This window comes from Azolla caroliniana, unplaced genomic scaffold, assembly GCF_043228905.1.
Source record: "Azolla caroliniana isolate FFs.n. ecotype wild unplaced genomic scaffold, voAzoCaro1.0.p SCAF_5, whole genome shotgun sequence".
NCBI classification, from domain to species: Eukaryota; Viridiplantae; Streptophyta; class Polypodiopsida; order Salviniales; family Salviniaceae; genus Azolla; species Azolla caroliniana.
The window spans coordinates 691,799-829,649 of NW_028230440.1; the positions used below are offsets into that span (position 1 = coordinate 691,799).

The 137,851-nt window shown below is 38.3% G+C and overlaps 12 protein-coding genes, 1 non-coding gene and 1 pseudogene across 21 annotated transcripts; 7 read left to right on the forward strand and 7 right to left on the reverse strand.

The window, feature by feature from the left end:
• Positions 1-3,294: 3,294 nt before the first annotated feature.
• Positions 3,295-7,999, forward strand: LOC147863468 (vacuolar cation/proton exchanger 3-like). Its single transcript, XM_087319290.1, has 11 exons — positions 3,295-3,786; positions 4,311-4,378; positions 4,459-4,487; positions 4,838-5,034; positions 5,385-5,591; positions 5,995-6,114; positions 6,246-6,362; positions 6,459-6,512; positions 7,112-7,228; positions 7,321-7,420; positions 7,674-7,999. Exons 1-11 carry the CDS (start codon positions 3,295-3,297, stop codon positions 7,688-7,690), a joined length of 1,518 nt encoding a protein of 505 aa, XP_087175416.1. The 3' UTR covers positions 7,691-7,999.
• A 1,667-nt stretch (positions 8,000-9,666) lies between these two features.
• Positions 9,667-14,063, forward strand: LOC147863469 (uncharacterized). Its single transcript, XM_087320046.1, has 4 exons — positions 9,667-9,978; positions 10,685-10,870; positions 11,133-11,287; positions 13,730-14,063. The coding sequence occupies exons 1-4, from the start codon at positions 9,778-9,780 to the stop codon at positions 13,803-13,805; spliced, it is 618 nt and encodes a 205-aa protein (XP_087176172.1). The 5' UTR covers positions 9,667-9,777; the 3' UTR covers positions 13,806-14,063.
• Positions 14,064-17,583: 3,520 nt separating this feature from the next.
• On the reverse strand, positions 17,584-19,241 carry LOC147863470 (zinc finger A20 and AN1 domain-containing stress-associated protein 8 pseudogene; annotated as a pseudogene).
• A 3,604-nt stretch (positions 19,242-22,845) lies between these two features.
• On the reverse strand, positions 22,846-29,304 carry LOC147863471 (adenylate kinase, chloroplastic-like). 6 transcript variants are annotated; one of them, XR_015529760.1, is made up of 8 exons: positions 28,971-29,301; positions 28,380-28,481; positions 27,150-27,278; positions 26,884-27,018; positions 26,124-26,270; positions 25,943-26,017; positions 23,306-23,474; positions 22,846-23,161 (listed from the first exon to the last, which is right to left on the reverse strand). XR_015529760.1 is itself a non-coding variant. In XM_087319240.1 (8 exons), exons 1-7 carry the CDS (start codon positions 29,187-29,189, stop codon positions 23,336-23,338), a joined length of 846 nt encoding a protein of 281 aa, XP_087175366.1. In that variant the 5' UTR covers positions 29,190-29,302; the 3' UTR covers positions 22,846-23,161; positions 23,306-23,335. The 6 variants fall into 6 exon arrangements, 5 of the variants coding, with proteins under 5 accessions (XP_087175366.1, XP_087175369.1, XP_087175368.1 ...); XM_087319240.1 differs by having other exon boundaries at positions 23,306-23,374; positions 28,971-29,302; XM_087319239.1 differs by lacking the exons at positions 22,846-23,161; positions 23,306-23,474 and adding an exon at positions 25,415-25,779 and having other exon boundaries at positions 28,971-29,304.
• Positions 29,305-30,822: 1,518 nt separating this feature from the next.
• On the reverse strand, positions 30,823-33,037 carry LOC147863472 (uncharacterized). Its single transcript, XM_087319913.1, has 4 exons — positions 32,954-33,037; positions 31,845-31,959; positions 31,444-31,618; positions 30,823-31,234 (listed from the first exon to the last, which is right to left on the reverse strand). Exons 2-4 carry the CDS (start codon positions 31,917-31,919, stop codon positions 31,053-31,055), a joined length of 432 nt encoding a protein of 143 aa, XP_087176039.1. The 5' UTR covers positions 31,920-31,959; positions 32,954-33,037; the 3' UTR covers positions 30,823-31,052.
• A 1,458-nt stretch (positions 33,038-34,495) lies between these two features.
• On the reverse strand, positions 34,496-34,568 carry TRNAR-CCG (transfer RNA arginine (anticodon CCG)). The gene has a single exon. It is a non-coding gene; the product is annotated as a tRNA-Arg (tRNA).
• A 573-nt stretch (positions 34,569-35,141) lies between these two features.
• LOC147863474 (transcription initiation factor IIA large subunit-like) lies at positions 35,142-40,957 on the reverse strand. Its single transcript, XM_087320054.1, has 11 exons — positions 40,498-40,957; positions 38,487-38,675; positions 37,825-37,989; positions 37,056-37,107; positions 36,899-36,960; positions 36,688-36,795; positions 36,475-36,594; positions 36,341-36,380; positions 36,062-36,246; positions 35,802-35,885; positions 35,142-35,493 (listed from the first exon to the last, which is right to left on the reverse strand). The coding sequence occupies exons 1-11, from the start codon at positions 40,705-40,707 to the stop codon at positions 35,467-35,469; spliced, it is 1,242 nt and encodes a 413-aa protein (XP_087176180.1). The 5' UTR covers positions 40,708-40,957; the 3' UTR covers positions 35,142-35,466.
• A 3,674-nt stretch (positions 40,958-44,631) lies between these two features.
• On the forward strand, positions 44,632-52,956 carry LOC147863475 (phosphoglycerate mutase-like protein). 2 transcript variants are annotated; one of them, XM_087319658.1, is made up of 10 exons: positions 44,632-44,798; positions 48,339-48,406; positions 48,490-48,597; positions 49,130-49,209; positions 49,288-49,450; positions 50,881-50,955; positions 51,071-51,159; positions 51,255-51,374; positions 51,497-51,541; positions 52,526-52,956. In XM_087319658.1, the coding sequence occupies exons 2-10, from the start codon at positions 48,341-48,343 to the stop codon at positions 52,629-52,631; spliced, it is 852 nt and encodes a 283-aa protein (XP_087175784.1). In that variant the 5' UTR covers positions 44,632-44,798; positions 48,339-48,340; the 3' UTR covers positions 52,632-52,956. The 2 variants fall into 2 exon arrangements, with proteins under 2 accessions (XP_087175784.1, XP_087175785.1); XM_087319659.1 differs by lacking the exon at positions 44,632-44,798 and adding an exon at positions 45,172-45,265.
• LOC147863476 (pentatricopeptide repeat-containing protein At1g15510, chloroplastic-like) lies at positions 46,388-48,164 on the reverse strand. The gene is made up of 3 exons (XM_087319291.1): positions 48,135-48,164; positions 47,256-47,627; positions 46,388-46,771 (listed from the first exon to the last, which is right to left on the reverse strand). Exons 1-3 carry the CDS (start codon positions 48,162-48,164, stop codon positions 46,388-46,390), a joined length of 786 nt encoding a protein of 261 aa, XP_087175417.1.
• A 1,744-nt stretch (positions 52,957-54,700) lies between the features above and the next one.
• Positions 54,701-69,745, forward strand: LOC147863477 (protein ENHANCED DISEASE RESISTANCE 2-like). Of its 2 annotated transcripts, none has more exons than XM_087319244.1 (24): positions 54,701-54,787; positions 55,800-55,885; positions 55,990-56,244; positions 56,656-56,730; positions 56,863-56,916; positions 57,012-57,077; positions 57,208-57,257; positions 57,349-57,419; positions 57,500-57,622; positions 57,753-57,787; positions 58,044-58,144; positions 58,227-58,322; positions 59,281-59,345; positions 61,213-61,284; positions 61,408-61,575; positions 61,997-62,217; positions 63,373-63,430; positions 63,501-63,676; positions 65,099-65,200; positions 65,791-65,838; positions 67,638-67,781; positions 68,352-68,447; positions 68,886-68,987; positions 69,295-69,745. In XM_087319244.1, exons 2-24 carry the CDS (start codon positions 55,883-55,885, stop codon positions 69,394-69,396), a joined length of 2,283 nt encoding a protein of 760 aa, XP_087175370.1. In that variant the 5' UTR covers positions 54,701-54,787; positions 55,800-55,882; the 3' UTR covers positions 69,397-69,745. The 2 variants fall into 2 exon arrangements, with proteins under 2 accessions (XP_087175370.1, XP_087175371.1); XM_087319245.1 differs by having other exon boundaries at positions 54,779-54,939.
• A 4,022-nt stretch (positions 69,746-73,767) lies between these two features.
• LOC147863478 (oligouridylate-binding protein 1-like) lies at positions 73,768-80,811 on the forward strand. Of its 2 annotated transcripts, none has more exons than XM_087319821.1 (13): positions 73,768-73,881; positions 73,951-74,209; positions 75,637-75,698; positions 75,975-76,077; positions 76,293-76,369; positions 76,470-76,531; positions 76,619-76,706; positions 77,607-77,682; positions 77,794-77,824; positions 77,914-78,060; positions 79,458-79,549; positions 79,654-79,827; positions 80,321-80,811. In XM_087319821.1, the coding sequence occupies exons 2-13, from the start codon at positions 73,979-73,981 to the stop codon at positions 80,609-80,611; spliced, it is 1,434 nt and encodes a 477-aa protein (XP_087175947.1). In that variant the 5' UTR covers positions 73,768-73,881; positions 73,951-73,978; the 3' UTR covers positions 80,612-80,811. The 2 variants fall into 2 exon arrangements, with proteins under 2 accessions (XP_087175947.1, XP_087175948.1); XM_087319822.1 differs by having other exon boundaries at positions 73,846-73,875.
• A 1,141-nt stretch (positions 80,812-81,952) lies between these two features.
• Positions 81,953-84,074, reverse strand: LOC147863479 (uncharacterized). The gene is made up of 4 exons (XM_087320017.1): positions 83,952-84,074; positions 83,311-83,432; positions 82,378-82,582; positions 81,953-82,248 (listed from the first exon to the last, which is right to left on the reverse strand). The coding sequence occupies exons 1-4, from the start codon at positions 84,040-84,042 to the stop codon at positions 82,142-82,144; spliced, it is 525 nt and encodes a 174-aa protein (XP_087176143.1). The 5' UTR covers positions 84,043-84,074; the 3' UTR covers positions 81,953-82,141.
• An 11,852-nt stretch (positions 84,075-95,926) lies between these two features.
• On the forward strand, positions 95,927-98,773 carry LOC147863480 (dihydroxy-acid dehydratase, chloroplastic-like). Its single transcript, XM_087320545.1, has 8 exons — positions 95,927-96,469; positions 96,842-96,913; positions 97,115-97,162; positions 97,288-97,442; positions 97,843-98,037; positions 98,173-98,284; positions 98,379-98,448; positions 98,619-98,773. Exons 1-8 carry the CDS (start codon positions 95,942-95,944, stop codon positions 98,714-98,716), a joined length of 1,278 nt encoding a protein of 425 aa, XP_087176671.1. The 5' UTR covers positions 95,927-95,941; the 3' UTR covers positions 98,717-98,773.
• A 14,556-nt stretch (positions 98,774-113,329) lies between these two features.
• On the forward strand, positions 113,330-131,379 carry LOC147863481 (dihydroxy-acid dehydratase, chloroplastic-like). Its single transcript, XM_087319507.1, has 15 exons — positions 113,330-113,872; positions 114,245-114,316; positions 114,518-114,565; positions 114,691-114,845; positions 115,246-115,440; positions 115,576-115,687; positions 115,782-115,851; positions 116,022-116,080; positions 116,176-116,299; positions 122,204-122,274; positions 122,355-122,456; positions 129,366-129,446; positions 130,044-130,202; positions 130,304-130,394; positions 130,970-131,379. Exons 1-14 carry the CDS (start codon positions 113,345-113,347, stop codon positions 130,352-130,354), a joined length of 1,827 nt encoding a protein of 608 aa, XP_087175633.1. The 5' UTR covers positions 113,330-113,344; the 3' UTR covers positions 130,355-130,394; positions 130,970-131,379.
• The last annotated feature ends 6,472 nt before the right edge of the window (positions 131,380-137,851 follow it).

A 137,851-nucleotide genomic window follows, 5' to 3' on the forward strand; every position in this document is an offset into this window, starting at 1 on the left:
TCTCGTAGTAAGTGTCAGATGCTCGTGTGAGCATTGAAGTACGCGGTACTTTTGTCAGTCCCACGAGGACTTGTATAAATAGCGCTATTGAGCATAGTTGTAACTACATAGTGTTTATATTGTTTTGAATATAGCTTTTGCGTTCTGCTTTGTCTTTCTCTCCCGTGTACTCTGTGTATTCTCTACTTTCTCTGTTTTCTAACGCTTCCGCAAGTAATCGTTTTCACTTCCCATGCAATTCTAGGAAAGTCGATGTGAGGGACTTTTTTGAACCTTAAGCATGTATTCAACAACCCTTTCCATGACCATGATCTCAATGGGAAACGATCCAGTCTCAAGTAGAAGGAGGGTGTAGGGCGTTTGTTTCTTAACTTGTAGAAACTTTGTAAGAAAATGTTTTTGGACATTTTCAAACTCTTTCCACGTAAATTTAGGGATGGTACCGCCCCATACTTCCAAGTTCCACCCCATAGAGAAGAACTGGTGTCACCAAAGTGTCGAAAAGATATTTCTTAAGGACCCAACACTTAATATCTCCATGATTGCATGTGTTCTCAAATGCATAGTATGCTCGCTTACCCGCCTCTAAGCGGTGTGTAACACATTTGTTAGAGAGAGAGAGAGAGAGAGAGAGAGAGAGAGAGAGAGAGAGAATAGTACACATAAGTTCATTAAATGTCCTATAACATGTACCATTTGGAAGTACTTATCGGACATTTGGCAAGTTTTAACCTGTTGTTGTTTGAGACCTCAACAATGGGTTTTTTCTCAATATTTTTTCAAAATGGATGAAATGATGAGATGAAAATATTGTTCCAAATTTTACGTTATTGGGGTCTACAACACAATTAGAATATGCGTAGTGCTTTCATGTTTGATAATAGACATGGGGTGAAAGCCTATATGTATAAAGAAGCTTAAAGGTATTCTCATGTCGAATTTTTGGATGTTAGAGCATGTGGGGATCATGTCCTCAAATGCATATTCAGGTTTTTTAATAGCATTACAGAACGCCCCTCTCCCTACATGGGCATATGATAGGTAGAGGAGACTAAGAAGTGTTGTAACTAAGTGGATTTTACATACAATTAATATAATTGTGTGCTTTTACCAGAGAGAGAGAGAGAGAGAGCTCGATACACTTATGAACAACACACTAGGGATGATTAACACAAGTCTAGCTTAAAGACTTTCTCTATATTAATATGCATCAAGTTCAAAAATACCTATAATGAGGTATATATGTACATGTCATGTGCAAGGGTGCCCATGTGTGAGGAGAATATAGGTATAAGGATGTATGTCCTATATTAAATGTACTTGGGAGTGGAGGATCTAGAATATATCCCGCTTAAGTAAAAGTCTTATTTAAGGGATTTAGGTCAAAATACTAACTAGATTATATTTATGTAACTTCTAAGTTACGTAATTGACAAAATAACTAAACTTAGTTGAGCTTGATATCTCAACAAATTTGACAAATGCTTTTTTGTTCCACAGTATGTCCCGTTTTGTACAAGTCACCGTTTGTATATTCTGTGTGTTTCTTGAGTACCAGCTTGAGCTAACAATCGGCAACGGTTCGGTTTGAACCGCGAAACCGCAAATTAACAGCTTAACGGTTCAGTTCAGGTTTAGGTATTTTTTAATGGTTCGGTTTCGGTTTGGTTTCAACAGTCAAAAACCGCGGTTTAAACGGTTTAACGATTTTTAATTTTTACTTTTTTTTTAAAATTTTAAAAATTAAAAAAAAATTCTACAAAATTTTAAAAATTGTTTTTAAACAATTTTTTCATTTTTACACCTTATTCTCACATTTTAGGAACATCTTAAAAATTCTAAAAATTCTAAATAATGAAATATTATAAATTTTAAAAAATTAAAAATTAAAAATTTGACCTATGTTTAAAACCGAAACCGAACCACGAAACCGCGGTTTTTACGATTGAATGGTTTAACGGTTTGGTTCGTTTTAGTTCAGGTTTCAAAAAATTTAAACGGTTCGGTTCCAAACCTGTTCGGTCTGGACCCTCTCAAACTGAACTAAACCGTTGCCGATTGTTAGTACCAGCCATACATTGTGGACAAAACATTTTGTACAAGACACCGTTTTGTATAGGCTTCTTATCATGATAATTCATCCCCTTTGTTGATTGACCTTATAAAGAATGTTACACAATATGTCCAAAAAGGCAAGGACTACTTCTTATCATGATAATTTGTCTATATTGTTAAGTATTGCTTGAGGTATGTAATTTGAAGGTTGGAGTATTAAGTTTGGTGTATGTAATTGGAAGTTTTTGAGTAAAAAGGTGTGTAATTTCAAGCTTTAAGTCTAAAATTTGGGGTAATTGAAAGATTTTGGTTTTGGATGACGCATATTGGTGTGTAAAATGAAGTTTTAAGCTTTAATGTAAGCGCAAATTGAAGTTTTTAAGTTTTGTGTAATTGGAAGTTTTTGATTATTTTAGAGGAAATTTGGTGTAAGATTTTGATGGCAAATTTTTGTTTTTAAACTTGGAAAATTTTGAAGTTTTTGATGTCTGAATTTGACTCGGGTGCCTGCCTTGAGAGGGTCAGGCTCTTGCCCTAAGATTGTTGGGTTCATGTCGTGAGTGGGTTAGGCTCCTCGTGACAAGATGTTTTGAGAGAGTCGGGCTCTTGGTGATGTCAAAGGCTGTCAATGTTTTCGATGGAGCACGGACACTTTTATTATTATTATTATTATCTATAGATGGAACGGTGCAGATCGCCAGCCTCCCTCAGGCACGCCACACCACGACACGCCACGACTCGCATCGTGCGGCCAGTGGCCGCGATTCCCTTGCCAGGCCTCTTTATGAATCATGATTTGATGAGCTACATACATATAAACATACATACATTCATTCATTCTTACATACGTACTGATACAATGTATGTATGTATAATGTATGTATGTTCTCTATTTCTCTATTTACTTATTTTATTTTGCTTATTTATTTATTTATTTATTTATGCATGCCCGGCCCTTACCCCTGTCTCTGCTCCTGCCCCTGTTCTCTGTATCTCTATCTCTATCTCTATCTCTATCTGTCTTCGTGTGTGTGTGTGTGTGTGTGTGTGTGTGTGTGTGTGTGTGTGTGTGTGTGTGTGTGTGTGTGTGTGTGGAAGGTGGCGTCTCCATCTCCATCCCCATCCCCATCCCACGATTCTTGAGTGACTCCATTGCGCAGCAGCAGCAGCAGCAGGATTTGGTGGTGGTGGTGGTGGGATTGCTGGTGCTGGAGGAAGAAAGAACAGAAATTTAAGAAAATGGCCCTAAACCCTAATCATGTACATGATGGCCGTGGACATTGCGATGGCGACGAGGAATCAGAAAGGATGCAGAATGATGTAAATCGTGTTAATGCTAATAATCACATACCAAGAGCAGCAGATCACAGATATATATTAGCATCATCATCATCATCATCATCTGGTACTGCTACTACTATTACTACTACTACTACTACCACCAATACTACAACATCTGCTGCTGCTCCGCAGCCTCTTCCAATCGGTTCTTCTGCAGATCCGAAAATATGCTTGTTGATGACATCTCCTTCTGGCGCTGTTCCAAGAGTAGCTATGGTAGACCATCATGGAATGATGATGATGAGAGGGTCTTCTTCGTTCTTCTCGTCTTCTTCTGCTCGTTGCCTCAGCCGCTTTTTCTGGTTCTTCTTGTTCCAGAACAAGTTCAGCTGGCTCTTGCTATCCATACCTGCATCTTTCATCGCTAAAGCTACAGGTTGGAATTCCAAGGTATTCTTATTGCTGCTTATCTTCGGCAAAAAGATAACTCCCAAATACGCCCGACTTTTACTTCATCTCCCCTCCCCCCCCCCCCCCCCCCCCCCCCCAGATGCTCTCCCCCACTGGAGCTGGTGCCCCTATTTCACCAAGAAAAGCTAGAGAATGGTATCACACATTTTCTCCCTCTCGCTCACGAGCACTTCTTCTCAGCTCTATTCATCTCGAATGTTTCCATTATCTCCTTGGAATGACCTTGGTTAATCCCGTCTTGTGCAATTGGACCATCAAATCATGTCCTTTTATTCCCATGAGCAAATGGCTCAGTGTATGTTCATGTATAGAGAAGTTCACGTATAGTGGTTCCCTCTAAGTTGTCTGAGGCGTCGAAAAATTTATTGCATTTTATATAAGTAGCCTTCTTATTAAATCAACGATTTATATGTATATCAACTTCATACTGGACTTGCGTGGCAGTTTTGTTTAATAATTATGCATTGGAGTTTGTTGACCCAAATACTTAACATATATTACAGGTATTTCTATTTATCACTAGTTTGGTTGGTATAGTTCCTCTTGCAGAAAGGCTTGGTTATGTCACAGAGTAAGCATTTAATTGAATTTCTTCCTGTAGTTCCTCTGTAATTCATGATCATTCTGATGCTGAATCTGCTTTCTTTTCAGACAACTGGCATTTTATACAGGGTCCACAGGTTTATTCCACAATCTTCTATCAGATGTTACGTAATACATGTTGCTGTTTGCCCTTGTTTTGTCGACACATCAAGAAATTTTTAGACATTGGGTTGTGCCCTTGTATATATGTTTCATGCTACACTATGAGTGACCATCTAATGTATTGAAACATGCCTATGAATGCAAGCAAAATCTATATTGAATTTTACATCATTAAAATGTTTCTGAAGGTCAAAGTTATTTGATGCTATCACATTTTACAGCATTTGCATGCCATGCCTGGCATCAAATTCATAGATTTGAAGCCCCTATATCCCGTTAAAGTTCAAACTATAGGATGATTAATGTTGTCTCTTCTTAATGGCAGTGGGTGGGCTTTTAAATGCGACATTTGGAAATGCCACTGAGATAATCATCTGTCTTTGTGCTCTCCACAATGGGTTGATGCGTGTAGTGCAGCTCTCTCTCTTGGGTTCAATTTTATCGAATGTGCTATTAGTACAGGGTTGTGCATTTTTTTTGGGTGGCCTTTTCCGCCTCGAACAAGGTCAGAAGTTCAGTAAGGTAAATTAGTTTGTATCTTTTTCATGTTTAAATGTTTCGAAAAGTTTTTTTTTTTTTTCTATTTTTGAAATTTTGTATCTGAGTTGTTTTTTAAATCTATTTTTTCTCAGGTTTAGATATTTTGGAAAATGAGTGGGTTTAAGGATTTCGTATTGTGGAACTACATTTGTTTCTTTATTTTATTGTGTAAAAAGTTAGGATAATGCTTTGTAAATTTGAAACAAAATCTGTTTTTTTTTTTCGTTTCTCATTTTTGTCCAACACTTTAAGAAACTTGGGTTTAGTAATGTTGATATTGTTTCTTTTTTCATTTTGGAAAGCTTGGGTTTGTAATGTTATAACTCTTGCAGGCAGTAGCTGGAGTGAATTGTGGTCTCCTATTGATGGCAGTCATGGGAGTATTACTTCCCGCAGTGCTGCATTCCACTCACACAGAGACAAAAGATGGCATATTGAGTTTGTCAAGATTCAGTAGTTGTGTCATGTTATTGGCTTATACTGCATTTTTGTATTTCCAGTTGAAAAGCCACAAACACCTGTATGATATCCCAAATGAGGTTAGCTGATGCTGCTTGATAAATATTATTATTAAACTAGAACAGTTTTCTTTGATTTACTACAAAGACTGAGATTGTTGAATTGGTTGAAATTCAGCAATAATGTGGCGTTTTTAACTAATCCTGCTTTTTTTGTACATGTAATTGAATTAAATTCACTGTCTACATGATTATGACCTTGTTCCGCAAGTTCCCCTTGATAAAGGAGATTGGTGCATTTTTCTGTACTTTTACCGGAGGAATTTCGATATTCCAAAGTAAACAGCGTTTTCAAGATTCTTAATGTCTTTAAGACTTTAAGATGCTTAAGTGAATCTAAATATGTTTCTAAGTCAGGATGTTTTAAGGCTTACCATTTTGAGAAGCATACTAAAATCTTACTGTTATTTTAAACTTCCAATAGAATGAGTTGCTGGAAGAGGAGATAGGAATAGAATTGAGCGCCTGGGGGGCAGTATTTTGGCTAGCTGCAGTTACTGCTCTCATATCCTTATTATCAAACAATTTGGTAGATGCTATAGAGGTATAATGACTTTGCGTTTCAGTCTACTTAATTTTCTTTTTATTCTACAGAATTGATCGATTTCCTTGGACATACCTCAACTATCTAGTCTTTTAGTTGAAGAATTTGTTTTGAAAGTCTCTCTTCTGCAGGATGCATCAATTTCTTTGGGCATCCCATTGCCGTTCATTAGTGTTATCGTACTTCCGATTGCTGGAAATGCAGCAGAACATGCTGGCGCTATCATATTTGCAATGAAGGATAAGCTAGTGAGTAAAAATAATTGTGAGATGTGGTTTTCTGTTGTACTTTTTTTTGTTAATAGCTATTATTCAGTCACACGCTATGGCATGACCATTTGGCAGGACTTGTCTTTGGCAGTCGCAATCGGATCATCAATACAAATTGCTATGTTTGTAGTAAGAACCGGAGCTTACTTTTCGGGAATGTGGTTTGGAATATAAGAAATATGAATTGAAATATAGGTAGAATGCAGTGTTTTGAAATACAAGGGAAAAGTTGCTGGAGTGTATAGATCGAAAAGTTTTGTCAAAGGGGGTTCGATGCGAGCCGCCTTTCTTTTGGAGGGGGTTGGATTAAAATTATTGGAGAAATGTTTGGCATTTGGTTTCAAATACAGGGAGAAGTGGTTGTTGGGTAATTTTTGTTGGAACTATAGCAAAAGTCCCTTGACCTTAAGTGGCCCTGTGGTTTATGAATAGAAATATAAGATGGAGTGATTTGAAATACATGGAAGAAAAGTGGTAGTTGGGGGGTTGGTCTGGAATTATAACAAAAGTTTCTTGAGTTGAAGGGTTCATGTTGTTTAAGATGACTGGTTGAGAAAAGGCTCTTGAGGTTGAGGGTTCGTCTCATTAGAAGATAGTGTAGATTATTGGGCCTTGGATTTTCAGAAGGTTTCCTTGTTTTAGTTAATTTTATAAATCTCCTAGTGTGGATTTGTATCTTTTGTATTAGATGCCCTTTTGAATTCGTTTTGTGACTTTACTATTTCTAGATCCCGTTATGTGTAGTGATTGGATGGATTATGGGAAAGAGAATGGATTTAGATTTTCAAATCTTCGAAACAACAACTCTTATGGTTACGGTCATTGTGGTGGCTTTCCTCCTTCAGGTGAGTTATGGAGAAGAGTAGGTAAAAGGAGGGTTAAGGGCTACACAAGTTGTTGTGAACTAGGTTCAAATGTATATGATGTCTGTTGACAGGAGGGTAAATCAAACTATTTCAAAGGGCTGATGCTGATATTATGCTATTTGATCGTAGCAGCCAGCTTCTTTGTTCATCACGACCGGTCTAATTCATCTGGTAAAGACTTATATTATTTAGCTCTTCTATGCTTTCTACCACTTGTTACTCTCAACCCATCTAGTAGGCAAAAATGTGCTTTTATCTACTGCTTGTTACTTTCGACAACTTGATAAAAGATTAAAATTCCAATCGTATGAGATAAGTGTGGACATTTCATGGTTGTAAAAGCATTAGTGTTCCATACTAGAGGTGTGCAACTAGTGTGTTAATGAGAGTTCTCAGAACTCCTTTTTTGGTTTTTGTACTGCAGATACAGGATTGCTATGAAGATGAATGGATTTTGACATGATACACAAATTCAAGCAATCAAGTATATGTATTACTTCAGAAGAAAATACCTTAAAAGGAATGACAAAGTAAGTAGGTCTACACAGCCACATAAAATGTGCTTGAAAAGTGTGGAGAGAAATTCCCCTTAAGTTGAAGGGTCCTTTTAAGATGTTGTACTATAAAAGCGAGACGTGTATTATTTCCATAGCATATCCAGTCTTATTAGAGAGTTAGGTCGAGCATTTATACAGTCATCACCAACTTGTGTAGCTAGCCTTTTAATTTTATTGTCTTGGGTTTCTTGCATATCGTAGAACCACAGCTTTTAAAACGAGGGGTTTTAAGTGCTGAGTTGTATGTTTGAGATGTTTGCTATTTGGAACTTGCCTTTAAGATGTGATTGTATGGAAATTTTATTCTGTTTTTGAACATAACGGGAAAAGGTGCAGAAAAACGATTTTCGTGTGTATATACAAATCCATTGAGCACAATCGAATGCATTTTATGTGTACAAAATGTACCTGAAACATAAGATTATGCATTTTCATAACAATTCGTCATTGCTTACATACATGGAAGGTTATGCGTTGTCTAAATATTTCTTTCTTATTTTAGCCGAAAATTGATCTTCCCTCTTCTATTACAATAATGAACACAAGCATGTGTTTGTATTAACTTTATTTTTGGGTAGAAAACAAGAAGTGTTTTGATGGGGTATTAAGGGTTATCTTTTTGGTTGGACAATATCCAAATTGTTCTCCGGTGGAGTCATGGTTATTAGTAGGTTAGTTCATGTAGGGGTTCATGGTTTTTACCATCTTTCTTTGTATTATTTAATTAGAGACATGTAATTTACTAGGATCATTATCTTTTTTGCCTTTAATTTGTGCAGGTTTTCGTTGATAGTTGAAACTAGCAACCATTTGAATATATTTGAATGTTCTCTAATCGGATGGTAGGGAAAGCAATAGTACCTAGATTTGGGATTTCAATCACTTCCCATGGTTAATTTAATTCATTCAAGTTGAGAAGTTGTGCTTCAAATAGATCTAAGGAAGGTGATGAATAAACATTGCGTTTATGGTGACGAAGTGTGCAACCCTAGAGGGAAAAAGTTGGGGCTATTTATAATATCTCCAGTTTTTGAACAACTCACCTAGTTATACATTAAAACGAGAAACTCCTAGAAAATAATGAGCATGAAAACTAGCAAAAAAAAATTGTGAAAATTTGAAAGATTTTGGTAACATGAATTAATTGGATACATGGACACTACACAAGATAGTTGAGAGACCACAATAAGTATTAAAATTCGAAAGCACTAACACCACACTTGGAAATCTACGTTGGCTTGACTTTGCAAATACTTCATATGTGAGTGACAATCATGGGCGATTGTGGATGTAGTATTGGAGGCCTTTTGTGCCTATTTTTTGTGGGTTCTCACTTCATCATACCTTTTGTGCATGCATATACAGTGGACCTAGTCAAGTATTTCGATGGTGTGCCAAACTTATCATGGATTGATTCCATCAATCTTCCTGGGTTTCATTGGGTGTTGAAAGCAAATTAAAAAATGCATTGTAACGTAAACAAACACATATCATAGTATCTCACAAAAGGAGGTCTAGGGCAACATCTTGAACATATTGCCCATTAGTAACGAGGAGAGGGGTGTGATATACTAGTTTTATCTCCATCGCAAATCATATTGGCTTCACTAGATTTTTAAGAATTCGAAGAAGAAGAAGCCCCACATTTCTAAAGTGTCACAAACTCCCAAGTCTTAGTTGATTCCATATGAGTTTAATAAAAACGTACCACAAATGGAAGGCTCTATATTTATTGCATTTTCGAATTATTTTTTTTTTCTTGGATCAATGGATAGAAATAAATTTATTTGCATTTGACGGTTAATGTCACAACGTCATGACATCTCTCTTCTACTTCTTCTTCGTTTCTTCATTCCCTCTTCTTCTTCTTCTTCCATTCTCTTTCCCAACTCTGCCTTTCTTTCATGTTTCTATCCATCCCCTTCTTCCCTTCTCTCAAAAGGAAATCTTGCACCCAGCCCTAGATCGAACATGGAGTTGGATTTCGAGCCAGTGTATTGTGTGGAACAAATCCAAGTCCCCCTTGAGTTACCACACCTCTTGAAGAAATTCACTAAGGAGGTGCTTCGAGCACAACCATCCAACCTCGAAGAGTTTGCGTTTCAATACTTCCAGCAACTTCTCAGATCCTCCAAAGATAGAGGACCCGACCAACCCCCTTCCATCCACCAAGTATGATAGATGTATTATTCACATTTATATGTGAGGTTGTTGGTTGATGCATGTTTTAATATCTTTAATGATGAAAACTTGGTGTTAGCCATTGGAATTATGTGGGGGGGGGTTGTCTTGGCATCAATGGCTCTAAATGTTTTGAGCTTGCTATCGAAAGAAGTCCAAATGTCTCTCTCAAAACACCCTTTCATGTGATGTAATTTAATGGAGCGGTCCATTATCAAATAATGATTTAGTTGAATGATAACCTTCACAAGTTGGGAGATTCTCCAACATTTGTTCAACCAATTCATGAATTCACAAATTGGTTGGTTTGTATTTCCCTCACTAGCAACATGAAGACGCATATAGAATTTGGAAAATGGTTGTTGGGGTTTCCAATCGTCTTTCCATATGAGTTACGAATGGGTGTTGGTGTTCCCTCATTATCAAACATGAGAATGTTGTATATAGACGTTGTTTGCTTTTCAAAATGCCTTTAGAGAAAGGAACAAAATCCCCTCCATTGCAAGGAAATCGAAGCACTTAAAATTCATGAATGAGAATCTTGTGTGAATCATTTGATCTCCAAATACCTCACTTTAAGGGTAAATAGAGGCATGCCTAATTCATCTTGAAAATGCGTTCAATTGTAACATTTCTTTCTATGTTTTCACATGCCATAAAAGGAACCTTATATGCTTTTGTATTTGTATTGTCATAGATTCAAGGAGTGTGGAATGCGCTTAAAAGCAATGACGCACTCAAGCAAAGTGAGATTGCAGAGACATGCTCCCTAAATGGGATCCCTTTATCTATCATTGAGCGAGTGTTTCATCTAGGTGGATTTAGTGGAGAAATGGTAGATCCTAAGGAAGTCATAATTCTTCTTATCACGATGTCCGTAAAGGTGAGAGAAATAATGATTAATCTACAATAAATAGCCTTCAATTGTTTTCTCAATATCTTTAAGAAATTCCAAGCATAATGTCCGTAACGCAATGCATCTATGCCTAGCTAGTTATTACTTGCATGATAATTGGTTTATTGTAACAATAAAATGTATGTACTTGATTCATGGTTATGCATTAGTTTATGGTTTTAAAGCAAGACATTTATGTGTATCCTATCACATACTTTAATTTGAAATGTGTCATTTTGTTGTTCTGCAGTCATTCACTGCACTCCTAGAGGCAATGTTTAAAGTGTTTGGACATCAGAGTGGAAGCATGATCGATGTTCCATTATTCTTCAAGCTCTTTTTCTTCATAGCAAAACGTGATCGAGATATCTCTCCGGATTCCATCAATGAATTGACAAAGGATTTGTAAGTACTCTATGTGTTACAATTTTGTTTTCTTTGTGCTTATCATGTTTCTAAAACTATTTAATCTAGGGAAAAGACACATATCTCTAGTTTGATGGGTGCATATGGGTAGGTATTCTATGAGAATTTCTTTACAACCCCTTTAATTTATAACCCAAACTTGCTAAAGTAGCTCTTAACTCCTGAATCATCTTACAGCACAATAGCTTTCAAAAAGAAAACCTTGCTTACACTAAATATTTAAGAATGCAACAATCATATATTCGGATATGAATTTAAGCATTCATATTCAAACAACACTCAAAAACAACTTAAGAAACAAGACTAGGTTCACCTCCTAGAATGATATAATTAGTTTTGATTGTATTGGAGGTTGTGATACACAATAATCCGAGGATATATAGACAGACTTCTTTTGTATCTACTTAGCAATTTGACATTATGAGTTTAAATTTTGTCCATTTTGCCATTAGCCCACTTTACCTCTTAAAGACTTCTTTCGAGGAGTTCTATCAAGGTTGTGCACTATGTCATTGCACAATCTACGACATAAAGTGTTTTTTCCAAGTGTGTGCACCGTGCTAGTAGCCTACTCTAGGCCACATGAGTACTTCAAGTTTATCAATTGTAGATGACCCAACTTGCACATTATTGTAGGTATTCGGTCCCATATGTTGCTTTGGCTATTGAACACAATATAATATTGTTTCTTCGATGTGAGGTATTCATCTAAGTTCCAAGAATAAAAAACTTCATATCATTGAAAGTATTTGGTCCCATATGTTGCTTTTGCCTTTGTAAAGGGGAAGTAGTAGAAATGATATTTTGAATACCTTAAATGATGGTTTCTACTACTCCCCATTTATAGGTTGGTTGCAATTTAAGATAATTTATCTTCTTTGTCTTAAACCCGTTTTTCATCCTCCAAAAGGTTGTCCACATATTCAACCCAAAGAATGGAAAAAGGTTTCATGAATATGTACATGTCAAAGTGGTCCATCTAAAGAAAGGAACGACTAACTTTTGTAAATAGAAGCCATCGCATGGGACTCATAAAACTTTCGCAAATGGGACACTAATCACAAGTTTCATCTTTGTCTAGATCAGAAACTCAATTGCTTTTTTCTGAGAAAGAAAACTACTACTAATGCTCTTCCATGATCCCAAATCAAGTGATCCATAACTCATGTGACATGAATTGTGTGCATCTTTGCATGTGCGTTATGGTCAAGAAACATGTGCATAGTGAATCTTTGCATGTTGTGATATATAACTATTTCTCTACATCCCTTAATTTGATTAGGGTGATGAATGCATGGGTAGGTGGTAGAAATGTTGTTTTCTTTCTTCTAGGACCAAAGCAACACCAATGCCTCACATGCAAACCTACTATCGAGCAAAGTTGAAACTCTCACATAAAAAATATTAACATATTGCTATTTGTAGTACAATAAATAAGCAAAATTACTTTCTTCAGATCCCTCAATGGTGTCGCCAAAGACAATACCATGGTTATTAGAATCCTTTATTTCACAATGTTCACAATTTCATATAATCATCATGATCAGAAAAGAAGAAGAAAAAGATACATTTCAAAGTAACCTCATTAGTCTTGACCTCAAATTAAACCTAAATATGTATATAGATAGGTATATGGGCAGGCAAGAGTTACAAGTTACAACATAAACTACTTCCATTTGCTCAAATTTATGATTTCACATCTAGAAGTTTGCTTTAGTGAATGAATAATGTTCCTACGAAAACAAACAGTTGAAGATATATGACTTTAAATTTCATCAAGTAAATAGAATATGACCAATATAAGATATAAACATACACCAACCTCCTTTTGGACATATGCTTGATTCCATGAAACGCAACCATGATGTCTTATACTATTGTGCCATCTTTTGTTATTAAACATGGCCACACGGTATATGATATTTGTGAGCATGTGTGCAATGTCTACATATGAACATGTCCCCAAAGTAATGTTGTAGCCATGTATTGGGCGTTGTAACATGGGATCTAAATTTGAGGTGCCATAACTTTATCGTACATGTTCATTCATATCTGGTTTGGGTTTTTATTCCCAACTTTCAGAGGTGAAACTTGCAACTTGGGTAAGCTCTCTATAGATTGACTACAATTTATAAGATGAGAAAACCTTTTTAGGGATGCACAAATAACCTACATTTTTTCAAAAAATTGGTATAATCCTTATGTTGACTTGGCAAGAAAATTCACCTATACATGAAAATGTATAACTCAAAAAAGAAAGAAGTTTACATCACTCCACATACCTATCTATGAACATGATGTCTCACTAAGGTATTTCACATTAATATGTATATTTTTGTTTTATCTTTTGCAAGAAAGCCTCTATTTTGTTGTAGTGTTAATTAGAATGAAGATGAAAAATGGTTTTCATGTATATTGTAGGGCGGAACGACAAGAAGTGTCATACAATGATCTCAAATCAAGTCCTCACTTACAAAAATACTTTACACAACACTGAAGACACTTCTAAGTAAAAATGTTACATCATGATAAAGATGTTTACATATGTATATGCAATTCCCTTTTTAACTACAAAACTAAACAATGCAATTGTGCGTTGTGTATTTGTGCTCCTGCAGACTTCATACAAGAATGTCTCCTTGTCTTTTGAAAACTATTTATTTTCAAGAAAACCACGAGACAAGCACATGTCTATTGTTTTATTCTCTATCACCCATTTATAAAGTCATGGACCAATTCATGCTATTTTGTATTATATGTATGCATTGATTTTTATCATCAATGAGGTTTTGAGCAAAAGAGCCTTTGGAGTTCTCCACCCACATTATTGTTCATAAAACTGTGTTGGAAAAGATGATGTATTGAAATAGGTTTAAATCCTTAACTTTACACACATAGTTGAGAATATTTTACATATAGCATATTTTTCTCAATTCTCATAATTGACTAAACTAACCATAATGAGAAGCATGGAACTTTGCAACCTAAAAACTATTAAAGCCTCTCCCTACTTAGGATTGATGTTGTATGTGCATATGTGAAAAGGAATATTGATACCAGCATACTTTTCCTTCCTTGTGACCATTGGCACCTTATGATGACGTTCAACTTGGTTTTGAGAAACTTAACAAGGAAAATATCTCTATTTTTATTATAAGTGTGTACAAGGAGAACATCTCTTTTTTTGGACACATTGTTTTGGGTAATCAAATTATTATTGTTATGCGTTTTAGCACAATTATTGTATATGAAGAACGACAATAATCACTAGGTGTAAACCCTAAAGTTGATTAAAACAAGAAGCAATGCATCATTTCTTGATTATGAATACCATCGCAAGACCCTAATACTGAAAAAGGTCCACATTAGTGTCAAATATATTACGTCAAGAGTAACTCCTCCAACTCACTCCCATGATGAGAAAGTCTAAAGTGATGTAAGACTGAAAACCATACAAAGTTTAATGTACAGTGTAGACCATCATAACTATTCCTTGGACAATGAAACACCTCTTTGGCATAATCCAAAATTCAAATAGCAAGGAGGCCTACAAGTGGAATGATGCTATAATTTAATTGTTATATTTTAATCAAATCATAAGTATTAAGGATAACCATCAATAGTATCCCAAATATATGAATTATGCATTAAATTTCACTAATCGTTTCACTGCAATTATGGAGTTCTATACTATTTATCAAATCAAAATGTCACACAATAATTATTTGGTGATCTATAAGTTGTTTGCTAATCAGATCATCAAACGTCATTGTCTAAAGATGAAAATGATATAATATTTACATAGACATATAGCAACTATACAACTAATATCTTAATATGAACTAACATCATCCCAAAACATGTTTCTAAAACCACTGGGGCAGCCATTAGTCCTTATTGTGCGCTATTGTAAAACCAAATAATTTGTAACTTCAGTTGTTCCAACAATATTGCAAGTAACAAAATTACGGTTTTGAAGAAATGACGAGTAAATGCGACACAAATTACAAGGTAGACAGCATCCATTCTCTAAAACCAATCTGCAGCTATAATGATGTAGAACTTTGTATGGGCTTCATGTAAGATGATATGCTTTTTTATCTTCCAACATTTGTCTGATACAAGCCACCATATCATTACGTGATAATACAAACAAAACCTGACCTTTTTCCATATATATATATATATATCTAGTATATACGCGCTATTACTTTTTGAAAGGATCCTAAGGCTTGGAAGATATGGCCCTATAGCTCCATTTTGAGCTGCTTGAACAAGCAAGACAACATTATTGGACGACCTCTTCCACTCATGGTTCCATATCCAACTAGAAGATATGCACATCTTCACAAAGGCCATAAAAAAGGTAGACGAGAAGACAACAATAGGCTAGAATTGTATACCATTGCTTCTACGAGAAGCCAAGCAAAAGGGTTTTTGGCAAAAGAGCAAAAGCAATGGTAAAGATGATTCTGGCTAGAAAATTTACCTTTACAAATGTTTTATAGTTTGGAATTATTGTACAGGTATTATGTGGGTTGATAGTACTCAATAGTTTTTTTAGAATAACAACTTGGTTCCGTCATCCATAGGGAGGAGGTTGGCCTGTTTTGCGCTCCTGTTTTTTGACAATAACTAGTTAGTTCCACCATATCCATGGGGGAGAGGTTGGGCCGTCACACAAGACAAAACGAATGGGAGGGAGGGTTTGAGTGTGTTAAATAATGGGAAAGGAAAAGGAAAAGGATCAAAAACACTTTTCAATAGCTTTTGTGTGAAGGTGGAAGAAATTTTCGAGATTATTTATACCTATTACCTTTTGAAGCACACACTACACGACAAAACCAAATGTCGACATTGTTAGGGTTAGGAATTGAGCTTTAAATTTCTGTATAATCATTCAATCCCACCTCTCCACGTTCGATGCCCCTTTCCTTCTTCACCAAGTTTTGCCATTTCTTTTCTTTCTAGTCTGTTGGATTTCTAAAGCAGTCTGATGTTTCTCTATGTCGTCAAGCACCATCACTGCTCTTTTCCACAAAGCAAGACATTTTTTTAGTCACAGATGGTTTCAGGACAGCTTGTTCTACAGAAAAATGATATCAAAGCATTAATTTCTATTAAGACGTGATCAGACGCCTAAACATTCCCGCTACCGCAATCAAAATTAGTCAATAAGCAGTTGATGCCAGATGGTCAGTTTGAACGTAAACAGATGAAAACAATTTCAAACGAAAATGTTTCCGGCAAGAATGATGATAATTGTCAGAGCATAATTAACACACTGAACGAGATCTTCACGCTTTTTGCATTCACATTTTCACATTTCCATTGTATGAAGAGTCAATTTCAAAACGAGACAAAACAAGCTTATGATGTAGCAGCAACAATTTGGTGCTGGTTTAGATTATTTAAGAACCAAGACAAGAAATTTTCAAATTTCTGATACGTCCTATAGATACACACAATCAAATAAACAGTTAACATACTGACATTCTTTTAGAACTCCCTACACCTGCAAAAATTGAAACGTCCAAAAAGTAATACTTCTTCAGCTATGATTCTCCAGACAACATGATAAGAGTTCAAATATACTCCGACTATAGATTACTCACAACAAGAATAGGGACAAATGATATTTTCGTTTCTCTTTGAGACCGAATATAAATGAGTCATTTTCTCTGTGATTATTTATGGAAAGCGAATAGGTCTGATTAGCCAAAAATACGTCCAGAATGGATCAGTATCTGTTAATTCCTGACATTAAACAAAATCGGCTATTTAGCATAACAGAGCGAATTATAAATGTCTACAAGTCATCACCTACTCCATAAACACAAACGTTTCAAGGAAAAAACAAAGGTAACCCAATTCTTAGCATATCCTTCTCTATGCTGAATTGCCATTGTTTCTGTTCTAGCCAGAAATTCAAGAAAAATAAAGGAAACCGTTGATTGTTAACACAAATCATTATGAAAACACATAAACGAAAAAGATGTTACCATTATTACAGCACATAAAAAAACGATGTTACCATTATCAAAGCACATCGCCACACTTACCTTCAAATTACAATAAGGCGGAGATTTTCCACAAATTTATCTTTGAATAAATTTCCAAGATAATAAAAATTTGTAATGCAACCATGGTAGATAAATAATTGCCCTTCCACTATGAATCTTAATAGCCTTCAACGCAAGGATTCGCGTTGGCTGTGGCTTCTCTAGCAGACCTACGGTTAATTGTTAACATTAAGCAAAAGATTGAATAAAACATTGACAGTCTGGCACATTTGCATTTCTGCTTGAGATAAGATCTTGCAGGAAAGTACAAATATTAGGGGTAAATCCCAAAAAATCATATTTCCTATCAATTCTCCACGGAAATAAATAATTCAAGAGAAAAAAACATCTCATGTCATATTTTATTGACCTTCATGGCCTTAACAACAGGATTAGCTTTGGCTATGGCTTCTCTAGCAGCAGATTTATAATCAAAAGGACAATCATGCTTAACTGAGTGTCTATGTGAGCCGCAGAAAATGTTACCACAACGACATTTAAATCCAAGAAGACCTGTCCTCTTTCTGCAAGAGAAACATCTGTTCACGGTTTGTCTGCGTGACGAGGATTGAGAAGCTATGGATTCTTCATTTGTAGAGAAAAGAGAAGCGATAAGACCTAGATCTGACTTGGACAGGTTTTCTTCTGACAAGGATTTGGTTTCCATCGAAGAATTAGAGGCAATATTAGAATCTATGCTTTCTATTTGAGATGGGATTAGAACTCTCTTCATTTGTGATTCTGATGAAAACGGAGAAATTCCTACAATTTGATCTAGTTTTTCTCTCACGGAAGCCTCTTGGGAAGGAGATTTCAGAAGAGCAGTGACCGCTGAAGATGACTCGTGTGACTTGAAGAGTGAAACCATAACCGACTTTTCCACCCTTTTCTCAAATGAAGAAGACTGAGATATGGAAATGAGATTTTTCTCAGAAAGTGCAGAAGCCATGGATTTCTCGACCACAGACGATGAAACAGAAGCTATGGCTGACGATTGATCTGCAGATAAAGAAGACAAATTGCCTTTCTCTAAATTGTTCGAGGATAGCTCATGAAAACAGTTAGAGCAAAGATTCATGGTAGCTGCACAGCCGAAGAATCCACAGTTGTTGGCGCAGAGAACGAGACCATCTTGTTGCTGACATCCACTTCCGTCGGATGCATCAACGTTCCAACTCTCCTGCGCCATAGTTAAAAACACGGGAGACAAAAAAAGACCAACAAAACACAGCAAAAAGAATGAAGATATTGAGACGAAACACACAGAAATCAGACCAAAAAACGCAGTAGGAGAAGAACTTGACTAGATTTATAGAGAGAACGGAAGGAGACTACGAGATCTTAGGCTAAGACTCGGGAAATAGAAGGGACCTCCGAGGAAAATAGATACTGTGAACAAGGAGAAATCGATGTATATTCCACGAGTCTATATATAGAGAACTTAGATCCGTTCAAGAGAACGCATAAGGATTTCAACATAGACCTACAGATCTATGCAGGGGAAAGATGCAAAAGAGGGGAGAGAATATATATGTGTAGATCTAAAAAGAAACGAACTGCAGTTTTACGAAGAAAAATATAGATCTAGGGATTTGCCAAGCCAAGGACTGACTGCTGAAGGAAAGAAGGCTATGGAGATGGTGAAATTTACGAAGAAAATGATGATGAAGAGTTACTGTGGTGAAGAAGGCTGCGAAGAAGACGATAACGATGGTGGAGATGAAGCAGTTCAAGGTTAGGGTTACAGTTTTCTGATCAGGAAACGGAGAATGAAGATGGAAGATGGAGACCTGATCGAGGAAGAATATGCCTTCTTCTCAGGAGCAGGAGCAGGAGAAGAAGAAGGAGAAGAAGAAGAAGAAGAAGAAATGGATGCAGGAAGGAAGGAATGGTCTGAAGAACCGGAAGACGACACAGAAATGGAAGAAAGAGAGAAGGAACTCCTCTCTCTCTCTCTCTCTCAATCTCTCTCTCTTTCTTTTGGTTTCTCTGTGTATTAGTTTTTGTGTTTTTGACAGCTTTGTCGCATTTACTCATCCGTTCTTTCTTTTGGTTTCACACTTATCCGCGCCCGTCTTCCCCCTCCTCCCCCAAAGGGCAGGGCCAGGCCAGGCCAACACACTCTTTCTCTTTCTCTTTCTCGTTCTGCCACCCATTCTATCCATGTAGCCTTTCTTTTTAACCATAACAATCCATTAAAATTAGCGTTTGTAGTGGGGAGGGGTGGGGAACCATATGTGACACATCCATCCATCATTTTCATCCACTTCTTTTCACTCTTCCTCTGCTATGCTTACACGGTACACCCCAACCTCCACTCTCCGGCACGCGGAGGAGTGGAGTATATTTGGCAAGCTACCTCTGTGCCAAACGCTTCTCGTCGGTCACATGCAACATTACAACTCTATGTAATGCCTTTTACCTTTCTTGGGTTCCATGCCAAGCTTCCCTACTCTCCTTGAACGCTCGCACTTAGAAGACTCCTAGAAAGAAAACTGTAAGTACGATTTCAACAACCACAATCATACTTCACACAACCATGGGCGCATTTGCAACAAATGTTGTATTTTCCATCCATGTCATCCTCAACACCTACAAATCTCCCTTTTGTGAACCCAAACCTTAGGTCAAGTGATTTTATAGATTAGGATGTTAGCAGTAATATGCAAGCAATAGCTTGCCACGGATTCACAATATCATCTCTTGCCACAGGGTACATAGAGGTATCTAACAAAATATAGAGAAACATTTATGATTTATGGTACATTTGCATGGATACAATTCACAAATGGTTGCAACTATCAAAAAGTTTTAGTACACCATATATTTTGTGGCATGTTCACATAGTGTTTTCTACTTTCACCGAGTCAAGAACTTTTGGTGACTCGGAAACCACAATACCCAATTAAGGTAAACATTTATGCAGAAAACCCTTATATGTTCACTATCTCGTAACGGAAATTGTTGTGTTGGTCGAAGAGCACATGTAGCTACATCCCATGTTCAAGAATTTGATGACTTATTTCATATTCACAAACATTTGGGGACTTTATCACAATAAATACAGCTTCGTGGGACCAAGATGGTTTAATTTTGTTAAAGGCAATGAGAACCTTACCATGAAACTTAAGCAAGCTATTTGGGTGTCGATTCATAAAAATGACAATGAGATATCTTATACCTGTAATTCTTTTCATCTTTCTATGATACATCATTATGAAAACCTTGTTGGTGCGACATTGGCCAAAGAACATAAGTTGTTGGTTGCGCATGCTGAAGAATATGGTAATTATTTAAATAATCATAACCTTTTTGGTAGTTGACAAGTCGACACATCTTTGGCAAATGTGGTGTACGTGAGATACCTACGATGGCTTGACTTAGTCAAAGACCATGTTATGCCACATCACATTACTAGTTGGTCAAGCTATTTTTGGATATAGATGGGGCTATTAGACATTTTACAAAGTACCTCTCATCTGTCAATAATTTATATGCATGCACATACTAGATTACTAGGTGTTACTAATAGGTCCATTGTCTATTGGCCAAGCTTTCACAACCACATTTTGAATGGTTGTGGTTTAAAAAAAGCCTCAAGTTTCAGTATTTTATAAAGGCTCAGCCACAACTGCCTTTATCTTCATTATTCTAAACGCTACACCCATAAGGATAATTTCAACTTATATTTGTGCAACCCATGTGGATGGAAGACACATCTTTTTAGTATGATGTCAAGGCTTGACTATGCACAATGGAGAGCTAACAACATATCATCTAATATATATACATATATGTGGTTCTTTATGAAATTTACTTTGCATTCTTCCCCCTTAATGACTATTCATTTCCCTCATCTTGAGCTTTAGTGTCAAATGCATGCACACACATAATCCCGAATTTAAAGTCAATATGATGTCACTAGAAAGGTAGATATCATGCAAACATTGTGTTTATCATTTTCCGTAGACAACATTTCTATAACTACCTTCTGAGTTCTAGCCCCATGAATTCATTGTGTTTCATTGCATTTCCACAAAATATACCTTTTTGTTTATTTTGATCAATATTGCATATGGGCACACACATTGCTCTTGTCTTGCATTGTAGTGACAAAGGGCACATCATTTTCAATTTCTACTTTTGTATTTTTCATCACTTCCGCGTGTAATAATTCTTCTTAAAAGAAAACAGCATGCCCCACCAAAACCAATTCAATTATTATATCACTCGATCCCGTCATTTTCATTTTTGCATGCAGGTTAACCCCAATTGATCACCACACGCTCAACTTTTCCTTTCTTTGATTAGATAAAGCTTCTTTAGTGCAGGAAATAGGTGTGATTCTCGTTCCAACATAGTGTTTTTACAAGGCAATCCCACTCCATAGTTGGAAATATGTCAATGTTGCAAACACATTTTGATCAAATCAGTAGTGCACATGATGCATATTAAAATAGTGATTAATGATGATATCAAAAAAACATACGAGCTTGAACCTGTAAGGCTATTGTTACGAAGCACACATTTTAACAATACATGATTGTGTTTACATGTCCAAATTCTAGTATATCAGTTATATAATCTCTCAAATCTACATAGGCAATGATATATAGAGACATTCAAAGTCTCTTATATCATGTATGAAAGTAATGTTTTCATGATACGTTAGTGCATAATGCAATGATATACGAATTCTGCCTCCTTTTATGAGAGGATTGGACAAGCTTTATGCATGAAACACAATCATTGAAATCCACCCTATCTCTAACCATGTCCAAAACGTCACTAAATAATCTGTGTGATCAATCATTGGATCCCTTGTTGTCCTAAATGAAAGGTCTAGGATGGGCATGGAAGGTCCCATATTCATACAAAGGATAACTGTATAATAATAGAGCGTTTTCCAAATAACATTAATCAAGTAATGTTAATAGAAGCTCATGGACAAATCTGAGCTTTAACTAATCGAGCCACACATGCAGAAATTGCCTTATGACTGCAGACATCCATATGCACAAGGCAACATACCTTGAACCTAGATAACTGGCCCTAGTTCAAGCCCGGTCAATGAACTAAGTTTACAACCACATGCTCACGTGAACTATATGGTTGGATCATTGCGCCTTCGTCGACAGCTGTAGAATGTGATGTACACAACCATGTAAGCATAAACTTACGTCCTATAATATCCATGACTACCATTTGTGAAACCAAGAACATTCTAACTAATACTTTTCTACATCAATATTATTTTATCCGAATCTTAAGAGACTCTCAGCAGTCAGTGGTCTTATTCATATCTTCCATGTTGTAGAACCCTAATACTTTTCTTAACTAAAAATGAGTTAATGTATATAAGGAGTTTTCAATCTTTATGAAGGCCACATGTGACATCACTCAAATCTAGTAAGATACACTATGGACTGTGGATGTGTGATGATCAAATCACAAGGGGTACTTTTGAATTACCCCTTATATGAGGCGAATATTTAAAAAGAAATTGCCATTCTTTCTTATCAAGTCATAGATGGCATTTCCATAGTAAGTGTCAACAATTGATTACAATCCTCTGGATTAAAGTTAAAACATTATAATAAGATATAAAGATTATAAAAAAAGCAGAAATCTTGATTGCTCAGCATGTAATATGTTCATAACGGTCAAGATCTATGCTGATAAAGAAGTTTTTTTTTATGAATCGAAACTGACCTTTTTAGAGTACATGACAACTATTATACATTAAATGCCAAGGTTCTACAATCGGCCTTTTCATTCTTCTGACATAGAACTGGCAAAGAAGGTTAAAACCATTATTTTCTATAAATCATACCCACAAGATCTTGAAACTAAGACATATTTCATTTGTACTAGAGAGAGCCTCAGTTAAAATGGAAGGAAAAAACAAAAACTTGCAAAAATTTGCATCGCATACCAGGGCACTAGTAGAATTGAGGAGACCTCATCAATCAGTTGACCTTATGCATATATCAGGACTTGGAACCTGTTGCACCAATCATAGACTCTGCCTTTTTTTCTAGAAACTCGGATAGCATATCATCTATTTCATGAAATACCTCCTCTTTGGGTCGATTTCCATTGACCTGTTAAGTGTTTTTTCAGTAAATAAACCTTCTTGTCTCTCATGGAGTAACCAAGGTGATAATTCATGGCATGACTTACACCCCTCACTCTCAATCATATTGGATCTCGATGTCTATACCTCGATAAACCCCATTCTTTGTATCTAGCTTGAGGATTTGTGCTGGTTTTCTTTGATTTAGATATTAACAAGAAATTTGTATCATATCTGATTGTAACTTTTGGTTTCATTGGTCATCTTGGCCTCTTTGCATACTTTAATGACATCTCTCTCTCTCTCTCTCTCTCTCTCTCTCTCTCTCTCTCTCTCTAGAGGTCATATTTGACCTCCGAAGATGATAATATAATCTATCTATCTATCTATCTATCTATCTCTACAGGTGGGTGCATCTGCTTGACTTCTGTGCAGCCCTTGGCATCCTTGAAAAATAATGCACACCTATACAGTTCAAAGAATCATGAAGAATTTGTGGGGTTTAATACAATTGGAACACCCACTCTTATCTACGACTGCAAATTTGGGAACCAACCAAGCTTTCATAAGGCACATTGGTCTTGTCTGCATATGAGACCCAAGTAGGACCACATGACACAATCCAGGTGACCTGGGAGCAGCCACTGTCCAGGCACATATAGCGTACATGCACATCTTTATTTACTACATGAAATTTGTTTTTCGATTATCCACACTTTCCATTGTTTGTCAAGAACCTTGTGTATTTAGTTTTTCCTCATTGCTGAGTCCTACCACGTTATTGTGGAGAAAAGATTATACCTTTAATTTTTTATAGATGGCTGTAAATAGGGGTATCGCTGTGCTCATTGTATCAGGAAAAATCTTAGCTCTCTCAATAGGATTTCATTTGTCTCTTTCTATGCTCTATTGTCCTTTGATAAGTTGATCTCTACTACCCTAATCTATGTTGATTTAATCTCTTTGCCAACTTTCACTATGTTAATGTGTATGAAATGGTTTCTTCTCCTACACTAATTTTTGTTAATCTCCTCTAAGGTATTCCTTGCTCCCTCTCCCTCTGCTGAGCCAATGCCTTTGATGAACAAATTTCAGCTTCCCTGATGCCTTGACTGCATTAAGCATAAATTAATCTGCGCTGCTGGTTAATCCTGCTGAAGTAAAGCTCTTACAATCCTCAATGGAGCATCTAAACACCATGCAATATAACAGGAAAATTAATGAAGCTATGAAGCTGAGGCTTGAAAAATATCTAAAAGAAGGGGTAGATATAAGGGGAGCCCAGGGAAGATACCAAAGAGAGAAAAGACAGGATGAGTTCACCTCCAAGCACAGTTGTTTAAAAACGTGTACTTCATGTTTAGAATACGTTTTTGGAATACTTTGAAGTATTTAAGACATATTCTACATTTTAGAACTGCCTTTTCAAAATGTTCCACACATTTAACGCATTCTAAGTATTCTACATATTTAACTAGCATTTTACATTCCTTAAAAAATACATAAATAAATAAAATAATAATAATAATAGTTTGGCCAAAAAACAGTTTTTAGATGTAATACAAATCAGAAATATTTAACATATTCTAATTTATTTATTTTTAAAGAGGTAGAATACATTTCAAATATCTAGCATACGTATTCTACACATATTGTGTGCTGGATATTTTATAGATATGCCTCCAATAGTGTTAGAGACCAGACAAGATATAAAATGTGCATGCTGAGTCAGATCAAACAAGGGGAAAGATGATGTGAAGAAAAATTATTTGCGAGGAGATAAATTGCACGAGGACAGACATAGAAATGGAAGATAAAATGCGCAGGGAGCAGGCGCAGGACAGGTAGAAAATAGAAATATATACCCTCTTGAAGAAAAGATTTACAAGAAGCTATGAAAAATGAAACAGTATAACTCAATAAAATTTGTTATGCTGGCATACCTCTAAAAGTATAAATGCAATAAAGGACTGTCAAACTCGTCTCAATTAAGCACACTACTAAAGAGCATCTAAAAACAGGGTAAGGAGATGGCGGAAAAATGTATCTTCATTATAGAGACATTGCAATTATCAGCCACCAATAGCTAAAGATGCTGGGAAAGAAACAAAACAAAATGTCCTCAGATAGAGGTAATCAGAAAGCGATGAGATGACATGAATAAAAAACAAGGAAGTGATGAGATAAACATTAGAAGAAGAGCCAAAGACTGTAATGTCTAATTCTTTGTGACAAACCATGGATCCTGAAGAAAACAAGGGCTGTGCAGTCACAATTCTATAGAAATGGGAATGACATGATGTGTTGTGCCTTGATGTCAATCCCAGGTTCTCCTGCTTGTATAACATCATGAATACATTTACATGAATTTCCCTTCCAGGTAGCAATATATGTGCAAGAATTTGTGTTTTACATTATTCAAACCCAAGAGACCACTAGAATCTCCATCATAAAAAAAAGTCTAGTTCAATGGAGGTAAGATTAGAATTTGGATACCTTTCTTAAAATGTCCTTGTAACTCTTTATAACTGCATCGACATTCCGTGAGTGCGTTTGCAAACGTAGCTTTGCCTGTTTGAGCACCAACCACATCCATCGTCAGCTATATATTGTTTGGTTATACTGCCAAAAATTCCATGATTTGTAAACGTGTACTTATCACAAATCTCTAACAAACCTGATGCTCAGTGTCGTCAAAGCGTTGTGTTAGCCTTTCTTCAATTTCCTTACTCTCTGGACGTAAATATTTGAGATGATAAATTTTCCCAGTTACTGGGTCAAGTCTTCGCCCAATAACCCTTTCAATGAGTATGTTATCTGGAACCTACAAGGCAATAACTCTATGTAACCAGCTAGAAATGCAACAATTTTTAGAATGACCATTCTCAAATTCCTTTCCACATTATTGCAGAGCAAGCCAACAATTAAGCTACACCTCAAATAAAGTGTGCCGTAAAAAGGAGTTTTGTAACTTTCGTTTTCCAATACTAAAGTAATAGAGAACAGATCTGGATTCTGAATTGTTAGGAAGAGACATCTACATTCAAAATAGCTGTAACTTTGACGGCCAGACAAGATACATCAGATATGGACGCAAGAAACTTACAAAATGTAAGAATTGTTTGGATGGATGAAGTACAATGCCATAGTGACCAGCCAATATATGAATAAAATAAGAACAATTTCTCAAAGAAAGTTAATGTTATTTAAGATGTATAATAGTACAGGTCTATGTATACATTTGCATTCCATTCTCTTGTCTACTTAAAATAATCTTCTCCTGATCTCTATATATCTTCTTATGAAGATCTGGTGGCTTCATACAAAACATGCAAATATTGATCAAGTTTCTAGCTTTTAGGCAATATTCGTTTCAAAACTAAATCAAAAACATATCAAAAACTTAAATAATTAAGAGCATTATAATACACATTCACCTCTAATAAAATAAACACATCAGGTCGTATACCCTCAGCCTCAATAGCTTCAGCTTGAGATTCACTTCTCGGATAACCATCTAATAGCCACCCCTTCTCTTGTGCATCTGATTGACTTAATCTGTCTTTTACCATCTAGCAAGAAATCCACATATCAAACCGAGAACAAAATGGATCAAATACTAGACAATCGTATTTCTACAGATAACTTCCAGATATGTACCGAAAATGTAGCTTATAGGGTTTATTGATTGGTATATCTTTACCTTCACTAAAATCTCATTGGGAACTAAATCTCCTCTAGTCATGTACTCTTTGGCTAACTTCCCATTTTCAGTACCCGCAGCAATCTCAGCTCTAAGCAAATCTCCTGCTGATACATGGACAATATCATGCTGCAAACAAGCTAGAATCCATCATTGAATTAAGATATCCTCAAATTTCATATAGGTATAACTTATAAGATATGTTGTCATATGAAAATCTAATAGTATTAAGTTTTAACATTAATAATATTTATGTGAATAAAAATTATACCAATGCAAAAAAAGATTTAGGTTTCATAAATGTCTTACAATGACATCACTTTAAGTGCTTATTCACCAACAAAAACCTACAATTAAGTTTTGCAATGAGCATAAACAAAGGATCTTGTTACTTATCCAACTATTAACATAATGCATAATGATGCAATATTGGCTTTAGGTTCCTTACCTGTGCACACACCGAGTATTGTCATTACTCATCCAAATAAAGGTACAATTAAGGTTAAGCATAACCATGCAAAAAACAGCTATTAGGTACGTGACACGTTTTACAATGACATAATAAAATGGTCTCATTACTAATCCAACAAGCAAACATAAATGCAGATGATGTAATAAACAGCTTTTGGGATCCTTACACATATTGCTATGGGATAAAAAAGAGCGTCGTTGTGAATGTCTACAAATTCAAGATAAAACATAGTCTGAAGCAAAAAATGGCTTTAGGTTCCTTTCAGGTTTTCCAGTGGCCATAACACGATGCTTTCATTAGTCATCCGTGAATCTACATATTGCTGTGAGGTAAGAATGAAAGTCATTGAGATGTCTACAATTTCGAGGTAAAGCATAGTCTGATGCAAAAAATGGCTTTAGGTTCCTTTCAGATTTTCCAATAACCATATCATGATGCTTTTATTAGTCATCCATGAGTCTACAATTTAAGGTAAAGTATGACATATGATAATGAGCATACATGATGCCCTCATTATTCAATCGCAAAAAGCATAACATGCAACCACTTCTTCCTCAGCTATGAATGTACAATTTTATAACGTGGATAGAATGGATTTTAAGTTCCTTACATTTTTTATAATAAACATAACATGACACTCTCATCCATGAATTCATAGCTTAAGGTAACCATCACATATAAACATTCATCCAAACATGATACTCTCATTCATTAATGTACGATTTAATTAAATGTAGAGAAATGTTTGGGTTGCTTACATGTTTTACAATGAGCTCACACTGAGTGCCTTTTCCGGATGCAGGTGCTCCTGATATCATCACTTTCAATGGCTTTTTCCGTGAAGAAAGCTCTACAGATATCTGCGCAAACAAGTCTTGAAATTTAACCATAGTTCTGGCTATTTAGATTTTAATCTGAGAATTTGGCCTTAATTCGTAGTATTGTAGGATTATAAGAGAGAAAATCTCCCAAAAAAACTGCAGAAAGAGAGTCAAAAGATTCTTTCGTTATCAAGAAAACTCAGCGGAAACAAAAGCCGTCATCATTCTAGAAATTCAGCGAACATTATTCATCCATCTAGCCTGAATGGAAGCTTCAAGGGAAGAGGATCGGAATGGCTTTTTCTTCTGAAGATAGACAAGCTCAAATCCAATTCATTCTTAAATTCGGGATGTTTCATCCTTGAACTAAGAATTGGTCCTTGTTTTTTTAGACATATACTTATGGCAGAAATTTAGACAAACTTCTAGACACTGATCCTAATATAATTCATATTTTTCCTAAAACTTCAGCCTTTCTCTGTAAGTTTAATCCGAAAAACAGCAGAAATTACCGGAAGAAGCACTTACCACACGAGAATAAGATCGTTTGGAGTCCGTCGATGCGTTGGAAGAAGGATTTCTAACGGAGATGGAGGTTGAGAAGATATTAGAAGATGACGAAGAAAGGGAGGCGGAAAGATTAGTAGAAAAACGATGAGGTGAAATCTGCAAAGAAGAAGATTGATAGGTCTGGTGATGAGGTTGTTGGAAGAAGGAAAAAGGAAGCGACGTGTGGGGAATAGCCATGGAAGATTAGAAAGTGGTAAGTAAGCTTCGCTTCACTGGTCTGTATTGACGTAAGGAATGGAGTGTGGCTTTCGGTTTTATACAGAGGAGTGTGTGTGTGTGTGTGTGTGTGTGTGTGTGTGTGTGTGTGTGTGAGAGAGAGAGAGAGAGAATAAAAAAACATGGCTTACATTGCATTGAATATGTAAAGAAGAAGACGAAGAAGAAGAAATAAGAGCCTTACAGAAAATTGGATTAATGATAAAAATAAGGAATGGGTGAGTTGGGTTTTAGCGGGGATATGATAGGGAAGTGAGGGGCGAATCATCATCATCATTTGCGATATCAATCATCCAAAGGAATAAGTGTCGTCTAATCCCAATCTGTTTTACTACATATTATTAGCATCTGTTGTTTTACCATCGGCTCTTCCCCAATGAAACCCTCATCTCAACAATCTCATGATAGAGAAGAAGAACTATGCCGTCGAAGTATATTCCCATATTACAAATACAACAAAGAAAGAAACTCTAGAATGAGACAAGACCTTTGCATTACTACTAAGGCTCAGTTTATGGGATGGAAGAGGGGGTTCTGGGACTTGGCACTAGTGATAAGGCTTTGACTTGCATCGAGACTTTTCGGGGTGGACCAATCATAATCGTCAAGGTGTGCATGCGAAAATTAGAGTTGTCTAGTCCACAATTTCTGGTTTTCAGCTTCAACAATCCATTGTTTTAATAACCTACTTTGAAAATGACTTACAAAATAAATAAAAACAATGACTTCATACTTCATGGCGCTTCTAGAAGAAACTCTTAGAAGTTACTTATTAAGGCTTGACTTGATATTGAACATATGGGGTGGACCAATCATCTACGAGCTTTGCACACAAGCATGAGAGTTGTCTAGTCCATGGTTTGTCAATTTGTAGCATTTGCAATTTGTTTGAATCCATACTACATAGGCCCAAACACATGAAATGTCAATAATTTCACTTTTGTCCTACATTTTACTAATTAATCAACTATTTCTCATACTACCATATGATTTCGATCTACGTTCGCATCTAAAAAACATTTTTCTTTTTTATTGTCATTCTGGCAATATATTTCTCCGGCACGAAGAGGCCAATGAATCTAGGTGCTTGTCAAAGGGTGTTTATACTTGTAATGCCTGCATTTATCGTGCCAACTTCATTCATGTTCTCTCACTTTCTCTCTTAATCAAGAATCATCAACATCCCTTAAGTGATTCTATTTGTCTTGTATGTAAAATAAGAACCATTAGGAACATAATCTCTCTTTCTCTCTTCATCAAGAGTTACCTACGTCCCTAAAAGCGATTCTATTTGTCTTGTATGCAAAGTAAGGCATTAGTAACCTAATTTCGAAAAAACTCAATACATGAAGTTCAGTACTATATAGAATAAACCATTTCATCAACCAATCAATGTAGATCTTGGACTCGAACTAATCTAAAGATATAGAATATTACGAGAGCAACGAGTGGTGAGTGGTGTATGAAATATTGAGAACATTTTAATTACTTATAGGCAAAAATTAGAGCTTCTGCACTTGAAAGTAACCAAAAGACATTGGCTCTTAAACTTTTCGATGTACATTATTTATATTTACCATTGGATTGCTCTTTCTCCCTAGTTAGATACCCAACTTACCCTTAAATTTCAATTTTCTTTTTTACATTGGTTGATATTTTAACTTCGTGTTCACAAAGATTTTAATGTCTCACCGTTCCCTCATGAATCCACATCACCATGCATCAATTCTAAGTATAAATTTGTGATTTGTCACAAAAAGCTCGACTGTATAATTTTCAGCTCTCATACATGTGGTAAGAATTTTTAAGAAACAATCTTGGTTCTCAATATTGATACAACGCAAATGCAACTCCAACACCAAATATTTCATCATTTGAGAAAGTTTCTTCAGCATAATCATCAGTTTTTGGATCCCAAAAGCATCGACAAGAGATGTTCAAACCTTGGCCACGCTTCTCACCTATTGCTGCTTGCACCACAATTTTGTACCTTTCATATTCCATTTCTGTACAAAGACATCCATTTTGACAAGCAGTTTATGTGAATGCCCGCAACTATATGCATACGTAGATTACATTATATTACATGCATGCATATGTGTGTTTTCTCCTCACATTGAGTGCTGCCATCAATAACATAATTGATTCTGAAAAACGTAGATATGTAGAAATTTTATATATACCAAACACTTTTTGCTCATGGAGGTATGGTTACCTTTTAGCCTATTCCTAATGGTATCAACAATCTCCCTGACCCATCCAGATGCAACTTCACCGTCATAAACTACACCACAGAGCTTCTCATGCAGTGTTGTCTTTATGATTTCTCTCGCTTTACCAGCTAGAAAGAACCTTTTCGGTGCATAAACTAAATCACTTTGAATCACTATCTGCACAATGGCTCTAACTGATGATGCATACGTATGTATAAATATAATGTACACATATTATATCTATAACTCATTATATATCAAAGAACTTGGCACACGAGTGAATGAGCACATTGCATCTAGATTTGGTTCCTTTATCAAATGAATGTGTATTATTGTGTGAAATTTTAAAACCAGTTAGTCGACAGTTTATTTGAAGGACGAGGAGGAGGATTTCAAGACATACCTGTGTGCTTTTCTTTTCTTCTTGTGTTTCACATAGTGTGTCAATGTCCACCTTTTCCAATGGTTTATTATCCATGGAGTGACTCTTTTTTTCGAATGAATACCAAGATCAGACCCTACAATTATCATGATTTCTCTTTATCACTATATGCACAAAACACACAAGTAAGGAACACGAAACAAACCCACGAGTGTTGTCAATTATGTTGAGATAAAATCGGCATGATGGCTTACTAAAGTTTGGGCATACAATATGGTTAATCGTTTCTTGTAAGAATTAGGATTTTATTTTATTGGCCAATAGATTTGCATGACCATTGCAAATAGCTTGTGTTCTATGAGCAAGAAAGATAGACAGTTTATACAGATATCATGTCTAGAGGTAGCGTGAAAATCAAAACCGTCACTCACATCAATATCATGCATTTCTCTCTATATTTAGTATACAATTGCTGCAAAGAAAATCCACGAGCCATGTGTAGGATGGCTGGAATCACATTACTAGAGTCAAAGATCAATCATCCTATATAGTTTCTAATATTCTATACAAGAAAACATGCATTTCCTTTCCTTGTGTTATTGGAGCAAAAGTTGTAATGAGTGGAAATGCAAAAGAATAATCTGAGCACCATCAAATATTGCTCCAAAATGGAAAGAACAAACACCACAAATGGAACACCAATTAATCAAAATGTGACGGAGGGAAACACTCACGGAGAGAGAGAGAGAGAGGTGTAAAGAAACGAATTGCCAGTATTTCTTTAAAAATAAACACAGACAATTGAGAGAGGGCGCGTGTTCTTTCGGTCTCATGGCTCGTATGGACATAAACACACACACAAAAACGTACATACATACACAAAGAACACACATAACATATAGAGATGCAAATGCAATACACAGATATACATATACAGACAACATATATACGCAATACACGTACAATACACACACACACATATATATAGATGCAAATTTCCGCCTTCGATGTAATCAGATGCAGGATCTGATTTAGAGTCAAAATTAGAGTCATGTATGCATAAATGAACGAGACACGAGAAGACGGCGCGCTGAAAGAGACACAGGGGGAGAGATTGCGGGCGTAAATACCTTCACGGTTTCTTCTCTGCGTGAGTGTAAGGAAGCTTTACAAACACAGAGAGAGAGAGAGAGAGAGAGAGAGAGAGAAAGAAACTGTACAATGGGGGGGGGGGGGGGGTCGTTTCACACGCAGGCGGATGACCAAGTTATCAATGAAACATATCTATAGTATGTCGATCTGCATATCTTCTCTCTCTCTTTTATTAAGTTATCAATAAAACATATATAATATGTGGACTCATATACATATCTTTTATCACTCTCTCTCTCTCTCTTCTTTCTTATTGTAATTCCATCTAAACACTTTGTGTGTGTGTGTGTGTGTGTGTGTCATGCATATTCCCCGCCCCCGGTTCTCAACAGAAAGCTGGAAATCTCAATCAACCCCTTGCCAAACATTTGCCCAACCAAATACCCTTTCAATGCATCTCGTGATTGATTGCGGGTGGAGCCAATGAATATGTACCCTCTATGCTAACGTCAAGATCATCCAACATGCGTTAAGTCACACTACTGCATGTTGGATGATCTTCTTGCCAAACCAATGAGTCTTCCTGAGCATACTTCTCTCTTTCCTCAATGCAAATTGAATATGTGCCTTTGCTTGTATGTTAATAATGATCGACCCCTCCAATGTGTGATGTGCCACAAAACCAATTGGCTAAAACCAGCTTCTTCTTGGACATTAATGGTGGGTATAGCCTTTTACTATTTCTGTTTGATTGATGACTCTTGGACAAAAGATACTTCTGACCCATTTATTTATTCTCTCGTAAAACCAATGAACATGCACCACATATGCTAAATAAAGACAATTTGTGATGTGCTAGAAAACCTATTGGTGGAAAGGAGCTTTGTTGCTTACAATGGTGAGTGACCCAACACCCCAAAACAAATCAACAAATGATCAATCTCTAAAGTTGCATAACATTGGGCTTGAAACCAATAAAGTTTTGAAAGTTTTTGTTGTTAGCCAATATGTGAATCAAGTCAAGTTGCATGAATTTGGACTCTTGGTTCATTGGCACTATAATGTTCTTCTGGGAAGTTTACATGGTACACACCTTTGGCTTCACCATTCACGTTTAGTCATGTTTGGTGCGCCAAAAACACACAAAAGTCATGACATTGAACATTCTCCAATGTATCAAAACACATGGTTCTCAAGATTATTGCGGACTTGTTCAAATATGAACTCGTTGTTAAGCATAAAAGTTCCCACAATATAAAGATGGATTTATATTAACTCAAAGTTCCCTTTAGCAACTTGTTCCTTTGATATATCAAATTTTGTTCCTTGAAAGGGAGAACCCACTTCAAAACCAAGCTGCCACACAGAATTTGGTGATCTTCTTCATAGGGAATGGGCTAAACGTATATCATAGCATAAAGAAAGATGTAACCAATCCATAGTTTATATATCATGTGCTGATAATAATGATTATGGAAATTAAAATAAGCATTTCACTTCCATGTACAAGCAAAATCTTAAGAACATAATCATTGAATCGTGTTATTATTATTGATTTGGACGATATGCAAAATCACAGCCGATCACGGTGGGACTCGAACCCACAATCTCCCGCTCCGGAGGCGAGCGCCTTATCCATTAGGCCACGCGACCAGTTATATAACAACTAACTTATATATATTTATATAACAGTATGTAATCTAGTCCTCTCTATAGAATTTTAATACATATTATAAAATCATCATTGTAACTCCCATGTAACCTAACATGATATCAATGTAGGATAGAGCCCTTATTCACCAATTTCTTTATACAATTTCACGAGTAAGACAAAAGAGCTACCAAATTTTTTCTATGACAATCTCTTTTTAGCCTTTCTCAACATTGAGTTACAATCACTTGTCATTGATATACATAAGAACTGCTTAACTTACTTTCCACTATAAAATTTTAGAATAATTGTGCCCATTGTATGCATCTATATATATGTTAAACCTTACTAAGCAAAAAAGCCATTGAATGAGTTCCATGTTGAAATCTTGAATAGAAGAGAAAAACATGCATAAACGTTGCCTCACTTTATAAATAAAAAATTATTGGCTGAGCTTTCCAGGCTTGTCATTTCAAACGGACTTTTTATTCATTCATTTGATTTCATTATTTAATTTCATCTAGTATAGATGTTTGCTTTTCTCATCTCCCAATGTAATACCCATACAACAAAGCTCTCAACAAATGTCTTTAAACTTCTTTACTTGATTGCTTAAGATCTCTAAACCTCTCTGCTCAATTGCAGATGGATTGAACTATTTTAACATTACATGAATTGCCAGTGGCAAAACTTTAGACTAGAGCATGGAGTGATGATGTCTACAAATATTGGCTGCTTGAATGAGTTGTAAATTTGAATGCAGCCTTTTCAAAGTTGGTAGTGAGTTTTCCATATACTAGTAGAAAATCGGAGCCGTGTTTGTTTCTATACACAACTAAAACCATCCGCGCAGGCTCTGCTTTTTGCTTGATTCTTCCAAAAGCCTTGCCCACATAATAATTAAAAAAAATCGAACTCTCCATTTGCCTGTCAAAAATCCGTACAATGTATTTACGTTATACTAATGCATAAAATGCCCATAACTTCCATGGAAATTTAACTAGAATATACTAGCCGTAAGTTTACAATTATTACTAGAATTTGCCAACATCAACCCCTTCTCTGTTAATAATTAAATTTTACTTCAACACAAGGTATTCTGTTAATCCTTGAAAACTTAGGGGTATTCTGTTAAATACTTAAAACCAAGAGTATTTTAGTGTCTTCTTTCAGTGTTATTCCTTGTCTTCACAAAATGGGCAAATCAGTAGGGAAAAAACAGAGCTTTGGCATACCTTGGAAAACAAGAAATCTTTGTTATTCAGGCACATGATTCCATCCTTCAAAATGCACTTCCATTTTCCTTTCACCTTTGTTACCTAGAGCCCAAATGAAAATAATCATATTACATAAAAAGTACATAGAATTCTGAACAAAAAATATTCAAGGTTCTTGTAACCTAGAGCCCACATGTAAACAATCATATTAGATAAAGAATCACACAGAATTCTGAGAAAAAAATAGTCAAGGTTTTGTGAGACCACTAAATAACCACCTTTTCAAATTGGGCCAAAACTAAATCATCCGTTTTTGATGCCCCTTCTCCATCACCAAAATCATCCACTTCATCATCATCATCATCTTCATTCAAAGGAGGTTCAGAATCATCAGATTCACCATCGCCTTCTCCCTTTGCAGCCTTTATCCCCCCATCATCATCATCATGAGCATCTCCCGAATCTATACGACAGTAGTACAAAATTTTGTAAACTTCATTTTTCTATCATACAAAATCCCCACTAGTTTATGGTCCACCTCACATCATAAATGTTACCTTCATCAGCAGGTAAGTTGTAATCCTCTTCCGTAACATTCTTTTACCATTAAAAAGAACCAAGAATCAGAGCAAAACTCAAGTGTTTTTGGTAGATTTAACATCATATATACTTTATCATATTAAACGCTTACATTATCATAATTATCGTTTATACCATCAAGTTGCGAAATCATTATTGAATTTCTGCCTAGAAGCATGCTTGCTACAGCATCATCAGCATGCTTTCTCTTCTCATTTTTGTCTTGTGTTCTCTTTGTTCAATCAACACAAGCTCTTACTTAGAATGCATATATATAGACCACATTAAGAAATAATCCATATACCACCTTAAAACTAGACTTTACCGAAAGCAATGAGCCTGGGCTGTCAACATCTCCAGCACCATCCGTTTGAGGAAAAGTTGCTTGAAAATCCCTTTTCCTCTTATTGACAGAAGAAATACCCATATAATCCTGCTCAAAAGAAAAATAAACAAAAACATGATACAATGTAAACTTTTTTCGTAGCTCTAGAGAGTAAGATCAATATACAATATACATACAACATGATTCTTACCTTTGTCTCAGGTAAGGCTTGTGAAGGATAGGCAAATCCATCATCCCTGTTCTCCACATAAGCTAATGCACACAAGTCAAGAAAGTTTGCTTTTTTAAAGCATACAGCACTTATGAATTCAATTAAAAGATAATGATCAGGGATATTTTCAACTAACCAACATTCATATCAATCAAGGGTGATTCCTGAGGAGACATAAATGGCCCAGGCTGCAAAGAAAACAAAAAGAATAGGGTATTACCATCAGCTTGTATTACCTTTTTCAATTAGATATAGTCATTTGTGGGATTTCCTAAGGTATGGATGTGCTATATTATGTGTATATTAGAAATTGGAATGATCAGAACTGAATACAATAAACAAAAATATAATGCACAACCAAGATGCAACTAAAACAAAATACATCATATTTAGCTGCCACATAAATCTTCAAAACATACATTAGGCCCCTTCAAGCACTAGATCTAATTTAAATATAGGTGAGTAATGAAAAGTATCCAAAACCATAAAAACGTAACCTACGATAGATAAGCTATGGATCTCATTGATTTCATGATATAAAAGATGTTCATTCTCAATGAAAATTGGTTAATTGTGAAGGCTGAAGCAGGATGTGAGAAAAGTACTAGGTGTACAGATAAAAGATCATCAAACATTAACTTGTTCAGAATGGAAATTATGTTGCTCTGATTTATGAACAGCCCTCTGTTATACCAGAATAAGATTTAACAGTTTTTCAGCCCATGTTAACTTCCTGATGCACTAAGCAAAAATGTTCAAATCTCGGATGAAGAACAGGTCGATTTGCCTAATGAATCATATAAATAAGCACACAGCATGATACCAAAATTCAAGTATGTCTTATAAACAGTTGTAAAGGATGGTAAATATCGGGGTATGTGCATGTTTATTCAGGTAATACATACCATAAAGAGTGAAGGTCTTCCAGCTCCATCTTCTGTTATTCGTCTGGGATCATATTGACCATAATTTCCCTGATCTTCTGGGGTGCTATAGTATGGAGTAGATATAGGTGGTGTTTGTCCAGGTCCAGGAGTGGACACCATTCCTGGTTTAGGAGTGTATGGCATCTGGAAAATGAGCATGAAGATCAGTTAAACTGCACATAATCATCTCCATATATATTACATAGAAGTCGAAATACAACCATTTAGGAACACAAATAATTTTTCAATCAATGGTATGACACTTACATTGGATGCAGCTATTATGAACACATTATGAATAAGACCTTTTAGAAGAATTTGTAAATTGACGGTATGCTCACTTAAATGGATGCAATTATTTTGAATAAATTATCCTATAGATCCTTCAGGAACACAAAGAATCTGTAATCAGCAGTATGAATCGATTGAACTGAATGCAATCACTCCAAATATATTACTAAAAGACCATTTTGGTGTCCAAAACATCTGTGAGCCAATTAATTGTGTTAATTTGAATTAGATGTAATTATTCCAAAATAAATTATCAATAAGGTCTTTTAGGAGACAAAGAATTTGTCTATCGTATTATGATTTCTTGAATTGGATGCAATGACTCCAAATACATTGCCAAAGATCCTTACCGGAGAAAAGAGCATGTCTGCAGTTGGTGTCATCATCTCTCCTTCATAAATAGGACGCCCCATGAATCCTTCTGCTCCCTCATATGTAGGGTCCAGGTTTAGATCAGGTGCCGCAGGGGGAGGGATGGGAGCAGGGCGTTTATAATCCGCTGGAAGGACATTAGCACTCTTCAATTTGGTCTCCCATAGCTGGTCAATTATGAGGTCATGATGTTAGCTTATATTATTATGTATACCTTCATATGACCAAACCCATAGTATATAAGAATGAAGCAAAAGAATATCTGAAAAGCGAGGAATAGAAAAGCAAAAAAAGGAGATTAAAAAAATGATCATGGAAAAGAAAAGAAAGTGAAAACATGCATACAAACATAAAAGCTATGATTGTATGTCCATGTCTTTGCAATTAATTCAGATAATGATTTTGAGACTGACAATAATGCTAAATCCACAGGTTTTCCATTTTCACCTTGTGAAAGTCCTAGATCAAGAAGTGAAAGACCATTGAACTTTTTCTAGCAAATAAAATGAAAGACGTTATAAATATCAAGTACATAACATTGACCTTCACAAAAATGTGTTTGCCATTAGACTACTCCATGTGATGATTGTACGACTGCTAGCACTGAATTTAACTCTAGCATCAGCCATTTAACATGCACATTAACAAGGATTCCACCAGACACTTACACCATAACTTGCAATGCTGCAAACGTATGTGGAACCTAGGTTTCTCTCAGTATTCCAAGTGACAGCATGTTTTGCACAACTAAGTGATAGAAGTTCTATAGCTCTTTTTTCATCCCCTATATCATATCTCTGTAGTGCAAGTTCACAAACCCAAATAATAGGTTATATCCTCTTCTATTTACTGAAAAGCAAAATATCACCTTCAAAGGGATACTAGATATGGGAAACATCACTGCCCATGTATTGAGTTAATGCGTTCTCCTCTAGATAGTATACGTATAGTTACAGGACAAAGCAAATTATCACCTTCAGCGGACCAAACTGTGATTAATCTTGGAAGGAAATGCTTCCCCATTTTAGTCTTGGGACGCCTATTTATGGGACCTAAACTGGCTAATTTTGGCAGGAAATGCTTCCTTGTCTTTCACCTATTCTTACTAATTTAAAAATTTGTAAATCCAAGAAGAATGTTGCCAATTTTGTGACAATTCAAAAATATACATCAGGGATCAGTATAGAGAGAAAGGCAGAAGGTCGGTCAAGAAGTTCTTTGGTGATAGATGTCACGTTTTCATTTGATTAGGGTTTTTTTCCCATTGCAGACATAAATTTGCATGTGATTTTTCCATTACTGACACAAATTGTCCATTTCATCAGGGTTTCTTCCCATTAAATACACATGTTAAATTCATGAGGATTTATTCCTATTACAGATAAAAGGGTCCATTTCATTAGGAATTCATTACAGTCGCGAATTTATATTTCGTCAGGGGTTTCTTACCCTAAGACACAACTTATTCATTTCATCCTATTGCAGAAATAATGTGTCCACTTCATTAAGGTCTTCCCATTAAATATGCAATTTTCCATCTACGACCAGGTATTACATCATTATATACATAGGTTCTCAGTGGATTAGGGTTTTCTTCCTTAGACACAATGTTTTCATTTCATTGATGTTTCTTTGTTATAGACACAAATAAGATTTTTTACACAAAGTTTTTATCCATGATAGAGACAAATTAGAGCTCTTCATTTCATTAGAACTTTCTCCCACTACAGATACAAATTAGGGTTTTCACACAAATTTTCCATTCCATTTTTGTTTTCATCGAATTGTTACAGAAATTAGGGGTTTCTTTACTTAGGTGTTTGCCATTAAGGATACAAAGATTTTACATCGTGTAGGGTCCCTCCCCATTCTAGACACGCAAATTCTAAATTTTGAAGGTCGGGAAGCACAATAGATGTTCCACAATTAGAAGGCAAGCAATAAATTATCATGAAGGAAGAAAGAAAGAAGACAAGGAAAAGAACATACAGATTGAAGCTCTTCGAGGACAGTCTCATCGAGACCTTCAGCTTCGAAATCTACACGGACATTTTGCATCACGTTCTGCACGACATGGCTATAGAACGCAGTGACGCTGTTGTTACCACTACTATTATTAGTGGCAGTAGTGGTGGGAGGAGGGGCAGGGGCAGGGGCAGGGGCAGGGGCAGGGGCAGGGGCAGCAGTAGTAGAAGCCATGGCCCGATGGGTGAGATCAGATCTACAGAGAGAAGCAAAACAATACTCTTTTCTTGTCACTTTCTTTCGGAAGAAACAAAAACAAGAAAAAAACTCTTAATCTGGTTGCTTTGCTGTCCTTCCCTTTCCTAGCTATGGTGTAGCAGAGCACCACTCTGTTTCCTTCTTCTTCTTCTGAGTGAGAGGGTGCCAGTGGACCTCACCTGCACTAACACACACATAGCTCCACATTTATTTATCTTATAGACACACACAGAGGAGGCAGGAGGGGGAGAGGGCAGAGATACCTATATACATATATATATATATATATATATACACACACACATAGACATATGTGTGAGAGTGTGTCTTCATGTGTTTTTTCTCTTCTCTTTTCATTATGTATATCTACAGATATATGTATGTATCTCCATTGGATTTGAGACACATACACTCCCACCCTCTCAAACTCCATGCTTTTCTTGTTTTCTTCTGGCATCTCTCTCTCTCTCCACCCCCCCAACCCACCATCCATGATCATCCCATCAGACCTTCAATGGCATCTCAAGAGCGATTTTACCGTATGACTCGCTTTTCCGACAACAGAATATGCTTTTACATAGGATTGGTCCGGAGGGGAGGGGTAAGTAACGTTACGAATCACGATGTTATTATATCGAGTAGACAATATGAAAGGATTATTTACCTAGGTCTCTAGTATATTGAGCAGTATTAGTCCATGCCCTTCTTTTTTCGTTTTTATTTCCCATTTATGCAATTTCCACTCTAGGATGTGCATGTATAAGGCACTCGTATTTTCTCTAATGCGAAGGTGTTAATCGTTTTGGCATGCAACACATTGGTCGTGAAGAAGAGTGCACCGGCTAACTAAGTAGATATATAAAAAGGGAGTAGAACTAGCCAAATAGGGGGGGGGGCAAGCCAATGGGCATTCTAGTGTGAAACTACCACACTTATGATGTAAAAGCTATAAATGCCACCTTGTGGTGTCTTTTTAGATTGGGCTCATTCTTAATAATCCTAGAGATTAAAGCTTGAAGCCTCCTCTCTGCCTCCTCCTTTGTAAACAAGAGCTCAAGAGAGAATAACGTACTTTGTTTAAGAGAATCATATATATTTACGTGTGTTAGCAGCTCGGAGGTATTTGACATCTATTGTCACCTGGTTCACCACCAATAGGATATACATTGGTCCAATCCCCGAGAAAACGACATCAATAGGATGAAGAACTCCATCGATTGATAGAAGTGCTTTCGTGAGGCACATGGAATCGACACAAAAGGTCACGCCTGTCTATTGGCAAAAAACTTAGACTATGGAGGGATAAAGGCTACATATCTTACTCTAGACATTGGTCCTTTTTCAACCCAACCCATGTCGTCCTCTTATGCTCCATCACCATCACTTTGGATCAACCGACGATTTTCATCAAGGTTCCTATGCTCCTGCACAATATATGTATGCCTTCAAACCTAAACTTCTCGTTCAACCTTCAAAAGTATTGGGAGTCAAACTTTACATTAGTAAGCCATATGCAACAACAATTGCATATCACTTATTTCTTCCATGACTCCTTACCCCATTGACAACATATCGAGGGGTCACTGTGGAACATGCACAAGAATGCCAAAAGACAATGGAGACCATGGGTACCCATATATAAGGCACATAGACCATGTTATCGTTGCTCGCATATCCAATATTTGTGGCACATGGCCATCAATTGTTGATGGATTTATAGGTAAAGAACAACTTTGTTGGATCCTTTAATTGTTACAAAGCCTTATTCGTATCCAAGGTTTATGCACAAACCCACAACGTCAACTATAATGAGACCTTTTCCCTTGTTGCAAAAATGACAACCACATGGACCATACTAGCACTCATTGCAAAAAATGGGTGGCATATTCGTCAAATGGCAATCAATAATGCCTTCCTCCAAGCAGAGCTTAAAGAAGAGATACATCTTAATCAACTTTTCCCAAAGCGATCATCACGACATGTACCTTGGAGTGTTGCACTTCCAAGGATCATTACTGACTCCCAAGGGGTCACCTTCGTCTCGGTGGGATAACTAAGGGATTGGGAGACGTCATTCCCCAATGGCAAAGATTGTCATACATCAACACATAAAAGCACTAATCGCTCTATTGGTCCGTACAATCACAAAAACACTACATGCTTATTAACTTAATTAAAATTTAACATGCACCTTACACTAAGTAAGAAATATGGTAGTCTCAATTAAATAGATAATTACTATGACAAACGTAGGAGGTGTCTCGATTTAATAAATAATATGAAATAAGAAACATGTATATCTCCATGAATTATGTGGGAAAGTTACATAGATGAAAGTAGCTCTTAGTGGATGTCAATGGGAGAGAGAGAACAAGGACCAAATAGTAGCCCCAGATTCACGACACCCAAAGGCCCTTTTTACATAAGAGCTATTGTCACATTTATAAAAGTTGGAAACCCTAAAGTGTCTGTTTCACATTATATGCCAATATTAAAGGGATAGTCCTTTACGAATTACATGTGCCCGTGTTTCTTACCTATGTCTGGGCTATGAGTAATATACTTTAGCTTAAAAAGCTAAGCCTCATAAGCTTGTTAAAACTAAAGATACACATTATTTTCCTTAACATTGCCTACAACAACGACATGGATTCAAGTTGGAATCCCACATGGATAATATGTTGACATGAGAAGGCATTGTAAGGAGGCGAACGAGTATTGTGAGTGTGGCAATTGAAGAACATGCCATATTTGCATAACATTAATTTTAGATGTCTGGGTCAAACAACTATATCCACTTGTGATTAACTAATTCTCATGGTATAACATTTATGATCACGTATATTGTGAATCTACTAATCCTTCCATCAAGAATTTGAAGTCTCTACTTCCATTGCATTTGGAATGAAGGATACAGAAAAACTTGACTACTGCTTTGGAATCCATTGTTTATATATTTCACAAAATCTTGATATGCCAATGGCACTAGATTGTGAACTTGATCTTCAAACAAGGCATGGAATGTTGCAAGTCAATCATAAGCCCACTTGATCGAATCACAAGATGCAAACTTACACCCATTCTATCATTGGCATAGTACGGGCAAATAATTAGTAGGTTGGTGCTTAATGACCTAGCATGTTGACCTTATCTATACGATCAAACTTCTTATCTAGTTCGTGCAAGAATCATGTAATGTGTATGCTAAGTGAGCAATGTGTGTGAATGAATTCATGGACCATGTCATCTTTTGAAAGTAGCAAATTTAGTCCCTCTTGAAGGCTATACAGAATGCTACATTGATTGGTCGATAGGGGGAAACATTACTTTGTTTGCTCACCATGTGGGGTGGCACCCATAAGTTAACGCCCTCCATGCCTAAGCAAATCTAGCATCTAACATCCAAACTCCCACCGTTCTATTGATCCTTTTATCTTTGATATCTGGCACGACGAATTTGGTCTTGAGAGGAGAGAACTCGAGTTCTCTCTCTCTCTCTCTCTTTCACAGACACACACACACACACACACACACACACACTCTCTCTCTCTCTCTCTACAATATCCCTTTAATATTGTACAATAAACTTGTTTGAGAACACGAGGACATGGTTTTCATATGGGGGTCACAGCGTGTCGTTACTAGGACATTGATCTACATACTACCACAAAACAACAATGTACATATGTAGATGCTGAGATGCAAGTTAAGTCAACTGAAGTCTAGTTACCCAGATCCAGGACTGTAGCTTTCTAGCGATTCGGGTGTCCAAACCATTATATAGAATTTAACGAGTTAATATATATATATATGTATGTATGTATATGTACATATATGATATACATACATATACATATAAATTTATAATATATATATATATATATATATATATATTATAAATAAAAAGTCTAGGAGACCGATAAACAGAAAGGTCTGCGCTTCCTCGATACAGATCTTTGTCGCCCATCTTTGCAAAGCGCCCAGAAGGACGAACCCTGAGCTCGATTTTACCTCAAGCTTTCATCTTCTCCTTCTTCAAAGTCTGATAATCAGAGCACACTCATTAGGTACGTCTTTCTTCCTTATAGGTGTTCACATAAATGGATGGATTCTATTTATAATCAAAATATCTCACATACCCATTTGTTCTGTTTCTTTTGACATATTTTCGAGGAAAATATAGGGTTTTATACTAATTGTACATAAAATTGACCATATAATTGCTCCAATACCACATGTAAATTGCTCTTTGGGGGATTGACCAAGGGCATATTTGGGAGGCAACAAAACCTTGGGGCATTTGGGGAAGATTGTATTTTGGGAGTATTCCCATCTGGCACAACACTCTACTCATATGGCTTTTTGACTTCTAAGACACTTACAAATTTGTGGGTTCTGTTCAGGCTATCCATATGATTTTCTGACCTCTAAGACACTTACAAATTTTCGGAGCACAGCTTATTTACCCATCTGTTTTTATTCCGAACAGTATAGATTTATTCATCACCTAACAATGTTAAGTGGGCAAACGAAGGTATGAGAAAAATAATTGTAGAAACATATCATCATCATCATCACGAAGTCAAGCTTTGCGTCTTTGGTTACAGGAACAATTACAAACATGAACATTAGGGGTCACTAATTGCGAGTTGTGGAACATTACAAACTTGAAGATTAAGGTTTGGAAGGTTTTTTTCCTCATCTCATTTGCTCGCGTAGGTAGTTGGGGGGGGGCGTACGAATAGCTCATCATTAGCTTCACTCAGTGTTCTAATCCCGGGCAATGGGGCCAAAGATGCAACATCTTCCTGTGTCCTTACTCAAAACTACTTATTTGGGTGTTTTTCTTGAGAACCACCTTGAGGTCTGTATGTGGTACAGACTAACATCTACTCTCTTGTTGATAAGATGGGTAAGAGTGATTGTCAATCACTTCTGAGCTACTTATGCGCAGATTAACTACTAAAGGGAACTCTAATACTAGTCCATGACTTAAACACTTACACAAGATTAAGTAAACACTTAAATTCATGTGAGACTTTTCCAAGGTGCGAGCACTTCATAGGAGAGAGACAAGCCGAGAAATCATCAACATGGTTTAGCTTCCACCAATCCACACTTACTATAATTACAAGTTATGATGATTACAAAGATTAAGCTTATAATTTATAATCTAAGATATGGTGCACAGAGAGAGAGAGAGAGAGAGAGAGAGAGAGAGAGAGAGAGAGAGAGAGAGAGAGAGGGAGGGAGGGAGGGAGGGAGAGAGAAAAGAAGAAAGACAGAAAGAAATATTAACGTCTTTTTAGAGGCCAAAATGGCCAATAAGACCAAACAAGAGATTACATCTTAAGCGTTGTCCTGGATTTGAGAACAACAAATCAAAATAAAATAAGTATTACTCAGTAAATATAAAAGTAAATAAGATAAAATAAGTATTACACAGTAAATATAAAAGTAAATAAGATAAAATAAGTATTACTCACTAAATATAAAAGTAAATAAGATAAAAACAGACGAGGGAATCTGGTTTCAGAGAGAGAGAGAGAGAGAGAGAGAGACTTAAGCTTTAGCTCTAGGAGATATATCAAATGAGAAAGAACCTTCACAAAAGGTTTATAATTTTACCTTTATAGTTCTTCCTTATTGATTAATATTACAATTGTGTCCCTTTTACACTTGGGAGAGTATAAAGCTTTATACATAATACCAAATACTTGTATGCTTTTCTGAGCACATCACATTTGGCATACATGTTCACCAATGCAGTTCCAAGTGGAACTTCTATTCCCAACAAATCTTGTTTCTTAACCTCCTCATGTATCTCTTCTCTCATCCCAAGGCATCCTATGCTACCACAGGCTTTCAGGATGCCAATATATGTAACTGCATCCGGAATAATGCCCTCTTCTCGCATGCTTATGAAGCAATTTAGAGCTTCATCACGAAGCCCTTGCTGTGAATAATCTGAAATAAGCACACTCCATGAGGTGACATCTTGACTTTGAATTGCATTGAATACTTCTGTGCTTTTTCGAATCTATTGCATTTGACATACATCTGCACCAATGCAGTGCAAAGAATGATGTTCTTTCTAAGTAACACTTTCGTTGCAGACCTCTATGTGTATTTCCGCTTCTCAGTTAACCAATCCTATGCGACTACAAGCTTTTAAAATGCAAACACAGGTGACTGCATCAGGTGATAGGCCATCACATTGCATTTATGAAGCACTCTAGAGTCTCATTAGCAAAACCTTGTTGGGTATACCCACCGATTAGTGCATTCCAAGCCACAACATCATGTAAAGAGAGCTCATCAAAACTTCTTGTGCTCTATTTAGCATGTTACATTTAGCATACATGTCTACAAATGTAGTGCCAAGGATGGTATTTTTAATTTTTTAGTAATGATTGTTTGTCACTGAACTATGTATCTTATTTCCTATCTCAAATCGATCCAACATTTCTGCAAGTCTTCAAAACACGAACAAAGTAACTGCACTTGGTGTATGCCATCATCACACATCTGTTTGAAGCAATCCATAGCTTTGTAACTATGTCCTTCATAACATAACCAGAGATGAGGGCATTCCAAGATACAACATTTTGTATCATAAACCTCATCGAAAGTTTTTTCTCTTCTGTAATTCCACTGCACATAACGTAAAGACTAACTAAAGCATTGTTGATGCAAGCATCCTTTGGAAATGCATTTTCTCGGACAATTTCAGCATGCAATGTTTGAGCTTCATTGAGATCTTTTCTTTTACCACATACTTTTATCACTTCCAACAAAGCATTTTGATCATGAAAATCATTGTAAGGAAGATTTCTTGATAATATTTCCTCAATATTTGTTCTTGCATATGAACCAAGAGATGCTTTACCTGATAACTTCACAATGAACTCAACAAGGATTCATCACACTCCCCATTTAAAAAAATGGTGCAATTATCTCTTTGGAGTTGAAAACTCAGCTGTTATATATGAACTATACTAACTTCCTCCTTTTGAAGAATATTGTTTTAGTGTATTTCTTACCTTATAGAAAGAAAGACTGAAAATTTATCCTCCTGTTCTTTTATTATGAGATTTAAGTGTTCAAGCACACACTCAGAATTCCTCCCGAAGGACAAAATATATATGCTTGATCTTATGATTTACTTTGATAAGATCAAGGAAATCGCAAAGCCAAGAAAGCACAAAACAATGCCTATATTGACTATATAAGGTTCCATCAAGGTTTTAAATGTGGGCTGCAGCTGAAGGAAAATCCCCAAATATAAAACAGAGCTTATGTTAGTTGTACATAAAGTTCCTGAAGATTGCAAATGGGGCCTAATGCTGAGGAGAAACATTAAGGCTAAAGAATGTACAAACGGTGTCTTATATTGATTTTACATAAGTCATAAAGTCCATCACAATCACCATGTGACCTAATTTCTAATCATAAAAAGACATGAAAAAAATAAATCAAGGTGGCTGTGAGCCATGCATAAGAAAGTTTTAGTGTATGACGTAATAGTTTGTGTATCTATTTCTCACTAATTTTTCTTTGGTCTCTAAGCATGTAATTTCTAATACAATCTTTATTCTTCTTTTAAGGAATGGCTTATGCAGTTCCCAATAACATCTCTCTGCATTCTCTCAGAAATTGTAAAATAGTACATCTGGTATTCGATTCTGTCTATTTTCTCCCTGTAGCATTATTTGACAAGGTATGATGAAGTAAATAGATTTTTCTACTGTGATTCAGGTTAGGCATGCACAAGGTTATCACAATGTTGCCGGCGATATAGATTATAATGCTTACATGTGCTATGACTATGTAGATGCTGCTCTCACACCATTAGGATGGAAACAGGTAATTCCAATACTATGCTTAGTGTAAACCCCCTCGTGAATTGCTATTTAAGATTTTTCATCTAAACCACTCATTAAATGCTATCCTTCTGCCTGTAAGCGATGGATAAAAAAAGTTCTTGCTTGCATAAGTTGATATGCTGAAAGTTTATTTAGAAAACTCCTTACGTGCTGATTTTTTATGAAGAAAATGCACCACACCCTTTTCAAATCGATCTGCTGATTGTAAATCATTCTTTTGTAAAAGGACTGGAAAACTATGTCAGAAGCATTCGAGGCATATTTGAAAAAATTCTTCATCTTCAGGTTCTTCATAAATAAAATGAACCTTTATCTTGTTTTGATCGTTTGATATCCCCTTTAAATGTTATCATTCTGAATGTCAATATGTGTAAAAAGAAGGATTGCCCTGAAGCCCAGAGCTTACCATTTCTATGTTCGTATTTCGTATTCATCTCTTGTTGATCAGGAACTGTAATGAGGCTTGAATCTGACTTCTTGAAAGTTTGATGGAAAATCTCTAACATTTGCAGGTAGATCACCTGCATAGCCATTTGGAGAGTATTGACCTCATCAACAAAGTGGATCTAGTTGTTACCTCTCCAATGATGAGGTAAATATGTGAATCAGTTGGGATTTAATATATGTAGATTTTTAAAAGATTTCACTGTGGCATATTTTTATTTCGCAGGACTATGCAGACTGCAGTGGGTGCTTTTGGTGGAAATCTATATAGTGAGGATAACCTAACCTCTCCGCTGATGGTAGAAAATGGTGGTGGAAGTACAAGGCCTGGGATTTCTTTCTCGGGTTCTCCGCCTTTCTTGGCAGTGGAGCTATGCAGGGAGCATTTGGTAAGGTTTTTGATATGCCCCCAGTTAATAGTATGTTGCATTAGATACTGTGGAACATTTCTTTTTTAAGCTTGCAATGGACTGCTTGCAGTTATTTAAGTATGGTTAGTGCAATGCATAGTTGTTAAAAAACGTGTATTCTACGTTTTAGAATACTCTGAAGATTCTACACATATTCTACGTTTTAGAACTGCCGTTTTTCAAATTTTCACGTATTCTATGTATTCTACGTACTTAACAAGTATTTATCATTTCAAAAAAGTTTAAAATTTAAGAAGTATTTAATGTATTTTACAAGTATCCTACACGTATTCTAAGTATTTAATGTATTTTATCTATAAAATACATATTCTACGTATTTAAAAAAAAGTTAGAATACTTAGCATACGTATTCTACATGTATTGTATGCTAAGTATTCTACAACAATGGCGCAATGTATTATTAGCTTACAGCCTTGGTGGTTTGTTCTAAAAAATGAGACAACATTTTAAGATGTATTCTCTTGTTTGGTCTAGGCCATTTTGGCCTCGTAAAAGACGTTAATATATATCTTTAATTTTGATATAGGCGCCACAATATCACAGACTTGTGAGTTCCTCTTCAGTTATTTTTTCCCTTTCAATAAAGCTCATTAGTTGCTTCAATTATAGTCATTTATTGATGTTTAGGATGAGTTCGTCCATATTGTCTGACCTGCATATTTAATTATACATTTATATTACTTGTGCTGTAACAAACTTACCAAAGATCCCTAAATGGCTGCTCAGTGGTTAAGGAGGAATGGAAGTAAAAATATCGTGATGATAATTAATCAACTAAGGGAGAATAGACATTCTTTTAACACCTTAAAGCATGTAAAGATAAAGATACTGCAGTGAAAGCTTGGAAGTATAATATAAATAAGTTGTAGGCAGCTTGATCATTTGAAATAACGTACAATGAAAAACCGTGAAAAGGATAATGTGTTGATCAGAGGATTGTATCTATTGAGTCAACAGATAGAAAGAACGTTTCTGAACTTCTATGCAGAGAAATGAGGGTGCAAATAACAAGTCACTCAGTCACTCATCTCACACACATTTCAAAAGAAATTGGATGAAGCCGAACTTTGAAATAATGAAGCGCATGAGAGGATAACATGCCATTGACAACTGCATGTGAAGATCCTTCTGTTTTGTTTGAATTATGATTTATGGAAAGTCATCAGCATAGTTGAACATTAATGCATTCAATTGTGTAAAATGTTTCTTTTTTGAAAAATCACAGCATGCAATGCTTGATTTTGATTGAGAAATGCTGAAGCAAAGACCTAATCATTAGTATAAAGGCTGGTGATTTTCTTTCATATACTTTGGGTTTAAAATCCTATGAAGAAAATTCCGATATTTGTTCTCATCATAAAACAATATTTTTTAATTTTATTACTCAGGGAGTGCACCCTTGTGACAAGCGGCAGTCCATCACCACTTACCAAAAAGTTTTCCCTGGCATTGATTTTTCAGAGGTACATACTTTCATACTGTCTCTCCATTTACTTATTGGCAATGAGATTGAGTGTTGGATACTATATTAAATTATATATATTCTGAATTTTTTTGTGATTAAAACCCATATACCAGATAGAGAGTGATGAGGATATCTTATGGACATCTGATGTACGTGAGGCAGATACAGAACTTATACAACGAGGCAGAAGGTTCCTTGAATGGTATGTTGTATCATTGAACTAAGAATAACCCAGAATAGCCATCAATTTGAGTAAATGGAGATGCACTACAACCTTGGTCATTGACACATCCACAGGCTCTCCAAAAGAAAAGAGAGAGAGATCGCAGTGGTGTCTCACAGTGGTTTCCTCTCCCATATGTTGAGTGTTTTTGGCGAAGGATGCTCACCAACTATTCAAAAGCAATTGAGGAAAGGGTAAAGCTGATTTTTGATATATCTGCATTTGATGTCATATTTATGGCTTTGTCTAATTTGTACTTAACCCAAAACTACACTTATACAATGGAAGTACGTATATATTTCTCTGACTCTTTCAGATTCAAAAATTGTGAGATGCGCACCATTGTCCTTGTTAATCAAAGGTAAGAATCCAAGTCTTTTTAGGTCATGGTATGTGGTCATATATTTGGTTTGTTGGAAACTTTATGCTTTGTACACCTTGTCATTGTTGTTCGTACCACATTCCTCCAAGAGTCTCTTAGATATTATTACTATCCTGTTATTTATGATTTTACTAGAAAGAAAGAAAGATATATATATATATATATATATATATATATATATATATATATATTAACGTCTTTTAAGAGGTCAAAATGTCCTATAAGACCAAACAAGACATTACATCTTAAAATGTTGTCTCGTCTTTAAGAAACAACAAACCAAAATAAATAAATGTAACGAAACAAAAAAACAATTGCAATAGACTAAGACATGACTAAAGAATCTCATCATCTATATATGTAATATTCTCAAATCAGATATATTATGCTTTTTGTCTTCGAAAGATCCCTAGCATAGGTTGATCAAGAATGGAGAGGTCTTTGAAGCAAAGGAAGCACCTGCAATGGGGGGAGAGAATGACCTTTATCTGTCGATGACAGGGATGAAGGTATTTTGGTCCACGAGGACAATGCTTACGTGCACGACAAATTGCTCAGGAGCCAATTTATGTTGTGTGTAAAAGTTGCGTTAAAGTGGACGACTTCCTACCAAGAAATGTGGGGCTGATCCATGTTATTTTGTTTTCTAAGCTGATAATATCAGTTCGGATCACTCTATTCGTTTTGATGGGAACAATCTAAGCTATATTAGAAGAAAGAAAGAAAGAAAGAAAGAAAGCATCCAGTGGCGCCACTGGGTCTAGATGGTAGATTTGCTTGGTGAATGTGTTGACTATTAAGTTTCAGGTAGATAGTATATTCACATGCATGGAGTGGATGATAGTAAGAGAGGAGATTATTGAGAGGAGATTATTGAGAGAGAGAGAGAGAGAGAGAGAGAGAGAGAGAGAGAGAGAGAGAGAGAGAGAGAGAGAGAGAGAGAGAGAGGTGTATTTTTGACAGTGAGTTGGGGGAATCTATCCCTGAGGATTACGAGGGAGGAATTCCCCGTGGTGCAGATGTTACCAGTGAATCTCTTGATGCAGTTGGTCATGTCAATGGCACATAAATGCCTTCCCATTGATTTATATACTATTAACATATGCAGCTTCTTGCTGCATTTTCATTATTGCCTCTTCACAACATCAAAAATAAATTTATTCACAATGCATAATTAAATTGTTGCAAAGTTCACATCACTTGTTTTTTAACACTTGGGGCCATGTGCTCTAATGCTCTTTCTAAGATCCCTCAACTTGGATATTGACAGATCTTCTGCACGATGTGTTTATTGGGATCTTGGAATTTAGATTGATTCATCTCTTACTAACTCAAAGTCTGATTATCATTGGCACTTATCACTCGTAATAGAATCCAATTAAATGTTTCCTCTAGTAATGCTTCTATTCTATTATCATATGAAAATGACGTTGGAACATAATTTCATTACTACATTGTGTAGTAGATTGATCTTGTTACATTTATTGAATTCTCCCATGCAACGAGGGGGATGTGTGTATATGATGGTGGATCTATTGTGTACTTCTATGAATGCTAGGTAAAGCATTTTAGTCGGATAAATGAGAAGAGAAGCCATAAATTATAATACGGCAACATTGCATGCTTAAGAGTCATGGGTAGAATTCTTTGGGAGATGGTTCATATGTGGCAGCTGAAGTTCCTAACTTATTTATGCATAGCTATGTATGCTTCAACCTGAAGATTCGAAACCCTCTCTAGACTAGTCCATAACTCAAATGTAAATGTCCAAGTTCCTTCGTGGACTGATCCGTAGCTTGATCTAAAGGTCTAAAACCCTCTTTGAAAAAGCAATGAAAGTGACCTCACATCTGTTAGTAGGTAAACCTTCCGTTTATAGGCCGCATTACTGTTGACCTTGAATCTCTTCATAGCTATGACCTTGTAGAAGTGTCTGTATGTTTGTCTAAACTATCCATGAATTCACAACACCCGTGTATAAACATGTTATAACACAATCACTGACCTGCCTTCAATTTCCACTCTGCGTTTTGATTAGGTTTAAAGAATGGGATGACAATTGGACATTAAATTATTTGCAATTCTCTTATTGACTGATACTAACTAATACAATAAACCTCAAGTTCGCCATCAAGAACACAATTATTTGCTGACCTGTCTTCAATTCTCACTTGCGTCTTGATTGGATTGAAAGAATGGGATGGCAGTTAACAAGAACAGAATTATTTGCTGACCTGCCTTCAATTCTCAATTGCATTTTGATTGGATTGAAAGAAAGGGATGACACTTGAACATCAAAGTGTTTGCAATTCTGATTGACTTATGGTGACACAATAATTAGGTGTCTCAAGCAGATCAATGCAAAAATGAATGAGATTAATATGTGGCCATACGGATTGTGAGGTGAGGTGAATACATGCGCGAATCTGCAAAAAGGAAGCAGAAAAGGTCAAATGGGAATTTGCTGAACTGTTCAGGTGTTGGACGATCCGATTGCTGTTGGAAAGAGACGGTGAACGATCTGCAGAGAGAAAAGAGGGGAAAAACTGGCTCTGCTTGGACGGAGGGAGGGGGGTGGATATGGAGCTCCATTTCCCCCCTTTCTGCTTCTTCATTCGGAGTTGGATTGAAGACGGGGGTAGTTTATAGAAATTCATAGGATCCATGATCACTTTTCACAACTGAGATCGCGCTTTAATAATTGCTGTCACACGTAAGCCCAATTTCAGACAGAGCGACTGACAAAGTGGCACAGTGAATTAGCTTTTTATTCCCTAATAGATTTTAACTAACACCCTCGGGCCTCTCCACAGACAGACAGACAGACAGACAGATCGATAAACACAGACAGACAGACAGACAGATCGATAGACACAGACAGACGGACGGGTACATACATTAATGTAACATTGGATAATTCTCCAAATCTGACTCCCCAAGTAAGTGAAATGGAGGACAAGGGCATGTCCGAAAATGTCCGAAAATAGGCAAACTATTCGGAAATTATACTACGTAAAAGGGGCATCCGCTGTAAAAGATTTTCTTCGTTGATCTCTCCCTCCCTCCCTCCCTCCCTCCCTCCCTCCCTCTCTCTCTCTCTCTCTCTCATCAGAAGTCCATTCATTTATTCAATTAGCCTCGACCTTACATGTCTGTCCCATGTCTGTCCCATGTCTGTGAAGCTAACTGTCTGATCTTTTCTTGGAGGAGGAAGATTATTCAGAGGTTCGTTCTGGTTCTTTCCTTCTTCTTCTTCTTCTTCTTCTTCTTCTTCCTCCTCCTCCTCCTTTGATTTTCTGTTGCCAGATATTTGATGCATTCAGAATCCTCTGAGAATCCATGGAATATTGATTTCATTCTGGTGCTTAATCATTTGGGTAATATTTTCTGGCTGAAAATACTTTGCCAATTCCTGTCTTCTGATGAAAGTGTTTCCTCGAGAATCATTTGCTAATTCTGGCCTTTATGGAAGCTTTTCCTCGCAAATCCATTGATTTTCGATTTGATGAAAACTTTTCAACCGCTAATACTTTGCTTATTTTTGGGCTTTATAGAATATTTTCCTCTGCAAATACTTTCCTCTCTCAAATCCTTTGCTAATTTCTGGCCTTCATGACAAGTTCACTATCACTTCAATTTGATTTCCTGCAGAAAAGCTAGACCCAAAGAAGGCTGAAAACGATCTATGAAAATGGTACCATGATCTATTTATTGAAGGTTTTCTAATCAGTTTATGATTTTGAAATGATATCCTAATCAATCGTCTAGATAGATTATACTAATTAATCAAAGATGACCTCATTGTGTATTGATTTCCTGAAGATATGGATGAAAGCAAGATCTTAAAATTGTGATTCTAAATGTTTTTCTTTCGTCTCCTTCTTGAATACTTTCTAATAATCAGTATCCACGTCAAAATGTTGTACTCCAATCTCTTCTTCCTTGAAGGCATCTGATCAGTTTATGCTTCGAAATCTTTTGCACTGTGGAACTTTTCTTTCTAGCTTTTACGGGAAGTTCTCAGTTCTTAAATTGCTTTCCTGCAGAAAAGGCTGAATTAGAAGCTCTATGAGGGCAAGAAATTAATTCTCTCCTTGAAACTTTCATCAGTATCTGCTGTACATCAAAATCTTTCTCATTCATTATCTACCTTAAAATGTTGTATTTTGATCCTTCTCTTGGAAACTTTCACCTGTTTATGGCTCTGAATGTTTAAAATATATAATTTTCACTGCAGAGCCTTGCATTATAACGTTTATGCCAATTCCACCGTCTCTGGGAATCCATAAGCTGAATTAGAGGTTCTAAGAGGCCACAGCGATGGTATATTTGATTTCTTTCTCAAAGGACTTGCATCAGTATCTACAATGTTTGATTTCTACATTGATCATTGTATGCAATAATTTTTTAAAATTTTGCACTTCTAGGACGGCAAAGAAACAGTTGAACAAAATGGATCTGGTCCTGAGGGAAAACAAGATAATGGTGAAAGCTTTTCCAGCATAAAAGGCGAGCTATCATATTCAGCATCAGAGTCAGAACGGATACCTAAGACTTATAAAGGAGTTGTGTACCATATTGGAGTGAACCGACTAGGTCATCATTATTGTCATCAGCGATTCTTAAGGATACGGGGAAGCCACATTGAGATGTTCAAGAAAGATCCAGATTTGAAGAATGCTGTGAGTGAAATACAGAAAAACCACATTAATACTAATCCGCAGTTTTTGAGTTGGGTACGAAGGTAAATACTAAGGACAGAATTAAAGGCACGTAGGACTACATATGAGTCCAAAGCTGATGCTTGATATACCTTCGCTTAGTTAACTCCATAAATATATGGATGATATGTTGAGTTCTACACTTAGCACACTATTGTGACGTTGTATATGTATGAACATGATGCACAATTATTTCTGTTAGTTTCCTTTTGGAACTCCTAAAATTCGTGATTACAAGTTGCAAAAACTTTGAGATTCACACCATAGAAATCTGTAGTGAATTGATTGCTATTTCAAATTCAAAAGAACTTTAACCGCTCAGTGATTGGTGAAAATGCTCACATTATTATGTGACGTGCGTTAACTCTCCAGAAACCAATTAGGCAAGGTGTTGCTGGTAAATTTTTGAAGTTTGAAGATGCAGGACGCTGTCAAATTGATGATAAAGTAAGTTCTCCTTTTAGTGTCTGGAAACAAGAAAAACACTCTTCTGGGATTATCTTGATATGATTGTATAAACTTGTGAACCCTGAATTTTAAATGTTTCATTTATGATGTATGCCCCATCCTTTCTTGTAGGCTCTTTATGTAACAAGGATATTGAATTCTGTGGATGGAACGGTAAAGGGTGAAGTAAGTTTTGATTTCTAGATTGTTTCTTTGACTATATACATACTTCTATCCATTTTCCTGATTGCTATATTGTGGTGAATCCCTGCTTAATACAGATTGGTTGTGAAACAGCTTTTGATGCAAGCTCATGGAGGGATGCATTTCTGTACGCAAAGGAGGAGGTACTGCTTTGTTGCAATCCTTCTCTCTCTCTCTCTCTCTTTTATAATCACGTCTGATGCTTTTTGTTAGGCTAGCTGTAATTTCAAAAACAATGAAAATGAAGATTTGTCATTCACCTACTCCTTTCAGGCAGGAATATATTCCCGCAGTGGCCACAAACTGGTTGATGATACAAATGAGTAAGACTCTTCCTTTTCTTGTTCAACCATGGAGATTGTGTATGATTTATGTTGCAGATTGATAATATTTCACTATGTTGGCTCACGAAAGGTTTAAATTGACTGGACATCGACCACGTGTACGTCGTTATGCTAGGGATTTAACAAATCTTATCATGATCGGTAATACTATATCCAAAGATAGTTTTTTAATTACAAAGCTCTTGATTTGGTTATGCAATTATAATTTACCTTTGACCTAGGTTCTGATAACTTGCTCGGGAAGGGGACAAAATGTTCGCAAATACTTGGATCAGATGTGTATAAGTTGGAAGATACTGACTCTAAAGATGAACGCCAGTGGAATTGTGTGCGTTTAGTCAATGGTGTATATCTAACTTTTAAGTGCTGCCACTTGTTTTGTCATCAGTTCATGTGGATATTTTGAATTCAGCATGGAACACATTTAAGTGTCTTTTCTACTGTGGTAATATTTTTTGGGAGTGACTTTTGTAGGTATACGCATACTTGAGGATGTGTCTGCATATATGGTAAGACCTTGATAGCTTCTGGTATACATTATTCCCATTCCTTTACATTTTATGCGTGTGTAAGATAGTAAAATAAGAGTCCATAGTTCTCTTATCTACATCAGTTTCATTTACTGTCTCATTGGTCATTTTAGCCTAAAACATTGTTATCCCTTAAGTTTGAATGTCTAGGTGTCTATATCATCACCCTTTCACTATTTTATTGCTATTTATTTTGGTCGATTATCTAAAGTTAATGTTTATATGATGTGTGCAGGCAGAAAAATTAGTGATACTGAAAGCTGTTGGAGTTATAGAAGCTTCTTCAAATGTCGTATTTGAAATGCTTATGGATACCAAAAATACATATCGTAAAGGGTAAGAATGGAAACATGTGAAAACATTCTAGATTTCTCTTTCACAGAAAATATGATAGAGATTTTTACGCTCGATATGATAGGTGGGATGTTTTGACTGGTGACTTGAATCTCATCGAAGCAGTTGATGGTCACTGTGATCTATGGCATGGAACTTTTGATCTCAAGTATTTAAGATGGTCTGTGTCTCTCTCTCTAGGTGTTTTTAGTGTTTCTTTCTCTTTCATTTTTATTTTTTATTATGGTTTGCTGGCTTTTAGTGTTTGTTTTTGGGTTCTTTTTCTCTTCTTTCTCTGATGCACAAGTAACCATATCTCTCTCCGATCACATATTGACCCTCCGAGCCCTTATCAAGGAGGGCAGAGCCCATAATAGGACGATTTATTGCTGCTTAGTGGATTTCAGAAAAGCTTTTGACATTGTGCCACATGCTCAGCTTATGCAACAGCTAGAAGCCCTTGATGTTCCTATAGATGTGCAATGGGGGATCTATGCACTGTATGAATGTGTTAGGAAAAGTGTGGTCTCCCAATGGTTTGTTACAGGCTGTGGCTAGCTCAATCGGGAGTAAAACAAGGATGCCCACTATCAGCCACTCTCTTCGGTCTCTATATAGATGAGGTATCATATTACATACATGTAGAGATTTGGGGGTTTGGGAACATGCCTAGTGGGTATATCTATACACATATTAATATATGCTGATGATATTGTGCTGAATGCTGAATCTCTGGATGGACTACAAAGACAACTAAACGGCTTAAAACTATTTTTTAAGGACAACAGTTTGTCAACAAACATGGATAAAACTAAAGTGATGGTGTTTAACACCAGTCAAGCATGGGTAACAAGAACAGAACCAGAATTCATGGATGAGATTTATTCGTGGTTCTTCGAATTAACCAAACTGTCTACAAGTTATCTCCGTTTTTTTAAGATGATGCTATGTTACAGTAAGGAACTATACAAAATGCATAGGTTTCAGAAAATGTGTCAGACACTAGGGAATGTAATAGTCTACTGATGACAGCTATACAAATCCTCCTCTCCTTTATCCTGATGCTAGTAATGTATGTTAGAATCTCAATATATTATGCTCTTTATTTTGCTTTTAATCAATGATTTCAATCTCTTCAGGAGGAATCGCAAGCAGGATTTTGTATTTTCACGCACATGGCGTCGTGATCCAGACAATTCATATTGTAAGACATTGGCTAATTGTTTACTTATTTTGTCTTCATGTTTGACTAATTTCAATGTCTGCATTGTAACTTTTCTGATATATGACATATTTCATGTTAGAATCTCTTTGTATTACATGATGGGAGGTAGTTAGTGGGCATATTAAAGTTTGAATATAATAAAAAGGGGAATATCACAGCTAGTTAATGACACTGTTATTCAACCTTCTAATCTTGACACTGTTATTCAACCTTCTAATCTTGGCGTACTTAGCTTACCAAAGGACATTATTAAAATATAAGCTGCAAACTGTTAATTAGTTTATGGAGAATCTTAACTTTTGATTTATGAGTGATTCTTTTTTAAAATTAAGTTTTGTAATCTATTTATTATTTTTGAAAGAACATTTCCCGAACTATCTTGTCAGATTTGGTGCAAAGATACTTCTATATATGCTTGAGTGGAGGATTATCTTCCAAAAAAGGGAAGAAAGAGGCCAAAATGCCCCGCAAGTCCGAACATAAGATTACATCTTAAAATGTTTTGTCATCTTTGAGAGAAAAGCAAAATAAATATAACAAAACATTGGGCACTAAAGTATCTACATATCTAAGAACTTAAAGTTCTGAAATTAGATATACTGAAACTTTATTTTGGAATATCTCCAACATATCTGTTCGTTGATCGAAGTCTTGAGCAATTGGGGGCTCAATTCAAATTTCACAGATAATGGAATTTCTTTGTCGATGTCAAGGGTGATATGACTGTGGCCCAAATGTTCATGGCCTACCTTAATGACACATTGATATTGTATGATCTATTGTAACTGATTTGGAGTGTCTTGTTTCAGACACCCCACTTCTGATGTTCTTTATGGACTTGTAGCATGAGGAGTGATGGACATGGTCTCTGTTGATGAGCTCGTTGTGTTGTTGTCCAACAACTTCGCTCTCTGTCTCTTGAGTTTCAGCAGGAATAGTCATTAGAACTGTTGGTCTTTGTATTTCAATTCCTTGTGTCGTTGGCCAGAACCTTATTTAAAGAGGCAGTCATATCTCGCTATTCTTTCATAAGTAGTACAATGGTAGACGTGTTCTTCCAATTCCACCCTTCGATGGCACAATAGGCAAATCTGATCATCCATAGTTTTGCATGCATATCTGTATATCTCATTTCTAATTATTATGAAGAGGTCCTGAGCTACCCCACAACTCTATGGAGCACATGAGATAGATGTGTATCCTTATAAGGCCTCGTTATAAATCTACCTTATGTGTCTACCAGAACTGCTTTATAGTTGGCTATCTTGCAATCAAAAGATGTTGTGGGTCTGATCCATGTTTGTTCATTATCCAAGTTAATTATATTGGCTCAGATCACTCTGTTCTTTTTCACTTTAGTCATGTTCAAGTGTGGACAATCCATGCTATATTGGAATGGGTTAGTGTGTTTATACTTTGTAATTTGGAATGCCATCCTACATATGTACAGAGTGGAGGTTCTCATATCATCATTATTGCTTCAGTCTGATTTCAAAGGTGGAATTTTGTATATTATGAACAATTTGAATAAAATATGAAGTGGCACATAAATAGAGGAGAAAGCTGTGAATAAGATGTAGACAAATAACTCCCATTGAAAGGAGTAATTGTTTGTTGTTCCAAATGAATTTTTAAGTGGAAAAGTAACAAGTAGATTTGTACAGGAGAGCTTCAAACGGGGCAGTATATCAATTCACATTTAGATCATTTACTTCCAATACTGTACTGTTTTATTCAGTGTTCATTCAAAAAACTTCATGTGCATGAGTCTGATGATTGATGCTGACCTTCCTTTAAACTGCCGATATAAGATTATGAATGATCGTGAATTTCATGTGAATTCAAGCCATTATTCTGGAGTCACCACCAAAATCAAAATTTGCAAAGAAATCTGGCTTTCAACGGATAAAGTTGAATCGTGAGTGTTTCTTTGTGTCAACATTTTCCCTTCTATTTTGTTGTAGTACAGAAGCTCATCAAGGAGCCTCAGGGTGTGAATAAATTGATTAACATATTGACTTTGGACTTTTATATGTTGCAGCAACTATTTGGGAAATCAAGCCTCTTCCATTCAATAGGTCTGGTAATTCAAGATCACTTGTAACTCAAACTATGGAGATACGAAAAACTGGATGGGGGCGATGGAGTAGAATGAACTATGCTAAATTGGATAAAACTATACCTTATGTTATTCTTTGTCAAGTAGCTGGTAATGATTTCTTCTATCTAAAAGTATAATTGACTTATTTTCTTTATTGATGTACTTTAGTGAGTGAACTCCCATATATACCAAGTGAATGGGATATGTGCAACATCCTTAATGGCCATACCTGGTGTAACATCCTTGATGGGTGCATGTAACCTTTGAGTCTCTAAACTGCACGAGAAAAAAAAACAGTTTTATCCATTTAGACCCGGTTTTAATCTATACTCTACTGGTTAGGTGTGTAACCATACCATACTTCAAGTACAAGACATTTTTATTGAAGCTTGGAGTTCTAGAACATATTTAAGCCTTTACGATATCATCGACACATTCTGTTTCTACTTTCAAGATTATAACTATCAGTCTGCTGAGGTACCCTTGATCATTTTCATTTGAACTTATCTCTTACATGATGATAATCCAGGTCTGAGGGATTATTTTGCATCGAATTCTATTCCTGATACCACTAGATCCACAGATGATGGAAAACAAGTAAAAGTTTCGAGGGACTTTATGGAGTCAATGGCGTCTTCAGATGGTACAATCGAGGAGTTCTATGATGCATTAGCAGCAGAAGATCCCGAAGAGGAGGAAGAAGAAGATGATGAAGGAGAAGGTGGCCATGAGGTGGAAAAACTAGAAAAGGTTGCTATACACACTGTATGCTTGATATTGTAATATGGTATGATAATTTTATACTCTTAGCATCTCATACAGCGTCCTGTCGCTTCTTTTCTGACCTCAGAGCTTTTTAAATTATAGGATCTCCTTTGGCTTATCAGGAATTTTCAGTGGAACATTATCCCGATGTAACCTTATAGAACCTAAGCTGCATATATTGGACAGTTGTTAGAGGAGCTTCAATCCTAGTTTGGGCAAGAGTCTAGATTTTTTTACTGTAGTGAATGTATTCCATGTGATAGGAGCATATATTGGACATTAATGTTTCTTGAAATGTGAATGTATTCCATGTGATAGGAGCACGAAGCAATCAGTAGCTTCCCATCCATGAAGACTTTATTGTAAGCACTGTCTGGCACAAGTAGATATTTGAGTGGCTATTAATTTATGCACATTTATTGCTGCAGATATCTGGGCTAGCCCAGATAGGCTGAGTGAATGTTCATTTTCATCCTTTGTCCACAGCTACCATCCTTGTGACACAAGTGGATGTGCATAATAGATTTGTTGTCCTGGTGCTTCTACTCGAATATTTTAGGATCTTATCTTGATGGATATCCAGCTGACCTTCTGTCTCTTAGTAAATTGTAGTGTCTACTGATCTCCAACAAGAATAGCCAAGCCCATTTCCAATCCATGCTAAAAGAAATTTGAAACCTTCTAAGAGATTGATACCTTTAATTTCAAGCTGTTCTTCAACTGCCATACAGTCTATAACCCCATATGATGTGGATAAATTGGTAGGATGAGCACTTTACTCATTTGGTGACATGTAAAAAGTACAATTGATAATGGATCATTGGCCCATGTCATCTGTCTGTAATCTGATAAAGTTTCCAAATTCCATATCCAAATATTGCAGTCTGAACTGTAGTCCAGTTTCGGAACTTAATTATTTTCGGTCATATTACTGAAATTTCTATCTGTTGACATCTATTTTGGAGATGTTAATGCAGCATCTTTCTTATCTACTGAATACAAGTTGACTTCAGAAGCAATGAGACCACATTCTGATGCCAATATAAATTGTTTAACCATCTCTTTATTGATTTATTGTACATGTCATTTATAGTTAAATATTGTTGCATTTATGATAAAAATGGTTTGCTTCCGTTACAGCCAGCAAGCCATAAGTTCAAAGCAACAACTCGTGCTCTAATGGCTCTTACGCCACATGGTAATTGTGTATTTACACCTCATTCTCTTGCTGTGTATTTGTATTTATAGTCTTTACTCCTGTTATACAGCAATAGCTGAGGCAAGCGAACTGGTTTCTGGTGCCAATTGCGTGGACATAAATTTGAGTCAGTTCAAGGGATCGTTGTCTCAAGCTATCACAGTTAAAGACTCTAGTTGTTGGATGGATCCTGGAGGAAGTGAATTTATGGTTCGTGGACAGTCATACCTGAAGGACTATATGAAGGTAGTGCAAGTATATATATTTTGTGTATCCATTTACATATCATTTCTATGATATCTGGTGCATATGGTGTTGCGTACACATTGGAATGTGATGCAAAACAACATTGTTAAAGACCTTCCTGGGATATTAACTTGATTTTCCGTAGTAGGTGTGTGTGGTTACTTTGACCATGCATATCATGCTTGTGCGCTATTTAGTGTACACACATTTCATATAGACAACCATATTAGACAATTCAGTATCCAACAGATTTGAGACCTTCCAAAGCAAAGGTATTGAAGATTTGCACTTAAGTCATCAGAATAGCTGGTTCATTGTGGAGATAATCATTATTGGTATGCTGAAATGCAAGAATGCATCTAATCACACTGCATCTGTTCCAAGATGGGTTGGATTCCACACCTGAACATGACCAAATTGGAAAAAGGAATAGAGTGATCTATCATTAAATGTTATAACGAAAAAACATGGATCATCCCCACAATGCCTCTTGGTTGGAAGATGAGCCACTTAAAGGCCCTCTTTTTACATGTCACATGTTGGATTTATCATTATCTCTTCTTATATGGATACAAATCTTTCACACACATTATGATATAATGGATCACAAAATTGAATAGAGCTAGAAAATTGCAGGTCCACAAACAAAAAAGCTAAGCCATTTTTATTTGAAGATCAACCCGACAATATCGTGTTGTACATTGAGGACACAAGGAAGGAAATAGATGGCGAAACCATAGTACTGAGGGGCTGCTAAATTCTTCCCTCCTGCAAAATTCTGTAGAAATTAGAATATAGAATGGATTGTTGATGATTCCCAATTTAGCTGGCATTGATGGCTATGCACTTATCCTCCATGAACAGATCCCCCCCCGCCCCCCCAAAAAACGATTTCTGATAGGCCTCAGAAATCCTTGTCATTATTATCTTGACATTTTATTGGGTAACCAAGCATGATCACATAGACATTATTAGTTTGAACCTCAAGAAATAGTTTCTGATCCAAAAATACCAATATAACTGGTCCAAATGTAAAGGTAAATGCTCATCACCATCTAACTGTATCCAAATATTTGTCTAACTCTTGGATTACCAGTACCAGAATGTTAGAGAGCCATAAAAGCAGTGTCTTCAGCAAGAATCTGTTTCCTAAAGAATTCTTATAACTCAATATCCTTTCCTATGGATTATTTTCTGGCTTTTGAACATTCTCTACTTTTGAACATTCTGTATCTCAATTTCTTACAATGGTTTTGAGTCAGAACTATGTAACATGGACTAGTTGCTGAATATTCATACTGTACAGTAATGTACAAATTTAGAGGTTTGTCCATTGCTTCAGCAAGTAGAATTGAAATAAGTATGTTATGAACGTGAGCATTTTAGATATATGTATAACTTCTGCAATATTTACATGTGCAGATTTCTGGTGGCAAGCCGTTATTGAAGCTTCTTGCTGTTGATTGGTTTCGGTCTGAGAATAAGATAGATTTGATTGCAACAAATAGAAATTATCTTGTTCAGGTGACTCTGTCATCTTATACTTTTTGAAATTTGTCATTATGCATCCCATCTATTGCAGTTGGCCCTAGGATAAGGAGTGAACATATTATTGTGTTAATGGTATATCCAGATTACATTTATGTCTGGTCAATGTCATCTTAAGTATAAAGTATGGTGGCAGCAATAGAAGTGCTATGATCTATTGACAGTTGAAAATTAGGAATAACTTTTTCACGATATTAACACTAATGACATAATTAATGATGAATCCAAAATAGAAGAGGAATGCGTAGATGCAATAGAAACTTGTGTTATATCTCAAAAAACGAAGCTGCCATACATAGGCTGTGTAGATGGAGCTCATTGGTTCCTAATGTGGCTTCTCCTATTCCTTCTGGGAGTGGACATTATGGTTAGGGATTTACCTAATAGGTTATGTAGAAAAGGTATTAGCCTCTATTAGCTTTGTAATGTTTTCAATAATTTCATTTTACAACAGGGCAAAATTATTTCTTCAGTGATTTTATTTTAGTGATGTTAGGTAATAATGCTGCAAACAAATCCGTGAATATCATGCAAATACATGATTAATCTATCATCTTTTGTGACAGTCTGAAGCAGGACAGAAACTTCCCTTCATTCTCGTTATCAATTTACAGGCAAGCAATCATTTTGAACTTCTGGCTCATAAATTGAGCATGGCATTTCTCATTGTTTTTCTTATGTTCTTAAGCAGCACTGATGTAGTCATTTTTTATTGGATTCGCAAGACTGGTTATTTATTCTTGAGTTTCCATTTGATTATTTAGGTTTCTAGCTTTATTCTTCTTTGAATGATTGTGGCAAGAAATACCAATTAAAACCCCAGCTAATTAGAGAGTTATTTGCAAAAATTTGGATGAATCTCATGGGATATCTTCAACCACCACAATTCTCTCTTAGATACAAGATCTACAATGAAAAAACTTTACCGAAGTGATATTTACAAAACTGAAAAGCTTTGCATGCATGATGCACCTTAATCAACCCATTGCTCTGTCTTGAAGCTCTATGAAATTCTAGTTTTCAGTAACCCATCTTATGGCAAGAAAACATGATTGGTTGGAGCCCCGAAAAACTTCTCATTGTGCTTTTGCGCTTATCTCATGGCCACCAGTAGTCTTAACCAAAGCATCTCCAACATTCTATCCATAACCGTTTTCTCTTAATGGTGGCCCAGTTCTTCAGCCATTGAGGACTATTGTCACACAGGGTAAATAGTAAGGAATTTCATGGACTCAATTTAAATGGTTTGGTAAATTTACAGATTATGAAACCTAAAAGTACAGAAAACAAGGTAATCTTTCAAGTTTCTCACAGTATTTAACTTATGTTTGGCGACTACAACTTGTAATTCGTCATTTTATTCTAATATTTGGAGAATGCTTTAAAGTTCTGGAACCACTAGGCCAATACCAACCCCCCCCCCCCTCCCCTCCCCGTCCAATCCACAATATTCTTGTACATCAAGAATGCTGCCTGCCTATTTTCCACAGTTTCCTTCAATAAACGATTATCGAAATGAGTTTTTCCTCTTTATTTCAGGTCATCTAAGCAAGGTTTCTATTTCTTAATGCATTTCTATTTCTGTGTGGTATCCAAGATACATACAATATGCTATTTTAAATGCTGATGGAACAGCTAAGTCACGGTCTCATAAATACCTATTTAATGCTGAGTGAGAATCTTGTCCAAGAATCCCATTCAAATTACAAAATATTCTTTTAGATGTTTTAGTACAGTTCTGAAAACGAGACTGTACAACTTCAAAAAATTAGAAAATATTAAATGATATAAAAACGTTTTTCTAGTTTAGTTAGAGAAAGCTGAAGGGCCTTTAATCCCAACAATTTTTGCCTTTTGAAAACATTTATATAACATTGAACTTGGGATCCATGACCATGGCTGTACATGGATGATTTTTATAGATGGAATTATCTGGGCAAAGGAGGTGGTCAGTCATTCTTTTTTATTTATCATCTTTGTGAAGATTGGTATATCTATGCTCTGCTTCTTGCCCACTCATGGTTCTCTAACAGAACATTAGTAAAATCAATTTGCAACTGGTATATATATATATATATATATATATATATAGAGAGAGAGAGAGAGAGAGAGAGCACTAAGTGTAGATGGAGTACTGTCAATTTTTCTCTCACTATGTCAGTAAGATGAACTGCAAACTTGATCAGTGCACATATTTAGCACTACTAACATGTACACGATTTGCACTACATAAGTTTCTTTTATAGTGGATAACCTAAGAAAACGGTTGAGGCCACACTCTGTTTATTAACCCTGGTTTCTATTGTGATGCTGAATATAGTTCCCTAGTAATTGGCAAGGAAATTATGTTGATGAATCAAAATCTATGTTTTTAATGTGGTTTCTTATTATCAATTGAATAAAAACCACACAGGTTCCAGCTGATCCAAATTACAGCTTGATATTCTATTTTGGAGCTGATAGGCCAATCACAAAAGGGTCTTTGCTAGACAGGTTTGTAAATGGTTCTGATGCTTTTCGAGATTCCCGCTTCAAGCTGATTCCTCGAATTGTTGAGGTAAGCATTTGCCCTATCTTATAGCTTGGCTATGAATTTGTATTATTGTATGGAAGGGCAACTTAAGAGTTTCCCTCAGTGTGAGAGTATTTGTTTTTCAGTAAAAAGTAGTTACTGGCATTTTGGGGAAATGAAATAACATGGGGTTTCCTCAAATAAATGAAACTTGGGTGCATTTAGAAAACAATGGTTAAGTGGGGGTCGTTTTCTATTTCAAATCCTCAAAATTTCTCAAGAAGTTTCATTTTCTTCAGGTTGAATGAAGAAATTTGTTATATGCACCTCAATATCAATATAAACTTTGAAATAAAATTCATCCACACTTAATACAGAACACTTTTCAGATATAGCTGATCAGAAGAAATTAGCAATATTCATGACGTAATCTAGACAACGGTTTGAATAGGCAACTTATAAACACGTTTGGCATGTACCATATGCGACTTGAGTAACACCTACTTCAAATCCATCAAAGAACTCTATCAGATCACACACAAGAAATGAATGAGCTAAGATTTTAGAAGATTAAACTGGAGGGCAAAGATCTAACTTTGGTAATCTTGTTGGTAGGGTTATTGGCTTGTGAAGCGTGCTGTTGGCACAAAGGCATGCATACTTGGAAAAGCTGTGACTTGCTCCTATCTCCGTCAGCAGAATTTTTTGGAGGTAACCTTGTCATTGCGTTTGTGTGTTGAAAACATTTTTTGAAAGAACATAAATTCTGCCTGAATGTTTTTCATTTGGATATTATTAGATTTATAGTTTTCCGTTATGTCACTGCTAACAAATGCATATATCAAGCACATACATACGTTGGTATTTAAAATCTTGAAATTTTGAGTACTTCACAGATCCTAGATAACTAATAAGGGAGAAAAGTTATTCCACATGCAACATACATATAAATTATTAAACTTTGTAAAAATAAAGTATTTATGAGGTATATTATATGACACAATCTCATTAGCATATGCAATTTAGATGAGGCATACATAGTATGATACATGATCTCTAGCACATGCAGCATAGTGCTTGCCCATTAAATTTGTCTATTTCAACTGTTTAAAAGTAAGAAATCTTCAAATTATAATTGCCCTTTTATAGATTGACGTGGATATCGGATCATCTTCTGTGGCAAGAGCCATCATTAATCTTGTTTTGGGACATATTACAAGCCTTGTGGTAGACATGGCTATCGTAATTGAGGTGCTATACTTACTTTCCTCAAATCTCTATACGTTTGTATTTGAAATCGTTATTGTAGAAGTTGAACTTATTATTGTATTACTTAATGAAGTGCATACTTGCAGTTGGTATTGTAGAAGCATGTTTCAGTGTGTGATTGAAGTTGTTATTATTGTGAGCATATTGAAGTGCAATGCATAGTTGAAGTGGTTATTGCAGACGCATATTGAAGTGCATTATTAAATAATGTGAACTAATCATTTTGTAGAAACATACTGGAGTGCATTGTTGAATAATGAAAACTAATCACATTTCTCTAATTGGACAGGGAGCAAATGAATCAGAACTTCCTGAATATCTTCTTGGCACAACACGAGCCATTCGTATTGAACTAGATGATGCAACTCCATACATTGACACCATGACATAACACTCCCAACACAAAAATCTTGTTGTATTTCTCACTATGCATTCAGTTGATAATCGATATAAAGATTATTTGTCACATAAATCTTCACGTCTATGACATTCTAGGTTCTCAATGGTGCCTAAGATAAATGCGAGACAAACTCTTCATGAAATCATTCAAAAGAGTGAGTAATGTACTCCACAATAAATCTATACTAATGGTTTATTTCTCTCAGAGAATTTTCATAATTGTTATCACTTCAAGTTGATAGTTCTAGCTTCTAAAGTAATAGGTAACAAACACAAGATAAAAAACACATCTAAATCGAAAATAAACAATGGAAGATCTTTAGATTCTTAATTTTTCCCAAGACCAATATTGGTATGTGATGCTTGCTTGCAAACTTTTGCAAGAAAATTGCAATATAACTAGATGGTTGATATAACATAAGATGTAATCCATAACTGTAAATAAGTTGCTATATTACTAAATAGTCGATGCAACATAAGCCATAATCCATTACCATAAGTTGCTTTCATACGACATTATTCCATGTTTATCGTGGTTGATCACATTGGCTATCCTCCTAGTTTTTATGGTTAAATGAAGGACTAGCTAATTTATATGAGACAATAAGATCATTTTATGGATTTTGTTTGTTGTGCATACTTTGTTGAGATGCCCTTGTTCTTAGTTTCAACAATATTTTATGAGTTCCAATTGAGAGCTCCATCATTTCTAACACACGCATTTGTTAAAAATCCTAAGGCTAGAACCAAGAAGTGCATTCACAATACTTTTAAAGAAATAAATTCTTAGCGTCAAAAGTTCAATGGTTGTAAATTACTTGTAATAACTCATTGCCATGAATGGGTTTGGTGATGGAGAATAGTAGCATTTAAGAGTGAGGCCATATGTATTGGCACTAAAACAAGTATGCTAACATCAACTCAACATCATGTAACCAACCACTTGGAGCTCCAACTTCCACAAACATTTCTTAAACTCATGTGCTATGTAATGTATCTAGTTTAGCTATTAATTGACCAAGCTCCTAGTGTGTTTCAAGCTGATGTATTAAATACATGTATCACATCTTCTCATTGAGTTTCAAATGTAGAATGTATAGTAATTCTGCAATGCAAATTCACATTGTGCGTAAAACTAAGTTTTGCTCCAACGTAATGCGACATGAATACTAAATTATACAAGAAGAAAGGGGAAGATCTTTCATATTAATGACACTCACCTTATATCTAATTAGCGTGGCAAAGATATCATTGATTATAATGAGAAGTAAGGAGTTGGGACTTCTCATTTAGGATCTTTGGTAAAATAACTCTCTCTAGACCTAAATTAAACTCAAAAGTCAAAACAAAATATTTAACGCCCTGTCATGTAAGTTCCATTGCACATGGCTTTGTTCTTTATAACATTTTGGCATTTTGATGAATATTGGCTTTATCGCCTATCTCGCTTCAATTTGAGATGAGAAGTTCATGGATAGGCATTTTGATGAATATTGGCTTTATCGCCTATCTCGCTTCAATTTGAGATGAGAAGTTCATGGATAGCCATTTTGATGAATATTGGCTTTGTCGCCTATCTTGCTTCAATTTGAGATGAGAAGCTCATAGATACCCAGAGGAATACAACCTTATTGTCACACCTTCTCTTGTGTTATGTAGATAGTCCCTCCCTTTCGGGGGAGTCGGCTAGTCGAAATCAGTTGGGAAGCCGACTCCGAAATCGGTCGAAAACCAAAATGGTATTTCAATCGAATGGGAGTCGGCCTAATAGAAGTTTGGATAAATGTGTGTGTGTTCTTAATTGTGTATATGAGATGGGCCAGTATATATAGTAAGAGTGGAACTAGCTACGTTTGTATGTGGGATAACTCACTGAGAGTAAAAACGGTGAGAAAAAGCGTGAAAGTATACTCAAGTGAAAAAGTGAGCGCGTGAGTTGTATAAGAATATCTATTGCAAGAAAAGAGCGATATAGAGAACAACTGAGAGTAAAAAATATAGTAGTGGTTGTGCGGGTGCCATAGCTCAGAAGCTGTGTGAGAGGAAGAACGAAGAGAGCAACAGAAAGGAAGAGTGACAAAACTGAGAAGCTTGGGAAGCTTCGAAAGGTATAGATACCTACGAGTTAGGGTTTGGTGCACTCGGTTGAAATCGTGGTTTCAGAGCACACTCCGACCAGATCAGGTTCTATCATTCCGTGATTGTGTTTTGTTTTACCTCATAATGGAAATTTCTGTTCCCGTGGTTTTTCCTTGAAATCAAGGTTTTCCACGTAAATCGTGTGCTACTCATTTTATTTCTGTGTGTGTCTAAGTTTACTTGTAACTTCCGTCTGAGTGAAATCATATCATCTTGTAGTTACCAAAATGCCATTTTTTCTTCAATGTACTTACCAAAATGTCATTTGTTGTATGCTATTTTAGTTATATCTTCTCCATTGTTCTTAAAGATATTATAGTTATTTTATACTATTTTGGCATGTGATTTGCTTGTTTGCTCAGAAGATCTATCTCCTTGAAGTTTGAGATGTGTTTTGGCTTGTTTTTGCAGGTGATTATCGGGAATAGTGTGGTAAGATTGAAGCTTTAGAGCCGGTCAACAGGCCACAAGGTGCTTGTAATGAGATAATTATTTCAAAGAGGAACATTTTGAGAGAAATCAAATGTTAGAGAGAGAAGGAAAGCGAGGGTGGAGCTAGTTATTTTATGTGTGATCCTGGCAAAATTGTTTGTTAGAAGACTGAAATACATATGTACATGTAAGGGACGCCTTCCCTTTAATGTTGGAACAATTGGTATCGTCAGGCTTCCAGAATTTTGTTCATAGCTAGCAACATACATGCAGGGGACGACTTCTCTTTAACGTTGGAACAATTTGTATTGTTAGGCTTACCAATTTTTTATTTTATTCATAGCCTGGTATTATCATATGATATGTAACAATTTGAATGTGCAACAACAATATATATTGTAACTCAAAAGTTTACCCTTTATGTGCATATTGCAAAACATTTTGTTTATTGACTATGGTTGATCCAATACTCATAATTTGATGATGGCAGAAAGATATGGACAAAGCTGTAGAAAAGAAAGTGCAGAATTTGTGTATTTGTAAATTGTGAGCATCATGATGAATGATCAAAACGATAAGAAATTGAGGTTTTTTGCGTGCTCATATAAATGCTAAAACCCTAGTTTATCTCTTACTCATTGGAATGATCTACAAGTCTTTTTTTGTTAACAAGTGAAGAGTCAGTTGATCTTTCAAAGATTTCACTCTCATTAGGAAAAAAAGTAAAAGTAACCATGTAATGAATAAAATTGTTGCATTTGGAGAGGATAAGATCCATATTGTTCGCATTTTAAATCGAAACATGGGTTGCATTCTATTTGATCTTTATGTCGATTGATTAAGAGATTAATATGTGAAGCATGCGTAAATGAGGCAAGACACAATTACATTACACGTCAACAACTGTTAATATGCTTGTGTCGGAGAGTGTCTTAAACACTAGATAAAGCTATTAGAAAGTGCTAAGGTGATGTTTGATCTGTGTGCTTTCCATCAAATTGTGTCTCTAAAAGAGGAAGATAACGCCATTGTGTTGTGCATGATGTGGTGGAGAATCAATCAGAAGCCGATCTTATGCTCATTATGAACATTCTCACTCGCCAAAGTAGTTATGTAAAGAATATGTGCGTGCATCACCAATTTCTTGGGCAAGAACAAATTACTAGTGGTTATTTGGATAGACCTCGCATAGCCTATTCAAGCAATGTTTGTTTCCTCCAATGGACAAGATTTTGGGCACTTTTCAGACGATTTGGATGGCCTAGAAAATCGCAAGGTTTTAATTTAAAAGACCAAATGCAGGATGTTAGCTTCTCTAAAGCAATTCCTCCAACAAAAACAGTCTCGAACATGCTTCTTTAAAGCAATTCCTCCGGCATAACAATCTCTATTCGTATGTCTGTCGTGACAACACAACTTCATAAAAAGAGCTTTAGCATCTACACAAACACACTTCATACGCATTTAGTCTTAACGAAGAAAGAGAGAGCAATAAAAGCATTAACATGGAAACATGTAACGGACTCGTAAAAGGGAACAACGAGGAGATATGGTATGCACACTTGGCCCGCTTAAATCTTTTTGTATAAGTATAATGCCCTTCTTTCTCATGTCTCTTCTTCTTCTTTCTTGATCACCAACAGTTAATACCATATTTTGGCCATCTACATTTTTGACTCTCCTTCCCCATCAGGCCAAAAATGTAAATAACAAATATTATTAACATCTCTCTCTCTCTCTCTCTCTCTCTCTTCCTGCCTGCATTCTGCTTGTTTCTCTGATAGAGTAAAATCACTAACAGTTGCAGTTTTTCTTCAGTTTCTGTATAAATCTCTCTCTCACAGTTGCAGTTTTCCTTCAGTTTCTCTGTGTAAATCTTTACTTCTCCCTCTCTTTCTCTCTCTCTCTCTCTCACAGTTGCAGTTTTCCTTCAGTTTCTCTGTGTAAATCTTTATTTCTCCCTCTCTTTCTCTACCCCAAGAGGAGGAGAGAAGTTGAACGCCATGTTCGCCATCACTCCCTCCTCGTCCTCTTCTGAAGATCAGCAGAACCTTCATCATTATCAGAATCAGAATCATGATCATCAGAATCAGAACCTCCATCTTCACCTCCAATTGCAGCAGCAGCAGCAACTCCTGAAGCAGCAGCAGCAGCTCATCATCCAGCAAGCCATGCTTCAGCAACAGCATCATCACCATCTCTACCATCCTGCTCTCCTCGCTGCCATGTCACAGGTATATCTCACACCACTGCAGTAATCTCTCTCTCTCTCTCTCTCTCTCTCTCTCTCTCTCTCTCTCTCTCTCTCTCTCTCGACCAACCCCTACTATGTCTCTTCTCGAATTTCTTCCTCCATTCTTCATCTCTGAAAGGCCAAAAAAAAAAAACACTAGCGTCTCTTCGAAACCGCCCTTCATGTTTTCCTCACGTTGAAGATAGAATCCTTTCATGGCCGTGCTTTCTTTGCATTCTTGTATTTTTTTTGAATCCTGACATCTTGGCCTTTTTCACGTTCTTTCATCTGTTTCTCAATTTTTTGCCGTGTGTTACTGGACTTGTATAATACTTTCAAGACAGCTGAATTTCTTTGCGTTTTTCTTGCTTTTCTAGTAGTTCCTTTTGTTGCGGGCAGAATCGTTGAAAAAACCCCTTTTCGCTTCTATCTCTCCTTCTTTCTATTGTACTTTCTTGGATTTCCTGCTTCTGGAAGTCATGCCACAGTATAATCTCTTCCTTCTGCAGTTTCTCGGTATGGCGATCTCGGAGTAGAATCAAGTGTCAAGGATAAGTCTTTCCTCCTAATTTCTATTTTCTCTTGTGTTTCATGGCTTCGTTGCTCAAACAAATCCTCAAACCCTAATTTCTTGTCCTTCCTCTCCTTTCTTGAATCGTCGTGGCCTTGCTTCTTTCTGCCGGGCTGAAGATAAGTCTCTGAAAGCCCTATTTCGTGTATTTTGAATTCTGATTTGCCCTCCTATTTGCTTGCCATTTTTCCTGTCACAATTAAATCTTTAAGTTAGTTTGTTTCACATTTTTTGATGGGTCTTCTCCTTCAGGACAGTTCTTTATCTGTATCTTCACTTGTCTTTACCATTGTTTATGGTATGTAAAATTTTATGGGCTTCTCTTTATGATAAGAAACATTATTTAAGTTAGAAACATGGTAATTTGTTAGGACCAAGCAATGTTGGGATATTTGTGCTAGATCACTTTTACTCATTCATAAGACACTCATATATTTTTTCTAAGGTTATTCTCAAGAAGGACTTTGATTTAATACGCTCCATGTTTTCTATGTTGAAATTCTGCGATTCTATATGTTTTTGGTTCTTATCAATATATATGTATCCGAGCATTAGAAAGCCCATTCAAAAGGATAAGAGAATTTCCTTGTTTGGTATTATAGTTAACAGATAAGCGGAAGCTGTAACAAGAGTTCCCTTTACTTTGGAAATACGAGTTTTTGCTTGACCTTGAATTTTGCTACTTCTTTATTTTGCAATTTGTTTTTTTGGTTCAAGAATGACCAAAGCTATTTAGTCTGTTTGAGTATGACATTTCCGTTTTCATTTTCTTTTTATATATTCCCTGTATTTTGTCTGCATGTTTTTTTATTTTTTACGTTTTCTACTCTTCCATTTTTTTCCATTTCTTTTTGCAGATTGAGCCAATTCCAAGTGGAAATCTACCACCAGGATTTGATGCTACATCATGCCGCAGTGTGTGAGTCACCATCAGCATATTCACTTTGTTTTTTTGGGGTTTCCATTTTACTTCAAAATTCTACCTTTTTTTGTTTTTCTTTGAGAGACAGGTCTGTTTACAGGATGTTTTAGCTATTTTTGTAAACATTGCCACCTACCTACACAAATAGAAATGATAGTAAAGTGTTTACATATAGATAGAGACACATAACAACTTGGATTATTTTGCTTAACAGGTACACTTTTCTGAAGAGTCTTATTTCTTGTTTATCTTTAACTTGTTTTTCTCTTGCAGATATGTGGGAAATATTCATCCGAAAGTGACGGAAGCACTTCTTGCTGAGGTTTTTACAGCAATAGGTCCCCTTGCGGGCTGCAAACTTATCAGAAAAGAGAAGGTTTAGTGGCACTAAACTACCTTGCAAATTTTCTGTTTATCATCTAAATATGCATGTCAATCCCAAAATAGAATGATGAGAATATTTGTAGTCTTTTATGTTGTTTTTTTAAATCTTCATGAACTTTTAAGATAGGTCTTTTTATTTTGTCTTCTAAGACGGGAATTAGTCGCTGTTCTAATGAAATGATGCTAAGTTTTTTCTGTCCTTGGCAGTCATCATATGGTTTTGTTGATTACATAGATCATCGTGCTGCTGCTGCTGCTATTGTAACTCTTAATGGTAGGCAAATGTGAGTACTCTGGGATTTGCTTTGCTTGAATTTCAGCAACATTTAATAATTGAATTTCAGCAACAGTCCTCTTATGCATTTTTCTGATTATTGATGGCAGTTTCACGCAACCCATTAAAGTTAATTGGGCTTATGCAAGTGGGCAAAGAGAAGATACGACAGGTACATTATATCTGTCATAAGCCCTATATTTTAGCTATATTTGATTTGATGTTCACATTTTAAGTCATCTTGAATAATGCTTTGCAGGACATTATAATGTGTTTGTTGGTGACCTTAGTGCAGATGTCACTGATGCAGCATTGTTTACATTCTTTAGTGTGTTTCCCAGTTGCTCGTAAGTAATTCTATATGTACATTCCAGGTCTTCTTTAAGCAATTAAAATCATTGTGTGAGGAAACTGCATGTATATCTACATCCACTGTAAAACATTGTGGATGAATGGATTCTTAAGGGGATGTCTGTCATTAATGGATGGATGGATGTAATGTTGCATTATGAAATTAGGTGTGCGGAAAACTCCACTATGCAGTTCTGTTGTTGATCTAGTAAAGCAAATAGTTAATATCACTATGCAAGGAAGCTGCATTTGCAGCTGCTTTTGTTGTAGAAAACTATACATGAATGGGTTCGTACGAGGGATGAATTTCATTAGTTGTTGGATGTATTGTTGAATTATCAAACTAGAAAGGTGGAAAACTTCTATATATGATTGTTGCATTGATTCAGTAATAGCTCGAAGTTTATGCCTTACATTTGTACATTCTATATATGCATAACAGATCCCATAATACTGTCCTTAACATATACTAAGGAACATGTTAACATATGTGTATACTTGCATGCATACATCTTTGAAGTATACACCCGCTGGCTTTGTACATTTATACTCTTCATTAATCAATCTATTCAACCTTTTTTTCCATATCTACCAAATCGCATACTATCATTTCTTCTTGTAATGCTCTATGGCATTCTTGTCTATTGTTTGTGCCGATATTCTTGTATTGTATGACATTTATATTTATTCTATTAGGCCATAAACGTCACCTTTTTCCTATTGAGATGGGAGGAAATAAACTATTTTAATTATCTGGATCTCTGTTAAAATCATTTTGGCATCCTCTCTTATAATCACTCCTAGCAACACATATAAGAGTCACTTTCTCAAGCACTTTACTTGCACATAATTAGACTGGGTTAGGGATTCCAATCTTTTATTCAAAATTTCTACAGAGATGCACGTGTCATGTGGGATCAGAGAACGGGGAGATCACGAGGGTTTGGCTTCGTTTCTTTTAGAAATCAACAGGTAGAGTAACATATGTCATCTAGTATAAATGAAAATTGATTGTTGGTTTGGTAAAAACTTGCTGTACTCTACTGCTCAATGACCCACAATAAAATTATTGTTTTTTTACAGGATGCAGATAAGGCTATTAATGAGATGACAGGTAAACACATTTTTGCTTTTCCATTTTAGATGCTACATGTTTTTCCATTTTGTGTTTTTGAAGTTAATTGATCTGTTTCTGTCATTCAGGTAAGTGGCTATGTAGTAGAGCAATACGATGCAATTGGGCAACCAAGTCTGGCGCAGCCCCAGGTCAAAGTGAAGAGCAAGCCACAGGTGCAAGTTCTGTTGCAGATGCTTCTATTGGAATTACAAATACTTCCTTCAGTGCAAGTGGTAGGTATTTGGACCCTGTTAAATGCTATTAAAACACCAGACAATATCTAAGTTTTTCTTTATTTTCCAAAATTTCCTTTGTCAACCCTGTGTCAATCAGTTCTATGTGCCATTTGATCAGTTTTCTTCATTCTCAATTAAATGTGATATTTCAGCATTATATTGGGTACCTTTTCTGTTTTTGGGCATAGATCAGGGTTATGCAGGTGAATAATGAAAACAGAGGAGTAATTAGTTTGGCTAGTCATTTTGGGTCCTACATGATTTTTAAACATTGCAGTGTGGAATCTTCTTTTTGCTTTTCTTTTTATCCAAAAATGGAATTTTCTTTCAAACAAGATTGTTAAATCATATGATACAGTACATATACCTCGTACAACAAAACAGTGTATTACAGCATTTAAAGATTTATATAATACAAGATGAAAAATGGTGAAAAATCCAATCATGAAATTTAAATACAAGATGATAAATATGGTAAAATTTAAGAATAAAATTCTCAAGCATTAACACCCAATACACTGGATTAAGAGCAAAATGCTCCAATTGGGTAATTTTTAAACTGCTTCCAATCCTACCAAAAATATCCCAAATTCCTTGACCTTCAATATGTAATTTTCTCTTATGATTATTGTTCATTAGACTGAAGGTTGTCCATTATCATGATCCTTCTCTGTGCATGTAGAAAATGCACAAGAATTCTGAAGTTGTGAGAGAATTAACTTTGAAGTTAGAAGTAAAACAACAAACGAAAAGAAAAGAAAAGAATTACAGAGGAGAAAGAAGAAACATAATTAGATATGAGGATGGGGAGGAAAGTTGTAAATTTTCTAGTATTTGGAATTAGTGCCCACTTGAGGTGAATAGATAATATCATTTTTATTTGATGACTTTGATCTTAAGACTTTTCTCTGTTTGTATTCAGTTCAATTAGGGGTGGTTTTTGTTTTAGTACAATTCTCTGTTGATCTGTTTTATTTCCACTTTGCAGATAACTTCATGTGTTTCTAGAAAAATTCTAGTCAGCTGTTAACTGATCAAGTTCTAAATTATGTTTTTCTTTTAACGTGGAGTAGTTGATAGCTTCTGTTCATCTTTTTGGCTTTTAGTTGTAATTATTTAGTTTTTGTCTGTTTTCCGCTGCTGTTCTTTGCCTGACTATTTTCTCTCTGATATTACTTAATTTAATATTTAAAATCTGTTTAAAAACCTGATCCTCTTGCCTATAGGCGTTCATGCTGTATAGCTTTTTTAATGCAGCTGTCTTGTCTATCTCATTTAGGACTGTGATTTAGGAGCTCTTAAATTCAGGCATTTACATTGCTGTCCTCATAGCCTTTTTTTGTTCAACACATCTTGTCAGTTTAATAGAGAATCATATTGGATGCTGTCCTCAGAATCACATCAAGACGGAGAAGGAGCTCTCAACGAAGCTCCTGAAAATAATCCTCAATATACTACTGTGTATGTTGGCAACCTTGCACATGAGGTAAAATTGTACCTACATCTGATGTATAGTTCCAATGAGACAATGGCATTATATTATGTATCCTTCCTCACCGGAACGAACTGCTTAATTTATTTGTTTACCAGGTTAGCCAAGCTGAACTTCATAGACAATTCCACATGCTAGGAGCTGGAATTATCGAGGATGTGCGTGTCCAAAGAGAGAAAGGTTTTGGTTTTGTTAGGTATAGAACGCATGAAGAAGCTGCTTATGCAATTCAAGCTGCCAATGGGAGGATCATGGGTGGAAAATCTGTGAAGGTATACGTCAATGTTGTTATTTTGCTGATACTATTGTCACACAGAAAATGCTGTAAAAACACGAGACATACCCAGACTTTAGGAGAATGACCTTCGGTTTTAAATATCACCAGAATACCCTTCGTATTAGTATATTGGAAAATAAACACTGAAATACTCTTTAAGATTTTTCCTTTATTTCCCCAAATGCTAGGATAAGCTTCTGAAAGAGTGACAATATAATTCCTCAAATGGCACATATAATTAAGAGAAAGGGATGATCTCTGACCATAGTATCAATTGGTCAAGAGCGGTTTACAAAGGGCATATGGGTGAAAATAATGAAAACGCAGGCTTTTGGGGAAATAACAGAAAACATGTAGAATATTTTGAAATTTATAGAGGTAATATTCTGGTGTATGGGTATTTTTGTGTTTGTTGCAAAACAAATTCCGTAGGAAAATTCTGTCCGAGTTTTTGTTCATTTAATTTATTTGGGATTCATGTATATCAGTGTTCATGGGGAACAAAGCCAACACCACCTGGAGCAGCAACATCTTCTCTGCCTCTTACTGCACCGATGTTGCCACTTCAAGGATTCATGTCTTCTAGCTTTAGCCAAGGTTATACTGCAGCATCAGATTTATTAGCTTATCAAAGGCAACTTGCATTAGCTCAAGGTGGCCCTAGTGCTTTATTACCGCTTCCAAGTCAGAATATGGGTTTAACAGGAATTGGCATGGGCTCTAGGGCAGGATATGATAGTAACCTTCAAATGGGTTTAGGACAACATCAAATGTTGTAAGTAATTTTGTTTTCGCTTTTTCTCCCTCTTTGAATCTGATCTTTTTTCACTATTTAAAAATATGCGAGCCTTTTGGACTAATGTATTCTTCATTGGAGGAATTCATGACCTAGAGAGATCCTTTAATGCATGTATAAATGTATGTCTGTATGACTTTTCGTGCCTATAAACTTCTAAGAAAAACTTTTTGAGACTGTAAATATGGTTGCCCTCTTATTAATGTGATCTCTCTCTTATCTCCACAATTAAAAATTTGTTATGATAGCCATGATGTATATGAAACATGAGACAATTGATCATATGATATGCCATGTATCTTCAACCATTGGTATATAGAGAAGTTTCTTGTCTCGCATTCATATTTTCCAATGGGTTGTGTTATGGTTATGATGAATAATTATGCCCCTTCGTTCTAGAGGTTCTTGGCATGCAAGAATGATGTGAGTCTCATAACAAGATTCTGGTCAACACAATCGCATCTTACAGTGCAATATGGAATCACAAAGAGCTGTGATTGGCAGAGTATAGTTGCCCAAAGTCATCTAATTCACTAAACGGTTATATGCACAATGCTAAAAAGTGATCGATAGGAAAAGCTTCAGGAAATTGCTAGTCTATCATTGGTGGTGTGCGTTTCCTGCTTGTCCACAATGTGAATTTGTTGAGCCTCAACAAGTTTAACAGAAGCTGCAAGATAATTTTATTGCGCCAGGCTGGAAAGGATATGTATGACAAAAAAATGTTTAAGAGATCCAATTACTTTATTCTGGAAGGCCATATGTTAATTTAAATTAAGAAAATAGAGATTACAAATTGTACTTGTATTATGGTAAAATCATGTAAATATATAAAAGATTATTTGTTGGGGCCCAGTTCATTGTGATTTTTATGATAATATCTTGATGTCATTGGATGTAATAATCTCTGCTATTGGAGCAATGGTTCTCTAGCATTCATTGGTAACAAGAATTGGAAATTATGCAATGTAGTAGTAGACTATTGATTCTTTTATGGTCTTAGTTTGACATTGCGTTTTAATATACTATGGAAATGACTTATGAACAACAAATACTTTGAGGGTTAGCGCATCTTTCTTTGGTATTGGATGAGTCATTGTGCGTTTTACTAAAATTATAGTAAAATCAAATTGTGAGTGCTTATTTTAATGAACATAACATTAGACCAATGGATTTAGACTTGAATTTGGACGTGTGGCCACTACATTGTTGTATCCACGTTTTTTAACTTTTAATTATTCTAGTAAAGGTATTGTTTTCACATTGTGCTTGAGCATCTTATCTATTGTTCTATTCATCTTGCTATGAACTCTTTGAAACCAAGTGAAGAAGTTGAAACCACGTGAATATTTATATTATTGCTTGAGGAAGGGGTAGTAAAACAAAAGGATGACTTGATATAGTCCTATGTAAAAATCTATTTAATCGCAAAACTTGCAATTGTGTAGCATTACATCAATTTCTTTCTTTATTTTGTTATACTTCGAAAGGCGTTTTAATACAATTGCAAAGCTCATTTGGGGCTCTCTGCAACATTTGATGCAACTTGCAACATTGAAGCTTGGATGAGTTTTCGAGAGGTTAACCTATGAACTTGACACAATTCTTGCAAACCAACACCTGATATGTTCAAAAATTATTGGAGTAAGGCATTTAACCAACATAATCCACATGCATAACAATGATGGTTTTCCTAGGAATATACATATGAAAAACGTAAAATGTTCCTCTAGAAGATTCAAGTCTTACCCTCTCCACTTGCAAGGTTGGTGAAAATTTCAACCACATTAAGGCATTCCTCTAAGCAAGAATTGCCGCATATGGATCTTTGGAGTTCATGCTCTCCTAAGAAATCAGATGAAAGACCCACTGACATTCTATTCAATCCACATGCTTGAATGCATTTGTTATCCTCGATCCATGAACGAAAGCTATCCGTTACAATCTTTGAGGTCTGCAATGAGATCAAAAAATTATAACATGAACCATCTAACATTGGCCATTTAGATGGTCAAAAAGAGCGTGGTGTGATATTGCGTTGTATTCTATAGATAAATACATGAACACAAATATGAATTATTAAAGTATTTCTCATTCAAATACTTTAAGCATTCAAAGTTAAAGCTAAGTATATGTAGGAAAATACAAGAGCACAATATAGGGTTTGATAACATCAAAGAAATTGTGTACATATAGATCCCCTCTAAGTTTAGGCTCATATTTAGCTTGCCTTTGTGGCATCTTTTGCCACATGAAAGCCTAAACGCTAACCAACTCATACATACATCTACCATGTAGCAATGGAATGACAAGAGAAGTTGACAATACAAACACATCCACAAGTTGAGATGCAATATTATTAACATGATTGCAACTCTAAAAAGACTTTGTTTTTGAAACAAACCATGTCATTGTACTAAAATTTAACGATGATTGTCCTCTAGAGGTCACTAACACGCTGAGAATGAGATGGGGAGAGGGTTGTGTGCACACAATATGCCATAAAAACTAACAGACATAACGTACATCAACAATATCTGATTGACCAATAATGAGATGGAAAATTTCGACTGACATTTGAAGTGAAGGAAAAAAGCAGTAAGTGGTACGCGAAACAAACCTTTTTAATATCCGAGAATGGTATGCATATAATTATGGGTAACTCTCCCTTAACAAATTTACCTGGCATTCTAATTGTATGGTGCCATCCTTCAGAATGCTGGTCTCGAGGACACATCGTCTCCCTGTGTGTGAAACCGCGAATGCACAATTGTCTAGGGGCAGCTCCTCACATTCGAAATCCACTGTGGTGTAAAAAGTTTCAGGAAATTAACAAATCAGATGCCGACATTATGATTAGACTGATTCTTGCTTACTAAGTTCACACACTAAGTATGAAACAGAAGGTACAACCTTATGTTTTGCGTTTAAGACCTTAAGTTCAAAGATGATGGATGTCTTAGAAACAACAAATTCGCTTGTTCTTAAGTTTTGAGGAGAGTGTGTGTGTGTGTGTATGTATATCAAATCTTAGGGGAATAATTAATTGGGTTTATAAGAATGACGGATTTCTCGATGTTAGGGTTGTAATCTTCATTAACTAGGATTTTCCAAATGTGTTTTTTTTTTGGGGTTCTTCATTCTCATTAACTGCATTTTAGATGTTTGGGATTAACGAACTCGCTACTTGCTGTTAATAATGTTTATGGGGTTTTTTATTTAAGTAGTGTTTAGGTTTCTCATTAGATTTTGGCTAATTGGATTTTCATTTACTCAAATTCCTTCTTCTTTTTTCCAAAAGGAAAGGAGGAGGTCTGACTTACCAGCGGATATTGCAATGCCGAGAGGAAACATGGCGATGGAAAGGGTGAGGAAGATTGCAGGGAGCATAGTTAGTGTGGATTGGGGCGCCATAACGATGTATGTAGCAGCAAGTAGTATAATTACAGTAACAGAGAGGAGGGAAGGAAGGGGGAAGGAGAGATGGACTAGGGAATTATCAGAGAAATGTATTGTATATATAGATATAGATAGAGAGAGAGAGAGATATGAGAGATGTTGGATTAGTGTGAGAAGTGAAGGATGATGGAATAGGAAGGGAGGGATTAAGGACGTGATGATTAGGGCGGCAGGGTGATTAAAGGAAGGTGTGATAGATGATTAGGGGTTGGGGGTGGTGATTAAGGAAGAGATTTTGATTAAATGAATGGGAGTCGGACAGAGTGAGAGAGAAGAGGGGGAGGGGGGGCTTTTAAATTATGAGTTTTTGAAATGTATCTATCTGTGGATAGAATAGAAGAAGAAGAATTGAAATAAAGAGGTACCGGCCGGCCGGCGGGCCGGCGGAAGAAGAAGAAGAAGAAGAAAGAGATGAGTCAGTCGGTTGCCCTGTCTCTTCCTCTTCTTCTTCTTCTTCTTCTTCCCTCTTCTTCCCAATCAAATGTTTTCTTTTCTCTTTTAATACATAATAATACATAATAATACATAAGCAACTCCTCCTCCATTTTCCTCTTATGTTATAACTTATATATATATATTCCCTTCCAATTTCTCATTTCAATCTCCATGCCATTGAGTTCCTTCCATCACCATCAACTCTCGCCCATCGTCACAATGCCTTCTTGTTTGGTTATCTCTTCTCTTTGTTTTCTCAGGTCGGGTTGGGTAGGTTGGGGTGGCCCCTTCTTGGGCATGATACGAATCACGCCCACTAAACTTGCTTGAAAAGCCACGAAGGTTATTAACTTAAACCACATTTGCACAACAAAAGCACTAACTATTTCGCATTCTAAGACACAAACGCCTCTTACGTAACCCACATTCCAGAAACAAAACAACAAGTGCAAATTGTCATGTCTTACATGGCACACATCTACGTATGTAATGCCAAACATCTTCATTCGATGACATTTTTTATTCACTTTCGTTGGCTTTGATAGCAAGTGATAAACTCATTGGTTAAAGCATGCTGCTTTTTGAATTGGGGACCATTTATTGCACTTTGTCCCAATCACAACCACTATGGGTGTAAAGCCAAAAGGTTAAGCTACTTTGTCTAACAAGACAACTACGTCCTAATCCCCGACCCGATAAAACAAAACAAAATCCAAGAGTCTATCCCACACATGCATAACTACTCACATCCCAACTTTCACACAACTTTGCTTTCGAATTAGCATTTACTGTAGCTAGCTAGGCACGTCCCACAAATGTATTTGCTATCAAATGATGAAAACGTGGATTACATTAGTTCAATATTAGAAGTGATTCACTCTGTTAACCAAACAATTGAAACCTGAATGAAACAAAATAAGTTGGGTTTTGCACACAATTCTCATTTTGTACTTGTAAAAAACTTGGTGTTGGGAGGCACACAATCCTTACTTTGTACCCACAAAATTATGGTCAAGGCCTTGTATTTTGAACCAAATTGCCTTACAACTCATGGCATGTTAGACAACTAGGTTAAGATGTCTTATTTGTTGGAGGTTTGGGTAGATTTATATGCGTTAGAGCACATTCGTGAGAGTTATGTGGGTTTGATGTTCCATCTCTATCTATGGCAGCAACCCAATACAAAAGATTATGGCAAGTGTTGGATCTATATATTCTCAAGAAGAAGCTTTGACATTTTATTTAGTTTATCATTTCATGATACTTTAGTTTATAAGTTCTCACTGCAAACAAATAACATATCCTAGGCCAAACAATTTGGATTGATGCATAATATTAATTTGTTCTGAAGCTTCCTAACATAAAAATTATTTTACCATTTTCGCATTATTGTACAAATGGTATTAGAGTAATGTTACGCCCATACACATGCTAACTTGATAACCACCAAGTTCCTCCCAAATAGAGTTGGTACAAGAGGATTCAACTATAGGAGAAAGTTGGAAGAAGTTGCCAGTGCAACAATAGTAGAGTGGATATTGGTTAGTACAATTGTTTGGTGAGTTTTGCAAGAATTGCAAGCCTCAAAATGCAACACACTAAAAAAGGAAGATAGGAAACTTATGAAAAGTTGAGAGAAAACCAATAAATAGCATCCAACAAAGTGAGGAAACCACCTAGGTGTGTAAAGAAGGAGCCAATATAGATCGACACTAAGAAGTTGGACAATGGTAAGGTCTCTATATGGAAGTGATGAATAACCAACTTAACTAGGAATGCACAAAAGGGGATTAATTCGAATATCTATTAGAGCCACTAAGGATCTCCGCGATGTTTCGTCAAGGCAAGGCCTAAAAGGAGTGGATACAAAGCTACAACTTTTTACTTAGTGATTATCCATGAATATATCAAATTCAATGACTTGACACACATATAGATCACACAAATGCTAAAGAGCATGTGAGATAATTAGTCAATCAATTGGCCACAAACACGAGAGCAAGAAAACTTCATGCAAAATGAGCTACATATAAACAAGAAGGGAAGAATATGAATCGATGAGCATGCATTGAAGATCAAGAGCATTTTCGAGTCACTGACATCCATTGATGCAAAAAGTTGGATTATAAAGATCGCATGAGATCACCAACTCGTCAATATTACCGCCATAAGTTGATAAGCATCCCATAGCATTCCTTAGCATATAGAATGTTAACCATTTACCACAGGATTGAATGAATGGGAATTGAAAGTTTTGGAGTTGGTAGGGTGGCAATTATTGTTGAGAGAGACATGTGACGAGTTTGCATAACTATTATAATTGTCTGTCAAAGGAGGGACACATCCAACCAAATCCCTAGACCGAATCTAAGAAAATAGTAATGATAAATAACCCATGTGAACTTAATTGAATTAGAAATAGAACCAACAATGGTGCTACATGTACCAACATAGAAACAAGGTTTTGAGAATAATGTGTGGGTAGAGCTAAAGAATAAGCATGTAAATGAGTCTCTCAAATATGCTACTAGAATGTAGAGCAATAATTCTAACTAATGACTTATTGAAGTTAATATGACACTCTAATAAACAATGGTAGAGCATGTTATAGATGCAATGATTGACCTAATAGAGGCAAATCCAAAGGATAGATCTGAACTACAACCACATATACACAAGTATCTTGGCAATATTTGGTTGTCGCCCTAATAGTGTACATGTCACAACTCACAACCCAATGTCCACATTGGTGTAAACTTGATAGATTGTTGAATTACATGTCTAACCATAGACAACAAGGGACATCGTCTCCAACGAATACCACTCCCATTTTTCGATGGCTTGTCATCCTTAGTGACTAATCATAATGACTATAGTCAAACATAACTTATTGTTGATTCCCTTCTTTGATGAGAGTTATCATTTCATTGGATGAGTAACATGTTGCTCCTTGTGAGTGTGCACGAGAAAGCAAAATCTTGATTAGAAAAAATAGTGCACGCCGCTAGATTTCATCTTGTAAAAAATAGTGCATGCCTAAGATGTAAATTGCATTGGTTGTTTTTATCGATCTTAGGCCAAACATAACTCTTCCAAATGCATATTTACTTTATGCCATTGTGTTTGTAGTGGCCAATGATACTTGAGCCTAAGACCTTTAGGTGAAGACCATAAGCAACTTTCTAGTATCATTGTTGGAAACATGTATAACAGAAATAAGATGTCTGACTTATCATGAAAAACATGGCAGGAAGTTCCTTATTTGTACTTGAAACCTACATCCATCGACACAAATTTCCTTTCAACATAGACAGTGATATGCAATTTTCATAGATAGAAGAGGTGATAGACCCTAATAAGAAAAGGTGTTCCCTGTAATACCCCTTTAGTGTTCCCTAACATTTTTGCTACATCATTATAGCAACTTCACCTTTCTTTGCATATATCTATTTCTTAATCACTCATATACTGAAATTGTTTATGGTAAAATCAGTGTAGGAAACTCACAAAATTGGATGGATGGCTCTATGGGGCTTTTTGCACCACTCCATCACACTTAATAGAGAGCATTCCATTACATGCGTATCTTTTGGATTTAAGGAAGATTTATTATCATGCACGATAATGCTCGTAAGTCATTCTTTCGTTGTCAATACTGTAAATGAGGAATAATGACTCGCTTAATGAAATGATGAAGCTCCTGCTCTAATCTCATAAATTACAAAAAACCCATGTATTCTCATCGATGGAGCTCTTTTGATTTACTACAATTGGATCATATATGACATATATATTTATTGAGAATTGAGTGTTTATTTGATCTTCAAGGTTTGACATACATGATTATGATTGGCATCCTTGCTTTCCAAACATAACTTGGCAGTCCAGTTTCCAACAAAAATACATCACAAAAAGAATCTCATTACTCTTAAAAAAGCTTGTGTGCTTTAATGTCACATTCGATTAAGGCACTCAATTTGTGGGTGTCATTTCGAATCCCAGACATGAAAACATCAAGCTTACGGACTACTCACATGGAAGAAGTGGCCTCAGAATATATACATCATTCACATACTTTGTAACACATTGTGCGAAACTCGAATACAACAAAACATGTAACATACCAAAGTCTTGATACAGTCTGACAATCATAACCTCAGAAACAAGCAACTTTATCATCATCAATAGCACGACGAATTAACATATTATTTGTTGGGGAAGAAAAATGAATCTCTGAAAAAAAAATTGTGACTATACATAGTTACAATTTGAACAGGAAAAATTTGTCATAGTTAAGCCATCAACACTCGGGGAAGAAACCAACCTTCATAGGCTGCATTCTTACTGATGATTCAGGTTCCCATGGTGATGATTCCTCACCAAGCCTTTTCATGGTGATCCACCAATGCTTCATCATCACCTACACTATCGCTAAACTTAACCTTTCTCCAATCACATACCTTGAATGCTATTTCCATAGCTTGTGATACGTACTTGTAAGATGTTGACATACTCTCACACCCTGATATACATGTGAAAGCTTTGATCATCTTGCATATCAGCAATGACACGGGACTCTGGTGGCATTGTGTCAGGAGATTGGAGTTCTCTCAGTGATTCTTGAGACTTGTGCTTCTCCATTTGAATAATGCAAAAAAAGCAATTACCTGTTGCCAGTCCACGACACTTTAGAGCTAATCCCAAAGGCAATCCTCCAATCAAAACTCTCCAAATGAAGACCTTTGCTACAAGTGGCAATTTAGAATGCCAACTACGTTGTAAGATTTGCCACCACCCATGATCAGATTTGTGTAATCTCTATTCTTCTTCAACCTTAGATAATAACCATCCAAGAGACTCAACAGAGCAATGATACAAAAGATTAGTAGTCACTTGTAACAATGGTGTTTGACCCCTTAAACTCCAATCAATCCACGGTTGTTCTCTTGTTTGTAGAGGTAAGGGACCTTGCATCAATGCAATATTCTGTAGTTGTTGCCAAATAAACCCATAATTAGGCAGGATGCATAATACTTGTCGTGCTTCAGTAAACTCCAAATTCTTTGAGATGGAGCCTCAACTATATCTCCCACCTCTTTGACCCCCAAACAAAACAAACGATTAAATTGAGAATGCAATCTCTCCTTTCCTGGCCAACATAATAACCGAGAAGACACAAGTAACTCTTTTTGCAAAAAGTTACAATGCTCTCTACTAGATGATGGTTTTCATACACATAACAAGAGTGCTTCTTGCCATGAGGTAACTAAGTGTTGAACACATGAAGAACCCGGAATCCTAAGTGAAATACATCCATTCAGTAATTGCCACCATGAAGCCTTAATCGTTGTCCTCCCATGCGTTAAACCCTTGTTCTCAATGAAATATCGAACAATAGATATCCATGGTTGTGAGTTTGAACACATGTCTTGTAATAATGAAAATCTACGAGCCATCATATGCATAGATAAGTTCAATATTCCAACCCCCCCCCAATCGCTTAGGGGTTGTTAGATGATTCCAAGCAATCCATGTGATTCCCATCTTATCCCTCTTCTTCCACAACAAATATCGAAGAGGTTGCAAAATAGAATTCAACGCCTTCTTTGTCCACGGCAATAATGGCAAGTAATATAATATCATGGGTTCCATAATACATTGTACAACCTTCAAGCGAACATGAAATGGCCAAGATTGTGACTTCCAATACATGAACTTATCCCTCAACTTACTAGACATCCATTCAATCAATTGACCATTTGTAACATTCATTCCTAATGGATAGCCCAAGTGTCGAAAAATAGAGCCTTTCTTCACCACGGATCCTTGCCATCCTAAACATTCCAAATCCCTTTCAGTGCATGATATGAGACTAGACTTCCTCCAATTAATATGTAATCCGGAAGCCAATGCAAACTGATTCCATACAAGCATCCCCTTCTCAAGATTCTCCTGTGAGGCTTGTAAAAACATGAAAGAATCATCCGCCAAAGCTTGTGCCACTATTTGCCCTCCGGACGGATGGTGTAAACCCACAATGTCACCATTTATTGCAAGTCTTGATAGCATCACTAGTCATCGCTCGATCACTTCCTTTTCCACTAAGTGAAGTATGAGTAACAATAGCAAACAACAATGGGCTAAGAGGGCATCCTTGACAAACGGATCTTGTGAGGGCAATATCTGATGTAACTCCCCCATTAAGCATTACTCGAGACATTGCATCTTGTCCTAATAAAAATATTAGGCGAGACATACGAGGTCCAAAGCCCATTGTATGCATTAACCCAAAAACAAAAGTCTACCAATTAACATGATCATAAGCTTTCTCCAAATCTAATTGCACCATAATCAATTCTTGATGAGTGTTCCGAGCATAATCCATGGCAATTTGAACATTCAACACATTATGTAATATATTTCTACCTACAATAAAACCATATTGGGCGGGGTTTATCAACTTTGGCAAATACTTTTGTAATCTATTTGCCAAGACCTTCGTAAAGACTCAACTAAATACAAGGTGGGAGGAGGGTGCTTTACATAGTCACCCTCTCTCTTCATTACCTACAAGACTCATGGAGCATTGGGAATGTGAAATCTCATAAGTTATGTGTCATAGAATATGATTCTATGACTCATACTAAATGCTAGAATACAAAGAGGTGACATAATGGTGACTCTTGACTGTTGGAGTGTCTATTCACTATCAAGGTGAGTTCACACACTAGACCAAGTTGAGCTTGATTCTCAACACGCCCCCTCAAGCTCAAGTCGGGTCGGTGCAGAATCCGTGCTCTAGCTTGCGTTGTGCGTAGTTGCGAAGTCCGTGCTTCGGCTTGCGTCTTTCTTCGCGGCTTTGCGTGGTAGATCGGCTCTTCGCGGCTTCGTTGCGTGGTTGCGTAATCCACGCATTCTTGTGTAGTGTGTGCGGCTTGCGGAATCCACGCGTTATTGCGTAATATCTTCAATACTCCGCCTCAAGCTTGGCAGGTCAGGGATCGTCAATCCAAGATCGGTCATGAATTGCCACAGCTTGTCGGCTCCTAAGGCTTTAGTGAAGATGTTGGCCGTTTGAAGATTTGTGCTAATGTGTTGTAGGTCGACATCGTCAGCTAGAACGCGCTCTCGGATGAAGTGATAATGCACTTCGATGTGCTTTGTCCGCGCGTGGAAAACCGGGTTCCGAGCCAGATAAATACTGCTCATGTTGTCGCAGTAAAGGGAAGTCGGATCCTTGATGGGTACGCCCAGATCCTTCAAAATCCTCTTGAGCCATACGGCTTCATACGCAGCTACAACTGCGCCCCTATATTCCGCCTCCGTACTCGAAAGAGCGACGGTAGGCTGCTTCTTGCTACTCCAGGATATTGCTCTGCTGCCGAGGGAGAAAACAAATCCGGAGGTTGATCTTCTATCGGCTTTGTAGCCGGCCCAATCGGCATTTGTGTACACCTCGAGGCGTATTGGCATCGCGGTCGTGTAGAGGATGCCGCAATCCATTGTGCCGCTCACGTACCGTAGAACTCGCTTAGCGCAATCCAAGTGAGTATCACGCGGTGTTTGCATGAATTGACTAAGGAGATCGACTGGATAACTGAGATCGGGTCGAGTGATTGTGAGGTAGATGAGACTCTCGATGAGTTGTCGATACTGAGTTGGCTCACACGCTTTGGTGCCAGAGTTCGCATCTAGTTTGAGATTACGATTGAGTGGGGTTGCCACGGATTTGCACTTAGCCATACCGAACTTGTATAACAAGTTGAGGATGTAGTGCCGTTGAGAAATCATGATTCCGGCCGGAGTCCGAATTACCTCGATGCCGAGGAAGTAGTGGAGTTCCTTCATGTCCGTCATCTCGAACTTGTCGGAAAGGAGGGATTTGACCTTATTGATTTCGACGAGATGCTCACCTCCAATGACTAGGTCATCCACATATAAGATGATGACGATCAGACTTGCGGAATCGCTTTGTATGTAGAGGGAGTTGCCCGATTTTGACATACGGAAGCCGATTTGATGAAGATATTGCGTTATCTTCGAATGCCAAGCACGTGGTGCTTGCTTGAGGCCGTAGAGTGGCTTCTTGAGTCGGCATATAGCATTCGGATGGGTGCTCGAGTTGAAGCCGGGTGGTTGTATCATGTTAACCTCCTCTTCTAATTCGCCTTGTAGAAAGGCGTTCTTGACGTCCATTTGATGGAGGTGCCACCCTTTCGCCGTGGCAAGCGCAATTACGGTTCGCACCGTTGTCATCTTTGCCACCGGGGCAAAGGTCTCCTCGTAGTCAACTCCGTGCGTTTGGGCATAGTCTTTCGCTACGAGTCGTGCTTTGTAGCAGTTGACGGAACCGTCGACGTTGTACTTCACTTTGTAAATCCATCTACATCTGATCGCCTTTTTGTGTGGTGAGGTGGGAACGAGATCCCATGTCTCGTTCTTGCGTAGTGCCTGCATCTCCTCGTTCATGGCTTCGATCCATCGCGGATCCTTGGCTGCTTCGGAAAAGGTTTCTGGCTCCCGTACTGTTGCTACCTTCATCATAAAGGCGTAATGGTACGCCATATAATCGTTGTAGCCGAATCGGCTTACGGGGTTCTTTTCACGAGTGGATCGGCGGAGCTTTTCATTTGCAGAGATGAGGGCTTTCTTAGCTCTGATTGGTACATCGAAGCCGGCGAACTCACTGACGAGTGAGTGAGTCGATTCATCGTCGTCGAAGCGATCGTCTTCATATTCCGCCATTTTCGCCTTGCCTTTTTCCATCTTCGGGCTAGGCCGTGATGTGCTTTGATTGCTCAAAGGCTCTTGTGGTCCACTCAGTCGAGTCGTGATCGAACTTTCTTCGATCATGCGCGTAGGGCGATCTTCATCCTTGATCTCTTGTTCGGCAGATTCCGGCTTGAGCGGAGTCGGAGGCGAAGTTATCTCTGGTGCATACCAGGATGCAGACTCGTCAAAAACGACATCTCGACTTACTCGAGATTTTCAAGTTGAGGGGTTGTAGCACTTGTACCCCTTTTGTTCGAGTGAGTATCCTAGGAGGATACATTTATCCGACTTCAGGTCAGGCTTTTGACGCTTCTCGTCGGGGATGTGCACATACGCTATCGCGCCGAATATCCAGGAGTGCGATAAGTCCGGCTTCTTTTCAAAGTATTTTTCGTGCGGAGTGACCTCGTGCACGCCGGATGTTGTGCACCGGTTCATTCGGTAGACGACCGTATTTGCAGCTTCGGCCCAATATGACTTGGGCATATGCTTCTCGTTCATCATAGCCCGTGCTACTTTGAGGATGTGTCGATTTTTGCGCACGGCTACCCCGTTTTGTTGCGGAGTGTGTCGGCAAGTGAATTATCGCCGAATTCCTTCCTTTTGGAGATACGCCGTGAAATCGTCCGAGAAGTGCTCCTTGCCGCCATCCGATCGAAGGCAACGTACATGTCGGCCCATGGCTTTCTCGACTTCATTCTTGAATGTTTGGAAGTGTCCAAACACTTCGCTCTTTTGCCGCATCAGGTAGATCCAAGTGTTCCTAGAGAAGTCGTTGATGAAGAGCACGTAATATCAGCATCCGCCGAATGTGTCTACACCAGACCCATATGTCGGAATGGACTACGTCGAGTAGACCTTTGCTCACGTTCCGCTCTTTCGGGAATGGGTGTTGGTGTTGCTTGCCGAATTGGCACACTTTGCATACACCTTCAATCTCTTTTTCTTTGAATGTCGGGAGTCTGATGACGACTCCTTTCGATTTCATTGCTTTGAGTTTGTTGAGATTGATGTGGCCGATTCGCTTGTGCCACAACTCTATGTCGGAGTCGGCTTTCATGCCCTTTGCGAACATGGCCGATTTCATCTCATGTGGGTCGAGAATGAACATTCGGCCCTCTCTTCGTCTGCGTGCGATGAGTCGGCCCTCTTTTTCGATGAAGCAACCGCCTTGATTAAATCGAACTTGCATCCCTTGCTCTACAATTTGGCCGACGGAAACCAAATTCTTCGTAATGGTCGGTACATGCAAGACATTTTTAATGTAATTTTGCTTACCTTCTTTTCCGAACGGAACATTGCCAATGTGCCGAATCGGGTGCATAGTGTCATCTTTGGTTTCGACATAACCGGGTTGCTCTGGCTCTTGAAGTTCGAGAAACTATTCTTTATGAGATGTCATATGGTTTGAGGCTCCGGAGTCAACAAACCATACGTCCTTTGGATTGAGGGCACTAGTTGAGGTAGAGGCCGACATAGAGTTTGCTCTATGTTTCATCATGAACATTTTGCCACGGTCGGAGTTGTATGCGTTGTCGTGCCTTTCGGCTCCGGATTGTTGCGTGAGTCGGGTGGGAACTGTTGGGGTTTTGGACTAGGAGGAAAGAAAATTCTAAGGCAATTAAGAATATAAAATATATTGTAAGAAAGAAAGATATGAAAAACTCGTGAATCCCCCCGAGTATAGTGTATTAGTGAGTACTCAAATTAAGAGAGAAAAAATAGTTAGCAAACTCGTGGATCCCACGATTATATTATATTCATCAACCCTTGTAAAATAATCAACAACCTCTATACATCTTTGTCTCTTCCTTATATAGTGTTGGAAGAGTCTAAGTTTATCACACGCAAGCATCATGCTTTTCCTATCTTTAGTTTTCATGCACACTGCATGTGCATGAGTAGCTTTCTATCTCATCTTTTCTTTTAACTCGAGTGTCTATGCATGAATAACTTTTTGTACCATGCATGTCTAGAAATTTTACATGGGATAAAGTTTAGTATAACTTTAAAATTCATAATACGCTAGTATAATGATAAGGCTTAACATTATTAACATAGAGGTGCAAGGTTCGAATCTTGCCCTATGCATGTAATATATATATGTTTATACTTTCTTCTATTTACAAATATATCTCTTCATTCGGTGCTTGCTAGTTTTCTTTGTCTGGTTCTTACTGGGACCTCCTTACCGATCTCTTCGTCCGTTTCTCACTGACTCTCACCGGCCTTCTTCATCCGGCTCTTGCCGGATCTCCTTACCGGTTTCGGTCCTTACCAGTTCCTTCTTCCGGTTCTCACCGGGTACTCCATGCCCTATCCGGAGAGACAAAAAATGTAATTTTTCACGTAGTGCCGAAGGTTTTGTAGTCAACAATATCCGTAATTGTGAGAAAGTGTTACGGAAGTTAGAAGATGTGCATCTAACACTTTCCGGAGAGAAATCGGCATTCGGACAAGCAGAAATATTGGTAGTCGGACATCTATGTGGGCCCTACGGCCGAAGACCGTGACAAACCATGAGTAGAGAAAAACTACATGTAAAGTTGTCTCTCTCTTTCTCTCTCTCTCTCTCTCACACACACACACACACACACTGCAAATGGGTGGACTTTCTCTCTCAGTGAATATGAGCGAACTGTTCGGTATGTCGCTATGTTCTATATTCTGTTTACCATTGATTCAATCTTCAACCAAGTCCACCTCGCAGCACCAACAGCGCAGTGCAGCAGATGTGAGGAAAGCCCGTCCAATTCGCGCCAATTCAGCATCAGCCCCTCCAACCATAGAAGAAGAACGGCCTCTCAACAAATACAGCTGCAGAGTGACACAGCCCAAATCACAAGGTGGTTCTCAAGCCATTTTCTATGGAGTTGGGCTCAGTGAAGATGACCTCAATAAACCTCAAATCGGCATTTCTTCAGTGTGGTACGAAGGAAATACATGTAATATGCATCTTCTCAAACTCTCTGAGAAGGTGAAAGAAGGTGTTGAAGAGGCAGGAATGGTTGGGTTCCGGTTTAACACCATTGGTGTGAGTGATGCTATCTCTATGGGCACGGAGGGTATGTCTTATAGCTTGCAATCTAGAGACTTGATTGCTGATAGTATCGAAACTGTCATGGGTGGTCAATGGTACGATGCAAATATTTCGATCCCTGGATGTGACAAGAACGTGAGTTAATTTTTTGGTCTACATTCTTCTGTCTTATTTATATAAAGTTAGATGTATGTATTATGTATGCATGTGTGTGTTTATGAATGTATGTATGAGTAGATGATTTAAGAAGCAAAAGCAACCTAGTTATTTTATTGGAGCGATGGTCTTTTATTGTTATCATCAAGTTAACTATCAACTTTGAAGGTGAGTCCACAATTGAAGGGAAATTGTGGTTTCACATATAATAAGCTTGATGTGTTTAGATTAGAAACCTTCAAATATTGACATAAAATCTGTGAAGAAGGTTGATATTAAGATGAAGGTTCATATTAAGTTTACGTAAATACTGGTGGATAAATGGAGTTAAATTTTGATGTTAAAATGCAGATGCCGGGCACAATCATGGCCATGGCAAGAGTCAATCGTCCTGGCATTATGATCTATGGCGGAACTATTAAGGTAATAATGTACATTAATTAAAGAACCGGCTATACCCCGAACAATCCCCATTTGTGTTGATTTCTAGAAATTAATGCGAGGAACAAAAAGATATTATTTCATAAGGTTACAGAATACATGATTGTTGACTGGTCCATTTTGATTATGCTTTGTATGTAGAGTTTCCATCTTTCGATTCATGGTGCTTTTTTTTTGTGGCAGCCTGGTTTATCGGAGGGGAACACCTATGACATAGTTTCGGCTTTCCAGGTATTTAAATCCAATATAAGGAGTACTAGTGTTCATCTCTTGCATTGACTTGGGATTCTTTTATATCCCGTTTTCTATTCTATTTTGGTGGAAAGTCTAATGGTATGTGATTGCAATTTGGGAAGGTGTATGGTGAATATGTCAATGGATCTATTAGTGATGAACAACGCAAGAAAGTACTAAAGAACTCCTGTCCAGGAGCAGGGGCATGTGGGGGTATGTACACAGCAAACACTATGGCCACTGCCATAGAGACACTGGGGATGTCACTTCCTTACAGGTATTTACTTTCTACTAGTCGAAAATGATTAGCAGTACGGAATAATATGTACACATATATGTGGATAAATGTGTACATATGTATGGATGTGTATATGCCTGATGTCAGGAATTCTGAGGAGAAAGTTAACATTAATCAAATAAAACCAAAAAAATTGAAAAAACATTAAATAAGGTCATAGAAGAGAACACAATGACATGACATTGGATGTGTGTATGTAAGCATGAATAAAAATTGGTCTGCGTGTATTATGTGTGTACAATGTATGTATGCATAATAGTTTAGCTGTTCAGTGAAAGGATTTTCATGTAGGCATAAATATCTCTTTAAGCATATGAGTGAAAATGATGGATTCAATCTGCATCTACTAATGTTTATATTTTATGATGGCTTATTTCAGTTCCTCCATTCCTGCTGAAGACCCTTTGAAACTCGATGAATGCCGCATGGCTGGGAAATACATGTTAGAGCTTTTAAAGAAAGATTTGAAGCCTAGGGACATCATCACCAGAAAATCACTACACAATGCTATGGTTATGGTAATGGCTCTGGGTGGATCAACAAATGCTGTCCTTCACCTTATTGCCATAGCTAGGTAAAGTTCTCTCTTTTTGACCTTATTCTTGTTTATAGATACAAAGTAACAAATGTTTCTGTGACCATTTGTTTTCAAATCGGAAAATGAAAATATTAATTTCTATATCTATGATGCATATTGAACATTGTACAGATCAGTGGGAATAGATTTGAAACTTGATGATTTCCAGAAAGTGAGTGATAAGGTTCCCCTCCTTGCAGACCTCAAACCGAGTGGGAAATATGTCATGGAGGATCTTCACAAGGTAATTGATGATGCTAGATCATTGTAATAACATTCATGCATATGCAAGAATTAACCTATGTTTGGGGTATATTTTGAAAATTTTAATATCTTAGGTTGGAGGCACACCTGCAGTCATTAAATACTTGCTAAAGAAGGGTTTCATTGATGGTGATTGTATGACAGGTTTATTTTTAAGCTCTTTCTTTTAGCATGATAATATTATCTTGACATAAAGCTGGGAAAAATTACTTTAAATATGCTTGTGTATAGGAGATTCATAAAAGTATTCTTGCTTATTTGAAAAGCATATTCAAAGCATATTCGAAGTATATTCTTTGTTTCTATGAATTCAGTAACTGGAAAAACATTGGCCGAAAATGTGGCTGGATGCCCAGCATTGTCAGAAGGCCAGGCAAGTTATGTAATCCTATTCTCTTTTGCTAACTCATGAAGATTGATCTTTTGAAGGGATCATTTGGCATGATTTTGCTTTGAAACTTTTGGCAGAAAATAATCTTACCAATTGTGGATCTTGTTTCATTCTCATACATAGGTCCTTCTACATCACAGATGTTTGTTCTTCCGCATTGACGACCTTGTCCCAAACAGATGTCGGGTGTGATGCGACTACCTATTTGCCGTATTGGCAATGCTCACAGAATTGCTGATCCAAGAAGGAGAGTTTGGGGATGTAACCGACTCTAGATAGGTGCGTTATGCCAGCCTTGCTAAGGTGTCCAAGTCGTCTGTGCCATAACGATGACACAGGGATATCAACCAAAAATAAGTCTCCCTCTTTGAGTGTGACATATAAAGGGTACAAGGAGTGTACCTTTGGTCCTCGAGCAAGTGGAGGTTCCCTTTGTGGAGTGTCCACCCTCCTAATAAGAATCCGACACGGATGCCGTCTTCGTTAAGCTGTCCGACTGAGATCAAGGGTCTTGAGAGCTAAGGAACGTGTTAGACGTTGTGTAGTACGAGTGTAGAGACATCTAGAAGGTTGAGCTCTACGGTGCCGATTCTGATTATAGCACAATGCTGTGAGTTTTCAATTCGAACTGAGTCGGAGTGCCAGTCTGAGTATTGCCGAAACTGAGATCGGTGAGGTGTCACATGATACGATGCACCCAAGTCTAGGAGCCATGTGCTCGATTCCTCGATCGTAAGCAGAACTTCTGATTCGACTGGGTTCTCTATGGACAATATGTTCGGGTCGGTCGTCAAAATTTCAGCTGAAGAGCCGACGTAGTTGACCTCCTCATGCTGGCTACTCTTTTGATCCGCTCTCTGAGCTTTGTCGGTTTTTACTTTGAGTGCCCGATAGTCGGCTTTGATGTGTCCTGGTTTCTTGCAATAGTTGCAGATTCGGTTGTCCCGAGACTTGCTCTGGCTGCATTGATTGTTCGGCGGTCGGGAAGAACTTCTTCCTCGATTGTTCGATCGGTCGGTCAAACCTTGTACTACGTAAGCTTTATCTGTCGAGTCTTTGGCGAAAGACTTTCTCCGAGCTGCTTCAATCAAGATTGCACTGGTGATTTCAGAGTACTTAACGGTAGTTGTTGAAGCATTGCACACGGTTGTAACGAAAGTTTCCCATGAAGAGGGGAGACTACTCATGAGTATCATTGCTTTGAGTTCATCCTCGATTTCCGTCCCTTGAGACGAGATTTGGGAGCTTATGCTTTCGTACTCGTTGAGGTGTGCCTGAATCGAATCAGATTTTTTCATCCGCAAGTTGTAGAGGCGCTGGATCAGATACATCTTCGTTGCAATGACCTTCTTTTCATAAGTGTCCGATAGTATTTTCCATAGTTCAAAAGTTGTCGAGCACGATTGCACTGTGAAGTACACTGACTCTGACAAGTGCATTCAATCGTGGCGCGGACGATTCTGTCCAACTTTAGCCAATCATTTGCCTTGTATGCTTCTTGAGAATTTTCATTCTCAATCGGGTCTATCTGACCCTTAACTATGAGATATTCTTGCATTTGTTCCTTTCAAAAGTTGAAGTTCGAACTGTCGAACTTCCTTAGACTCATCTTCGATGAGCTGGATGTTGATGCCATCTGCTTCAGTTTCGGTTGGTAAGACTCGATTCAGAGTTGACCACGAACCTTAATGGGGTGCAACCGGTCAGCTTACCCGATATCGTTCTAGTCTGTTTTGAACCCGAGTTGGTTTGGTTTCGGATAATTGTTGTTGAACTTGCTCGGAGTGACTCCGGTAACTTGAGGGACAGAACCGCCTGGTCTTCCCGAATGTTGCCGAGTCGGAGTGAGCTCGGTTAGCTTCCTATTGTTAGCTTCCTATTGTATGCTTCCTATTATATGGTGACTATCTTAGGGCAACTGCCCTTTATGCTATTTACAAAAATAGCCCAGACTTGGGTTGTTCAAAGGGACAGTGTGAATACGGCCATTATACAGTCGTATTCGACCCATAGTACAACTGGCTAGCTTACTCCTATTAGTAACTTAACACAGTGAGATGCAAAACTTCTTGGTTGTCTTCTCTCTTCTTTGTTCTTCAAGAAGTTACAAAGACAGAATGTTGTGGTGTACGATGACGGTCGGCAACGGGTTGAAGAACCTCCAACGCTCTGATACCGAATGTTGTGAAACAAGGTCGTCAGTGTGGAAGAACAAAAAACATCTGTGATGTTGAAGGACCTGTGTATAAGAATGAACAAGATACACACATAGAGAGAGAGAGATAGGCACAAAAATGTTTTCTTTCTTGATAACAACCGTTACAAGATGACAACCAACCTCTAATAAAGGTTAGAAAGTCACTTTATATAGTGACTACCCTAGGGCAACAACCCTTTATGTTATTTACAGAAATAGCCCAAACTTGGGTTGTCCAAAGGGACAGTGTGAATACGGGCATTATACACTCTTATTCGACACTAGGGTTCATTGGTCGGTGAGCCATTGTGGTGCCACGTGTTCTTGGTCTAGAAGTTTGTGCATGCCTCAAGTTCTTTTAATAGCGTCTCTACCTTCTCTTTCTTTTTTCTTTTTTTTCTTTTTGTAACGGTTACAAACAATATTATTTTTACACTATAGTATAAGTAGGGCTCTATACTTACTCCACGATTCTCTTGCTTTGTCCTATCCGGCGGGGAACGGGTTAGGTGGCGTAGGTCCTAGATAAGGTTTAAGGCAAAACCCATTCACCTTTTGTCGTAACATTTCCCCGACCAGCGTGCCAAGTTGAAACGTGCCCTGTTCCGCTCCCACTATCCAGTACGGACTTGTCCAACGGAATCTTAGCTTTCCTGGCATTTGCCCCATGAGTGTTTGAAAAACTAATACCGCTTTCCCAACTGTAAAATCTTTTTCATGTGCATGGCGATGTCGGTCCACGAATGCTTTGCGTTGTCGTTGTTCCTACTCTAATATGGCCATACTACGTAACCTTGTTTCGCCTAGTTCTAGCAGTTGTAGCTAAATTTGCTCGGATTTGCCCTTTGGCAACCGGGCTCGTACTTGAATCTGCAGATTGGGTACCTGGAATTCGACTGGCATCACGGCCTCCAGCCCAAATGCTAGCCGGAAAGGCGTCGATTGTATGTTGGTCTTATAGATGGTGTTGTATGCCCATAACGCGCTATACAATTTGGTATCCCAATCCGTTCTGTTTGCAATATTCAAACGCATCCTTTTGCGTAGTAGGCTACCAAAGTCCTGCTTGCCAGATTTTTCGAGCCGTAACATCGCCCGCGTAATGTCCTCCCGCCGTACCACAGTGGGCTTCGCGTAAAACCACAGTCTTCTCATCCTGCCATATTCCGCACCTCCAGATTCCGTCACTCCCTTTGTGATATAGGACATCTTCCACTAAACAGAAATTTTGACTTCGTACGACCAACCGTTTTTTCTTGTCCATCGTTAATTGGGGTGGCGGTAACTCTGTGGTTAGAAAGTAGGTCATTTCCATCAACCACTGATCCGGAAAAGTCTTTTCTATTCTTTCTGCTATAGTTGTTATATGCAAAATGTTCGCATTCGGAAAGTTGTCGTCGTTACGGGCATGACCATTTAATATCCTGTGGTGAGAATTTACCGTAGTATTCTATACACGTGGATAAGTGTGAGGGTTAAACGAGAGTGTAAAGAAGGGGAGGATTACTTTTAATCCTCGGGATTGAGACAACCCATTAGGTCAAGGGTGAACTTGCCTGGGGGCCTTGGGTATCGCTATAAATAAGAGGCCTAGCTACCCTCATTTGATCAGCTTTTGACTACATCGAGACTCTGCTCGTGTGGTGGGTCAACTCTTGTAGCGAGCGCTCCAGGACCAGGTACGACTCGACACCACGGCGGTGGTATGGGACGCCGATCGAGGCTCGAGTTCGTCTCGATCCCTTCGCTCGGGGGTGGTCGGGTGGATCGGCACCCTTCTTTCTCTTTCTCCTTTCTATCTTTCATTTCTTTATCCTTATCTTAAGCTTACTTTAGTACCTAGATCTATAATATTTGGTATCAGATTTACGTACTAATGTTTCTTTGTTTTTCATTTGTCTTTTGATTGATGCTGATCGATCAATGTGCGGTCGGCCTTGATCCAGACAACGATCAACAAAGAACTTCGGTAACTCTTTCCATAATTTTTCTTTCTATTCTCTCTTCTCCTATCTAATCATGTGTTTAGTTTATATGCAATTTTTTTTCATTAAGTCAATGATGTTGTAGTGGTCTTTAATTGATTATCTAAAACGTTTACATATGTGCACGAGGTCAATACCTCGTTTGACATATTAATAATATGTGATGAGTGTCGTATGCGTACGAGGTTAATACCTCAATTACGTATTACGTTCACGAACATATGTTACGTTTGCGTATGAGTTGTTGATTTGTTGTAAACGATATGCGGTTGGTCTCGTATGGGTAAGAGGTCAATACCTCAATTGCGTATTACGATGATCTCTTATTTGAGGATGTTTCGTGTGCGTAGAGGTATATACCTCGATTACGTATCTCGATCACATCATTTGTGGCTATTTAATATAACAATATGTTTAATATAGGCATATGTGGTCACATATATACGTATTTGATCGTATATATGTGATAAGTAAACATATGTGTATATTCGTTATTACGTGATTATATCGAAAGTTGTCCTTGTCGGGAAAAGGATGTTGGTGGTCGTCCTCACATTTTTGTGAGAATGACGTTGTCACCATCCCTTTTTCAAAAAAAAAATATTGTTGATAACCCCGTTGAAGACCTCGATTTCGTTATGTAAAGAAACGCCAATAGCCATAATGATGTTGAGTATGTAGGGCTTGACCCACTTCAAGTGAGGTCGCTCCAATGACGCACGTATCCAACATCCCTCCCTCGTTACATGGATACGATGCCACCATGAGCTCCTTCTTATGAGAGGCATTCGTAATGACGTGACCATGTGATGGCCCACGTGAGCCTACTACGAAACAAGGGCTCATTTGGCTTCACCATTAGGTTGCACTTTGGCGTATACCATCGTAATTACGAGACTTGAGGATAGGTAACGTACCAACATAGTTATGGTAAATGAGGGCGAAATAAGGACCCTTGACATATATGTTCTTTTAAAAAAAACATATATGATCTCGCATATCTTTTATACGCATCAAACATTAAGCATTTGAGAAGAGCAACTTACTTGGTTGGCTCAAGTGTTTAATGTATTTGTTCTCGAGGTCTCGAGTTCAAATATGACCAAGACCATACAACATCCTTGATATATATGACTATAACACATGTTTAGACTTAAGGTCTAAGTGCACCTTGGGGTCCTCGTAATAGGAAGAGCCGAAACCACATATGTGGGCACCGAAACATAGTTTATTATTAACATTTTTTTCGTGTATAAACAATTCATGACGCGAACATACATGGTTGAGCCTCGGGGAGCCACCATGAAAAAATCGATATAGAGATCAGGGAAAGACATTTATTTGTCACCCCCATGGTTTTTAAAACACCTTTGTGTTACCATAGTAACCTGATCTTGAACCTCATCTCATACGTCTAGAGGGGTATTGACGTGAGATAATGATATCGATTAATGCTCGCCCATGATATGTTTACATCACGACATGATGTTATGACTATATCTCTGACCTTGTCCTATTTCTTTTCTAGAAATAATCTTTAATGGCTCAAATTAATGACCCCATGTCATCCGCTCAAGCGGAAGGAACTTAAGGGAATCCTCCTGGACAAATGTCCACTGAGATGTATTTGGCACAAATAACCCAATACCTTAGTTTCATCGCTCAACAGATGACCGAACTTCGGCAATCTCAGAGTGCTCTTGAGGCACGTGTCATTAGTCTACAACCTGAGACTAATAGACCTGATGAGCGACAAGGTGAACCATCATTTGTCGTTAAGCCATTTACGAGAGACAAAAAGGAAAGAACCGAAGAAGCAATCTGCACATGGCTGGGACGATGGGAGTCTCATTTTGAGCTCTATCCCACGCCAGATAGTACGAAGATTGCATATGTCGGCCGAGAACTCAGGGGTAAGGCCGTCGCCTGGTGGCGTGGGCTCCGTACTATGGGGAAATTGCCCGATACCTGGACAGATTTTGTCACGGTTTTTAAGGGCCAATTTCTGCAACCTCCCTCTCGAACCGAGGCAGCACAAGCTTTAATGAACCTCTCTAGCAGGAAATTTTCCTCGCTAGAAGACTATGTTCACCATGCTAGAACCCAAATCCAAAAATGGGGTCTAGAAGGGGACAATTGGTTGATAGCTTGTTTTGTCAATGGCATCCCCAATTCGGACTATCACTGGATAGTGCACGATAAGGATCCAAAATCCTTCGAAGAGGCCGTTGAAATAGTTCTTCACTATCAACGCACTTCGAAGGACCACAACAAACCCAACGAAGCGCCCGGGACTAAGCAGTCGCAATTTGTTGGGAAACGTAAGACACCCAACGAATTCCTGGATCGCGATTGTAAGCGACAACATCCTTTTTGCGTATTCTTCAAAAAGAAGGGTCATACAAAAGATCAATGTCGAAAGCTCCAACGGAAAGAGCACGACAACAAAGCTAAAGCTGCAGACCATAAAGGTCAGATTCCTAATGTCCTTCAGGTCTATACACATCATTTAAGTAATTGTCAATGTTCTTTCCCTCACTATGTATTCGGTCCCAATGATTTACTACGTGCAAACGGGTATATCAATGGATCTCCCGTACAATTTTTATTTGATTCGGGAAGCTCACACAATTCTGTGAATGATCGTTTGGTTCAGATATGGGGAATCCAACCCACCGTAAGTGATCACACCTACACGGTGCACTTGGCTGATGGAAGAGTACAATACATCAACGGGGCGATTCATTCATTAGGAATTTCTATTGATACTTATATAGAGGAAGTAGACTTCCATGTAATGAATCTTTGTACCACCGATGTAATACTGGGTTATCCCTTGTTTTATAATAAAAACTCTTCTTTATTTATTGATTGGGTTCGCCATTCCATTTCTTTTGTACTGAACGATTGTACACAATTTATTCAATGTGTAAAAAACAATCCCTCTCGATTGTTTCCTCGTGTCCATCAATATCCGAGTTGTCTTGTTCTACGTTATTTTATTGTGTACTTGATCCGGACATTCACGTTTACAATATCGATAATGTCCCGGTTCAATTATCATATTTTGAACAACAACTTGATGAAATCTTAAATGATTTTCATGATGTTTTTCCAAGTGAACTACTTGATGGGTTACCTTCTAAACGTAATATAGACCATCGTATAGATATTGTACATGGTGTTGCACCAATAAGTATACCTCTGTATCGCTTAAGTCGATCCGAAGAAGATGAGGTATCTAAGCAACTCAAGGACTATTTAGGAATGGGTTATATACGTTATAGTAAATCTCCATGGGGTGCACCAGTTCTCTTGGTTAAAAAGAAAGAGGGCACATGGCGTATATGTATTAATTACCGACGCTTGAATAAAGTGACGATCAAGAATTCGTACCCATTGCCCCGGGCTGACGATCTAATTGACCGTCTCCAATGAGCTCGGTATTTTACGAAACTTGATCTCCGTACTGGCTACCATCAAATACGAATAAGTGAGGACGATGTTCCTAAAACGGCATTTCGTATGCGCTATGGCCATTACGAGTTTTTGGTTATGCCTTTGGGTTTGACCAATGCTCCGACTACTTTTCAACAAGAAATGAATGACATTTTCCGAGAACAACTTGGAAAATTTGTCGTTATTTTCTTGGATGATATTTTAGTTTATAGCCGTACATTACAAGAACATGCTAGACATGTACGCTTTGTTTTACAAACATTGCGTGACAAACAGTTTTATGCAAAGATCTCAAAATGTGAGTTCTTCAAGAAATTAATTACTTATCTAGGAGATCTCATAACCGAACGAGGAGTTGAAATTGATCCTTCTCGCATTGAGAAAATCAAGGTTTGGCCCACTCTTCGGAATATTCGAGAAGTTCGATCATTCCTTGGTTTTGTCGGGTTTTTGCGAAAGTCTCTTCGTAATTACTCCCAATTGAGGACGTCGTTTACTGATCTTTTAAAAGGTCAAACGCGTAAGTCTACAAAACCTATTGTGTGGAATGCTACACTAGACCTTGCCTTTAAGGAACTTAAGGACCTGGTTTGCAAGGCTCCTTCACTTCTTTTACCTGATCCTTCAAAACCTTTTGAGGTTGAAATCGATGCAAGCGATTATGCTATAGGTGTTGTTTTGTATCAAGATGGTAAACCAATAGCATTCGAGAGTAAGAAACTTGATTCTACTCAATGTCGGTATACCGTTCAAGAAAAGGAATTATTTGCAGTTATACATGCGCTCAAAACATGGCGCCATTATCTTTATGGAAATCGCTTTGTGGTAACTACGGACCACGAGTCCTTGAAATATTTTTGTGACCAACAAGACCTGAAAGGTCGTAAGGCACGATGGGCTGATCTCATCCAAGACTTTGATTTTTCCATATGATATCGTAAAGGTTCCATGAACATTGTCGTTGATGCACTAAGTCGCATCCGTGAAGTTAACACGCTTAGCTTCACTGAAATATCATCAGATCTTTATGATCAACTTCGAGGAAAGTATCCTGATGACAATTATTTCGCAAAATACTGGGCAAGAGTTGAGTCTGGAACAGACTCCACCACATTCACTGAAATATCATCAGATCTTTATGATCACCTTCGAGGAAAGTATCATGATGACAATTATTTCGCAAAATACTGGGCAAGAGTTGAGTCTGGAACAAACACCACCACATCCTTGAAGGAATACTTCCACATTGCTAACGGTTTGCTCTACCGTAATGGGAAGGTTTGTGTTCCAGATTTACCCAAGGTCAAAAAGAGGATTCTTTTTTAATGTCATGATGCACCCTCAGCAGGGCACCCTGGAATACATCGTACACTCGTTCTCATCTCCACTCAATTTTATTGGCCTAAGATGCGTCCTGACATATATAGCTATGTGACTAAATGTCACCAGTGTCAGGTTAACAAAGCCGAGCGACTTAAAGCCGCAGGACTTTTACATCCCTTGGACATTCCCAATAATAAGTGGGAAAGTATATCCATGGATTTTATTGTTAGCCTTCCTCGCACCCAAAAAGGTCATAATGCCATCTGGGTTGTCGTTGATCGACTAACTAAAATGGCCAGATTTATTGCTACTAAAACCACGGTAACAGCTCCTGAATTGGCTTACCAATTCGTGGACGAATTGTTTCGTTTTTATGGGTTACCGATGGATATCGTGAGTGATCGAGATCCAAAGTTTACTAGTGACTTCTGGACACAAGTCTTTAAGAAGTTAGAAACTACGTTGAGCATGAGCTCCACGGATCATCCTCAATCCGATGGACAGACAGAACGAGTAAATCAAATTATTGAGGACATGCTTCGAGCATACATTGGTGCAAAACCAACAAAATGGGAACGTTATCTCCCAATTTTGGAGTTTGCTTATAACAGCTCCAAGCATACGTCGACGGGATATAGTCCTTTTATGTTGATGTATGGTTTTCAGCCACGAGCCCCGATTGATGTTAATATACATCATGATGAGTTGCGAAGTACGCAAAACTTTCTTCGGGATATGCAAGATATGTTGCATATTGCACGAGATAATATAAAAACAGCTCAAGATAGAGCGCGTTTTTATGCCGATCATCATAGGCAACCTCGTGTTTTCAACCCTGGACAGAAGGTATTTTTACGTGTACCTCACAATTCTAAGACATTGTCTACGGGTAAGTGCGCTAAGTTAGCCCCACGGTTTTGTGGACCTTTTACAGTCCTCAAACGCATTGGGTCATCAGCCTATCGTCTCGCTCTTCCCGATGGTGTCGGAATTCATCCAGTCTTTCATGTGAGTCGTCTAAAAGAACTTCTAGGTTCTAGCGACAATACAGTTACAACTGAAACTCTGGTTACTTCTGAAGAATTATCTTCTAAACCACATGTACCAGAAAGAATTCTCGATGTTAAAACAAAAAAATTACGTACTAAAGAAATCCGAGAATTTAAAATAAAATAGATGGATAAATCAATAAAAGATGCCACATGGGAACGCGAAAAAACGCATTGGGTCATCAGCCTATCGTCTCGCTCTTCCCGATGGTGTCGGAATTCATCCAGTCTTTCATGTGAGTCGTCTAAAAGAACTTCTAGGTTCTAGCGACAATACAGTTACAACTGAAACTCTGGTTACTTCTGAAGAATTATCTTCTAAACCACATGTACCAGAAAGAATTCTCGATGTTAAAACAAAAAAATTACGTACTAAAGAAATCCGAGAATTTAAAATAAAATAGATGGATAAATCAATAAAAGATGCCACATGGGAACGCGAAAATACTCTCAGAACTAATTTCCCTAACTTTCCATTGCAAGAGTGCAATGTTTTAAAGAGGGAGAGTATGTTACGGGCATGACCATTTAATATCCTGTGGTGAGAATTTACCGTAGTATTCTATACACGTGGATAAGTGTGAGGGTTAAACGAGAGTGTAAAGAAGGGGAGGATTACTTTTAATCCTCGGGATTGAGACAACCCATTAGGTCAAGTGTGAACTTGCCTGGGGGCCTTGGGTATCGCTATAAATAAGAGGCCTAACTACCCTCATTTGATCAGCTTTTGACTACATCGAGACTCTGCTCGTGTGGTGGGTCAACTCTTGTAGCGAGCGCTCCAGGACCAGGTACGACTCGACGCCACGACGGTGGTATGGGACGCCGATCGAGGCTCGAGTCCATCTCGATCCCTTCGCTCGGGGGTGGTCGGGTGGATCGGCACCCTTCTTTTTCTTTCTCCTTTCTATCTTTCATTTCTTTATCCTTATCTTAAGCTTACTTTAGTACCTAGATCTATAATAGTCGTCATCTTTTTGCGTCGTTTCTCCATTATCTAGTCTGCTCAAGAAACCTGCCACCATGTGTTGCGTACCCGGTCGATGCTGAATTACAAAGTCGAATTCTTGGAGCAATAGCATCCATCTAGCCAATTTTCCCGTCAATGCCTGTTTCCCTACCAGATATAACAATGTCGTATGATCCACGTGAAACGTGAATTTCCGCCCTAGTAGATAATGCCGGAATTTATTGATGTTGTATATCATACCCAACGCTTCACGTTCCATTATGGAATAATTACGCTCACTCGTCGATAGTTTTCGACTAGCGTAGTACACTAGTTGGTGCCAATTCGGCTCTGTGAGTTGCATCATCGCACTACCTATTGTTATGTCCGAGGCATCCACGAACACGTGAAATGGTTTCGCCCCCACTGGTGGCTGTATGATTGGTGCCTGCGTTAGCATTATTTTTAGCACATCATACACCTTCTCTTCCGTTGCTGTCCATTTGAAAGGAGTACGGTGAACGACGACATGTAATGGTTTGGCGAAATTCGCCAAATAGCGTATCATCCGGTTGTGCCATCGTATTTGTCCCAGAAATCGGCTTAGTGCTTTCGCGTTTGTCGGTGTTTTTGCGTGGGTAATCGTGAAGATTTTGTTCGGATCGATCGTTATCCCCTCCTTACTGACTAAGTGGCCGAGGAGAGCCCCGTTGGTGATGCCAAAGGTGCATTTGGCGGGATCCCACATTGTAACGTTCCTCCTTCCCTGGGCTATAAAAGGAAGGGAGGGGTCACTTGTATGGGGTTGCCCATTTTTGTGTTAGAGGGTATACCGTTAGTTTAGAGTTAGGCAGTTTCTCATACTCTTGCTTCGTTCTAGGGTTTCTTCTTGGTAGCTCCCTTTTCTTCTTCTTCTTCGTCGTGTGGGTGGAGAGTTCGTGTCGGTTTTGGGGTTTGCTTCTTCCCGACCTCCCCGTATCCTAGTAGCGTATAAGGGAGATAGCTACAATCGAACTCCTTAGACAGTGCACTAGTAACAACACTCACACTCACGCCTACGCTCTTACGATTACAATATGCCACCAAGAATCACAGAAACACAATAGGTTAACCACAGATATGCACAGGGATCAGAGAAGATAGAACTCTATTAAGATAACACTGTATGCATCAAAATTTACACGCTACCTCTTACAAAGGATTTCTGCCCTTTATATACACAAGGTCTTTTAGTCGTTCACGCTTCCCGTGTGAACTGTTACATGCGTTACGTTTTTACTATATTCTATATTTCTGCGCTCTTGTCCGTCGGTTACTATTCCAGCAGACAACAATTATTAAGATGTCCTGCATAGAATGATGAATATCCACGCAAATGAACTGTGGATCATGATAACTCATGACACTTATGCTCAACTGCACATAATATATCCCATTCTTTACTTAACAAAGTTTGTCATAATATATACTTCTTATGAGGAGAACATGCCCCTCTCACATTCCATGTTACCACTTTCATTTAATCAACAATCTTATATGTTCACTTGCTCCTTTGGAGCAACCGATGTTATGAAACTAGTCAAAGCATGTTCCAATGCTTCATATGGATTTTCATGCACCACATCCTTAGTGTTGTCTATCGAAATCTTTTGTTTAGGTTCTCCCGCTTAACAGAAACCTCGAGAATTCGATGAATTAATCACCCGTCCCAATGAATCAAATTAAAGGTGAAGGGGTAAAATCCCTTATCCCTAAATTATCTTTGCCAAAGCCTTTTCGAGGACCCTCCCTAGTTCCTGAATTACTTTTCCAAGTAGTCTCACGAGTAGTGGGCAAACTATTACGTTACATATTCATTGATTTGCCCTTTGACTTGCCCTTAACCTGATGCCAATCCTTTTTAACAACAACATCATTACTAGTTGTATCCAACAGTTTTTTCCCCTTATCTATAACCACCAAATTTTGTTGTTCCATATCCATAGATTGAGTTCCCTTATTCTTAGACACCAAACCTTGAAGTGAAACCTCTTTATAGCCTGCTCTAGATGATGTTCCTTCATCGATAACAACCACCCTATCTGACACACCACCATCTCTCTCAACTCCTTCCTTACCATTCCCTTCATTAGGAACCTTTATAGTTAAAGGACAATGACGATGTCATTCTGCCATAAAGTGACCCCATTTACCACATCCAAAATCGTGACCTGCAAATGTCTCCCACTTCAATTTAAAACAAAGTCTTTTCATTCCAGGTGTGTTTATACACACCCATCCTGGCCTCTTACGGCTTGTATCCCATAACACACAAAATCTGCACTTATTTGTAGCATTTGCATGTGGATATACCAACACTTTACCCATATGTTCCGGTGAACGAAACACTATATCATAAAACCCTTGTGGTCATGCATATATATTTTCAACACAATTTGGTGACATGATGGTGTTCAACCATTGTTTAATCCAACTAGTGTATGGGAGTTTCCTAGTAACAAACAATATAGCTACACGATAATAGAATACATCAAAAGATTGCAACACTACCTTAGCATCAACATCCACATCATGCACATCCTCATCATTGCATTCTTTCGCTTCATTTTCATTTTCTTCTACAATATCAGATAATAAGGTATTGGCAATTCCCCATAAATTATCCCAATTATAATGATCCTTGTCAACCTCATCACATATATTACTTTGGCATATGTCGTTTTTTTTCTCATTAATTTCCTCAATGCCCTTAAACCTCTTAGAGCTTCAAATGTCTTCCCTTTCACGATTACAATCAACCATCACATTACTCTTTTTTGGATCAATTGTTTCCATATCTATGTCCCCCAGATTTTGAGAGGAATTCATGTTTATATCCAGTATTCTTGATGTGATAGTGATACGAGATAAACACAAATTTTCATGAACAAGAAAGACAGTTGAAACTCACCCGATTGAAGAGGTCGAAGATGATGATTACAATAGAAGACCCGCACTGTGTTTTAAATATGTGGATGTCAACAACACACGACCTTATTTTAATCGTTGCTTTTTGCATAAACCACCAATTTTTACTTGCTATGAATATGTATCTCTCTATGTATGTAAAAATGACTAACAATAAGGTATTTTTTTACATGCAATTAATATAATTGTGTGATTTTACAAAAAAAAAAAATAGCAGATAAAAAATCTAGGGTTTAAGGCTCTCTTTCTCTCTCTCTCTCTCACACACACACACATAGTGCAAATGGGTGGACTCTCTCTCTCAGTGAATATGATTGAACTGTTCGATACGAGATAAACACAAATTTCCATGAACAAGAAAGACAGTTGAAACTCACCCGATTGAAGAGGTCGAAGATGATGATTACAATAGAAGACCCGCATTGTGTTTTAAATATGTGGATGTCAACAACACACGACCTTATTTTAATCGTTGCTTTTTGCATAAACCACCAATTTTTACTTGCTATGAATATGTATCTCTCTATGTATGTAAAAATAACTAACAATAAGGTATTTTTTTACATGCAATTAATATAATTCTGTGATTTTACAAAAAAAAAAAATAGCAGATAAAAAATCTAGGGTTTAAGGCTCTCTTTCTCTCTCTCTCTCACACACACACACACACTGCAAATGGGTGGACTTTCTCTCTCAGTGAATATGAGCGAACTGTTCGGTATGTCGCTATGTTCTATATTCTGTTTACCATTGATTCAATCTTCAACCAAGTCCACCTCGCAGCACCAACAGCGCAGTGCAGCAGATGTGAGGAAAGCCCGTCCAATTCGCGCCAATTCAGCATCAGCCCCTCCAACCATAGAAGAAGAACGGCCTCTCAACAAATACAGCTGCAGAGTGACACAGCCCAAATCACAAGGTGGTTCTCAAGCCATTTTCTATGGAGTTGGGCTCAGTGAAGATGACCTCAATAAACCTCAAATCGGCATTTCTTCAGTGTGGTACGAAGGAAATACATGTAATATGCATCTTCTCAAACTCTCTGAGAAGGTGAAAGAAGGTGTTGAAGAGGCAGGAATGGTTGGGTTCCGGTTTAACACCATTGGTGTGAGTGATGCTATCTCTATGGGCACGGAGGGTATGTCTTATAGCTTGCAATCTAGAGACTTGATTGCTGATAGTATCGAAACTGTCATGGGTGGTCAATGGTACGATGCAAATATTTCGATCCCTGGATGTGACAAGAACGTGAGTTAATTTTTTGGTCTACATTCTTCTGTCTTATTTATATAAAGTTAGATGTATGTATTATGTATGCATGTGTGTGTTTATGAATGTATGTATGAGTAGATGATTTAAGAAGCAAAAGCAACCTAGTTATTTTGTTGGAGCGATGGTCTTTTATTGTTATCATCAAGTTAACTATCAACTTTGAAGGTGAGTCCACAATTGAAGGAAAATTGTGGTTTCACATATAATAAGCTTGATGTGTTTAGATTAGAAACCTTCAAATATTGACACAAACTCTGTGAAGAAGGTTGATATTAAGATGAAGGTTCATATTAAGTTTACGGAAATACTGGTGGATAAATGGAGTTAAATTTTGATGTTAAAATGCAGATGCCGGGCACAATCATGGCCATGGCAAGAGTCAATCGTCCTGGCATTATGATCTATGGCGGAACTATTAAGGTAATAATGTACATTAATTAAAGAACCGGCTATACCCCGAACAATCCCCATTTGTGTTGATTTCTAGAAATTAATGCGAGGAACAAAAAGATATTATTTCATAAGGTTACAGAATACATGATTGTTGACTGGTCCATTTTGATTATGCTTTGTATGTAGAGTTTCCATCTTTCGATTCATGGTGCTTTTTTTTTGTGGCAGCCTGGTTTATCGGAGGGGAACACCTATGACATAGTTTCGGCTTTCCAGGTATTTAAATCCAATATAAGGAGTACTAGTGTTCATCTCTTGCATTGACTTGGGATTCTTTTATATCCCGTTTTCTATTCTATTTTGGTGGAAAGTCTAATGGTATGTGATTGCAATTTGGGAAGGTGTATGGTGAATATGTCAATGGATCTATTAGTGATGAACAACGCAAGAAAGTACTAAAGAACTCCTGTCCAGGAGCAGGGGCATGTGGGGGTATGTACACAGCAAACACTATGGCCACTGCCATAGAGACACTGGGGATGTCACTTCCTTACAGGTATTTACTTTCTACTAGTCGAAAATGATTAGCAGTACGGAATAATATGTACACATATATGTGGATAAATGTGTACATATGTATGGATGTGTATATGCCTGATGTCAGGAATTCTGAGGAGAAAGTTAACATTAATCAAATAAAACCAAAAAAATTGAAAAAACATTAAATAAGGTCATAGAAGAGAACACAATGACATGACATTGGATGTGTGTATGTAAGCATGAATAAAAATTGGTCTGCGTGTATTATGTGTGTACAATGTATGTATGCATAATAGTTTAGCTGTTCAGTGAAAGGATTTTCATGTAGGCATAAATATCTCTTTAAGCATATGAGTGAAAATGATGGATTCAATCTGCATCTACTAATGTTTATATTTTATGATGGCTTATTTCAGTTCCTCCATTCCTGCTGAAGACCCTTTGAAACTCGATGAATGCCGCATGGCTGGGAAATACATGTTAGAGCTTTTAAAGAAAGATTTGAAGCCTAGGGACATCATCACCAGAAAATCACTACACAATGCTATGGTTATGGTAATGGCTCTGGGTGGATCAACAAATGCTGTCCTTCACCTTATTGCCATAGCTAGGTAAAGTTCTCTCTTTTTGACCTTATTCTTGTTTATAGATACAAAGTAACAAATGTTTCTGTGACCATTTGTTTTCAAATCGGAAAATGAAAATATTAATTTCTATATCTATGATGCATATTGAACATTGTACAGATCAGTGGGAATAGATTTGAAACTTGATGATTTCCAGAAAGTGAGTGATAAGGTTCCCCTCCTTGCAGACCTCAAACCGAGTGGGAAATATGTCATGGAGGATCTTCACAAGGTAATTGATGATGCTAGATCATTGTAATAACATTCATGCATATGCAAGAATTAACCTATGTTTGGGGTATATTTTGAAAATTTTAATATCTTAGGTTGGAGGCACACCTGCAGTCATTAAATACTTGCTAAAGAAGGGTTTCATTGATGGTGATTGTATGACAGGTTTATTTTTAAGCTCTTTCTTTTAGCATGATAATATTATCTTGACATAAAGCTGGGAAAAATTACTTTAAATATGCTTGTGTATAGGAGATTCATAAAAGTATTCTTGCTTATTTGAAAAGCATATTCAAAGCATATTCGAAGTATATTCTTTGTTTCTATGAATTCAGTAACTGGAAAAACATTGGCCGAAAATGTGGCTGGATGCCCAGCATTGTCAGAAGGCCAGGCAAGTTATGTAATCCTATTCTCTTTTGCTAACTCATGAAGATTGATCTTTTGAAGGGATCATTTGGCATGATTTTGCTTTGAAACTTTTGGCAGAAAATAATCTTACCAATTGAGAAGCCCGTTAAGGAAACTGGACATATTCAAATTTTATATGGAAATTTGGCTCCTGAAGGGTCTGTAGCCAAGATAACTGGAAAAGAGGGCATGTACTTTTCAGGTAGATATTCTTGTCATTGAATTGAGTGAACCTCTATTTCTTCGATATCTTATCCTAATACCTGTAACTTTTTGGACATTCACCCAAACGTTGCTAATATTTTCCACAAATTTGCGGCAATACCCTTAATATGCACTTTATACCAATTGGGGGTGTTGCAAAATTTGAAATTATACAGTTGTTCTTAGCGTGTTTTCTTGGTTTTGATTCAAATTGATTTGATTGCAATTTTCTTAGTTTCAACAACTATGGTTAAAATATAGCTTTTATCCCTTGTTAATCTACTATATATAGATATTGCATAGTTTTTAAAAACACTATAGGTGTTCTGGTAAACGTCCAAAATGTAAGGATTTTTGGCTTGCCTTCCTTTGAATATATCTTATCTAATTGCAATTTCTTTTGCCTCAGTCATGGTTAAGTGATCAATGAAGAATTTTTCAGGTTCCGCTCGTGTTTTCGAAGGAGAAGAAGCAATGTTGAGTGCACTTTTAGAGAACCCACAAAGTTTTAAAGTAAATAAAATTAAAAACTTTGGCTTCTTCAACCAAAAATCCCACGAAGTTTGGTTCATAACATAATGTTTGTGAAGTAGGGAACGGTAATAGTTATCAGAGGTGAAGGCCCGAAAGGTGGTCCTGGCATGCCTGAAATTACCAGATATATCCAGAATGATATGAAATAGGGTTTTAAAAATGATATTGGAAGAAACATTACGGGGTATCAGATATTGTTACGGTATCTAGAATTTTGAAAAACCAAATTGGATGAAGAAGTCTCTCTCCATGCCAAACTTGTGAATCTTCTAGCGACTAGGTGGCATCCACTCTTTAACTTTTTGTCACCTGACTTTAAAACTAGAAATTTGTTGTCTTCAATGATTCTTTGATGCAGCTCTCAAATACGCTTGTGTTTGGAGTGCAACTTGTGATTGTCCAGTGCTTCATGCTTCTGTAGCCCAATGTTCTTGGTAATACGAACTTGTATTCCATGAAAAAATATTGTGTTCAACCTCATACAGTAGTTGGACATGCAATTAAGTAAAAATGAATTTTCGAAATAACTCTCATTTCACTTATAGAGATGATGAATTTAGATGTTCAAGGTTAACCCCCAATGCAGGTAGGGGGTCCCATAGCACTTGTTCAAGATGGGGATACAATCACCATCAATGTTGACAAACGGACAATAGACTTGCGGGGATTTCGCTGAAGCGGTAAGGTCTAACGTGGTGTACCTGTGGAACGGGTGTATAGACGCTAGCGAAACCAGGAGGGCCCTGGAACTGAACGTCGGGCAAGGGGGAATGAATCGGCTGATGGAAGAAGTGGCGGCTCGCCACGTGGAGACAGTCCACTACTCGGCGTCGGCAGGAATCCGGGTCGGGAGCGATGAAGGCCGGAAGACGAAGGACTCTGGGTTCTGGCCGTTGATGCTAGAAGGCCTCGCCGCCGTACGATTGAGGAAAGAGGAAGCGGACTACACGAAAAGACAGGTCCGGGAGGTAACTGGGTGGAGTGACCCGGTTGAAGAAAAGACGGGCTTCGTCGAAGCCGCGTGCCAGAACTACGAGGTTCTGATGGAAGAGAAGTGTGCGGGAGAGACAGGAGGGGCTGGACCCTCGGAACGGTATGAGACCCGGTTCGGGCAGAGGTAGAATGATGCCGGTGCACCCGACGCACCGGATAAGGCCAAGAAGGCCGATTACCGGTTGAGCACAAAGATCGAAAGGGCCACGGACCTACGAAAGGTCTTGGAGGAACGGATCCTCGACAACAAAGTGGAGCTGTCTTTGAGGGAAGTGCTCGGGATCGCCAAGAAGGAGTTCCACGACTCCATCGTAGACTTGGTGAAGCGAAAAAGGCTTTCGACGGAGCCGGAGACGGAGCCGGAGACGGAGAAGCCAGTGGAGGTGCGAACGACGCACCTAGAAGAGATGGCCCTGGAAGACGAGTTGGCGGAAAGCCACTATTCGAGGCTACATTGGGCCAGAGCCACTACGGAGACCCCCGTTAAGATCGGAGATGTCCAGGAGCCGGTGGTGGCGTTGGTAGACCACGGTTCGGAAATCAACCTGATGTCCATGGACTTTTACAAGAAGGGCAAGTGGCCGATCAACACCAAGCATGGGTGGAAAATACGAGCGGCGATGCGTGCCACGGAGGAGCTACACGGAGCCTGCCCAAATGTACGAGTGAAAATCGGTGATGTCGAGATCGATCATCACTTCTTTGTGTAGGAGACATCCTCGCACCCGGTGATACTCGGAGAACCATACATCACAACAGCACGAATGGAGACGAAGGTGCTGGACAACGGTTCGGTGTACGCGCGAGTCAAGAGCTAAGACATGCGTCACTCCGTTCAGTTTTTGACGGTCCGACCATACCGCGAGACCCTTGGCGGCGAAAATCGAGGGGATTTTTAAAGAGGGCTATCAAGGTGTGGGGCCGCGATAGTCCAGACACTCCGGAAAACCCCACACGTGTATTGTAGGCAGAAGAACTTGTACCATAGGTAGGAAGTTTTGGTTCTCCGATAGCGGAGGTTGTACAATAACCGGCGTCGCTGGTTGAGAGAAGAAGCGGGCAGAAGAGCAACTCAGGACATGCGGTGTTCTCGCCCCGGAAGAGGAAATCAACGGCGCCGTGGAGGCGGTCTCTCTTGACGACACCTTGGGGGAGTTATGGAAGGTGTTCGACGAGGGCCTTAGTGAAGACCGAACGATTCCGGTATGTTTGGAAAAGATGTACGAAGTCATCGCCGACTTCGATAGAGAACTGGACTCGGATCGGACGGCCCGAGTGGATACAAAGTACAAAATAGTGTATCGGAAGGTGAGGCCACTCAGGACACCCTTGCCGGAGGGCAACGAGTTACGAATGAAAGGGGTCGCGTCGGACCCGAGTTTACGAGATCCGGCCAACATAGGACATCGATTCATCGACATAACGCTACGAGAGCTCAAGGTCGGTGGGGTGGCTTTCTATTGCTGGCGGAGGAGGACCGGTTTCGGGGAATTCTCGGGAGGCACGAAAAGGCCTTCGCATTCTCGCCGGAGGAAATCGGGTGCGTAGACCCGATGATTGTAGAATCGATGGTGATCTTCACGGTACCGCATGTACTGTGGAATCTCAAACCGATTCCAGTACCCAGAGCTCACATCCCGAAGTTGATGGAGCTGCTTAAACAGAAGGTGGATATGGTCATCCTCGAACCGTCGAGTGCCCCATATTCTAATTGGTGGTTTACCGTGCCCAAGAAGAACGGCACGTTGTGCTTCATTCAAGACCTGCAACCAGTCAACAAGGTGACCATTCGGAACGCAAGAATCGGACCGGCCATAGACGAGTTCACGGAGGCCTTCGCGGCCGTGTGCCGATTTCTGATCAAAGAAGTGGAATGCAAGTACCGGTGCGTATGGAAGATCGTAGCCGACCGCGGAGAACTTAATGCACAAGAGGCTAAAGAGCTGTTTGACCGACTAGGTGTTAAACTCTCACTCCCCACGACGTACAATCCGGAGGCGAACAAGGTGGAATGCGGACACGGGCTGATCGTCAAAGCGTTAGTGCGGGTATGCGAAGGCCAAGTCAGAAATCGGTCGTGACTCCTACCCTATGCGTTGTGGGCCGACCGAACTACGCACAGTTCGGTAACCAGGTTCATGCCGACGGAGTTGATGTACGGGCAGAAGCCGGTCATGCCAATGGAGCGAACGATCTCCTCATGGGCTGCGGTGGACTGGAAGGACGAGAAGGCATGGATTCGACAGCTCGAGCGAAGACCGGAGGATGTGGAACGAGCCATGGAAAAGCCGTGGACCGCGAGGGTGAAGAACAAAGAACGATTCGACAGGACCCACCGACTACGGCCGAGGAAAATCGAGGAAGGCGACTGAGTTCTGGTATATGACAGCAGCCTCGACAACCAGCTCAAGGCAATACGGAAGTTTGTAAGGAGGTGGTTTGGGCCTTATGTGGTGGCAGGCGCCAACGACAATGGGACCTACCATCTCACGGAGCTCGACGGTATGAGGATGGCGATACCGGTGGTGGGAAAAAGGATCAAAGCATTTAAAAAGCAGCACGAGGATGAATCGGACCCGGAAGACCCGGAAGACTTGGATAATGAGGACGACCGGCTCAGAGCGAATGGAGATCCGGAGGATGAAGGGTAAGCACGGGCCGGTCTTCTCTAACAAGAGTCTATTTTGGCGCATACTGGTGGATGCGCGGTTAGATGGGGGCGGATGTCGTGGAGAAAACCGTCCCTAGCCGGAATCGGAGAATAATGAGCATGAATCGGCCCTTACACGCGGGCACAAGTTTTGTTATAATATATATAAATAGGTACAAGGCGGCTGATATAAATATCTTGGATAACACGCATTTGTTAGGTAGAAAATCGAGGCGTATCTTTGTCCGAAAGGACAGAGAATAAAGATGATGTAACGACCTCTCTCCTTGGGATATAAAAGAGAGGGAGAGGAATCGCAGAGGGGTTTTTTTTTTTGTCGAGGACGAAGTGCTCCCGGACTAGAGACCAAGCTCTGCTCCTCCGGCTTTCGATATCTTTCTCTGTGCAGGGTTTTGAGAGTCTAAATTTGCTCCGCGGAACGCTCGTGTGCTTCCGACAAGGTCTCCATCTCACTCTTCTGTGTGTGTGTGTGTGCGTGGTCGTGAGAGATTGTTGCGCACCATCCCACCAGTTGTAACCCCTTTTTGTTTGATATATTTATACACATACGAACATTTGTCTTCTTCCAATCGATCACGGTTTCTGTGTATTTGTCTATGTGTGTGGACGCACGACCGATGTCTTTCTTGCTCCTACTCCTGATCGATTATTCCTCGGTCCAAGTCCCCCGCGGTCCTGCCTCATTCTGTACGCACGCGCGTAACAACGCGACACCGGAGAGCTCACTGAACTCGTTCGGAAACTGCGGTTGAAGTTTGCCATGAAGGACCTCGGTTCGGCAAGACACATACTTGGTATAAAGATTAGTCGGCATCGCGATAAACGACAACTTTTCTTGTCTCAAACCGACTACATTGGATGTGTCTCTGAATGCTTCAACATGCACTCGACCAAGTCTGCTTTGACCCCGCTCCCCATTAACCTTCGGCTGTCTCAGCGAGACTGCCCGACGTCCGGTCCAGAGGGGAAAGATATAAAGTCGGTATCATATGCACTGGCAGTCGGTTCCCTTATGTACGCAATGGTCATGACACGGCCTGACCCCGCTCCCCATTAACCTTCGGCTGTCTCAGCGAGACTGCCCAACATCCGGTCTGGAGGGGAAAGATATAAAGTCGGTATTTTATGCACCAGCAATCGGCTCCCTTATGTACGCAATGGTTACGACACGGCTTGATATTTCTCACATCGTAGGAGTCGTTAGCAGATTCATGCACAACCTAGGCCGATCGCATTGGAACGCAGTCAAGCATGTGTTCAGATATCTAGTTGGCACAAAAGACCACGACATTCTTTTTGGCCCAAACTCAACCTCAGGCGTAGTCGGTTACACCGACTCAGACTTCGCTGACTGCGTGGACAGTCGGAAATCAACAACCGGATATTGTTTCAAATTCGGCAATGGAGCAATCTTGTGTAAAATTTGAAATTATATAGTTGTTCTTAGGGTGTTTTCTTGGTTTTGATTCAAATTGATTTGATTGCAATTTTCTTAGTTTCAACAACTATGGTTAAAATATAGCTTTTATCCCTTGTTAATCTACTATATATAGATATTGCATAGTTTTTAAAAACACTATAGGTGTTCTGGTAAACGTCCAAAATGTTAAGGATTTTTGGCTTGCCTTCCTTTGAATATATCGTATCTAATTGCAATTTCTTTTGCCTCAATCATGGTTAAGTGATCAATGAAGTCTTTTTCAGGTCCCGCTCGTGTTTTCGAAGGAGAAGAAGCAATGTTGAGTGCACTTTTAGAGGACCCACAAAGTTTTAAAGTAAATAAAATTAAAAACTTTTGCTTCTTCAACCAAAAATCCCATGAAGGTTGGTTCATAACATAATGTTTGTGAAGTAGGGAGCGGTAATAGTTATCAGAGGTGAAGGTCCGAAAGGTGGTCCTGGCATGCCTGAAATGCTCACACCAACGAGTGCTATCATGGGAGCTGGACTTGGAAAGGTGCGGTAATTAGTATGTCAGAACTCTTGTTTACACTTATAAATGTCATTGAGATTATTGAATATATAGTAACCATTCGGTTAAGTGCGCACTTTGAACGCAAGGAAGAAGTGCACACTTAACTGAACCACACACTTAGGGCTTTTTTACTCGAATCTTTTTTTCCCCAATTTTTTTTTCTTCTCATGCAAAACTTGTTTCGTAAAAACCATTCTTCTGGTTTTTCTTCTACAATAGAACTTTAACTCATAGGAAGCTAAACAAGTTTTTAATTAGTCTGTCAAGCTTGATCACTCTCACCTATTGTGGTAATCTATTCGTTGTTCTATTCTCCAATAAAACTTGAGCATTTCGTATGTTGAAGATTGTTCTAATTTGTTTATAGAATTTTTTAGCTAATGGAAGTGATTTTCAAGGTTTCAACCCTAGGAAAACCTTTTCTTTAATGTGAAATTGCAAGTTTTTTCTCTTATGGATGTTGAGTAATTGGAACTATCATCTTGAAAGCAACTATTTTTGACCCTACAATCCAGTTTATGGAGCTTTATAGGCGCAAATATATTATGAAATTTGTGTTTTCTTGCATGGATTAGAACTCTGCATAAAGTAAGAAGAAGATGAACCAGAAAGGAGAGGGAGCAAGGAGAAGGAATTACAAGAAAGAAATAAAAGAAGGAAGTAGAAGATGATGAAGAGGGAAAGGGGAAGTAGAAGGAATAATAAGAATTAAGAACTCATTAGAAGAAGGGAAGGAGTATTAGTACCAACAAACATCATGAAAAGGAAATACATACTATAAAAGAAGAAGAATCAAGGAGATGCAATGGATCAAGAAGAACGAAACAAATTAGGATCAATAAGAATCGAGAAAAATTAGTGGTAGAGGATAGAATAAGGAAAAGAAGGAAGAAGAATAAGAAGCATAAGAAGAAGCATCAATAACAGGAAGCAATAGAAAGAGTAATGGGGTAAGGAAGTAGTAGGAAGGAGGGAACGAAGAGGAATAAATGATATCACTCAATGTGAAATTAGCTAATTAGCATACATATCACTCAATGTCAAATTGGCTAATTAGCATACATATCACTCAATGTCAAATTGGCTAATTAGCATACATATCACTCAATGTGCAATAAATCTGATTTTTGTATGATTTTATTGTTTTCTTAATGTTTGGAACATAGTTTAAATTTGGTTAGATGTAATTTCATCATGAAACAATGTAATTTGATCGGGATTTTGACCTCTATAAAATGTGCACTTAATAGAATGGCACACTTAAGTGGGCACACACTTAACCAAATGGTTACTGTATATGATATAAATTTCGTGTCAACCAGTTTTATGTTAGAGAAACCATCTGTAAGGGACATATTTTGCATTAAAGGTTTTCATATCTATTGAAACTTAGAAAAATCCTCTAGTTTGTCATTATTTTGAATATCAACTGGCTTTTATCCATATAAGTTTAATGAAATTATAGTTTTATGTAGAGAAAACATATTGTTGGGAAATTTGGTCCCTCTAGATGGGAATCGGACGAGCTGGAGGAAGAAACCAGACCGGAAGGTATCCGACTGGATCCGGTGTGAATTAGAAGTAGGGAAATATTAGTAAATATGTTTGGATGCGTTTGTTGAGGCTATATTTAACAATCGGCAACAGTTCGGTTTGAACTGAACCGAACCGCAAAACCGCGGTTTAACGGCTTAACAGTTTCAACAGTTCGGTTCGGTTTCAACAGTCAAAAACCGCGGTTTAAACGGTTTTTTATTTTTATTTTAAAAAAATTTTAAAAATTGTTTTTAAACAATCTTTTCATTTTTAGACCTTATTCTCACATTTTAGGAACATCTTAAAAATTTTAAAATTTAATAAAAATGAAATATTATAAATTTTAAAAAATAAAAAATTTGACCTATGTTGAAAAACCGAAACCAAACCATGAAACCACGGTTTTTACGGTTTAATGGTTTAAAGGTTTGAAAAATGATTACTGGTTCGGTTTAATGTTTTCATGTTTCGGTTCAGGTTTCAATAATATTAAATGGTTCGGTTTGGACCCTCTCAAATTGAACCAAACCAAACCGTTGCCGATTGTTAGCCATATTTGTAAATAGCCCTTGTCATGAATTGAGAGTAGGAGAGATCAAAGGTTACAAAGAGTAGGCTAAGAGGCTGAAGACTGGCGTTGAACCGAATGAGTTGTAATGAATAAATAGACACTTATTTATAGGTCTTTATGGAGTATTCTAGAATGTTCTCGAATATTTAAGATATTTAATATAATCATGGAATATTTTAGAATGTTCTAGAATACTCTAAATATCTTGTAATAACTAATAATATTATTATTATGAGTATACAACATATATGTTATTATAATGGTTAAAAGGTCTAACACATGGACAAAGACGTTGTGGGTTCGAATCCTTGGAAGCGAAATTGTATGTCATGAAACTCTAAATATCTTGTAATAACTAATAATATAATTATTATGGCTATACATCATATATGTTTTTTTATAATGGTTAAAGGTCTAAACACATAGACAAAGATGTTGTGGGTTCGAATACTTGTAAGCCAAACTGTATGTCTTCATGACATTATCCCCCTTTTCGACGACGAGTTCCACGAGTCAAAAGACAAGACTTTGAACTGGGCTTATGAGGATATTTGTTGTGAAATGCAGCAACCATGTTGGAGGCATTAGCAAGATTCTCAGGAGGCTCCCATGTTCGCTCATTAGGTGTATAACCAAACCAGTCAACCAAATAATACATTTTGTTGCGGATGACCTTGGAGTCGAGAATGAGAACAACTTCATAATCAGATACATTAGAAACTTCGATTGGAGGTGGGGGAGATGTAAGACGACCCGGAATAGAGTTTCTTGCCATTGTTGATTCTTTTCAACAATGGTATCATTTCTTGGAGGGTTCTTCTCAACATATCATTGTTTACGATGATCACAAAAAGCTAACGTACTTCCAACGTGCTCGAGTCTTGAGTCGTCGACAAGCTTGTTGGGCGCAATTCTTAACTCGTTTTGATTTTGTCATTCTATATTGCCTTGGTTTGAACTGAATGAGTTGTAATGAATGAATCGACACCTATTTATAGGTCCTTATGGAGTATTCTAGAATGTTCTAGAATATTTATGATATTTAATATAATCATGGAATATTCTAGAATGTTCTAGAATACTCTAAATATTCTGTAATAACTAATAATATAATTATTATGACTATACAACATATATGTTATTATAATGGTTAAAGGTCTAACAATAGACAAAGACGTGGGTTTGAATCATTGTAAGCGAAATTGTATGTCATGAAACTCTAAATATCTTGTAATAACTAATAATATAATTATTATGACTATACATTATATATGTTTTTATAATGGTTAAAGGTCTAACACATAGACAAAGACATTGTGGGTTCGAATCCTTGTAAGCCAAACTGTAGTGAATTTTTTTTAGTATTGTACAGTGTGAGTGAGTGTTAGTCATCTCGTTGAGTGAGTTGTGGGTGGAATTGCATATAGCAAGTGCGAGGTTGTTGCCTTTGCAGCAGGGCAGCCATAGCCAAAGAGAGAGAGAGAAAGAAAAAGAGGTAGCGAGAGCTTCTCCATTATAACCGGTTGTCGACAAAGTGTACGAGCTCAAGTTGGTGCCTGCGAGTTCGTTCCTTGTATATTTCTCTCATAGTGATTTGTTCGGTGTTTGTGGACACTCGTGGTTTTTTACCCAATTAGGGGTTTTTTCCACGTAAAGATCTTGTGCACATTTATTTCAGTTTTCTCTATATTTTTGCTTGTGTTCCCTATTCCACATTCAACTCGGTTGTGGTCGAATTCATGGACGAGAAGACTATTGCCTATTGGGAGGAGTCGAACACATCCTCTGCACTCGGAAGTCGACAGCCGACTAAAGAACAAGGAGACTTGATTGAATTCGGACCAGGGGATTGGTTTGGTCGGAGATCAGTCGGGAGTCGGTAGTCGAGAGTCGCACACGGTGTCGGAATTAACGAGGAAGAAGAAGGAGCCGACTCCAACCCAGATGAAGAACCAATCGACGGAGAAGAAGAAAATCCTAGCGAGCCGACTAAGGAAATTAGAGGAAGATGATACCCTATGAGAGAAAGAAGGCCCCCACGAAGATTTCCGAATAAGGAATATGTGTTGCTAACCGACGAGGGGGAGGCGGAAAGCTTCGATGAAGTAAGGAAAGACACCTACAACAGAGAGTGGCTAAGGGCCATGCAGGACGAGATGGATTCCCAACATTAAAACCACACATATGAGCTGATGGAGTTGCCAAAAGGAAAGAGGGCACTCCGAAACAAGTCGGTGTATAAGCTGAAACTGGGAGATGGTGGGAATCCACCTATATATAAAGCCTGAATCGTTATAAAAGGCTTTCAACAAAAGAAGGGTGTCGTTTCAACGAAATATTTGACCCGGTGGTCAAAATGACCTCCATTCGAACAATGCTGAGCATAGCGGCAAGAATGGACCTTGAGGTCGAACAATTGGACGTCAAGACAACATTCTTGCACTGTGACCTCAAAGAAGAGATCTACATGCAATAGCCAGAAAGATTCGTTCAAAAAGGGAAAGATAACCTTATGTGTCGGTTGAAGAAGAGCTTATATGGACTAAAGCAAGCTCCCCGGTAATGGTACCGGAAGTTCGACTCCTTCATGACCGATCAAGGATACCACAAGACGCAGGCCGACCATTGCGTGTTCATGAAGAAGTTCGACAGAGGAAACTTCCTAATCCTCCTGTTGTACGTGGACGACATGCTAATCGTCGGATGGGACCGTATCAAAATCGAGATGTTGAAGAAGGCCTTGAGTAGGTCCTTCTCAATGAAAGTTATGGGACCGGTGAGACATATCTTAGGGATGCATATAGTTTGGGACCGGACGAAGAAGTTATTGTGGCTGTCACAAGAGAAGCACATGACAAAGGTGCTCCAAAGGTTCAGCATGGAGGATGCAAAGCCGGTTGGGTCGACACTTCCGGCAAATTGCAAGTTGTTCAGGAAACAAAGTCCGAAGACAAAGATGGAGAAAGCCGAGATGATGAAGGTACCTTATGCCTCAGCAGTCAGAAGGTGCTCCAAAGGTTCAGCATGGAGGATGCAAAGCCGGTTGGGTCGATGACACTTCCGGCAAATTGCAAGTTGTTCAAGAAACAAAGTCCGAAGACAAAGATGGAGAAAGCCGAGATGATGAAGGTACCTTATGCCTCAGCAGTCAGGAGCCTAATGTACGCAATGGTGTGTACCCGGCCGAACATCGGATATGCAATCGGAATGGTCAGCCGGTTCATGAGCAATCCGGGAAGAGAGCATTGGGCAGAGGTCAAGTGGATACTCTAATACTTGAAGGGCACCACGAGCATGTGCCTCCGATTCGGCTCCGATAAACCCTATTGGAAGGTTTTACTAATTCGGACATGTCGGCTGGTGTAGATACCAGCCGGTTCACGTCCAAATACATCATGACCTATGCAAGGGGAGTTGTATCGTGGCAGTGGAGACTGCAAAAATCCGTGGCACTGTCGACAACGAAAGCGGATTACATGGCGGTTGTAGAAGCCGGCAAGGAAATAATCTAGATGAAGGACTTCATTGGAGAGTTAGGGATCTAACATGAGGAATTCTGGCTCTACTACAACAATCAAAGTGCCATTCACCTTGCGAAAAACGTGGCTTGCCACTCCAGGTCCAAGCACATCCAGAGGAGATATCACTGGCTCCATGAGATCCACACGGAGGAGAACGGGTCGGACATGTGCCAGAGACGGATCAGATTGAGAAGTTGGACATGTGCCAGAGACGGATCAGATTGACAAGACATCCCATGCCAGAGGTAAGGGGGAGTTTGTTGGAAAAATCGGTTCCTCTAGATGGGAATCAGACGAGCCAGAGGAAGAAACCGGACCGGATGGATCCGGAAGGTATCCGCCGGATCTGGTGTGAATCAAAAGTAGGGACATATTAGTAAATATGTTTGGATGCGCCTGTTGAGGCCATATTTGTAAATAGCCCCAAAGTTATATAAGTATAAATATAACTAGGGAAATAAGATGTAGTGAGTTTTTTTTTGTACAGTGTGAGTGAGTGTTAGTCATCTCGTTGAGTGAGTTGTGGGTGTAACTGCATATAGCACGCACGAGGTTGTTGCCTCTGCAGTAGGGCAGCCATAGCTAGAGAGAGAGAGAAAGAAAAAGAGGTAGCGAGAGCTTCTCCATTGTAACCGCTTGTCGGCGAAGTGTACGAGCTCAGGTCAGTGCCTGCGAGTTTGTTCCTTGTATATTTCTCTCATAGTGATTTGTTCAGTGTCTGTGGACACCCGTGGTTTGTTCCCCAATTAGGGGGTTTTTCCATGTAAAGATCTTGTGCACATTTATTTCGGTTTTCTCTCTATTTCTGTGTGTGTTCCCTATTCCACATTCGACTCGGTTGTGTCCGAGTTCCTGTTTATCTATCACATATCAAGGACACAGATTTTGCAGTTTTCTTAATTTATGAGTAATTTTGAATATCAGTTGACTTTTATAGATATGAATTCCATGGAACTGTAATTTTGTGTAGAAAAACTACACATATTTTCATATGTTTTTGACTGGTAAAAATGCTAATTATCTCCACATTTGGCTTCAATGAGGACTAAGATTTTGGAATGAAGGTGTTTCCTATTTTTAACTGGTAAATGTATGCTTGTACTTCTGTTTTCAGCGAGCCCTGGTTTGGAGAGTTGTCCTCTTTGTTTACATTCTTTTCCCTCCATAGAGCGTGAATATGCAGCTTGGTCTTTGATGTGTCAATATCTTTGTTTTTAATTGAATCTAGAGTTCTATACTTATGTTTGTTTTTGTTATGCCTAGGATGTTGCACTCTTGACAGATGGGCGCTTTTCTGGTGGGTCGCATGGCTTTGTCGTTGGTCACATATGCCCTGAGTCACAGGTACCAAAAAGTCTTTTGGTATTTTAAATTCTTTTATCTTTCTGCCCAATGTCATGCCAACTGGTGATTTCCATATATCGGAGAAGAAACAAAGAAGGGGCATTTGTTTGAGTGCTTCTGATAACTAAATTACCAGATATATCCAGAATGATATGAAATAGGGTTTTAAAAATAATATTGGAAGAAACATTACGGGGTATCAGATATTGTTACAGTATCTGGAATGTTGAAAAACCAAATTGGATGAAGAAGTCTCTCTCCATGCCAAACTTTGTGAATCTTCTAGCGACTAGGTGGCATCCACTCTTTAACTTTTTGTCACCTGACTTTAAAACTAGAAATTTGGTCTTCAATGATTCTTTGATGCAGCTCTCAAATACACTTGTGTTTGAAGTGCAACTTGTGACTGTCCAGTGCTCTATGCTTCTGTAGCCCAATGTTCTTGGTAATACGAACTTGTATTCCATGAAAAAATATTGTGTTCAACCTCATACAGTAGTTGGACATGCAATTAAGTAAAAATGAATTTTCGAAATAACTCTCATTTCACTTCTTGAGATGATGAATTTAGATGTTCAAGATTAACCCCCAATGCAGGTAGGGGGTCCCATAGCACTCGTTCAAGATGGGGATACAATCACCATCAATGTTGACAAACGGACAATAGACTTGGAGGTCAGTGCTGAAGAATTAGTCACTCGAAGGAATATTTGGAAAGCAAATCCTTTCAAAGCCACTCAGGGTACTTTGTACAAGGTAAAAAGAACAATGTTAAGTAATGCAAAGATATATATTTAAAAGCAAACATTCGAATCTGCTATAAGTTTTAGGTTAATTTTTTCTGTCTGGATGCGCAGTACATAAAGAATGTAAAGTCCGCGTCTGATGGATGTGTTACTGATGAGTAATAATATGGAAGTGAAGGGGCAGACATTTTGGTCAAAAGGGGTATTATTCTTGTCTTTTTTGTCCTCAATTTGATCCGCATGTGGAAAGTACTTTGCTTTATTAAGTCAGATTTGTTATGCATGGAAACCATGGGAAAAATACCCAGGACATCTATAGGTTTTAACAAAGTTTTTGTAAGGTTTTATTGCCTTTATAGGTGTATCCAACTGTGCAAGCTAATTTTTGTTTATTAGTGAATGAGATGACAATTCCCGATTGCTAATTTGTGTGTGATGAAAGTTCTGAGTGAAAAATAGGAATTTGCATTTTCCCTTTCTTGAATGAATATCCATGGAATTATTGAATAGGAATTTTGAATTTTGAATTTCTTCAATGAATATCCATGGAATTATTGAATAGGAATTTGCATTTTCCCTTTATTCAATGAATATCCATGGAATGATTGCAATCATTTATTGATTTGTTCCAGGAATAAATCTCATCTCCTATGTTATGATTCTTATCATCTATTTGATTTGTTCCTTCTTTCAAATTAAATGGCTTGTATCCTTATATTTCATTTCGCACTCTCTCATCTCCCTTGCTAATATTTGAAACTAATGTTTTATGTTCAGAGTGCTGGTGAATAGTTCTTAAGAGATGGTGATAAAAGGCCAATTATGAATTGTTGGCGTCTCCAGTGTGGCTAGTATACAAACTAAGCAATACAATAAAGAAGACTCTTAGCAACCATTAAAAACTTATTTTGAAGATCGCAAGAGATAGATAGGGTTTATACATGCACAACACACACAATAATGGTTCATTGAGAATTTATCCAGTTTTTTTTCTCAAGAGACATTACTTGACGTAAGGCTTTTCATTATAGAGTTTTTGTTAAAGGTGCTTTGCAAAAGAGTGCCCTTGTTTGAAAACTTGTTTCTACATGTTACAATTTTACAATGGCAAAGTACCTGACATTTGCATGGCATGTGAAAACCTTCATGAAGTTCGACACTCAGTTAATCTATTGTTTTTCAAATTTTACAAGTCTCAAAACATCAAGCAAAAGGTTCTTTCATTTGTTAAAGTTTTAATTTTTATATTTGAATGATAAATTCAATTATAAAGTTATATTTTAATGATAAATTCAATTATAAAGTTATATTTTAATGATAAATTCAATTATAAATTCTTCTCTGATCGGTTTCTAGAAGTAAATTCATAGCTATTTTGCATTTACATAAGAGGTAAGTCAGAATGGTTGTCGGTAGGGGTTGAATGAGTATAGAGAGATTTTATTATTATTTTCGGAAATGAAATATGTTGTGATTGAAAGCGACATCTTCTTGAAGTGTGTCTATATTAGTGACCGTGGATGTTTGAGAATTTTATTAATGAGCATTGCTATTGAGAGTGCACATTGTGATTGCGAGGGAAATGTGTAATGAGTGGAAAGTAGAGGTGGAGCATAATAGCAAAGAGTGTTAGTCGTATTTATGCACTATTAATAATCAAGTCACCACATGTATCTCAGTGTGTTGTATCACATTGAAGATGTTGGGATTTCGGTCCCTCCGGACGGGATGTCTCCGGAGATAAATGACGGCAAGCCCGGTTGCGGTTACGGAACCAGATGATGAAGAGTACCGGGCATGAAGCCGGATGAAGTGTACCCGGATGCGGATCCGGATGGTGAAGAGTACCCGGATACGGATCCGGATGACGAAGACCCCGGATACGGAGTCGGATGACGAAGACCCCGGCTACGGAGCCGGATGATGAATGTACCCGGAGAGAGATCCGGATGCGGGGACATATTTGTGAATATGTTTGCCAAGGGCCCTTGAGGCTATATTTGTAAATAGCCCGAAAGTCATATGTGTATAAATATGACTTAGGGCAAACAGTTTATGTTGTTGCTTATTTTTCTGTTTTTCCACTCAAGAGGAGTGAAGAGAGAGCAGCCGAGAGTGAGAGAGAGAGAGAGAGAGAGAGAAACGAGGAGGTCGTTGCCTCTGTGTATTACCGCCGCCTGTGGCGAGGACAGTGAGCTCAAGGTCGTCGCCTTGCAGCTCGCCATTGTATACTTCTCTGTATAGTGTTGGTTTGGAGTCTTGTACTCCCGTGGTTTTTCCCGTTTAGGGTTTTCCACGTTAATCCCTGAGTTATCGTGTCTTTCTCTGAGTTTCCTATTTTCTGTTGCATTGATTCGTGATTTCTCGGTTGTGGCCGAAACGGTGAGGGGAATCGAAGCGTTGATTCGCAACAAAGTGGTATCAGAGCGAGGTTAACACAGAAAATGGAAGGCGGCGGTAGTGGGCCTCCGGGCATGATGGTGCTGAACTCACAGAACTACGCCGACTGGAAGATAAAGATGGAAGACCTTCTCATCGTCCGAGACCTGTACGAACCGATCGACAATGCCGAGATACCCAAGGGGGTAATAGAGTCGGAGTGGAAGCTCCTCAACCGGAAAGCCGTAGCGACGATCCGGCAATATGTCGATGTAAGTGTCCTGCAACATGTGGCGAACGATACGAACGCCTACGAGATGTGGCGGAAGCTGTCCGGACTGTATGAGAGGAAGAATGCTCTGAACCGGACCTCCCTGATGAGGAAGATAGTAAATCTCAAGTACCGGGACGGCGAGAGTATGGTGGAACACGTAAGCACGTTCATGGGATTCGTGAACCAGCTTGCGGCGATTAAGTTCCCGTTGGAGGATGCAATGCAAGCCATCATCCTGATGTGTACATTGCCGGAAAGCTGGGAGAACTTGGTGGTGACTCTCAGCACCTCGTGCACAGAAGATAACTTGTCCTTGCAAACGGTAAAGACAAGTATTTTGAACGAAGAAGCGCGTCGGAGAGATAAAGAACCGGCCTCCGACACGAAGGCGCTGCTTACCGAATCGGATCGGGGAAGACAATGGAACCGGAGTCCGCAAAGACGGGAGAAGTCGGGGACCCGGTCGTAGTCAAGAGGAAGGCCTACATGCTTCCACTGTGGGAAGCCGGGGCACTTCCGGAAGAATTGTCGGCATTACCGAAAGGACAACGGAGCCGACGACACCGATTCGAAGAAGTCACCGGAGAGAAACGGTGCATACCGGGGAGCCACGGACCGGAGAGGTTCGGATCGGCGAGGGCAGGACCGGAAAGGAACAACGGCACTCGCGGCAAGTGAGGAAGAAATCATGCTCATCACCGAAGAAGGTGAACTAAACGTTGCCGGCAATGAGACGACCTGGGTGGTCGATTCCGGAGCATCGTTCCACCTGACCCCGGAGAGAAGATACTTCTCATCCTACACAGCCGGTGAGCATGGCTGTGTCCGGATGGGAAATGAAGGTACATGCCGGATTGCCGGCATAGGAGACGTGTGGCTGATGACATCAACCGGATGCAAGATGCTGCTGAAGGATGTTCGACACGTTCCGGAGGTTCGATTGAACCTGATTTCGGCCGGGAGGCTAGACGATGAAGGCTACATGGGTAGCATCCGGAACGGTGTTATGAAGTTCAGCAAAGGGAGCCTGATAGTGGCTCGGGCCCGGAAAGTCAACACTCTGTACCTGATGAATTCCCGGCTATGTCCGGAGGAGCTAAACGTGGCAGCTGACACTGCCGGTGAGCTATGGCACAAGAGACTGTGCCACATGAGTGAGAAGGGGATGAAGAGGCTTGCAGAAGACAACCTCATTCCAGTGAAGCACGTGCGTCTGGAGAAGTGCACCGATTGCCTGGCCGGTAAGCAGAACCGAGCCTCCTTCCACTCAAGGCCACCGACGAGACGTAGTGCACCACTGGAGTTGGTGCACACTGATGTGTGTCAAGTAGAAACGAAGTCACATGGCGGAGCCCAGTACTTCGTGACATTCATTGATGACCACAGCCGGAAGCTGTGGACGGCACCGTTGAAGACAAAGGACCAAGTATTGTCCGTCTTCAAAGAACTCCACGCGAGAGTGGAAAGAGAATCCGGCAAGAAGCTGAAAGCGATACGAGCGGATAACGGAGGAGAATACCGAGGGCAATTTGAGGAGTATTGCCGTTCGATGGGAATCCGGCTCGAGTTTACCGTGCCGAAGACGCCGGAACTGAACGGGCTGGCCGAGAGGATGAACCGGACCATAATGGAGAGGGTCCGGAGTATGCTGGCGCATGCGAAATTACCCAAGGGGTTCTGGGCTGAGGCGATGTCGACGGCGACATATGTGATAAATAGATCACCCTCAGTACCTTTGGACGGAGACACGCCGCAGAAAGTGTGGACCGGTAAGGAAGTGTCCTACCGGTACCTGAAGGTGTTCGGGTGTCTCGCATACGTGCATGTGGCAAAGGACCGGAGAGGAAAGCTAGATCCAAAGACCCGGCCATGCATATTCCTCGGTTACGGCGACGATGAGTTCGGCTACCGAGTATGGGACCCGGTCGACAAGAAGATATTCAGGAGTCGAGATATCATCTTCATGGAGGACAAGACACTCGCCGACTGGGAGTCGGAGAAGAAGATGAAGAGCTCCAAGTCGACTGGTGAGGATCAACTCTACAAGGAGCAGTCCCGACCGGCAAGGGACCGGTTAGCACTCGAGGAACCGGCCGAAGAAGATGAAAATGATATCGGAACCGGCCCCGATCCCGAAATGGATTCGGATGAAGAAGAATCGGAAGAACCGGTTACCGAAGCTCCGGAACGGAGATATCCTCTAAGAGAGAGAAGGGCCCCCCGGAGATTTCCGGAACCAGAGCACGTGCTGCTAACCGACGAGGGGGAGCCGGAGAGCTTTGAAGAAGCAAAGCATGACACCAAGAGCCGCAGGTGGTTGAGTGCCATGCAGGACGAGATGGATTCCCTGCATGAGAACCACACATATGAACTTGTGGAGTTGCCGAAAGGAAAGCGGGCACTTCGAAACAAGTGGGTGTTCAAGCTGAAACCGGGAGATGCCGGAAACCCCCCGAGATACAAAGCCAGGATCGTGGTGAAGGGGTTTCAGCAGAAGAAGGGCGTCGACTTCGACGAGATATTTGCCCCGGTAGTGAAGATGACCTCCATCCGGACGGTGCTGAGCATAGCGGCAAGCATGGACCTCGAGGTAGAACAGATGGACGTGAAGACGGCATTCCTTCACGGTGACCTCGAAGAAGAGATATACATGCAGCAACCGGAAGGATTCGAGAAGAAAGAGAAGGAGCACTTGGTATGCCGGTTAAAGAAGAGCCTTTATGGTTTGAAGCAGGCTCCCCGGCAGTGGTACCGAAAGTTTGACTCCTTCATGACCGATGAAGGGTACCACAAAACGCAGTCCGACCACTGCGTGTTTGTGAAGAAGTTCGACGGAGGAGACTCTCTAATACTCCTCCTGTACGTGGACGACATGTTGATCGTCGGACGGGACCAGGTCAAGATACGGATGCTGAAGAAGGCTCTTCACCGAACCTTCTCAATGAAAGACCTGGGTCCGGCGAGGCAAATACTAGGGATGCACATCATCCGGGACCGGAAGAAGAAGCAGTTGTGGCTGTCACAGGAGAAGTACGTGACAAAGGTGCTTCAACGGTTCAACATGTCGGAAGCAAGACCGGTCGGATCGTCCCTCCCGGCAAACTGCAAGTTATCCGGCAAGCAAAGTCCCAAGACAAAGGCTGAGAAGGAGGACATGATGAAAGTACCATATGCCTCTGCCGTCGGAAGCTTGATGTACGCAATGGTGTGTACAAGACCGGACATAGGATATGCAGTCGGAGTGGTGAGCCGGTACATGAGTAACCCCGGCAAAGAGCACTGGAACGCGGTCAAGTGGATACTCCGATACCTGAAGGGCACGGCAAACGTGTGCCTCCGATTCGGCTCCGGTAAGCCCGAACTCGATGGATTTACCGATTCGGATATGTCGGCTGATGCAGATACCAGCCGGTCCACATCTGGGTATGTGATGACGTATGCAGGGGGAGCTGTTTCATGGCAGTCGAGGCTGCAGAAGACGGTTGCACTGTCAACCACGGAGGCGGAGTACATGGCGGCTGTTGAAGCCGGCAAGGAAATAATATGGATGAAGGACTTCATTAGAGAGCTCGGTATCCGGCAGGAGGAGTACCGACTCTACTGCGACAGTCAGAGTGCCATCCACCTTGCGAAGAACGCGGCCTATCACTCCCGGACGAAGCACATCCAGCGAAGATATCACTGGATCCGGGAAAGGATAGAAGACCGGGAGTTCGTGCTGACGAAGATCCACACGGACGAGAACGGGTCAGATATGCTGACCAAAGTGCTCACACCCGACAAGCTAGAAGCGTGCCGGAAGAGGGTCGGACTGGAAAGACATCCCATGCCGAAGTGAAGGGGGAGTTTGTTGGGATTTCGGTCCCTCCGGACGGGATGTCTCCGGAGATAAATGACGGCAAGCCCGGTTGCGGTTACGGAACCGGATGATGAAGAGTACCCGGCATGAAGCCGGATGAAGTGTACCCGGATGCGGATCCGGATGGTGAAGAGTACCCGGATACGGATCCGGATGACGAAGACCCCGGATACGGAGTCGGATGACGAAGACCCCGGCTACGGAGCCGGATGATGAATGTACCCGGAGAGAGATCCGGATGCGGGGACATATTTGTGAATATGTTTGCCAAGGGCCCTTGAGGCTATATTTGTAAATAGCCCGAAAGTCATATGTGTATAAATATGACTTAGGGCAAACAGTTTATGTTGTTGCTTATTTTTCTGTTTTTCCACTCAAGAGGAGTGAAGAGAGAGCAGCCGAGAGTGAGAGAGAGAGAGAGAGAGAGAGAAACGAGGAGGTCGTTGCCTCTGTGTATTACCGCCGCCTGTGGCGAGGACAGTGAGCTCAAGGTCGTCGCCTTGCAGCTCGCCATTGTATACTTCTCTGTATAGTGTTGGTTTGGAGTCTTGTACTCCCGTGGTTTTTCCCGTTTAGGGTTTTCCACGTTAATCCCTGAGTTATCGTGTCTTTCTCTGAGTTTCCTATTTTCTGTTGCATTGATTCGTGATTTCTCGGTTGTGGCCGAAACGGTGAGGGGAATCGAAGCGTTGATTCGCAACAGAAGAGAATGAGAGCTAAGTCATATCGAAACAATGATGGTGGGGCTCAAGCCTTTTCATGCACATAATCTTAAAGGCAACATGTATCTTGAGTAGAAGAAACTTTATCATGACTTGAAGCTTTACAAGAAAATTTGTGTGGACATTTTCTAGCTCTTTGTGGAAGTGGATGTGATTCCACTATTGCCCCATATGTCAAACCCCTAAAGAAACATTGGTATTACCTAAAGTATAATAGATGTTTCTTGAGAACACAATAACTGTTTTTATCTCACTGATAATTGTTCCTAGTGTATGGTAATTCCTCTTTCTTACCTCATTTCATTTATGACTAGAGGGAACATTAAACACCAGTATTTAAAGCTTTGTATAGTTAGAAGTAACCCATTATTGTAGGCCATGCATGGTTTATCCTTACTATCAAGTCTTCACAAGAGGCCACTTAC

What these genes read in the sequence shown, in the direction of transcription:
- LOC147863476 (XM_087319291.1), bottom strand. Translation starts at nt 48,164, where the DNA reads ATGGTGATTGTGATGGACTTTATGACTTAT. An exon ending in TGATGGACTTTATGACTTAT is followed by an intron (nt 47,628 to 48,134) that starts GTAAAATCAATA and finishes TTCATTGTGAAG; the next exon opens with TTATCAGGTAAAGCATCTCT. An exon ending in GGATTGCTTCAAACAGATGT is followed by an intron (nt 46,772 to 47,255) that starts GTGATGATGGCA and finishes CAAATGCAATAG; the next exon opens with ATTCGAAAAAGCACAGAAGT.
- LOC147863481 (XM_087319507.1), top strand. Translation starts at nt 113,345, where the DNA reads ATGTCGCTATGTTCTATATTCTGTTTACCATTGATTCAATCTTCAACC. An exon ending in TCCCTGGATGTGACAAGAAC is followed by an intron (nt 113,873 to 114,244) that starts GTGAGTTAATTT and finishes GTTAAAATGCAG; the next exon opens with ATGCCGGGCACAATCATGGC. An exon ending in CAGCATTGTCAGAAGGCCAG is followed by an intron (nt 116,081 to 116,175) that starts GCAAGTTATGTA and finishes AACTTTTGGCAG; the next exon opens with AAAATAATCTTACCAATTGA.
- LOC147863472 (XM_087319913.1), bottom strand. Translation starts at nt 31,919, where the DNA reads ATGGATAATAAACCATTGGAAAAGGTGGACATTGACACACTATGTGAA. An exon ending in AAGAAAAGAAAAGCACACAG is followed by an intron (nt 31,619 to 31,844) that starts GTATGTCTTGAA and finishes GCCATTGTGCAG; the next exon opens with ATAGTGATTCAAAGTGATTT. An exon ending in CATTAGGAATAGGCTAAAAG is followed by an intron (nt 31,235 to 31,443) that starts GTAACCATACCT and finishes GTCTTTGTACAG; the next exon opens with AAATGGAATATGAAAGGTAC.
- LOC147863480 (XM_087320545.1), top strand. Translation starts at nt 95,942, where the DNA reads ATGTCGCTATGTTCTATATTCTGTTTACCATTGATTCAATCTTCAACC. An exon ending in TCCCTGGATGTGACAAGAAC is followed by an intron (nt 96,470 to 96,841) that starts GTGAGTTAATTT and finishes GTTAAAATGCAG; the next exon opens with ATGCCGGGCACAATCATGGC. An exon ending in CACCTTATTGCCATAGCTAG is followed by an intron (nt 98,038 to 98,172) that starts GTAAAGTTCTCT and finishes AACATTGTACAG; the next exon opens with ATCAGTGGGAATAGATTTGA.
- LOC147863479 (XM_087320017.1), bottom strand. Translation starts at nt 84,042, where the DNA reads ATGGCGCCCCAATCCACACTAACTATGCTCCCTGCAATCTTCCTCACC. An exon ending in CGGCATTGCAATATCCGCTG is followed by an intron (nt 83,433 to 83,951) that starts GTAAGTCAGACC and finishes TTTACACCACAG; the next exon opens with TGGATTTCGAATGTGAGGAG. An exon ending in CCATACAATTAGAATGCCAG is followed by an intron (nt 82,583 to 83,310) that starts GTAAATTTGTTA and finishes ATCTCATTGCAG; the next exon opens with ACCTCAAAGATTGTAACGGA.
- LOC147863478 (XM_087319821.1), top strand. Translation starts at nt 73,979, where the DNA reads ATGTTCGCCATCACTCCCTCCTCGTCCTCTTCTGAAGATCAGCAGAAC. An exon ending in ACTCTTAATGGTAGGCAAAT is followed by an intron (nt 76,370 to 76,469) that starts GTGAGTACTCTG and finishes TATTGATGGCAG; the next exon opens with TTTCACGCAACCCATTAAAG. An exon ending in TACTTCCTTCAGTGCAAGTG is followed by an intron (nt 78,061 to 79,457) that starts GTAGGTATTTGG and finishes TGCTGTCCTCAG; the next exon opens with AATCACATCAAGACGGAGAA.
- LOC147863477 (XM_087319244.1), top strand. An exon ending in TTCTGTACGCAAAGGAGGAG is followed by an intron (nt 57,078 to 57,207) that starts GTACTGCTTTGT and finishes TACTCCTTTCAG; the next exon opens with GCAGGAATATATTCCCGCAG. An exon ending in ATAGAAATTATCTTGTTCAG is followed by an intron (nt 65,201 to 65,790) that starts GTGACTCTGTCA and finishes CTTTTGTGACAG; the next exon opens with TCTGAAGCAGGACAGAAACT.
- LOC147863471 (XM_087319239.1), bottom strand. Translation starts at nt 29,189, where the DNA reads ATGGCTATTCCCCACACGTCGCTTCCTTTTTCCTTCTTCCAACAACCT. An exon ending in AACGATCTTATTCTCGTGTG is followed by an intron (nt 28,482 to 28,970) that starts GTAAGTGCTTCT and finishes TTGTTTGCGCAG; the next exon opens with ATATCTGTAGAGCTTTCTTC. An exon ending in ACAAGGACATTTTAAGAAAG is followed by an intron (nt 25,780 to 25,942) that starts GTATCCAAATTC and finishes TTATACAAGCAG; the next exon opens with GAGAACCTGGGATTGACATC.
- LOC147863469 (XM_087320046.1), top strand. Translation starts at nt 9,778, where the DNA reads ATGGAGTTGGATTTCGAGCCAGTGTATTGTGTGGAACAAATCCAAGTC. An exon ending in AACCCCCTTCCATCCACCAA is followed by an intron (nt 9,979 to 10,684) that starts GTATGATAGATG and finishes GTATTGTCATAG; the next exon opens with ATTCAAGGAGTGTGGAATGC. An exon ending in TTATCACGATGTCCGTAAAG is followed by an intron (nt 10,871 to 11,132) that starts GTGAGAGAAATA and finishes GTTGTTCTGCAG; the next exon opens with TCATTCACTGCACTCCTAGA.
- LOC147863468 (XM_087319290.1), top strand. Translation starts at nt 3,295, where the DNA reads ATGGCCCTAAACCCTAATCATGTACATGATGGCCGTGGACATTGCGAT. An exon ending in ATTTGGTAGATGCTATAGAG is followed by an intron (nt 6,115 to 6,245) that starts GTATAATGACTT and finishes TCTCTTCTGCAG; the next exon opens with GATGCATCAATTTCTTTGGG. An exon ending in TTGCAATGAAGGATAAGCTA is followed by an intron (nt 6,363 to 6,458) that starts GTGAGTAAAAAT and finishes ACCATTTGGCAG; the next exon opens with GACTTGTCTTTGGCAGTCGC.
- LOC147863475 (XM_087319658.1), top strand. Translation starts at nt 48,341, where the DNA reads ATGGCTTATGCAGTTCCCAATAACATCTCTCTGCATTCTCTCAGAAAT. An exon ending in CTGGCATTGATTTTTCAGAG is followed by an intron (nt 50,956 to 51,070) that starts GTACATACTTTC and finishes CCCATATACCAG; the next exon opens with ATAGAGAGTGATGAGGATAT. An exon ending in GGCAGAAGGTTCCTTGAATG is followed by an intron (nt 51,160 to 51,254) that starts GTATGTTGTATC and finishes ACACATCCACAG; the next exon opens with GCTCTCCAAAAGAAAAGAGA.
- LOC147863474 (XM_087320054.1), bottom strand. Translation starts at nt 40,707, where the DNA reads ATGGCTTCTACTACTGCTGCCCCTGCCCCTGCCCCTGCCCCTGCCCCT. An exon ending in TTTTGGCCCAATTTGAAAAG is followed by an intron (nt 35,886 to 36,061) that starts GTGGTTATTTAG and finishes TTTGGGCTCTAG; the next exon opens with GTAACAAAGGTGAAAGGAAA. An exon ending in AAGATTTCTTGTTTTCCAAG is followed by an intron (nt 35,494 to 35,801) that starts GTATGCCAAAGC and finishes GATTTTTGACAG; the next exon opens with GCAAATGGAGAGTTCGATTT.